Source organism: Rhipicephalus microplus, chromosome 6 (genome assembly GCF_043290135.1).
Source record: "Rhipicephalus microplus isolate Deutch F79 chromosome 6, USDA_Rmic, whole genome shotgun sequence".
Classification (NCBI taxonomy): domain Eukaryota; kingdom Metazoa; phylum Arthropoda; class Arachnida; order Ixodida; family Ixodidae; genus Rhipicephalus; species Rhipicephalus microplus.
Window position 1 is genome coordinate 195,504,912 of NC_134705.1, and position 121,557 is coordinate 195,626,468.

General features: G+C 45.5%; 3 protein-coding genes across 4 annotated transcripts in view; 2 read left to right on the plus strand and 1 right to left on the minus strand.

Moving 5' to 3' along the window:
* Vps16B (Vacuolar protein sorting 16B) overlaps nt 1-2,773 on the plus strand; it is a 9,762-nt gene extending 6,989 nt beyond the window's left edge. For both annotated transcript variants that reach the window (XM_075867445.1, XM_075867446.1), the window contains exons 14-18: nt 398-487; nt 634-720; nt 1,019-1,108; nt 1,441-1,545; nt 2,659-2,773. In XM_075867445.1, coding sequence (XP_075723560.1) covers nt 398-487; nt 634-720; nt 1,019-1,108; nt 1,441-1,545; nt 2,659-2,679 — 393 coding nt within the window. In that variant the 3' untranslated portion in view covers nt 2,680-2,773. The remainder of the gene's footprint in view (nt 1-397; nt 488-633; nt 721-1,018; nt 1,109-1,440; nt 1,546-2,658) is intronic.
* Nucleotides 2,774-5,989: 3,216 nt separating this feature from the next.
* LOC119166822 (uncharacterized) lies at nt 5,990-26,527 on the minus strand. The gene is made up of 13 exons (XM_075867444.1): nt 26,341-26,527; nt 25,838-25,918; nt 24,460-24,562; nt 23,196-23,336; nt 22,401-22,492; nt 21,844-21,959; nt 19,240-19,312; nt 17,361-18,719; nt 16,321-16,637; nt 11,465-11,549; nt 8,143-8,191; nt 7,909-8,063; nt 5,990-6,267 (listed from the first exon to the last, which is right to left on the minus strand). The coding sequence occupies exons 1-13, from the start codon at nt 26,365-26,367 to the stop codon at nt 6,127-6,129; spliced, it is 2,739 nt and encodes a 912-aa protein (XP_075723559.1). The 5' UTR covers nt 26,368-26,527; the 3' UTR covers nt 5,990-6,126.
* Nucleotides 26,528-27,211: 684 nt separating this feature from the next.
* Nucleotides 27,212-116,404, plus strand: LOC119166823 (apoptosis-resistant E3 ubiquitin protein ligase 1). Its single transcript, XM_075867447.1, has 20 exons — nt 27,212-27,365; nt 28,585-28,812; nt 47,641-47,989; nt 93,433-93,644; nt 95,205-95,428; nt 96,842-97,085; nt 102,577-102,746; nt 103,265-103,433; nt 104,323-104,456; nt 105,116-105,193; nt 105,949-106,090; nt 106,646-106,767; nt 108,238-108,313; nt 109,164-109,273; nt 110,322-110,501; nt 111,772-111,897; nt 113,329-113,517; nt 114,352-114,438; nt 114,573-114,748; nt 115,839-116,404. The coding sequence occupies exons 1-20, from the start codon at nt 27,350-27,352 to the stop codon at nt 115,939-115,941; spliced, it is 3,135 nt and encodes a 1,044-aa protein (XP_075723562.1). The 5' UTR covers nt 27,212-27,349; the 3' UTR covers nt 115,942-116,404.
* The last annotated feature ends 5,153 nt before the right edge of the window (nt 116,405-121,557 follow it).

Sequence of the window (121,557 nt, forward strand, 5' to 3'; positions counted from 1 at the left end):
ATGAAGAATTTGCTTAAACGATCATACTCATTTTTGTGGTGTCAAGCACTCCTGGAGAGCCTCAGATAGGTGACTTTCCTAAACAAATACATGTGTTGCAGATTTTAGATAGAAAATTTGAACGTGCTGGTAAACTTCATGAGGGATTCAAGCATTGTCGCTCAGCCGAACTTGTTTTTAGGTAGTAGCGATAAACATTCAACTCTTAATATGCACAGTATTTGCCAAAAAGAACTACTTGTAGTTCAAGAAAAAACAAGTCTTTCACATCTGAAGGCATGTAGGGGTTGTGTGCGCGGAGCTTACATTTTTTTTGCGTTTTAATCGACTGCAGCGCCTCGCCTCTTTCCTTTCGCTACTCTATTGAAGCTTCCTCCTGTTCTCGTATTCCACACAGTTGACCGAGAAACAGTTTGTCTGGACTGCTTTGACTGCCCTAGCCCAGATAAAACATTGGAAAGAAATCGACAACTTGTTTCAAGGCAAGGTGAGAACATTCGGACAGCTCCGCTTATTGTCTGGCAAGGAAATTGCACCTGCGAACTACGCATGCTTGAAGACGTCCTTTTTTGCGCGTGATGAAAGGCAAAGGAAAATGAAAGGACCTGAAATCATGTCCTTGTTATTTTGCAGTCTTGGCTTGGCAAATCGAAAATGCGGTGCTGCATTGGCTTCGACAAGGCTGTCGAAATTCTGGCTAAGGCACATGCCCCACCCGAGGTATGCCAATTCCAAACTTCTACTGTCTGTGTGATTATTTTATGAAGCATTGTAATGACCTGCCCTTTTAGTCCTTAAGTTTTTTTTTTCTCTTGCGAAATAAATTCATCATTTGTAGTGAGAGCAAAGATTTTGCGACATGTTTGTATGAAACGCATTCATAGTGTGAAGAACAAAAAGTAATTTAGTACCTCCAGTTCTGTTATTGTGTTGCAGAATTACTAGCAACAGGAGCTAAAGCATTTGGGATAATCATTGCCCAACCAAAATTTCACTTTTCCCGGCGACTTTCATCTAGGTGTTCGAGAGGTACCTCCAAATGGTTGACGACTCGGAGAAGCGACTGACACTGGCGAAGGCGCACAAGTGTCACAGTGTTGTCATTGAGGTGAGCCCAAGCTGCCGATTTTAATGTCAACTTTCATGTTTCAGGACGACTTTGATTTGTAATGTCCATCGAATACTGATGTTGCTATGGCGCGTTACTTTCAGCAACAAGAGACCAGTGAAGGCTAGCAAGGCGAAGTAAGCAGAATGCTGTGATAGTGTGCTTTTTCAGCACGTCTATGGTTTTTGTTGTATATAAATGATGCGTTCATTAATTGACTGAGTGACCAGTGAACAAGCCATATTCGGTGACGGCCTAAGGATGTGGCGATTGTTCTGCTATCAAAACCATAGCTAAACTACAATATTTATGCCATCTGTTTTCACTTGCAGACGCTAGTTTACCTGAGAGATCGGCAGCGGCTGCTCAGGTACAAGAGTGAAGTTCAGCCACAGTCCACGGCGTTCTTTGAGATTGAAAGGCTTCTTAACGGCACGGTAAGCTAGCTTCAGTGATCGTGTATTCTTGCCAATTAGACTTTATCATGGCTATAAGCGGCACTGACTGAATGAAGTGCTGTAGCTCGATTGGCAGCGCATTGGACGCAATGCGTGAAGACGGTGAAAGTGTTCATGCCACGTTTCATTTCTCGTGTTTGTGTCGTCTGCACTGCAGGCAACGTACAGCTTCTCACACAGGCAGCAACTGTCATGTGCAGACAATGACCAGTTTCTGGACTTTGGAAAACACTGCACGTGTGCTTGCAAAACCCAAGTCAAATTCACTAGGACACCTTTGTAAATGTAGGGGTTGCTACTGGGCCAAAACCCATTCTTCCCAAGCCATAATTCACGAGAGAACTCTCGCATGCTGTTAACTGCTGTTACACACTAGCACGAGCAGCAGTATTACCAGTCGACTGAAACAGATGTAAACAGCTGTGTGGTATTACTGCATGTAAACAAATGCATTAGTAGCATGCGATTCTCTTGCATGACAGTTATCGGAAACAGAGTGTTCAGTTCTGGTAAGATGTCATGCAGCGTCAACGAGATCCTAGAATGAGCTCAAAGTCAAAGGCTCAACGAAAAATTTCGATGAGATGGCAGGTATAGTGTGCGTACAGACTTTGTCAAATAATGCAATTACGCAGATACACTCAAACCTCGTTATAGCAAAGTTGCATCTTAACGAACATAAGTTTGTTATAAAGGTGTACTCTTAACAATATATCTATTGCAAGACCATTTTTCATTTACTTTGTTATGGCCAATATTTCGTTACACGTGAGTTTGTTATATAGAGGTTTGAGTGTAGTTACGATTAGGGGTACCACGTGCACACTTTCACATAGCTGTGCTAGAAAAAAGTTGTCCGGCAGTGCAGTGCCCTAGTGATAGCAATTTAGTGTGAAAGCTTGGGCGTGTTGGTAACCCATTTACAAAACAAATACTGCATGAAATAAAGGGAGACAAAAAAGACCAATGCACATGTCCATTTTTCTTGTCCCCGTTCATTTCGTGGTGTATCTAGTATTTGTAAATTACAGATTGCACCCTAAAGTGAAGTTTGAATATCGCGCTTGATGCCTTTTTTTTTTTTCTCTCCAGGCTGTAAAGTGGAAGAACTGAAGGAACCATTTTTCCTATTTGTAAATAAAAAAAAACCCGTAGGCAACCGTGTCACACCAGCTAAAAAAGAAAGTGGCAGCAGCGAGCAACCAAATTTGTGCATGAGAAGTCTTGTCTTTTTGTCTATCCCAGTTTTATTGCATAAGAAATTTTATAATGTCTTATATAACTAAGTAAAAAATGAAATCACCAAATTATGTACACTTAACACTTATGCAATTCTTAAACTATGTAAAAAAGAAACAAACCTTCTTTGGTTTTAAAGTGCCATTCAACTCAAACAGGGCATAACCTGTGCTGTGTTTCGCAGCATATCACAGATGTAAGTCACAAGCAAAAAACATACAACCTTGACAGATATTGTTCTAAAAGTGTGCTTCATTAAAGGCCCCGTAAAACTACTGCAACATTTTTTCAAGCATTTCAGGTAAACGCGCACATCGTGTACAAAATGCTGTCGTGATCAACAATTCTACACGTGGCAGCACACTAGGAGCCGCCAGCGCGCTAATCTCTCCTTCTTTCCGGGCCTTTCATGCCTCTGCGTCACGTGCTGTGCCACGTCTTTGACGTGCTGAGCCAAATATGCCAAATATGCTGGACTGGTCGAGCAAAGAGCCTACAACTTCCGGTCAGTCTGCAAGTAGCTGTCCACACTGTTCGTCGTGTTGCCCACATGCGTGCAACACGTGTGATGCACGGCGTGTCCCCATACAGGTCCATCGCATTGGCGATTTTTTGAAGGTGTGCCCGCTACGCAGGGTCCATACCGGCATGATTACAGCAGCGATGGTTTGACAACAAGCACGTTACTGGCGGAGTCGACGGCCGGAGTTGTGGCATCCGGAAGTAGACAATGCTTCAAGCAGCGAGTCAGCGATGACGCATGCCACGCGAGATTGGGAGGGGTGCTCGGAGAGAGGGCAAAGTGGCGTGGCGGAGGATACCAGCGGAGGAAAAGCACAGGAGAGAGCGAAAATCGAAACGCGTCTTACTCCGCTATTACTGCACCATTTCAAAATATTCTCATGGCTTCGTGTTCGTCGTACACTCGTGCACAATTTCCCCACCACAACTGAATTTCGACGTTTGGGTAATTTACGGGCCTTTTAAGACACTTGCAATAGTTGCATACATTAAAGTAAAAACGTGACTAAGCATGTATGCCGCAGCACAAATTGTGACGCATACCATTCCTAAGATTGTGCGGTTCTCTCATAACTACTACTTTCTGGCTTATCTGCCTCGTTACTGGCAGTCTTGATCACCAAGACTGGTTAAATTAGGTGTAGAAAAGTAATTTTGAGAAGCTTTCAGTGTATTTACAGGAGTTGAAGATGCAGTATCTTATTCACGATGGCAGTGTCTTACTGAAAGCAAAGTTTGTTTTGCCTCACAAATAAGGATTCGGTATACTCGACTTTCACAACAAATGATGCGAAGTTGCACCTCTCAATGTCACTACTGTGCAAGGCACTGATCGCTGCATGCATGAGCATAAATGTGCTGAAACACACAGCTCTGAGACTTCGTTAATGTTGGCTTTCGAGAATATGTGTTGGCACACAACATTATGCCAAATGTAGGCTCTGAAGCAACCCGACTGGGCCTACAGGGACCAAGACAAGGACGTTTGCAACAAGGTGGTTTGTTGCCGACTACAAAAGCATGTACCGTAAAAGCCCACATATAGCTTGGACCCGCATATAGTCCGGGATGTAATTTGGGGATAGCAAACGTGAAAAAAAAAAAAAGTTTTCACCTTAATATAGCCCAAGTAAAATGGAAAAATGCATTTATTGACACACTTCATCCATCGTCGTAGTCGGACCCAGTCTTTCCCGAAGCTCCCTTGTCGGAAATATTATACGACAGCGCATCATCCTCAGTGTCATCAAGGGCATTTGAGATGGAGCACTTTTTGAACGCGCAGGCAACGAGTGTCTCGGGGGAATGCAGGCCCAAGCCTAGACTATCCACGAGCACAGCGTCGCTGATGAGGCCCGTTTCAGTTGTCCGGCAGGGGGTCACTTTCGGTTCTTTGGACCTCATCTAATTCGCGTACAGGCACTTGACACGGTCCTTAAATGGCTTATTAAGGCACACATCAAGCAGCTGCAGCTGTGATGTAATCCCTTCCAGATGACGACGAGCTGGGTGCAGGAGTCGCACAGCCGCCGCTTTACGGAGTCGGTCAGGTGACACCGAAACCCGTTGAGCACAAGCATCGAAGGGAGCCCCAGCAGTGCTCCGGGCCATCGACACCACGCGGACTTGATCCAGTCAAGCACTAGCGATTCGTCCATCCACCCCTTCTGAAAGAGGACGACGACATTTTTTTGGAAACTTCTCCCCCTTTAGCGTCTTTTGTTTGAACAGCACGTAGGATGGTAGCTTGCAACCGTCTGGAGTGCAGGACAAGACGACAGTCAACCGCGTTTTTTCGTTCCCAGTCAATCGCAGGATAACTTGCCTGGAGCCTTTCTGATGCATCGTCAGCACCAAGGCCATATCCAGGTAGACTGCCGTTTGTTTCCCATTGCCGATCTGGCCAAATTGAAAGGGGACAGCCTTTTGCAACGCAATTACTACATGCTGTACTTTTGAAACTTCACAAGATCCTCTTCGTAGCTCTAATAGCTTCTGCGAGATCGATGTACGCCGGCGTAGGGAGAACCCAGCGCGGCGCATGAAGAGAGACGCCCAATGCTTGCTCGCTTTAAAATCCTCCGGCTGAATGCCTTTGTCTCTTGCCTTTGCTTGTAGCCCCTTGATGTTACGTCAAGATGTGCAGCTTGCTGCTCCCGCACAAAGTCTGTGAGTTCCACGTTTGGAAACGCTAAATTTCTTGGTCCGCGGAAACTTTTTCGCTGGCTGTTGCAAACAAAGAGGAAGTCCTTCTGCTTCCGCCAACCGTGAATACTCTGTTCGTTGACTCAGATCTGCTGCTTCATGGCACAGTTGCCAATGGTTCGGCAGCAGCGATAACTTTCCCTTTAAAGCAGCCGAGTGCTGCTTGTGCAGTGCTGACATGGCGTTATATCACAGGAGCTAAATCGTGGTCGTCATTACGATTGCCAAGTTGAAGCAAAGGCCACTGACTGCTGTTGCATGCGTGGGTCTGTAAGACGCCTGCTGTCGCCGCTAACACTAGCAAGCACAGAAGCGTGCAAACACCTGATGATGATAATAGCACCGCGCTATGCCGAAACCAAAACTAAACTACATCCGAATTTCTTGGGACCTGCATATAGTACGGGGCCGAAATTTCATACCCTAAAGTCTAGAAGAAAAAAAAAAAAGAGCTATATGCGGGCTTTTACAGTACGTGGTTTTTAATATTTAAATATTGCTCACACATAGTCATTTGACACTGTCCCATCCGAGCACTTCTAGCGAGAAGAGTCCAGAGAATTTTGTACACGAAGCTCCCGTCGTCATGCGGGCTCAACGGCGGCGTGGAATGTTGTGCACCAAGGGCGTCTCGGCCATCAGGCGCTCACTCTCTTCGGCGGTGGTTCCCTTATTTGCCATGTAAATCCGTATCAGGAATTCGGGCAACAGGACTTGGTTTAAGTAGTCGCCGCTCTGCAACGAAGGGAAGCAAGGTCAAATGCTTTTCAGAGAACCGCGGATGCTACAGCCCCACTTCACTATGACTGCTTTACTGCACAAGAATAGCCATTTGAATAACGGCATGCAAGTAAAATGCAATTTGACGTGTTACTGACTGGTAACAGAGTTCGTGACCAAGTACGTACCAGCCAGTTCAGGACAATTTACTATTTATCGCCACTCACAGATTTTAATACGATGCCCATGTGGATGATTACTTTGAATCCTTCATTACAGCAACACCTGCAAAGTGTAGTCCTTCCTGCCTGAATCATTTAGTAACACAGTACCACTTAGTTGTCACTTACTGGTACTTATGAAAGTGTGATGCCCATTCATGCTTAGGGACAGCATACACATCATACTGGTACTATGGATACCGACATGTATTGCTCCACAGATAAAGTTAGTGCTGATGCAGTGACAGTGCATAACAATTTAATCCAATTATATATTTGAACATCATCTTGAAAAAGCCACTGCAAGCAACTGTTAACCTCTTAGCTATGCTACTAATCAAAAGGACCTTCCAGGTAGAGTAGTACTAGGCCTTGCTGCCGCAACCTTGCATAGTTGTTAGAGTGGAATAACTGTTTGAGAATGAAGCAGTTAACAGACTGATTATTTTACAGACAATAAGGTTATCAGTGTCCTACGACAGTAGAGCTTGTGTTATGCTAGTAAATGCAACAAAAGTGGGCCTATATTTTAGAATATTTTCTTTGAATCTCGACTTTCTACTTGTAGCACACCACACCAGATCGACGGTTCCGGTCATCGCAGAAGCTCACTGGCATCCAGGCCAAAAGGTTAGGTAATTGCAAGAAAATGGACTGGATTGTTGTAATTGTAGCAATCCATTTAAATTGCAAAGGCATGACATCAAGGCGTGCATCTGTGGTTACTTGGTGGCAGTTCCAAGTCTTGCAAACGTCAAACCGTTTAGGAATACACGCACCGGCTTAATGCACGAGGCTTCACTACGCCGCCCATTGGTGGTTACAGAAAGCTTGCATGATGACTATAGTTACACGAGAGAGAAATGGGGCACTGCGATCGTTCAGCTTTCGTGGGAACGATGTGTAGCCCATGAATTTGCCCAGTCTCCGTGCTTCTGCCTTCGAATGTGCTCGCGGCTCTGCTTAATTTTGTGTTTTGGCTATTGTTTCGGATAAAATGGCTCGTGAACACCGGAAAAGTTCCGGTGGTCCCGGAGGTGCGCGAGTCGATTCGAATTGGTCAGCCTAAAAGGCCACGGCGGCAAAGTGGGACTCCGGAAGTTTTGCTCAACCATGTCTCGCAACAGTAGGGCTGTAGGCCACACAGAGCCGGAACCTTGGGCAAATCCATGTATGCACTCAAACCTCCAAATAACAAAGTTGAATCTTGCATGAAAAAAAGTTCGTTAAACCAAAAAATCGTTATAAATGTTTACTCTTAACACTGCATCTATTGCAAGGCTATTCATTTACATTTTTATAACCAATATTTCGTTATATCCAGGTTTGCATGTAGTTCTCACCATTACCATGCTAGCTGAAGTGTCGCACATTGCTGCTCCCATAGACACAAGCGTTATTGTGTACCATCATAAAACTCTACAACGTCGCTAACCATGAGGTAAGTTTTTCCAGCAACAGCTGCCCCAGTTGTGTCTGTCAGATGACCTGCCACTTTCTTGTGAGCAAACTCTTCCATGAGGAGGTCGAGGATGACGTCCGTCTGTTTGTCGGAGAATGGGGCAAAGAACACCTTGTAGGTGAGCGACCCTGCAAAAGAAGAGAAGCCGCCCGTTGGCACAGGTCATGTCGCCAGAGCAACGCGAAAGTATAAACGAAGGAGACTCACTTTTGGCCTTCCCACCCTTGAAGTAAACCGTGCGCCTCCAACTTTCAACCTGTGACACGAAAGAAATAGAGAACGTGTGATATTTACCTTTTCAGAATTCAGTGGGCTGTTGGTCAACAAATATCTTAAAGGGGCCCTGAAACACTTTTTCAAGTAACCGTGGAATGGATTTACTAAAAGAGCTTATTGCTTCACGGATTCAATGCCACAAAAACTTCAAAAATCTGTCCAGTACGAGCAGAGATTTGTCACACGCTGCAATAGCGTTCTCTCTTCTCTCGTCCTGACGAAAGTGTTGGAAGCTAAGCAGGGACAGATGGCAGGGGCAAAGAAAACACACCGTGCAATCCTCGTGACGTTGAGCACTTTTTTTTTCTTCAAATACGCGGCTGTTTCAGTGTGGTCGCGCGCGCCATGGTCAAATCAGCCAATGTCTCATAGAAGGCCTTCTACGAGCGATTTTTGAGCGCCTTTCATTGTTTTCGAGAGAAGAGAAAGCAATTTCTAGCTGAATTTGATAATTTATTGTGAATTCCAAGCAGCGTGCTGCGCTATAATACTTGGTCGCGTGTTCTCTGGAGCCTCTACTACCGATCGGCAGCATTCTCTGGCCGCGCCCAAAAAGTGTTGCAGGGTCCCTGTAAATTGCTGCGAAAGTTAATATACCTCTAGCATGATTGTCTTTATACTTTAATTCTGCAACCATGCTCATCCCTTGGTAAATGGAACTGCTGCTCTACAGAGCGCACTTTCCTGGTTCTTTCAAGTTCCGTTTATTGAGTACTCCTGTAGTTAAATCTGTGAATGTTGGCTAGCACAATTTGCGGGCAATATGAAGGAAGGGAGAATTTTGGCAGGAGTTCTCGGGGAGGCAATTATCAATGCTATGTTCCGTCGTCTTGGGCCTGCTGAGACCTACGACATTCGTCTATAAGCTCTGTTGGTGGATGTTATGAAGTTTGCGGGTTCTGCGAAGTTGCAATTTCTCCAGGGTCTGCCCATGCTACACATAAAATTAGCAACCTTTTGAGAACAATGATAACACATTGTCAAAATTGGCCAATCGCTTATGCCTGTGCGATTGCATTGTCTGGAACTGGCTAAAAAAAGCTTCCGTCTATAAAGTGTAGCTGTTTTACAAACACTGGCCATTTTGGATGCGTTTTTGAAAGTTTCTGAATTGCCATGCCAGTCTAGGGTGTTTTGACTCGGGCAGTAAGAAGGGAGGCAAAGAGCCACATCACCGATCGCCCTCTACAGCTGACTTCGCAGTCTTTGTTGATACGGTCCTTAGCAGCCACACACGACAGTGGGGCCAAGCAAAAAAAAAGTTCTCGGCTACAAAAGGATGAGGTGATTGGCAGTAGAGAAGCTTTGAGGAGTGGAGGTGACATCTTCTTCTTCCTTCCTCCATGGTGCACTTTAATTGCAAGCATGCCGGTTAACAACTTCATTTTAGCTCTGTGAACTAGCAAAGCAATCGTGAAACAAACTTAACAGAGTTGAGATAACTAGCTACACAGTGCACCAAAGTCCAGGTTAATGTTTTCCAGTCTTCATATTTAACCTGACGAAGATGTGCTGGCAGGAACCTGCCATACGCCTGCTACGCACTTTCAACAGCTGCACTATCAAGTTGAAGATTTTATTTTAACCTACGACCATCTTCAGAACACTGCAAAGCTTAATGACACAGACATGCTGCTGAAGATTTTAGTTTAACCTACAACCATCTTCAAAACACTGCAAAGCCTAATGACACAGACATGCTAGTTGCAACGCCAAAGGGTACAGATGAGCATACCCGACAGTCATATGCAGCATGGCACAAAAGCTGGCACATTAACGGATGAAAGAGAGTGGATGACGGGCCTTTTTTTAAAATTTTTATGACGCCATCTAGTGAAGCGAAGAAAAATATCGGCAACATCATTTGTAGTCTTGGACCGCAGTGTAGTAATTACGACAAATTTAAAGACATTAAAGTGGACAAAAAGGCTATTTGCCTCCGGTAGGAACCAAATCTACAACCTTTGGATAACGAGTACGATGCGTTACCAATTGAGCTACTTTTGTCCACTTTCATTTCTTTACATTTATATCACAGTGACTGTATGACGGTTAGAGACTACACATAATGTCTCCTATGCTCTCTTGGCTTCATTGTCTTTTTGCTTCATTAGGTAATGGCTGAACTTGTGCCTCACACTTAGAGGTTTGTAACTCCTAAAGTCCTTTTTTGTTTAGCTCCAAATACACTGTGTTATTCAATGACAAAGCAAGTTCATCTAGCCTCGTGAGTACTCGCCACGCAAGCGGCCTGCCGAGACTTATTTCTGGGTACTTTATGTTGAATAATTCCAAAAAAGAGTGGTCAACAATTTCTTGCGAGTTTCAGTTTAGGTCCTTGTGGTCCAACTATGGTATTACCCTTGTAATCTTGGCCGCACTATGCACCCAGATCGAGCATTTGCATAGAATGAAGATTTCCTATATCGCAGCAGTACCATCTCATCAGTGTTACGTGCATTGTTGTATGTCTTATTGCAGTACGTTCTTTACGCAAATATGTATGCTGTGCACATTAGGCATCTAGAAGTAAAGTTTGATTTCCAGGCACCACCATGTGCCAAATTATCGGGAATAGTGGCCAAAAATGCCCTACTGTGCTTGTACATAATGTAATGGGCCTACACATGGGCACAACAGAAACAAAGTAAAGCGATTCCCAGAGAATGGGGTGTCTCTCTCATACCAAAAAATAGTAAGCTTGTCTGCTCATCTACGAGGGCTAGAGCGATTTAAAGTTTAAATGTTCAGCTCAACAGTTCGTAGACATCAATTTTAACAAAACAAAGATGGTGCGTGGAACTTCAGATAGCAATACTGCACCACGTCAATTTGTGCCACATCACTGCGCATGAGTAAAGAAAGCTACACGCCAGAGCCGAATGGTCATTTGCAGAATCGGTCGCTGCTATGTGTGAAACCGAAACTCAAACTTCAGTATAACAAACGAACGAAGTAAATAAAATATAGCCTTGCGATATACTGTTAGGGATATACCTTTGTAACGAATTTTTAGATATAAGAAGCTTATTTTTGTATAAGATGCCACATTGCTATACCATTGAAATACGAGTGTAGCTTCTCTTTGCCAGCTGTTTAGCACACATGCTGCATGCTACAACAACTTTGCGATAGATTGAATAAACAAAGAGCACGTGCCTGACACGACACAGGCAAAACAAAGCAGCCTCGTCTTCAAGCGATTCGTTTGTGTGAAATAAGGGGGCAGAGCTCTACGACGTAATGACCGTACCTTCCCTGCGAGAATCCCATCCAATTCTGGCAAAAACTTCTTGAAGAGGTAACGGATGTGGCGCTCCTCCAGGTCTTTCACGTTTCTGTCCATGGCGAAGAATGACAAAGACTGTTACAAGATGCAAACCCACACCCTTCCAAGATAAACATAGGAGTCTTGTGCATCAAACACATATTTATTTTACACATAAAAGGAAAATGAAAACAGCAAAAGATCACACCATAATCACTCCATAAAGACCACGTAAAGAAAAAAATGCAACCAGTGAATACATCATCAAAGACCAGCTACCACAGAATTTGAGGCTTTACATGCCGAAACGTATCACTCGATAATAAAGCATGCTTTAGCGTGGGATAAATTTATAAACTATAACCACTTGCATTCTTAATGTATGTTTAAATTTAAGTACACAGGCCTCCCTGTATATACACTCATACCCCCATATAACAAACCCAGATATAACGAAGTATCGGTGATAGCAAAGTAAATGGGGTACAGTCCTGCAACGAATATAGTCCTAGACATATACCTTTATAACAAAATTTTGGGTGTAACAAGCTTATTTTCGTCAAGATGTAACTTTGCTTTAATGAGGTTTGAGTGTACTACCATGAAAATGTGGCTGCTGTTGCCTCAGATAGAATTGAAGGAACATCTTTGTGCTTAATAATAATCACTTTTGCAGTTTTACTTGCCACAACCACTACTATATCATCAAGAGGCATGCTGCAGAGGAGAGCTTCCGATAATTTCAACTACCTCGGGTCCTTCAACATGCACTGATGGCCCTTTGGAATTTAGCCTACATCGAAATGTGACCACAACAGCTAAAGTTGAACCATCGTCTTTCAAGACACTAGCTAAGAACCACAATGTCTCAGTGCGTAGCATGACAATTCCGTAGCCATTTAAGCTGGCACAGCTGGTTGGACTGCCTAAAAAGTCTAGTTTCAGATAGTATAGATATGTAGAAGCTTCCAGGCAAAATTTGACAACTGAAGTAAGCGTGTAGACGCTGAGGATAGCTTGAAAAAGTAGCCATTCACGATTACTGAGACCCGAATAAATGCCACCATTACTTCTTGTAAATGACGTCTGAAAGGGGCTTACTCTAAGACTTCCTATCTCTACGGTGTGACCTCCGAGATAAGGGGGCTCTTTAATATTAACCTTAGAGGTGGTATACAGAGTCATATGTCATTGAAACAACACGCAGGTGCATGCAGCACCTACTCTGGTTCTTCTTAAAGGCTGCTATTAAAAAAAAACAAAAAAAAACTACGCAAGTTCCTACCACGTGGCTTTGCCAAGGTTGAGTCAGCAGCATATACTACTCCCTCTGAACAAATTTAGCCGAAGCGAAATTTAGTTGCAATTGGTCTTTGTTTTTGGGTCCTTTCATTTCCCAGCCCAGCAACCAAAACCAGGGCACCACTAAGTACATGGAGCACTTCCACACACCTCTTGCAAAATATTGTTACATTCTAATATTGTTACTCAATCTAACCATAACAATATCAAGGCATGGCTTTCGTGCAACATCATTGTTGCAACGTGCACTCAAGATCAGCAATGCCTTGGCAGAGTCCTAGATACCACTGATAATACCTGTTGATGCATGGCTGCAGCTCAGGCTCACATGAGGCTATCTTATAGACCTTTTCACTGAAAACTCCCTGGGCATCACCATAGTTCTCTCTGGGCTGTTGCTAACATGCGTGAACCTCCAAAAATACATTGCCGAGGCTGTGACGTCAGCATTTTTGCTCCCGTGCAACGGCCCAGAAAGGAGGAGATCTTCCTCCTTGTTAAAAAGGTCTTTAACAGCTGTGTCGCAATGACTGCTCAGTTTAGCTGAACAATAAGGACAAGAACGCATAATTGTGATAAGCAACGCCATGATACTACGAGGCACCTGTGGCAACCACATGTCTGTCACTTGGTGTTCATTCAAGATTGATTCATGAAATAAAGCCAAGGCAGTGAGTCTTGGTTTTATTTTGGAAATCACATTTCACTAATAACAAAGGAATTTCCATGTTAGATTCGACTGTCATGAATAAAAAGATTCGAGTACAATTTTGCACAGCACGATCAACTTGCTGCTGCACAAAGGTTTAAAGCAGGACGTCACATGTATAGTGAATATATGCCAGCAGAAACAAACAGATAAGACATACAATAAGACAGTCTACAGGTTTTGTTACAGCTGTATTAGATGCAAAAATCTTCAAATTAAGCAGTACGGGCTATTCAACACGCTAGAAAGTCAATGTGTCTGTCATACATAAATGTGTTTGTAAACATTTCATCCATAACAGCATGAAACTTCTGGTCCATAAATTAGGCACTTTGAGCTATGAGTGCTGTCTATATGATCAAATACATAAAATCTCAGAGTACCTCGTGAATACGTGCACAAAATTCCTCAAGTTTTAGAATAAAATTCATAAAAAGCTAGAGCTTTTTAGCTGCATAGGTAAAGAAGCAGCCAAAGTGTCCGAACACTTTAGTGCTAACACTACCAGCTGTAGCAACATGCTAATACCGTATTTACACGATTGTAAGACGACCCTTTTTTTTCAAATTTGACAATCCAATGTTGGGGGGTCGTCTTAGAATCGAAATCGAACCATGTACCTTAGCATCGAAATCGAATCATGTATTGTCATCTCAAATAGTTTCCCCCTCAACCCAAAGCGCATAGTTTTCCGCGTGCTTATACAAAAGCTTTTCTTTTTTTAGCATCTACTGCGCGCATTACGAGTGCCTTTATGACGAGCGCACAACTCTTGAGGGAGCACCGGTAATCGATGGAAGAGCCGCCGTAGGGGGGTATTGGTAGTTGACGGAAGAGCTCCTCTTTGTCGGGGCAGCTTCAGCCTCTCGACGTGGGGGTCAACAAGCCTTTTAAAGACCTCCTGCGCCGCGAATACGAGTGGATTTCGTCAGGAAGCCGCGAACTTACGCCAAGCGGGCGTGTGAGGAGAGCCTCCCTGGCTACTGTGTGCGGGTGGGTCCTCTCCGCATGGGCGGCCGTTTCACGCGATGCCGTGGTGCGGTCGTTCGCGAAGTGTGGACTCACACTTGACGATGACGTGCTGTGGGACTGCAGCAGCAATGACGGCAGCAGCACCAGCGAGGACGACTCCAGCGACGATGAATAATCCTCCGCAACCACGTGAATAAATTTCCCTTGTGTATAATGCGCGCATTCTTTTTTTTTTTTTTTTTTTTAGAGATGCGATTTTGGGGGGGTCGTCTTACAATCGAGTCGTCTTACAATCGTGTAAATACGGTATGTTGGCAATAGTGCCAACCAAATATAGAAGTTCAACCTTCCAGCAAAAAAAGTGGAAATTCCTAGGTAATGATTCTTGTATGAACCGTTTTCTGTGTAAACACTAAATATTACAATGTGAACATTAAAATATCCCTTAAAAATGTATCTCTTCACTAAAACCTCATTGTGGCAAATATTTCAGTATAAACGTCCAACACGTTTGACAACTGCTTAGGAGATTCACTGTGCAATGCTATCCACAGCAGTCATGCGAAATGTCTTGAAAGGATACAGGAAGAAATTCCTATCCCAGTTCCAGACCCTGCAGAGTTAATTTTTCAGGGATCTGCACCCTGATTTGCTAGAAAGGACAATTCACATAAGCACATAATAAGAGGGAAAAAATTGCAACTGCATCAAAAAACTTATCGGATTTTCTGCAACCTCCTGTCCGAAGTACTTGCCCTTTACCAAACGCAGTATGGCGGCAATATAAAATAACCACCACAATAAAAATGATGGATACAACACTGATAGGTGCACTCCTTGTACAGTGAGGGCGCAATCAGAAGTGTAGGTAGACAGGGCTACTTAAATTTAATGTGACCCACTGCTTGCAAAGAACCTAGTCTATTCAAGAATCGTATTTTGCCATTGTAATACTATAAAAGCAAGTTAGGCAAGCAAAATCGTGCTCTACCACAGATATCAATGTAGGTCTGCTGCACAGAAGACCAAACAGATTGGCCAATCTTGGAATCCAAGACCATGGTCCACTGACTGTTTAAACTGTGCAAAACACCACTGCTATTGGTAGCTACCGTAAAGGTGCTTCGTTCTCACAAATGATGCAGCTAGTCTATTCCTATAGCTTTAACTAATTGCATTGCACTTTCAGAGATTGTTTGAAACATGACGGAAATCAGAATGACGTCTCTTAACGTGTAACTGACGCTCTTGTTCCATGAACGATTCTATACAACACTGCTCAAAAATTGAAGGCAACGTTTCCACATTTGAAAGAGGTCTCCTTTAGCAATACTTTGAACATCAGAAAAGGACTATAACTTACTGTCAATTGAGAATGTTTTTAATTTATATTACTGCCTGCAGAGATGAAAAATTTTTGAACAATGTGGATTCATGAACACAGTAAGAGTTCAAGAAGACCAGACCACTTGTCAAAACATTGGCTGTAGTTACACCCCATGTTCAAGCATTTTTCGTCGTACTGCTCATGTTGCTGCACTTGCTGTTGGGCAAGGCGGTTCATACTTTGTATTGACCATCAAGCTATGATCACTAAGCACAAAACGTCAACAGAAATAAGGGAAGAGGAGCAATACGATCACATCGCTCCTCTTTCTTCCCTTTTTATGCCTCGTTTGGATTAGTGTGCATCGCAAGTGACCACTCATTAGCTTAATGGGAATACCCAATGACTTCCTCGGTCAGCTTGTAGAATACTTACACTGCAAGTAGTTAATGTTTCAGTATGAATGTCACCGCACCAAAGGTTTCTCAAAACACAATAGCATTTAAGAACTACGTTGGGCGGCTCGGGTACCTTGCGTTTCGTATTTCCCGCTCTACCCTGGCAGATGGCACGAACGAGTTCCCAGACTGGCTCCTTGCTTCCGGCACCTCTGACAGCGGCAGGGGAGAGTAGGTCGTCGTGGAAACGTCGGAGCTTATCTCCCTCTTCGGTGTCGGAATGTATGTAGGGATGTACTCCATGGTCGACTGCTGATGCCGGGCGGAGCGATTGACCGCCTCCGGAACGTACTCCTCGTAACGACCGCGCGAGGGCTTTGCCGCACCCGTAGACCCGACGCTCGAAGGTATGTACTCGACCGGCGGGTCTCGCCTCTTGCGTTTCTCCTCCTGTGCAACGTAGCAAGGACCGAAAATGAAGCATTCACTCTTAACTGCCCCATGAGCCTTACTAAACAGCAAGAGGGCAGACACACAGAGTTGTGCAAGTGAAGGCCAATGACAACAATGGTCTCGCTTTACGTGTGCTTGAACTGATACAGAGCATCGTGTTTAGAAGACAGAGGTTAGCCGGCCAGACAAAAGGGCAGAGAGCTATGTCCTCTGTTTTTTTTAGCCTGGTTGCCTTTTCTTTTTTGCAGTCATGCACAGCACCAGTATAACAAATCAACTTGTCGAATTGTCAACACTTGTCTCACTTAAGGTGACCTTTGAGAGAAAGGTCTACGACTTGACTTCTTTTCCTTTTATACAATAGCGAATTCTTGCTATTCCCTGTCCCATATATTAATTTGCAAGTTACACGACTAAAGAGACATTACCACCTGGAATTTTTAGCTCCCCAACAGGTAAGACCAAACGCTTTGAAGCATTTCTTTCCTTGGAACACCACAACCGAAATAACCGCCGTACCACTGCCAACAGCGAGCAGCACTAACTAACTAGAACTGACAATATCTCGGTGTATCACTTCATGATTGGAATACAATAGCTTATTTCAGCACACAATAATGCTACCTAATATCTGCTGACGAGGTCCTACCACAATTTACATATTGCTCAACAACAGCCACATGCAGTGTATTCATCGTACAAATAAAAGGCCCCACAAACCTGTATCTTCGGCGAAGATGGATTGTACGACAATGCCTCGGGCCTTGTTGGGGTCCTCCTGTACGAAGGCACGTAAGACTCGCGACGCGGTGGTGTCCTCGTCAACTTGGAAACTTCCTCATCCGACGTCACGACCGTGCCAGCTTGTTTCGAAGGCCCGCCCTCATCGTCTTCAGCATCCGTAGGTGGCCTCGCCACGGGAGTTGGCTCGTACGTGTCCATCTCGGGGGAACTTGGAGCCGCCTGCTTCACCGCGTCGACGGTTGACACGTCGTCTTCTGTTGCAGGTGATTTGCCAGCGGTTTCTTGCCCGGACTTGTTGTCGTCACCCTCGTCACTGTTCTCCTCATCCTCCACGAACAGGCTTTTTGAGAGCACGTTCTCCGCTTGCTTCACCTTTTTCGCAGCAGAAGGCACAGCTTGAGATGGCTCTTTCTTGCTCTGGAAGTCGTCCAGGCTCTCCCTCTTGGTGCTCTTGCTCCTGGAGGTGTGCGAGACGACTCTTACGTCGACCTGCTGCGTGGAATCGGGAGACCGCCGCGAGGTCTCGTCGCAAGCCTTCCTTGGTGCAGGCACCTCCACGTCGGAGTCCGAGTCATCGATGCCACAGTCTGTAAGCAGTTGCTTGATGTTTGCCTGCTTCGTCTTGGTCTGCTTGGACTTCTCCACGTGGTCTTTCCGCGTGTGAGACGACCCCTTTGACGATGAAGACTTGTCCTCCCTGCTCGACGTCGAAGTCTTTTTCGAAGAAGAATGCTTGTCTCGCCTGTCCCGGTGGTGCCTGCTTTTCTCCTGCGTGGACTCTTTTTCTTTCCCACTTCTGCCTGACTTAGAGGACGACGACTCTTTCTCGACCTTTTGAGAGTGAGACGCCGCCGCCGCACTCCGCTCGTGCGGCTCCTTGTGCTCAGTTCGGGTCCTGTGCTCTTTCTCGCGAGAGGAGCTTCCATCGCCTCCACTGCGCGAGGAAGACGTGGCCGCAGCCGGCGGTGGGTCGTGGCTTCTTCTGGCTTTCTCCTTTTCTCCGCGATGCGAGGAAGTCTTTGGCTTGTCGACTTCCCTGGGTGCTGCATCTGTTCGGTGCTGGTCGTGGTGGCGACTCCAACCCGAACGCACTGATGAACTGTCACCTCGAGATGTGGCCGCTGCCGCCGGCTTTGAAACCTGAGTGACGGAGATTCTGTTCTCGTCCTGCTGTGCTGTGTCTTGGAGTGTGATGCGTTTTTCCGGAGCCGGCTGTGACAGTGAGACAAACTTTTTGGCATCGCCTTCTGCCCTGCTGGTGGTGTTCTTTGGTGTCTCACTGCGAGGGGGTGGAGCAAGATTCCTGTCGAGGCGTTTGGACTTGTGTGCTTCAAACTACAAGCAGAAAAGAAATAAAGCAGGTCTGAATTAAACAGACAAGCCTGTTTCAACATACAAGGCTAAAATTATTATTAGCTTCAAAAATGCGTACTTTCGAAATTTTTACACACACGCACATGAAAGATGTATAAAAGAACAACAAGCTCAGAAACTCTACATTGCATGTTTCAGGCGGCACCACTACCAAAATGCTTAGTCAACCTCAAAGAATGCATCATTGCTGCAGTGCAGACACCTGAAAAGACTATGCTACAAAAATGTGCAAAATGAGCTCAATTATTGTCTGAATGCGTAGTCTCACAAAAGTGGCACATATTGAGCGTTCGTAGAGGGTGCGTAAACTTGAGGAACAAATGAATCATTTATGCTAGCTTTGTACATAGCTGGACTATGTACAGGGAGCTGGACCACTTGCGCTAGCCGCAAGCGTGATACTGAGGGCTTTACACACTGCTTTTGAAATGTTCAGGGAATCGACACATGCGGTGCACATTGCACAAGGCCGAAGGCTTACATTTTCACTTGCACTGTTGCTTTCCGAGTCGGAGCTGCTGATGTGCCGCTTTTTCGCTTCCCTCCGATCCAACCTAAAAAAAAAAAGTTGAAGAAATGGACGCATGACAACCTTGCATCTTAAAATCAAACATCAAGAGTGCCAATGCTGTTCAAGGTTTATCATTCAACTTTGAACAACTTTGCTTGCAAAGAGAGGCAATGAAGAATAAGGGGTGATGCAACTCTTGATAGGATCTATAGAAACAATGCAGTGAAGAGAAGAATAATGAGCAAGACACACATTTGTTTTGTGTTTATGACTCACCTTGCACAATATTAATATCAGAACGTATCTCCCAATACAGACTAGCTGGTGAACAAGCTTGATTAATGAACCGCAAAGAGCAGGCGTAACGAAAAGAACCTCATGCGCTCCGATAAAAGTTGCGAAGTGAGAAAAGGTTGCTGTTTAGTGTGAGGTATAAGAAACAAGGCTTGAACACGGTTTCTGGACAAATGCGTACTTCTCGTAATGCAATCGTGTTTATTGGCTCTTTGCAAGGTTTTGCAGATAGCAATCTGCTGATGGGTACGTCAATGTTCAGCAGTAGCAGATGAGCAAAACGCTAGACACATTGCACGACATAATTATGTTCTGTAAACTACTGCTGTTCTTTTCCTTTGACATCCATGTACTGGACTTACAGCTGCAGGCCGTAAGCAGTGCACTAATCGAATAGAAATCAAATACAGCACCAAAATGTGATCGAATAGAGTGGTTATCAAACAGGTACTTCGCCGCTTTGACTACTAGTGCAAAACAACACTTGCATTCTAGCACTAAATAACAACCTTAGTGTGATTCCTTTACTGCATTTCTCATTGAGAAACATGGCTTATTTGAAGCACAATCAGAGTGCCCAGAACAAACAGGTTTTTAATCTGCAAACTTGGTCTGTAAGGAGAGCGCTACTGATCACAGTTAAACATTGAAGTCTCACTCCTCGAGCAACATAGCCCATAATGCAGAGGAACTTGCATGTTTGCACGTCCTGTCTTTTAGAATGATTACGTTCACAAGGCTTGTACCCTGCTGAAGGTGCAATGATTCAACTCACTCTCTGATAGATTCGAGCGCAAATGGGCAACACACAAGAAGAAAGAACGACTGTTCTTGTGCGTTGTCAATTTGTGCTCAAATATACTCTAGAAGGAACCAACAAATTAAACAAAGCATTTTACTCACTGTACATTTGCTGCAATTCATCAGGCTGTTTAGCATGGTTGACGATTTTGAAAATTATTAGACAATCATTTGGATTTGATTGATTTGTAGGGTTTAATGTCCCAAAACCACGATATGATTATGAGAGACACCGTATTGGAGGGCTCCGGAAATTTCGACCACCTGGGGTTCTTTAACGTGCACCCAAATCTGAGCACACGGGCCTACAACTTTTCCACCTCCATCTGAAATGCAGCCGCCGCAGCCAGGATTCGATCCCGCAACCTGCGGGTCAGCAGCCGAGTACATTAGCCACTAGACCTCCGCAATGGGGCAATCATTTGGATTTAGACATAGCAACTTGTTATATATATATATATATATATATATATATATATATATATATATATATATATATATTTATATACACGCTTTCACATAACAACTGTTTATTCTGCCGATGTTTCGACGGGAGCCCCGCCTTTTTCAAGGCATAATAATATTTACACATGCTCGGTGTCTTCTTATAGCCTGTCGAGACAGGAGGGAAGGGGTCAAAAGAAAACCAAAAAAGAAACAACGAAATGGGGGGGGGGGGGAGAAACGTTAAAGAAATACCTATAGAAAATCTAGGAGAAGAAGCAAGACCGACACGGCAGAATCCTCCCGACGCCACCAAGAGGAAGAGGAATCCTCCCGACGCCACCAGCACGCACTTGAAGCACTTAAGCTCTCCCCATCAATTTGTCCTAAACTTCAAAGAGGAAGGAGCCGCCAGCAGGTTACACGGGAAGGTGAAATACAAGAATGGCGGCACACTGCCCACTTGGGGAAAAGTGGGTGTGGGGGAGGTATTGTTGACAATGATGGCATTGCTCGTCTACCTCCGCCCTTCTCTGTTGAGATGCTGCCCCTTTCTAATTCCGGCGTGTCGGTCTTGCTTCTTATCGTAGACTTTCTATACTTCTTTAACGTTTCTCCCCCCGTTTCGTTGTTTGTTTCTTTTTTTTTTTTAGTCTTACTTTTTTTTTTACTTCTTCCCTCCTGTCTCGACAGGCTATAAGAAGACACCGAACATGCGTAAATATCATTATGCCTTGAAAAAGACGGGGCTCTCTTCGAAACGTCAGCAGAATAAACAGTTGTTATGTGAAAACGCAGCTACTTTCATATATATATATATATATATATATATATATATATATATATATATATATATATATATGTATGTATGTATGTATGTATGTATATATATAATGATCAAGTGGAACAGGGCAGTATCAGGTTTGCAATCAAAGTCTCAAATGCTCACACGCCTGGCCCCTTACCAGTTATAACGATTCGCAATGTACAAGACCCATGCAGCCTCCATATTCTAAAGAAAGCGTAGAGACTCACAGCCTTTTCAATGCAGTCTTTTCCTCAGGCGTCTTTGGTCGCGGAGCCGCGGCAGGCTTGAAATAGCCACTGATTCCACGCGGAACGGCGTGTTGCGTTGTCTGGCTGTTTTGAACCTGATGACATGGACAGCGTGAAAATCACACACTGATACAACACAAGAAGCATAGATAACGTGGTTATTATTCAGGAACAGGCATACACAATTAAAAATGCAAGCACTGGTTAAGGAATGGACGACAGAAAGGGAACGAATTAAGGGCTCGCTTTCTTTTTTTTGGACAGTCTAATGAAGTCAATAGAAAATGATGCCAAGAAGGTGTAGGTGACATTATTTTGCAGCCTTGTAACTACAGTGTAGTATCTTTGACATAAATGAAGAAATTAAAGCAGAGGAAAAGACAGCTTGCCACCGGTAGCAACTGAACCCCCAACTTTCGATTGAACCACAGATACTGGACTCCATGCCTTCCTTGGCTTTATCATCAGCTGTGTTCACTAGGCTAAGGAAGGGGCCGAGGGTAGGCAAGCCAGAGCCAAGGAATACGCTCGCCTACCTTTGCTTGTTGTGCCAGCTCGCTAGTCGTCAGGCGTCGTATGCTGACCACGAGTTCGGACTTGAGCACAGATTTTTTTTCGAACATCCCACCTGAAGAAACAAAAAGCGCTTTTTCAAAACACGAACGCTGCAAATCGAGGAGAAGCAGGATGCAAAGCGGCCGGAAAGGTAGGGCTGTACTATCAGGCAATCGCTTATGGTGACAGAATTTTTTTTGCATCACATGTAATTTTACGCGTCCAATGATTTGTCTTGTCTCGTCCCATCTCTTTCACTTCTTGACTATTATTGTTCGATGTGTTTAACAAAAGGTAAGTGCCTATGTGAGCCTTCAACTGCTCTTCTTACATATTAGCTTTTATTGTGAAGTTGACTTTAATCACAAAACAGCACAAAATTGACACAAGAATGGACATTCACATTCCTAATCCCAGTACAATTTAACTGTCCACATATCTGCAATGTTCGTGCGTCATAAATGTCCATGCACACAAAGCTTACAGTAATGTTAATCAAGATTATCGCATTTGTCTTACTCGCACCCCCGCAGTTAGAGCTGTTTCCCCAACTGGCTCTGCAAGACAAGGTAATCTCGCATACCCAATGACTGAAGAGACTATATGCCCACCTTTTTTGAATCAACCATTCAGTGCACAATGAAAGCGATATGCCCAGAGGAGATCGTCTCGGAATACAGCCCCTTCGCATAGTTACCACCAGGCCCAACATAGTCAACTGTTAAGCCTCTTTGCATAGCTCACGAAACGAGCAAAGCTCGCACGGCCTATCTCACCATAGTCTTTAAACTTGCAGATGGACTCATCGACGTGCTGGTCCTTTTTCGCTTCCCACTTGGCATCATTCTTGCGTGGCATCATCATAAACGATGGGAGACCCGATCGTTTTTTCAAGTTGTATGTCACCTTGACGTCCTCTGTTGATGGAGGGCAAGTGAAAAATTGAAAAACATAAATACAAATGTGTCACGTGCTCGATGGCTACGATTTAATTACTGTATTGTGAAACTACTAACGAGGCCCCCTGAAGTTTGTAATTCTGGGACCTCCCTCTGCACTACTGATGAACAAAGACGATGATATGGTAATGAAGCATGCTGTAGTTTAGGACTCGAGTGCAGAGCTACAGATTGTAAACATTGGGAGTATATTTGAAAAACTTGTTTGGTTTAGAAACTTTTGTAAAACATGAAGTCATTGTATTAAATAAAACTACACTTTGAAATTCTACTCGCTAGAGCTGATACAATTTCACTTTCTCAGCTTCAATAAATTTAGTTGAAATCAGTCCCGCAGTTGCCTCATGAAATTGCATACGCATTTTGCGTGTGCCGTGTAAATAAATAAAAAAAAAACTGAACTTTGGGCACAGGACAAAGGCCTCTCCCATGCCTGTCAACTCTGTGCTGTGCTAGCTGCTGCCATTTTATACCCGAAAACTTCCTAATATCATCTGCCCACCTAACGTCCCGTCGCCCTTTCCCACGCTTGCCTTCTCTTGGAATACATTTCGTGATCCTTAATGACCAGCGGTTATTTCACCTTTGCACTACGTGCCCCGCTCATGTCCATTTCTTCTTGATTTCAACTATGATATCCTTAAACGCAGTTTGTTCCCTGATATGCTCTGCTTTCTTCTTGCTCTTTAGGCTTAATACTGTCCTTTTCCTTTACATTACTCGCTGCGTCATCCTCAACTAGAGTCGAACTCTCTTTGGAATACTCCAGGTTTCTGCTCCATAGGTAAGTACGAGTAGGATTCAGTGGTTATATACCTTCCTGAGGGTTAGTGGCAATGTATCAGTCTTCATTTGAGAATGCACTAGTTTGTACTATGAGGCAAAATCTGTACAAATAGGCGTTCTACACACTGGTTTCACACACACATTTGTGTGCAAGGATTCCAAGATTACGGCTCTATATTTCAGTAGTTAGTATGCGTGCCAGGAAACCACTAAATGTAAATAATGCCGAGACTAGGGTTTAAAGAAAAAGTGAGATGACAAACTAGAAAAGCTGCCACACTGTAATGCCACTCACCAAATGTCAAGTCACCATTCACGCTTTCCAGCGCTCCCGGTTTCGCAGAGACAACATCAGGCAGTTTCTTCTCCAGCACATCGCACAGTTTCACTTCTATGGCCTGGGAACAGAAATGAAGGTAACAAGATGAATATGTGAGCTAGTTGGTATTGCATTTCTTTTGTTTATAAACCTTGGTCACGACTGATGTCCGGAAGTCGCCGTAGATCGCAGTGGGAGTTACCCACAGAGAGTAAATATCACTATTCCCACTACTAAATCTCACATAATTCAGCTGCACTGCATGCCACCAGTTTTGATGTTTCATCAGTGCCCACCAAGCAGAGCTGAAAGAATTTTTAAAAAGAAAACTTCAAGTGCAAGTGCAAAGACACCGGGCGACCAAAGGTACACAGACCACACGTCCTCACAAAATAGCGTGTCAAAACACCCAAGTATAAAACAAGCATTTCCACATGCGCAGTGAAGATCAGCTGCAATTACAATGTATCTTTTTCATTAGGGTACAGCACCGCTAGCAGCGAGAACCAAAAGCCAACTTGGTGGCTTTCCATTTGGCATGATAGCAATGGAAACGGTGCATTCCTTTGCATCCATGACCTCTGAGATGGTGTGCCAGCAGGTTTCGGTGGTTACGAGCGGGCAAAAATGTTTCGGGGTGAAGCCATGGGAGTGTTTCCAGTGCACATGTGCAGAAGGCACCCGTGAAATAGGTGCATGGCACGGTTTCGTAGTGTGCTGCAAACGCTAGATCGGGATTCTAAAGCTTCTGCTGAGAGTGCGTGTGGTGAGCATTTAGCCAATACACCGTGATGACCATAAGTGCACGTAGTTAAGTGGAGGGGTGGTAATATTTTGCTTCCTTATTTCACCCCCCCCCCCCCCTTAATCTCGACCGTATAGGTCGAGGCCGAAGACAAGCAGCTTCACAATGGATGCCACAATGGACAACAAGCAACGATATGCTCCTTACAGGGGGGGGGGGGGGGGGGGCTGTTTTTAGACCCCAGTTTGCAGAGGATAAAGGCGAGAAGTAAACAGTCCTTTGAATGCACCGCTAAGGGTCCTCGGTCATTATGGTTGTCAAAAACTGTCATGGTCATAACACTGCATGCACATCTCATACACTTTCCTTGGTTTTTCTTGCCTGTTATTTCTAATTATTGCTGTGTTCAGAGAACTGCACATTAAAGAGTGACAGGACTGAATCAACTGAATAAAGGTGTGCGGAAGACTTGGCAATCATTCACCCTGTGCCCCCTCGTGCGCACGCTAATGGTGATAACACGAGTTAATGAAGTAATGACAGGCGGCAAGCAAATGAAAGACACCGGGCGCGTGTTTTTTCAGACACTCGTTAGAACGTGCAACCTACCTTGAAGCGTCGTATGGAGAGCCAGTCGTCGTTAGGCTGTATGAACCGAATCTGTGAAAACAGTGCATTGGAGGGCCCGACCTGCGCAAGAGAAACAAAAAAAAAAAAACCGTGCTGTCAAACAAAGCAAAGTACGCAAACACAATTTCAGGTCATATTTTGGGCCCGCGGATCCCGACTTGAAGCAGCTGATCGACCGATCGATCAACTCGCAGATGTCATTAATATGTTAAATTGTGCTTGTATAACTCCTTAAATCAACAGCGAGCGAGGCGATACACAGGGTAGGTCGCACGTCCAATGTCAAACAAATACCCGCTTCATTCCCGAGGCCTGTCAAATGTGATCTAGCCTTACGTAACGGGGCACGCATCCTTAATAAAGCCTGGCAATTTCACAAAAAACTCGACAACTGACAGAGCCATGTACGGGCGTCTCGAAGCAAAACCTGCCGAAACGTGCCAAGAGATGACGCCAAAAAAAGTTTGACGGTCGACTTTTACCTGGATGAACTTCGCCAGGTGTTCCATGATCCACGGCGCCAGTCTCTTCGATGAAGCAAGCTCAGATTAGCTAATGGCCCTGTTAGTACTCGCTAACCTAAAAACGGGTACCATCGTAGGCCACAAGTCCGCGTACAGCTGTAACATGAGGCCTGATACAAACTCCTAAGTAGTACAGATGGTACAACCAGGTCCGCAGGTAAATACAGCGCGTACGGGAAAACTTAGGAAAACGGCGGCAAATGTAAAACGTAGAACAGCAGCGCTCGCTCAGAAACATGCGCAGAAAGCAGTCGCAAGACCCCTAGCAGACAAAAAGTGAAATGACAATTTAAAAAATTAAATGCGCTAAATAAATAAATACTGTAAGTCGTAAATACATTTATTGTAAATTTACTACTACTGTTTTTTTTGTAAAGTTTAATCAGACAATGATGTGATTGCGAGCCTGCGTCTATTGAGTGCAACGCTAAATCCACCGCGTGCCCCGCCGTAAGTTGCACAAATTTTTTTCTGTGTTTTGAGTGTCTCGTCGTACGCACGTAGGGAACTTTTTTATTCAGAAAGACCGTGCCGGTAGAGCTAATCGCTTCGAAATCAGCCGAATCAATGCCGCAAGCGCCATCGTTTCCACGAGCAAAGTGCCGCATTCAGTTGTCGTGCTGCAGTGTACTCGGCGTGCGCGGTTTAGTGAATGCGCCGTGCTTCGCTGCATCGACAGCAGCAGACGCCTGTGTGTGCGTGTCACAAGACCTTCCCCGCAACAACAGTTGGCTTCGACGAAGCGGAGTGGCTTCTTGGTTTACACGTCGTATCGAGTGTAGCGTCCACGAAAAATGACTCGTCTGGATGCTCTTCGCGACGTTGTAGGGGTTGCGTAGTTTCGCGAGAACGCGCCCTCGGAAGGGAACTGGGCCCCGTGTCGCACCGTCGATCTCCTATGGTTACGCTTCACTGCCTTCGGGCAAATGCGTGCGTGGGAGCTTCCGTCGCCACCGTTTCCTGAGATATGGACGCACAGTCGGGTAAGAGACGCTGCCGCGATGCACCTACAGATCACGCAGCGAGTCACTCGACCAGCGGCTGACGGCGCGTTGCCGTTAAGTCTTGCGATCGACAACGTTTTGAAAATAGCTAAGGGTTTGTTTTCGCGCGATCGGCTCCTGATGAAACAGCTGGCCGGTGTGATCTCCAGGTGTGCTTGAAGAGTTCGTTCAACGCGTTGTCACACAGCAAGGCACGTTGTCTGGCCAGTCGCTTCACAATGCTTTTAAACGGCGCGAAGAAGACGTGACGAAAGCAGGAAGGCATACGTACACACGATGCGTTTCGTTTGTACGTATGAGGCCCTGTTCTCGTCCCGTCCGCTTCGCGCAGTTTTGAAACTTTGTCGAACATTGTCATGGCCGAGAAGACTCGCAGAAGTGTTCAGAAGACCTGCTCATACGCGATCACTCGTTTCTAATAAGCTTTGCAAGCGTTCCCGCTTAGTGAACGCTTGCAAACAGTGAACGCTTATAAACAGGCCTCACTGAGGTGCATACACTTCCGCTGTGGTCAGGACTCGTCAGCGGCGCGGTCGCACGTTACATACGAAGCGAGCAGACCACACACGAGGCAAAGTTTCAATGGTAGAGGCTTTGGCTTGTTGGGAATCCGTTACAGTCGACCTAAAGCATGAGGGTGCAATCACAGGAAAGAAAACTGCGCTCTGCGTTGTCCTACACCATTTTGTAATTGCTGCAGCCAATTCGTGTGCTTATAACCATGCTTGTGTATTCACAGTAAATTGAAAGTTTGAATGATAAACAAAGGCGTCCATACAGCGTGCATGTCCAATCAACCAGTTGCTGTCATAAATCTTGAGCGCCGTTTGGATTATATGCGCTTTTTACCACGGCATACCTCTATGTGGTGGGGCAGCACTTCATAGTCTGCGAACATTACATAACGAGCCAAACTCGTGCACAAAAATGTCTTGCTTGCCATTCTTCCCCGATTAGCTTCCATTGTGCTTCTTGGAAGGAGAGAAGAAAGTGCGCAATAAATCTCTTCAACTCCGCACGTTCTCGATTGATACAAAAGCTTTTCTTGTGGACGTGGATTTGGGAGACGAGAAACTCTGATAGTGAGGTCATTTCGTGATTACTTGCGAAAAGGGTTCAGGGCTTTTTAAACTTTACAAAGCTGTTGCAGGTGTCACGGGAGGCATAAACGCTTAGATCCCACCCATTTGTGTTCCAGGATCGTTGTGGGGCAACGGCGTAACGGTCACGTTCATGTCACATCCGTCCATATGGCTCGCCGCGCGCCTCCCGTCGGCCGTCTTGTGCGCCCTGGCCACGTTCGTGCTGACGTTCCTCGCCATTCGACAGAGCGACGAGTTCATCAAGCAGCAGGACCAGGAGGACGTTTTCAAATGGCTCCACGACGTTGGCTTCGGAGAGCACAAGCAGTTTATGTATGGCCGAGGTGAGGACATACGAAGTGAGGGGAATCATTCGGGTGCTCGTTTCTGTGTTCGACGCGAAAAAAGTGACGTGAACAGACAAACACCAGCCATCGTAGCTTAATGGTAGGGCGTCGAACGTGTAATTCCAAAGTTGGGGATTTGGATCCTGCCAATAGAATGGGTCCCTATTTATCCCCATCACTTACTTTCAGTTCAGGTCATAATTATTGCAGTACCGTTCAAAACAAACCATGTACCCTACGTTTGCTGTGGTGTAGTTGTGTGTTAATTTCATTTTGGTCAAAGACAAGTGCATCAAACTGGTGGAAAACATTTGATAATGATGTAAAAGACGCTGGGGTGAATATGGTTCACTAACGTGCCTCTTTGAGCATGTTGGTAAAACATAATATGAACTAAAAGGGCTCAACAAAAGGGCAGAGGTGGGGCTTGAGACTATAGGTGAGCAAACAACAGTCAGACTCACTCAAATAATCTATTTCGCACTTAACGCTTTAATAGACACAGATCCACCAACATTTTTCTTAGCCGGACCATGTAAATGAATGTTCTTCTGTATAGTACTTTCATTTTCGTTACGTCATTCACATTTGCATGTTGGTAATGGCTATTATTGATAGCCACCGGTTTCTCGAGAGGAAACTTGAATGTTCCGACGAATTTTGTCAGAGATCAGTACTTAGTCAAGAATTATATTTTAGTCAGAAGGTAGTAACTTTTTATTTTTCACTGTGCATAGTGTTTACCTACATAGCTGGTTACTGCCTGTCTTTCTAATGAGAACCACCTGGTACGACTGTCTCGCAGGGGTTATTTACAAACTCTCTGTGGTTTTAGAGTTGCAGCGTATACTTATTTATTGTTCGATTTTAGTGGACTGTAGTTTTTCATAGCACAAACACAAGGATGCGAATATTGTTAGTACCAGTCACGTGAGGTGGCATTGTGTTGTCAGGGTGGATAAGCTGACTCATCGAATGATTGACAACAGAGAGAGATAAAGCTTAAATAGCGGGTACGATTACACACAGCACTAGCCCTGCGTTATCTCGTGTTCTTTTTACGGTCGGGTCATTTCCTCACGACGACAGATTATGATGGCTTGCCAGCAAGCTTACATAGCCACTGTCATCTACTGTGAAAGAGAGCACACGATAATAGATGTCAGCTTGATTACCGACCCATGGTACTCGTGTTGATTGGAAGCTGTTAGAATATAGCAATAAGTTGGGAATGAAACTATGCCCGAGCAAGCCACATTCTTTTCAGTCTTACCTTCTCGCTGACCATTTATACTCTTTAATTTTTTATTATTCTATGTTGCCCGTGGGCTTGGATATAGGTGCACATTAAAAAACCCCGGGCAACCGAAACTCCCAGAACCCCCCTTTACAGTTTCTCTTGTTATCATATATTAGTTTTGGGATGAACGCCGCGATAATTGTAACTTCTATTTTTTGGTGTTTTAACACGCTTCATTAGTGATGGCCTTGACAATGTCAGAGTTACATTTTATGCCCTTTAAGGGATGGTTTTTGTAGGCCTGTTCTCACCAATTTACCTTTTGTAATCTATTATTTTATTACCGAATGATTCCACTGGGCTGCCACTCATTAGCCATGTTTGACGCTTGTGCCTCAGACAGTATCATCTCCATTGTCAGCTTCTTGTATGATTGTGGACAGCTTCTCCCCTATGTGCATGTAGTATTGTAGCGCTTGAATGCCCTCTTCAGTCTCAAAAAAAAAAATTCCTGGTCAATTTGTTTCATACCTCTTTATTTTGCTCTTGAGGGTACAAGAAAATAGAAAAAAATTATTTCAGATGTTCAATAAAAATGAAAACTATTCAATCATTTAATTAAGTTTAAGTAATTAATATTGTTGAATTATGGTAAACAGTGACTAATTGTAGTTTACAATGCAGATCATGTCTGAAAATTTATTACAACCTTATTTATGACTCTTCAGTAGTGTTGTCACTTATGCTGCGTAAGAATAAACTGCTGAAAAATCTTGGAGGACAAGAAAGTTTAGGTTTGCTGGGAAGTGCTATTTTAAGACCTGCCCTGTGTTACAGATGCCCTACATGGAGCACCATCTCTTTTATCTTAAGTAAAGTAAGGCTGTCCACGTAAGAAATTCAAGTTGATGATATAAAAAAAAATATTTGCTTCAATATAAACTGCACTTGCTCGAAACAATGGCCCCAAATGGGGCCACTGTGATTGAAGAGGATACACTGTATATAAGACAATATTTTCAATCAAGGTTGGTCTGTACTATGCTAAATGCTGTGACAGCTAGATAGCATTGTTCGTGCATATACCTCCCCTCCATTCTTACGTGATATATCGCAGGGAGGATGAGGCAGATGAGTGTGGCATCTCTTGTTGATTGCTTTCAGAAGGAAAAAGAAAGCTTTTAATGACACCAAGGGGAAACATCAGGTAGCTCACTCTCGTAATATGTGCAAAACAAAAGTTCACTCTTGTTTGGCCACTGTGAGACCGATTTCAGAGCGATTTGTAGCTTATAGAATTTCCAAGTCAATAAAAATAAACACTTAATTTCAACAAGTGCTAAAGGCAATGTTTTCAGTTTACTTATTTATAAGTTGTTGTCATTTGCAAAAATCAGGACATCTAACAAAGAGCTTTTTTCACGGGGTTCTTTACATGAATTACCAAGACATACTAATTCACTACAAAATAATGTAATACTATGCCAGTTGGAAAACTTGCAGGATTGATGTAGTGCTAAAGACGAAGACTTAAGAAATACAAGACCACTCAGGAGAAGCCTTGTCTCATAATTGAAAGATTTATTTCGAAAAAACAGTACCGAGCAGAGCAGACATGCACATAAAAAAGAAAAACAAATCGTTTAACAACACGTGCGCATCGGTAAGAAATTCAAACATATCTCTTGACATTGCATGTGCCAAGCAGATATGCAAACTTCTTGTCTGTAAAGAAAATGGTCACATGGCTCACGCATCCATCTCCCATTCTTTTAAAATGAAAAGCTTCAATCACTTCACAGGTTAATTACCTACTCTGCCTAGAAAGTACTTTGCATCTGCAGAACACCGGAGAGCAGCCACAGGCATTGTAATGTGATGCTAGATGAGATGTGTTAAAATTTTTCAAGGACTGATTATATGCTCAATTAAGCTAATGTTAATGCATCTGCTGCTTTATCCCAGGTATGATTTGCTGCAAGTGAGAACTCTGTACACGATTCCGCTCTTAAAAGGCACATAAGTGGACACATGTTTAATTTCACAGCCATCAGTTTTCTTTTTGCTACCCTGCATTTTTTAGATGCAAAGCAGTTTTCGCTCGGACCTGTGTCCGTCCTTCCATCACGTGTCCGCTCCCCCACTGTGCATGCACTTTCCCCGCTCTTTTTCCTTCTATGCTCCTCTTCCCTCTCTCTCCCGAGTTGGTGGCAAAGGCAACGAAACGTTTCCTCAGTACACACAATCATTTCGTAGCCATTGATTGTGGGTGTTGTGGCATTTCATGTTTCCGTGAGACAGAGAGCGTCTGCTGTGGTTAGCAGGCTATCACGTTTCACATCTCCGGCGTGTGCGTTGAGGGACTTGCTGTTTAGCAGTGCTATAGTCATGGTCAAAGGCAGCATTAGTCAGGTTGAAATTCTGAATAGTGGTGCACCGGCTTAAAGCAACGTAGACGAGCTTCTGTAAGGGCTGTTCACCATCTTCTCGCCGATTTGCATCCACACATGGTGCCCTTTAGCGGAAGATGATGTAATTTTTTCTGTACAACAGGGCAGATTTCAGATGGCTTTTCTGGAGCAGAAAACACCGTGCTAGTACCATATCTCTTGCCAACATTGCTCGAGCCTTGGAAAGGTGTACGACATATGGTGAAACTGCTGCCCCATCATATTTTTTATTTCGACCACTGGTGTCAGCATGATTTTGATTTTTGACACATTTGAACAGCCTCTCACTGGGAAAAAAACGCCCCCACCTACCGGAAGATAATCGTGGGGAAATGTGAATACACTGCGTAGCGTCCATAACGGCGTTTCGCATGTGAGAACTCAGCGTTAGAAGAATAGTGCACGTGGCGTTTTTCTGTCGCGAGAAACGCGGTATGCGTTTCCAGCTCTAGTAGCTAATTTGCACGGTTACTATGAAGAATACTATGAAGTGAACAAAACAAACAGCGTTCTCGGCATTGGCGTTTCACAGCGGCGTCTCGAGCACACGCTTCGGGATGTCCTTGAGAGGCGCCCAGCCAGCGAACGGTCGAGAGTGAGACGCGAGTGGACGGGAAAGTGGAGCGCAGGGAGGAGAGAGCGCGAACGGCGAGAGAAAGAGTGGCAAGGCACTGCATCTACCCTATCCTGCACTCTCTCGCACCACATGCTCCTAAGGTCCCTAGATGAAACAAGGTAGCGTCACTCATTGTTCTCGAGCCGTCCGCCTCCCTCTCTCGATTACTCCTCTTTTTTCTCTGCCATCCGCGTCTGTAATTGGTGCATTACTTGCACATGATCTTGCAAATGGCTGGTGGTGTTATTTATTATTATGCAAAAGGTTCAAAACGAGTACGCATGCGCATATGGCTCCAGCCGGATTCTCGCCGTGACCAAAGACAAAATCGTAGCTAGAACATAAACTGAAGAGGAGGAGCGTTTCGGTGTGCGCTAAGTCGACCAAGATTGTTTCGCCATGCTCGTTCAATGCAACATCTGCGTTTTTCAGCAATGCTGCGTTGCCGTAAACAACAGAAAATGGTTTCGCTCTCTTCAACTTACCTCGTGCTTTCCGAGATGAAGCGCACCATGAAGTGCAACTATGAACCATTTCACGCGAATGCTTTCGTGTAACTCCGTCAACGAATGTCGACGCGGATCTGCGAAGCGAGTTCACTTGTCGGTTTTTATTGAAACGCCAGGCGCGCGTCTAATGCGTGTCTAGTGCATGCCAGTTCGTACAAATACATGTGGGTATGCACGTATACAGAACAGCTGTAGGTTGTAATCAACGCATCTTCAGAAACATTTCACTCTTGAACAGTTCCCGCTTGAGCCGAAACGCGCTGCTTCGAGACACCTCACCAGTAGAACTCTCACTTTTCAGGAAGTTCCCAGCACTGGATCAGAATCACTTGGCATCACGATTGTCCAAATGGGCACATTTAAAAAAAAAAAAAAAAATGTCATTGCAGTGCTGCTGGACGAGTGTTCGTACCAGTCTGGTCGTAGTTTTTTTTCTTGCGTGTGCACAAGCCGGTTGTAATCAATCGTCACAACGTCACGCCCTGTGGCCACTTACAGGATCCAGCAAGAAGCACGTTCACTGTGTCACAGCACGAACAAAACACAATCGGAGAAGTGGACTAGTTAGAACTGGACGAAATACCGCGGCTGTGGAACTAAAATGTATTATGCGAGACGCCATGGCTAGTGGTGTAAAGTATAGAACTGCCCAACGTTGCCGGTTGAGTAACGCACATCCCGCTTGCTCTTGTGTTGTGCCGTTTATGTTCATAAAGGTAACTGTTTATTCTACGTCTTATTTCGTTCCATTTTGTTTCATTTACATCTATTCACCGTAGCAACAGAACCCAAACATTCGCTTTTGGATGAAAGTTTTGAACCTTTTAGGGGGCGCTTCAGGCAAATAAGCGAGGAGGAAAAGGGAGGGTGTCGCTACCTTGGAAACTTGTTTCATCTAGGGACCTTACATGCTCCAGCTGCTAGGGGCGAGGATAAGCGTCCGTGTTGTTGGTCCGCATCTGTTGCAATGGCAGAGGGTGGTGGACGGATCCCGACGGACGCCTGACATAGCCCGACTAAAAATGCATTCGCATTAAAAAAGAAAGACAGCCCAGGGAAACCTGCAGTATTAGGCGTAACTCGCTTATAGTTAAACACGTCAGTAACTATAGCGTAGTGCACGGATTTTGTCCACTTCAGACAAAGGTCGCCTGACTAACGCGGCGGTTACGTGCGAGTTGAAATCAATGAAAAGTGCGTTGACGTTCAATATTCATCGCATTGAATTCTGTCCTCTTCAAGCTTACTTTCTGTTGCAAAGCCGATGCGAATAAGTCATCGCCCGCTCGCGCCATCTCCAATCGTTTATGCGGAGCTGGCTTCACGCCGTAGCGTTCGTGTCGTGCGAGGAAGCCGATTGTCTGAAAAGAAAAAAAGGTTCTGAAGATTTTCTTGCCGGCAAAATAAGGACGAGTGAAGCTAGTTGCGTGCCTGCATGCCGTGTTATACTATCTTTATTTATTTATTCGTCAATTTTATTTATCTATTTGTTTCGTTTGTTCATTTCTTTCTATCCTTTTATTCCATTAATTTATTACTTCATTGTTATTCTTTTCTTTATTGATTTGTATCTTCTTTTCCTCTTTGTATTTTTCGTTTCTTTGTTTTTATCTCACTTGCACAGTGTCCTAACTTCTCCCTCCATGCCGGGAGCTTAACCTGCATTTACGTGCTTAGCAGGGCAGCATCCGGGCAACAACGAAATATAGCGACGTGAAAGACTAGATTGCCGTATCGGGAACCGCCGATCGCCGACAAGCTGACGATTGAGAGAAAGAGAGCCCCAGCTATCGGAAAACGGCGCATACAAACACGAATGTGACCGGCGCACCATACGGCATAGGCGTAGCCAATAGGGTTCAGGAGAATCCAACCCCCCCCCCCCCCCCTTCCTCGGACATGTTTAGTTTTGCTTGCCTCTATATACTCGCACTCATACAAACGCACGCACTAATATGTTTAAAATAACAGTATCATTCCATATCCATGTTGTATTATGAGAGAACAGATGCCCTGATACAGATTTCCAAAGCTTCTAAACTTCTTTGAGAAAACCCGAAATTATTATCGAATGTATCAGTAAAAACATGGAGACATTTTTTTGTGTGTCTCTGGAACAGTTTCCACCAACGAAAAATTGTACGTTTATTGATCATCAATTAATGCGCGTTTAGAATTCTACTGTAATCATCCTATTGCAAAATGTTAGTAATATATTCGCCGTTTTTCTGTTATTTCAGAAGTATAGCATGCGATTTTGTATTTTTATGTGCGTACCAAGTATGTTTATTTTTTTGTTAACACAACAACAAAAAAACACACAAAATGCACAACTTAGCGGTATTTGTTGGCACAAATGCGCGTATTGGACGTTTTTATTTGTACACCCCATCCACTGTCGTGCTGTATGCCTTTTAAAAAAGGGGGGGGGGGCGAATATCTTACAAGTTAACAGTGCTTCACATTTCGTTCGGTGCTCCTTCATTTTTTGTGGTGTACGTCATGAAAAATGGAGCAAAACTGAATTGAAGCATGGCTTCCGAGATGATGGGAACACACGGCGTGCCTGCGATCTCGGAGGCCACGAATAAAGTGTGGCTGACCCCTCCCTCCCCCTCCGCCGAAAAAATTCTGGCTACGCCCCTGCCGGAGAAGGCTGAAATTAGGCTCGCAGGTGCGTTTTTCTTTTTCTTTTTTTTTTGCTGGGTTCATGTGCGGCGTCAACGACACTTATGAGGCAATACAAGCTTTGCTTTAGTGGCGTAACTAGTTATAGCTCTGAAGGACGATTGCAAGGGCGCCGCGTTTGCGGCAAGTTATCGATTCGACCACTCTAATTTGTTCAGATTTACATCGTGATTATTGGAATTACAGTGTAATTGGAATGTAACGTCGCATTCACTTTCCCGGGCTTTCTTGTCTGTCAGTTCTAATTCTATAGCTATACTTCTAAGCTTTCGGGGGCATATCGAAGATCGAGAGATCGATCGCAGTTAAAAGGGCGGAAAGAGAATAAAGACTTCGATTACTTTCTTCGCAGAGTTAATGGATCTTGCAAAAAAGAAAAAAAAAGGAAGATTGGCGATTACGTATACACATCGCCGGGGTCGGGCCGCAGTTTCGCATTCACGGCCGCGTACACATGGAACGAATGGGTCGCTCATTTCCGGTCGTTAAGTAAAAGGACGTGACCATTCGCTAAATTTCTTCTCTCTCATTTTTTTTTGAAAGGTCATTTATCTATTTTTCAGCAGTTAGCCCGTTCTGTATGCACTGCGAGTCGTCTTCAAATGTCGGCGGCCTGTGCGCTTCCATTGTACCGTCAAAAGAGAGGTCAGTGCCCTCAAGAGACCCTTCCATTCATCTTGTCTTTTTTCCCTGTGTTCTACATTGAGCCGAAGTATATTATTATTAAACCCCCCCACCTCCACCCCCAGCCGCTATTCTCAACTCATTGTATCCTTCCCCTCTCTTCTTTTCGGCGGAGATTATTCAGCCGCATTTGCAGTCGATTTTATTTCGTCGTTTTTTTTTCTGTCATATTTTTGGCGCCAGAGTGCCCCAGTTCAGATTTGCGGGCCGCCTCATTGACTTTCAGTATGCGTTCCCGCGGCCAGGTGGTGGTAGATCAACAGAAACCTCGCCACAAAGTCAACAAGCTCGTGTTTCTCTTCTTTTTTTTCTTCTTTGACGCAAAGAAGTTTGCAAAAGGCAGTACATAATGTTAACGGGACCTCGGCGATAACTTTTTTCGTACGATAAACGCTGCGCACATGACAAAATAGCAAGTTTGATGCGCAGATAGACAGTATAGTGATCAGTCAAATGGTACACGTTCGCGTAGTTGTTTCACAGCGGTGTGGAGGCTCTGTGAAATTCGCATAAAAGAGCGACTCAGCCTTACCACTAAAGTAAGCGTGCGCCTAAGCACAAGGAAGGACGAACATGACTTGCATACCTGTGTGCGGGGGTCTCCTCAATGAGCCACGCTCTAGAAACGTGCGGTGACAGTATACAGACGCAGTCGAACCAGACCGAACAAAGACATTCAGTGAACTACTTTACATCGAGGATATTTTCAGCCGAACGAAAAACGTCACTAGTGGTCAACACGCCCAACACAACCTTATTCCCGGTACGGCACTCAAAAGAAAACATGACAAAAACAAACGAAAAACGCGAAGGCGGCGTTGCAGGTGTTCGACTCGCCGCTAGGGACCCACGAGACACGACCCGCATTTTCCGCATCCCGCGGGACCCGAGTCAGGACGCCATCCGCCACACGCCAAATCCTATCGGTGCAGCCACCTATATCCTCGCCGCAGGGTGGCGCTGCCAGCGATACCGCGCCAACCATAATGATGATTTTATATATATATATATATATATATATATATATATATATATATATATATATATATATATATATATATATATATATATATATATATATATAGATTCTTGTTAATTTACGGATAGTATACTGTAACATGTTTGAGACATTGCAGGAATGGTTACAAGAAACGAACGAAAGAACAGCATTAAAAAATGAAAAATATCAAATTACACTATTGGACACTTGTTTTATAAGTTGCGCGTGTGGTAGTCGTCTCGAAGAACTTTCCAGATTATTCCAAATGTCAGCTGTGCACGGGGTGTGATAAACGCGCCTAATGATGTGATATGATAAACGCGTGCCAGCACAGCGCCACCTCTCGCTCGGTGGTTAAACTTAAATGCGGCCCGTCCGCCAGACACGCGCGTGTCTCGAGGCGCGAACGACTTTGAAGGGGGAGCAATACCTCCCCACTAATGGAGTCTCGCTAATAATTATGCACGATGCTTCACGAATCGCATACTAAAATTTTTAGAACCTGTAAGGTACGAGTGGAGTTAAGCCCCGCCGCGGTGGTCTAGTGACTAAGGCACTCGGCTGCTGACCCGTAGGACGGGGGTTCGAATCCCGGCTGTGGCGGCTGCATTTCCGATGGAGGCGGAAATGTTGTAGGCCCGTGTGCTCAGATTTGGGTGCACGTGAAAGAACCCCAGGTGGTCGAAATTTCCGGAGCCCTCCACTACGGCGTCTCTCATAATCATAAGGTGGTTTTGGGACGTTAAACCCCACATATCAATCAATCAATCAATCAATCAACGAGTGGAGTTAAAGATATTTGTCGCAACAATTCAAACGCCCTCTTTCTCCTCCCGTGCAGGCGAGCGCGCCGAAAGCTATATACAAAAGGGGGGAGGTCCGCCCCTTCTTTGACCCCCTTTTCATCCTCCCCCCCCCTTTCGCGTCATTTGTAGGGAAAAGAGGGAGCGATTCGTAGCCGACATTGAGAGTTAATTTCAAGCCAGGCATGCAACGCTATGATGTTTGGCTCGCGTTTTCTCGGTAGACACGATTACCCCACGGGAGCGCTTTCTGACCCCGCTCAAGAAGTGTTGCAGAGGGCCCCTCTGAAGCTGTTGAATTCGCCGCTTTCGAATACGGTCACAGCACTCTCAAACGATCACCCGATAGTGTACACCGTAAGACACGCATGCGTGGCTGTGCGGACTTTGCATGGTTGCTTGATTGACGCCAACGTGGCTGCTTGGACGAGTTGGTACGACATAATTCACATAAAAAACAGCGCCAATAACGAGGGACAAGAAGAGGATTGATTGACGCGTTGTACCAGCCCTCCATGGTACACTCTTAAATTAAAAGTTCTGTGGAGGAACTGCGCAGTTACACCCGAAGAGGGCTTTTTGCTCCTCCTAAAGACGGGGATGCGCGCAAAAAATTGCACGCGCCACGGCAAGGAGGGCCATTTTCCTCCTCGTGGAGTACAGCGCCCGTTTTTTTTTTTTTTTTTTTTTTGGAGTCACTGCAGGAATGTTCGCGCCGTGTGCAAATGACCCATCGGTGCTTACACAAGCATGTTTCCTTTTAGCCGGTGTCGTATGCGGTGTAGTGGTTAGTCTACGCGCATGCTGACTGAGTGGTCGGGAGTTCGAATCCCGTGTGCTGCCTGCTAATTTTCCGAAATTTATTACTGAATGCGATTCTTCCACGTCGATCGTACATCAAATCAAATGTCAGCACGCACTTCGAAAGACTGGTTAAGCCAACCAAAAACCAGATTTTTCTTTTGCTAACTGTTCCTCCTTTAGGGAGCAACCGCGAGAGCGTGGTTACTCCTTCACAGTTACTCCGAAAATGGTGTAATGTGTGGGGGAAGTTAGTTATTCTTCTAAATGAGCAACCTAGATACCCTTTTTCCTCCTTTACTTCTTATAGAGTGTATGGATTGTCACCTATAAGGTGTAGCGGTGCTATAAGCTCGAGGAGGACGCGTGTTCGATTCCCGAAGCCACTGTTCCGCATTTCGTTTGGGGCGGGAGGGTCGGGGGGCAAATGTAATAATAATAATAATAATAATAATAATAATAATAATAATAATAATAATAATAATAATAATAATAATAATAATAATGTCATCTTGGTTTTAACGCCTGAGAACTACGATATGGTTATGAGAGGTTTTAGTGGAGAGCTCTGGAAATTTCGACCGCCTGGGGTTCGTTAACGTGCACCTAAATCTAAGTACACGGTTGTTCTAAAACATTTTCGACTCCATCAAAAATGCAGCAGCCGGTGCCGGGATTCGATCCTGTGACTTGCGGGTCAGCGGCCGAGTACCTTAGCCACTATAGACCACAGCGGCGGGGCAAAAAATATACTTACCTAAAAAGGGGGCACTCCCGTAGGGCCCTGTGGCCGAGCTACTGCGCTGCTTTCAGCGCCACGATTGAGCGGCTGGTGAGAACCGATAAACTTTGCTTTAATCGGCAAATATGAAGTACATCTTTTATAGAGGGGGGGGGGGGCGTGGACTTAGCATACCATGTTTCAGCCAATTTCGCGGATCCAGCGTGGCCTGAATACGAATAAAACAATTTGAAATCCGTGGCCTCACCGTGAGGAGATTCTGGCGCGAAATTAAGTACGAAACTGTCACCAGTCCTGTTAATTAGGGAGGCGATCGCCGGGCTAATTCCAAGGGCCGAGGTATCGGCCCCCCGAACCGCACCACGAAAGCGTGGACAATTTAGAAATGGTCCTTTTTGGCGCGCCAGCGGACGCCGGCTGTGGCCCAAAGAACAAGTCAGAGCCGAGAGTTGATAAACCAACAAAATTATATTCTCAATAATGGCAGATCAGAAAAAAAATACACAAATATGCTCACTCCACAATAGCTGAGTACAATATGTCACCGATCAAACAAGGTACTACACAGTACAATTAGCCACACTCGAACAACGGACACAGACAACAGTACACACTACAATGCAGTCGCATGCATTGAACAACCAAGACACTTAAAGACTAAAGAGATAGAAAACCTATTCAGTCCAAAGTCCTTGGAACAAAAGTCTGAATGATACTCTTCCGAGAATCACTCACTCAAAGTCCAGCGTTGTTGCCGTTCCGCTGCCCCGAAGTTTCTCTTCCAGGAAACCTCGTGTCTTCAATTGGCCACTCTCCAAGCTTCAAACTTCTTCGCCGGAAACACGTCGGCTTCACACACGCAGCTGTTGCCACGCGTCTTCGCTCGATAGCGGTAGACACACGCTCTTGCCTGTAGCTCGAGCCTTCACCCCTCAGGTGGAAATCCTCTTCTTCTCCTGCTTTGTCGCTACGGACAAAACCTTCGCCGACTACACGGCGGAATCCCTACGCGCTCTGGCGCTAACTTCCGTCTTCTCCTGCTCTCTCGTCTCGGCTGCTCGATTAAATACCTTCCGCGCGACATTCCAGAAAGTTCTCATCATTTCGTTGGCGCGATGCGCAGCGGAGGCTGGGGGAAGGCGCGAGACTGTACGGGGGCCGTCCCCGACAGATGACTCAACCCGGCATGATCACGCCTATTTCCTTCTAGAAATTTCCAGTGCTTGCTCGGCCGCCGTTGTGGGGTGAGGAGGTTCATCGGCGAAGCCACGCTTCCGAGGGGAGAGCGTCGCGCGCCCGGGGAGCCTTGGATGCTTGTTATCTCTTTTCTTTTTTTTTCGTTGACCTCGCCGCGTCCCTCCCGCGCGTTATCGCAAACAGTTGGCGGCGCGCCCATTTTGAGCGCTCGTTCTGTGACAGAAACTTTGACCTCAATATTATTTTCAATGAATGGGCCTATGGTGGTGATATTAATGACGTTAGTGCTTTCAGAGTGTAATAATTTCTCAGTCTAAACTCGTTCGTTGTTTCACTTTAACGTCCATTTAATTAACATTGCTGTGGTCTCAGCGGAGGACCACTAATGCGCGTCGTCACAGCATTCGCGGGCACTGACATTCGGCACGAGATAATGTCCACTTCAAGGCGTTATAATTGACGGTAGCGCAGGTTACGCACACGGATAAAGAAAAGGCACATTCGAAACTCCACAGCTATGCACACGTGACGTATACGACGTTCTGAGAGTACGGTATACGTGCGGGATCAGCGGGAAATGAAACTGTTGCTGAAAGGTAGCGTTGTGTTGTGTTGATTGCGTTTTAAAGACGATAGTCTTCAAGCGCAAAAATTTCGGTCTGTCTGTACATTTGTCTGTTTGTCCGCCGCAATAATGCTCCGAATGATGCACCATATGGAGCGCCCACCAATATTGCTCAAGTTTTAGCGTTCATACTTGTGCGATTGTCAATTAAAAAAAGCATATATTGCGCATATCTGAGGCACCATAACAACACGTCAATGTTCTGTATGAGTGGCTTTATACTAGAGAAGGCATGCATGAGTAATTCTAAGGGCCGCACCGTTTATGAAGCTGCGCTGACATTGCAACGCGATGCTCGAAAAGGCAAGTGTTTCTAACGCTTTGCTAAGACGACACGGTGGTTGCACCTGCCCGTCGCTTTGCGTTCTACACTTTATCGCCTCTAAGACATGCGCGCACGCCTTCCTTCGTTTTCGAAGATAACTGCCAGATAGCGCTCGTGTCTAACGTGCATCGGTACGCTCGTTCGCCTTCGCTGCACGGATCGAGGCACGTTAACGCGGCGGCGCCTCCAGAATACGATTCACCGATTTTTTTTTTTTTTTTTGCGCAGAACATCAAATAAACGTTTTGTTCACTATTTCCAGACGCAAGGGTGTCGTCTTTCAACGACATTTGCAGTGAAACATGCAGATACGGGGCCAATTCTTTCTTTTGCGCTTCTCCTTAGCCTGCGGTGCCATGAGTTATCACGCTGCCATATCATCGCCACCCTCAACCATGCCAATCCCTCAACCGCTAAAATCGCCGCCCTCAACCACGCCAATGCGGTTAGAAATGACAGTCGTGGTGCGGCCAGCAGTTGCATCGAAATATCGTTTGTCCCTACTTCACCTGCGAGCGTGTTCTCCCAAACAAAGATATCGACCGTGTTTTGGAAGTATCGCGTTTGTTTCTTTATTTTTTCTCGCTCACATGTAACGTCTTTCTCCGAAGAACGACTAAAGTACCGACAGAACAAGCAGCGGCAAAGGCACGCTAATCATTTAAGAAGTAGTGTGTAGAAGTCGGAACTTTCTGTGTGGCGAGCGCGACTGTCTGGAGTTTCGTTCGAATCCGACTGCGTCTGTACGTGGGCGCCAGAACGCTTCGATCGTTCGTTTTGTGCGTTCGGTGTCGTTCTGGGTGGGAGTTTGGCGGTGCTTATGCAAAAAAAAAAAATAAAATAAAAGAAGGAACGGGAGGAAAGAATAAAAGCCATTTTCAGACTTTTGTCCCTCGCACTTTTTTTTTTTTGTAATGGTCAGTCCCTCTGTTCCTCGCTCACACATGTAGAATTTGCTCGTTTCTTCGATTTTTCGTTTATTCCGGCATTTTTTTGTGTGTGTCTTGCTGCCCATGCAGCAGTGAAGTTTGTTTGTTTGTTTCTTTCTTTCTTTCGCCTTTTTTTCTCCTATTTTAATTTCATTCTTTGCCTCTCTATGTATATATCTCTCTGTTTCATTCATTCCTTTTCGATTTCTTTCTTTCTTTACTTTTCTATTCGTCAATTGCATATCTACCGTACAAACACCCTCCCCTCCGTTCGACAGTTCTCGCAGGCTCTCACGGCGTTCAGCTTTTAGCCAAACCGGGACGTATGCCTCCCCGTATGCCACGTCCAGACCCCGCCCACTTCAAAAGGAACCCCGACCGACGTTGTTATGTTTCTTTTTTTTGCTTTCTCTGCTTTTATTTCCTTATTTCGATCTTGTTTCCTCCTTTCCCCTCCGCGTCTGGATACCCCACCCTATTTTCGAACAGTATTTTGGAGCCTGCGGCGTATTTAATTCAATTGAATTAGTTTATGTACTTGCGAAGCACCTCTTTCACCTACACACGTGTACACACTACACAATGACCAAAAAGTGTTTGTTAAGCAGGTATTTCGTGATTCATGTATTCACGTATTTCGTGATTCGGTTTTGTTTTTCTTTGTCTTTCCTTCCTTCTCTCCCTCGTTCAGTATGCCTAGGTCTTGGTAATGGTGTGTGTGTGAAAAAAAAATAAAAGCTTGGCTGAACAAAAGTAAAAAAAAAATGGGGGGGGGGTATAGACCCGTGTGTCATTTACCATGCGTCATTAAATGTGAGAGAACACAAGCAAGTCTGAATAAAGAAAGAAAGAAAGAAAAAGAGAGAAAGAAAGAAAGAGAGAAAAAAGAAAGAAAGAAGCGGCATGGTATATCGTTCGAAGTGTTCGTTGGGGCCCCAGACGACCGCACACTGCCTTTTTTCTTCGTTTTTCCGTAAAGCTGGCTTTTTCTGTAACTGCCCTTGTGTAGGAGAAGCACGCTTTAAAGGCGGCCCTTCCGCTCGTTCAGACCGCTGGTCGCGTATTGTTGATCCTTGTTTAGGTGTCCCGTTTCTGGTAAAGCTTCAATTTAAGTTAATTCACTTATTTCATGAAGTATTATCTTTTTCATTTTGCAGTGTTTTTTATTTTTTCTTTCTTTTTTATCACGTGGAAAAAAAGGGGGAGGGGGGCTTTTTGAGAAAAAGAATTTTTTCCACTAGCCAAGATAAAGGAAAAAAGAATTGGTTTGCCAAATGACCTCTTCTTTCAATCTTTAGTTGTTTCCATGACGAGTTCCTCTGGCCTCTATAAAAAAAAAGGGGGGAGGAGGAGGGGTGCGTCGGTAATTTTACATATATTTTCCATGACTTGACACGACGTACGTCTTGTTCGTCTGGTTCACGTTTGTCGAGCGGCAATAAATCGAATCTTGGCGCTATTTCTTATTTTGTCGTCCTTCCTACTTTAACTAGATTGCCGATCGTCTCACACGACGGCCGCCGTGATGCCTTAAACGTTATTTTTTTTTCTTTGGCCATTTCAGGCTTGAATTTACGCGCAAGGGGAGAACATTTTCGCGAGGTTGTTGAAGTTTTTTTTTTTTATTTCGCTGTTCTGTTACATTCGAAGCTTCTTCACTCTACTTGTCGGTATCCCGTGGGCATCCAGTTTCTCGTCTCTCTTTCTTTGTTTTATCGTGTTAGATTTCGTGATCGTTGTTAAGCCAAGTGTAAAGCGAATTACACGAAACAATTGAGCAGACAACAAAAAAAGGAAACGTGAGACTAATGTTGCTCTGCTGGTTTTGCAGTTGTGTTTGATCCTGCGACTTCCATTACTGACCCCCCCCCCCCCCCCCCTTTGATTGCTGCGAAAACGACACCCCTGAGAATCGATATGGGCATCGCTTTGCCTCCTCCTACAGTTTCGTAGTCCCTTCTTTGAGTGGTACGAAACAGAAAGTACCTTAAATAAATAATGGAAAACCAGCACTGGTAGCTGCTTCGCTGTAGTCGTTGGAAGTGCGGTTGTGTCAGCGAGCGAGTCCCTGACGCTTTTCGTTCCCGCTGCGACCCGCGCCATTTTAGAATCGCACTGAGCATCGTTAAGGACGTTCAGACGAACTCTGCTGCAGATCGACGAAGGGAATGCTAATGACGGGGAGAAGCAGGGCGCATCGGATCGTGATTCGCGGCCTTCTGTATTGTTCTGGTTAGCGGCTTTTTGTTTTATTCTTGGTAACCTTTTGTTCTCTCATACGCTTTGATTGATCGGTGGTTAAACGTCCGGAGTTTCTTACGGTGTTGAGCCCTTTTATTTTGTTTGTCTTTCAAAACCACATGCGTGCAATGTACGCTCTGTAGGCTTTATTGCGCACAGATGTTTAGCACCTGCGCTTCGACTGGGGGACTACGACGAGCCCTGGACAACTGCGGTTTTCGTGCGAACCCCTAATTTGCCGCGAAAACCGAGAGGCGGCGAAGCCGTAAGCGCGCGGGTGTACGTGATTGGATTGCTAGGTCACGTGACGTCATAAATGCGCCTTTGGATATGAAGTTCACGCGCTTGCGCGTTTAGAGCACCATCATCATAATCCAGAGCATCATAGTCATCATCATCATGATTTCGTTTTGTTAATTTTCTGAAACACTTTCCTATAGACTGTAATTCTTCTTCTTCTTCTTCTACTACTACTACTACTACTACTACTACTACTACTACTACTACTACTACTACTACTACAACAACAACAACAACAACAACAACAACAACAACAACAACAACAACAACTACTACTACTACTACTACTACTACTACTACTACTACTACTACTACTACTACTACTACTACTACTACTACTACTACTACTACTACAACTACTACTACTACTACTGCCACCACTGCCATGTATGTATATATATATATCTACCTTTCTCTCTCTCTGAGAGAGAAAGAGAGAGATAATAGCTCTGTTTGTCTTGTATTCTGAAGAATATGCAAGAAAGTAGGAATGATGCTACCGTCGTGTGGAATATGTCTGTAGTTTGGAAATGATGAGAAACCCTCGCAACACACGGTATGAACGAGCTGAGCTTTCTTAAGTCGTTGTTTGACCTCTTCAGGGCGGCAAGCTTCAGGTTTCCTTTCATGCTTCCATCCTTCCCGGAACTTCTGCCCTGTAAGTTGGAAAAAAGTTGTATGAGAGAGAAACGATAGCGAACGGTACAAAAAAAAAAAAAAAAACTTGTGGGACGGCGTCTGGTCGCTATGCGAACCGTGCTCTGGAGTCGGCACTGCCTATATAGTCAGCGCACTGTCTCTTTGCCGCAGTTTAACTACGAAGCGACACGGCAGGTTACCCACGAATCCTCGATGAGAAGGTTCAACTGCCGCCTGAAGCGCTCGCAATTGAACAGTGCGCGCTTCGCTGGCACCGATGTTTGTCCTTCTCTGTGAAATTGGCACCCTTGACGGAAGGCAAGTCTGGTAAATTAGAAGAAAACACGTGTAGGGGGGGGGGGGGGCTACGTTGGCTTCATTGCGCAAAAACCGTCTCCTAGTAATCCACAGTTATCCGGAGTGTTGCTTCTCTAGTTACGCGCGCTAGTTATTATTTTTTTTTGGTATTATTAGTAAGTGCTAGATTTACTGAAGACAGTATTTCGCCACCGAAAACGCTGGCTTCAATGACACTCTTGGATGGACCATTGATTGATCTATTGATCACTCTATCAATCAATGAATCACACTTACTGCAAGATTAATGACAAATTTTGCGTTTGGGAACGGTGGATCCCGTGACATTCATTGTTATAAACTCGTGGACCTATCTATCTATCTATCTATCTATCTATCTATCTATCTATCTATCTATCTATCTATCTATCTATCTATCTATCTATCTATCTATCTATCTATCTATCTATCTATCTATCTATCTATCTATCTATCTATCTATCTATCAATCAATCAATCAAGTTGCGAGCTCAGCGTTCGCGTCATTTTCTTCTGGCCGTTTTGTAACTGCGTTGCGATCTAAACTATCCTACGACAATGAATCAACTCAATCAATCGGTCACACTCATCTGCGATCGGGCGCGTACGAAGACTCCGCGCCCCTTTCGCGTGAAGTGTTTGCGGAGTTCCCGACTATCCGAACTCACACTCTCTCCCCCTTTTCTTTTACTCTTCGCAGGTTGTGACTCGCTCGCCTCCTGCTGCGACTTACTGCTCTCTCCTCTTCCCAACCTCTCCACCTCCCCCGGAGTCTCCCCTCTCCCGTCCTCCTCCTCTTCCTCAACCGGCGTCGGCGAACTGTACGAAGCGCTGCGGCCCCACGCCCGGCGCCTGCGGTCGAGGCTAGTGCTGGAGCGCTGGCTGCGCGACCACCGCCTGCCGCCGCTGTCCGTCGCGGCCCGCTCTGCGAGCGGCGACCGGTCTCGTCCGGGCGTCGCCGATCCCGAGGTCTGCGACGCGACCGGCGGCCAGCGGTCCGCCGATTCGCAGCCGTCCTTCTTCTTCGGCTGGCCCAACCTGGGATACGGGTGAGTGGCCGGAGGGGCACTTGCCGATTTTTGCGTGCCAGCACGTGCGTTGTTTATTTATTTATTTATTTATTTAAACATACTGCCAATCCCTCGCGGGATTCTCGCAGGGAGGGCATAGACGCATTACATGTCAGAGATTTTCAAAAGATGTGGAGTTACACAGTCGGTGGAGTGTAGTACGCATTATGCATTCTTCATTGAATAAGTATGAACAAGGAACGCATACATTTTACAAAAGTGACATACTGTACAGGTACAGGACATGCATAGAAGCCGGTTCTGGCGTTTGAAGGAAGGAAAACAAGAGAGAGAGAGAGAGAAATGAAATGCATGGATCTTAACCTGTTTAGCACAACCGATGTGCTACCCTTGCACAGGGCAAACGGGTGGGAGAGATATAAAGGAGAGTATCGAAAGGGATGGGGGAGCACACACACTGACACAACGGTACAGAGCAGAGCTGCGGTGTTGTGCGGTGTGCGGCTTCGCTGTGAGTCATGGAGCGAACCGGTGTTAAGGATATCACAATTGAAATCAAGAAGAAGAAATGGACATGAGCCGGGCCCGTAGCGCGTCGGCAGGATAACCGGTGGTCATTAAGGGTAACTGACTGGATTCCCAGGAAAGACAAACGCACGAAGGGGAGACAGAAAGTTAGGTGGCCTCATGAGAATAAAAAGTTCGCAAGTATAACGCGGCAACGGGACGCACAAGACCGGGTTGACTAACGGATCATGGGAGAGCTCTTTGCCCTGCAGCGGGCGTAGTCAGGCTGATGATGATAATGTATCCGCCTCTGGTGGCTGGCTGCTTGTTTGATGGGGCCTATGTGCGGCGAGCGGGATAAACGTTTTTAGGTCGAGCACAATAAGCCCCCCCCCCCCCCCCCCCCTCGAGATACTTTTAGCTGTCTGGAGCATGTAGGTTATTCTTTTGTTTTGGGCCACAGAGGGACGATGTAGCACACGCGGGAGACACGTGCAGGACGTAGACGGCAGAGTTGCGCACAATTGACGTCATCATCAACCTGACTACGCACACTGTACTGCCAGGGCCTCATCCCATGTTTTACCGACCGACTCCGCCTTGTACTTGTTAAGGCCACGTTATATATACCCGCACACTTATCATTTTTTTTTCTGCCCACCAAGCTTTTTGCCTCCCCCTCGTGCAATCGCCCTCTCTTCGAACCCTGCTTGTTATTCTTAACCCTGTAGTGCCTGAATTATGAAACCGCCGAAGAAAAAAACAATAAATGGTTTTCACTTTCAGCTCTTAATAGCAACTTTTAATTGATTCCGTATTTGAGTAGTCTAAAATTCAAATTTAATGCATACGTATTGGTGTGTCTAAGAGATCGCGACATGTCGCGAAACGAGGATCTTGCAATAAAAAGAAAGAAAAAAAGAATTCGACAGATCCCACGTACCTGGGAATCGACGTTATGCGAAGCATGCGCTGCGAAGGTGATGCTGTTGCAATTTTTTTTAATTGAGCGACACGTCATGAAATGACGCTATATATAAGTACTTATGTTGCGCGCACAGACATGTGTTGCAGATGTTTATATAACCAGTTGTTCACTCTTGCGCAACGATGCCAGCCGTAACATGCGTATTTAGCAACACCAGAAGCTGATATGACGCGCTGATGCTCGCGAGGATGCTGGCGAGGATGCTGGTACTGGACGCTGCTCCACAAATCAACCTCAGCGCATGGCAAGTAACCACAAGTGACGTTAACGCGACCTGACGGCTGTATCAAAGCAGTACATGTGGAATGTTTTAAAAAATTGGGTAGGCTGCACTGCAACGAATATTGACGTTTCACGAAGATTAGCGCCAATTTGAGAAGTAGTACCGAGACCTCGCCCTAGCTCTGTCGTAGAATGCTTCATTGACACGCAGAATGCTTGGGTTCGATTCCAGCTGGGACCTTGACCTTTATTCTTTGCATTCGTTGGGTGGACGCTACCGATGTCGGGTATTTGCTAACGCTCGCGCGTTAAAATTGCCCATGTGTGTCCTCGTCGTTCCTGGGTAGGTACTAAGTGTCAATCACCTGTGGCACATACCCACTTACCAGCGGCATATACCCGCCCGTGAGTATGTGCCACTGTCTGGCGGGAGGAGGAGGAGGTAAAACTTTATTAGACCAAGGGATTTGGGCACTTACGTCCCAGGGTCCCCGCACGACCCCACTGCGCTATGCGTTCATGAGTTCATGCAGTTCCATGACGTGGGCGGCCCGGTCAGTGGCGATTTTCTGCTTGGCCGGGTCCGTCGAGCGCAGCAAGGTCTCCCATTCCTCCCATGTGGTCAGTGGCTCCGGGCCCCGCGGGGGAGGGTCCGCCGGGCATTCCATGAGAATGTGGGTAAGGGTAGCGTGGGGGTGAGTGCATTGAGCACAGGACGGGGCGTACGCTCCCGGGTAAATGCGGGAAAGAAAATAGGGGGAGGGAAGGGTGCGGGTCTGAAGGCGACGCCATAATATTTGGTGAAAATTTTTGAGGGATCGGTGGGGTGGTGGGTATAGCTGGCGTTCGGCGCGATATGACTGGGTCATCTCGTTGAACGAATGCATGCGCTCCCTGGAAGAGCCCGACTCCGATTCCGCCGCCGCCCGGTTGATGAGACCTCGGGCGTGGTCATTGGCGGCTTCGTTGCCGGGATTTCCAGAGTGCGCAGGCACCCAGATCAGCTCCACATGGCGGGCCGGGTTTTTGGTGGGCGAGCTGAGAATTCTGAAAGCGCTCTCGTGGACTCGTCCTCGCGCGAAATTTAGGATCGCGGTTTTCGAGTCGGAAAGGACGTACCGGGCATCAGTGTGTGCGAGGGCAAGCGCGATCGCCGCTTCTTCCGAGGATTCCGGGGTGGATGCAGGAGGAAGGTGGAGAGTTGAAATGGGTTGGAGTGTGCGATCAACGACTGCAACTGCCGCGTCGTCGCCCGTGCAAGCTGCATCCACCCATACGGCGTCCTCTTCAGAACCGTAGTATTTGTGGAGAGCCTTTGCACGGGCCTTGCGGCGGGCCGAATGGTAGGTAACGTGGGTGTTTCTTAGGAGAGGTTTAACTATTATCTGTGTGTGTATGGGTCGGGGGATTGGTAGAAGTGTGTGGGGGGAAGTGTTTGACGACGTACGCGACGGTATTGTGGTAATACCTATGTCTTGACCAGCGCGTCATATTCGTCAAATTATCTTACCCTCCCATGCTTATTTTGGTTCACGCCAAGTTAAGGGGGTGACCACTGGAGCACCCAAACGTAAACGACTAGATAGATGGATGTATAGATAGATAGATAAATACGCTCAAGGTCGCCGAAGCTCGCTAAGAAATGCTTCGCATTTAAAACGTGCGTCAGAACTACGTAACTCGTCGTGTGCCATCCCTTGGGTGCGTACGCACCAAATAAGAAAAAAAAAACGTGGCTGATTCTTCGTTCTAGGAACCTGTATGACACGAAAGCGAAACGTGTTTTCAGAGAGGGTATAGTTGAGCGTTTATTGTGCATCGCTTCACCACAAGGGTGGAGGAATGAATGTTACAGAAACAAATGGAGAAATGACGCGAAGTACGGCAAGTAGCTCGAAAAAAAAACTTGCAGCTCGCATCCCGAGCAGAAAGCACGCACAAAATGAGCACACGCAAGACGAGCGCGTACCAACAACTGTCGCAGCTCGACACTTTGATTGATTGATTGATTGATTGATTGATTGATTGATTGATATGTGGGGTTTAACGTCCCAAAACCACTATATGATTATGAGAGACGCCGTAGTGGAGGGCTCCGGTAATTTCGACCACCTGGGGTTCTTTAACGTGCACCCAAATCTGAGCACACGGGCCTACAACATTTCCGCCTCCATCGGAAAAGCAGCCGCCGCAGCCGGGATTCGAACCCGCGCCTTGCGGGTCAGCAGCCGAGGACCTTTGCCACTAGACCACCGCGGCGGGGCGGTCGACACTTTGAAGCGCGTTTTTCAAACAGAAAGAGAGACGACGCACGTAACGAACGCGCAAGTATACACAGGACAAGCGCGAACAACTGCCAGAATTCTTTCTTCGTGTGTGAGGAGCATGCTCCTCTCGTAAACGCACCAGCAAGCCGAGTGACCTTTGTGCACTTCCGGATCGCGCGTCCGATAAGCGCGCGCGCAGGGGATACCACGCTCAACGAGAGGCGACGATCGTATACAGCGCCCAACACGAGCACGTCGCGCCATCTCGCTACCGATGACGAAAACGCGGCGAAGTTACAGAGCTCTGAGGACCGCCAAACGGTGTATGGTGTGTACATAAATAGCTTGCCGTTAGCAGGCTTGACAACGTGCGCTTCGTGGCCAAGTGGTTGCGGAGAGTCGAACCAGCAACCGTGAGGTCGCTGGTTCGACGTCCCGCAACAATATCATCCTTCTCGTTTTTTTTTTAAATACGATAGTCTTTCTTGGGGACCTTCGACGAAAAAATTTTGGTCTGTCTGTCTGTACATTTGTCTTTGTCCACTCTTACCGGCATCGGGCACTTGAAACGGCCGACCCCATGGTTGAGCGTTCATGCTTGTGCAATAGCCAATTAAAAAGCAATTATTGCGCATGTCTGGGGCCCCATAACAACACGCATATATTCTGCATATGCATCTCTTACTAGAAAACGCATACATAAGTAATATTAAGGAGCGTAGCGCTTACCACGCTGCGCTTACCATGCAACGCTTGCACGGAACGGGGAGTGTTTCCAACGCTTTGCTAAGACGAGAGATGGTGGTGGCACCTACCCGTCGCCTTGCGTTCTACACTTTGTAACCTCCGAGACGGGCGCGCACGCCGTGCGCGCGCTTCGTTTTCCAAGATAACTGCCAGATTCATGGCGCTCACCTCTCACGTGTGACGTGACTTGATGCGCTCGTTCGCCTCCGCTGCACGCTCGAGGCACACTAACGCAGCGCATCCAGAATTCCATTCACCGATTTTCTTGCGCAGAACATCAAATCAACATTGTGTTCACTCTAGACGCAAGACTATCGCCAATACACATTTGCAGTGTAACAGGCAGATACCGGGCTTTTTTTTTTCTTCTTTGCAATCTGCTTGCTTATATTTTATGACGTCATATCCGCGACAGAAATACGTCAGCGAAGCCGTGGTGGACCCCGGCATGAAACCATTACGTGTCAAAAAATCATAGAAGATTACATTCATTCGTGTGAGAAAGGGTGAAAAGAGCAGGTGCTGTGCGCATTCCGCCGCAACACTTGGTTCTAACGTATATAGGATACCTTACACGAGGCAGTGCTAGATTTTTTCATGCTGAAAGCTACGTTTTCTGTGAGTATACCTCGCAGCCGGCGTTAAAGGCGGCACGCATTTCGTGAATTGCTTGCTCGGAGTTTTTTCGCTATGTCGCGACACTCGGCGGTAACGGTGGATTCACACGAGGGAGCGGAGGAGGAATTTTCGCAGCGGACGGCGCATCACGTGACGTGCGCGTCGCGTCATCGAAGCGTGCCGTCCTCGCTTCATCCGCTCTCCTCCGCTCGCGGCACGCACGGATGTAAATGTGTCGCCGCCATTTCGATGCCTATGTTCGACGGTCGTCTGCTCTCGATCGAGAGGATTCAGCGTCAAATCTGCCAACATTGGTCGGATTGGCGTGGCTGGGAAGCAGGCTGCCGGCTTAGAATCAACGTGTTTTTAGTTTTGCGGCAACGACCGAATGTGTTTCGTGTGACAGTGGAAGAGGCGAGTGGTTTTTGGGGATTTTGGTGGTGGATGGGGGTGGTTTTCAATCACAGCGCGTGGCCTGCATGACTACATAAGCGAGCTGGATAATCATAGGAGTCGAGAGTATGCACGAGGATTCCGCGGGCGTAGCTCCGGCTGTGTGCGTGCGACGTCTCCGCTGCTGCTGAGCCGGATTAAACTAATCACGTGACCACTCGGTCCGCGGAGCAGCGGGACTTCGCCCTCGCTTGCGTATCTATAGCTTTAAGGGTTAATAGGCAGCCGTTATCTTTCTTTTCCGCCGTCTACATAAGCACGTGTGAGCTCGGCCACACATTCTTAATCAAGTACGCGAAAAAGATCGCAGAGGTGTGAACATCGCAAACAGCGAAGCATTTCGCAGTTTCGAGTTGATGTCGAGTAAGCCAGCCAGCTCCCGTGGGACTTGCGAAATGTGCGATTTATTCTTGTTATATATTCATCATAGTCATCGACATAAGCAGTAGCAGCCTGATGAACAATCACATAACGAAAGACTACCCTGCAGTGACCTCGAATTTATTTATATCTTATGCGAGCTGATCCCTTCTTACGAACATCTTGAGTTCGTCATCCCGCCCTCTTTGCTACCCCCGGCTGCAGTTTCTTTATTATTTATTATTCCTTGGTATCATTTCCCGTTCTTTGCTATCATTTCCCATTCTTTGGTATCTTTTGCCACTTCTTGGTATCATTTCTCATCTCTTGGCGTCCATCCCTAGGGGTCATTTTCTGCTACATGGCACTCATTCCTTGGTATTCTGCCCCATGAATTGGAATCTGTCTTATGGTATTCTTTGATCTTCCTTGGTGTCTATTCCCATTCGTTGGTACCCATCCAATGGTATCCTGCCCCATTCCCCTGAAACCATCCCATGGTATGCTTTCTCATCCCTTGGTATGCTTTTTCACTGCTTGTTATTCATACCACGCTACTCTTTTTCGTTCCTTGGTATCCATCCCGCGGTATCTTTTCCATCACTGTATCTGACGCGCGGGTGACACATATGTGAGTGTATTGTGAAACTGGCTTTTTCTTTTTTTCGTTCGCTATTGCGACAAGACTGCGAGCGTTAATGGTGAGCCCAGCGTCCTAAAGGTCATACCGCCGCTCGCCTGGATCCAGTCGTTCTTGCGTCAACATTTTTACTTACGCATTTGTTCTCAGGACCCAATAAAGTTCTTGGTCTGTCTGCCTGTCTGTCTGTCTGTCGGTGGGAGGCGACGTTGTGCACCTTTTTTTTTTAGCGGGCGCGTTTACTATGAATTGCACGTCAATTGCGCCTAGGATTAAGCCAGGAAAAACTGAAAAAAAAAAACAACACCCCGAAAGCTGCTGCTGCTGCTTTTCGACGGTGTCTTTTATGCGCGTGTGTTGATTGGCTGGTTTGGTTCGCCCACTCGCGACTTCGTGTGATCGCGGTTTAGCGGGTGCTCTTTGATTTCCCCTGCGTGCCCGCCCGTCGTTCGCGGATCGACCGAGGGGATTAGGAACGCGCTATATAGCTGCCCCGAATTTCTAGCCTTTTTGTTATTTTTCTGTTTCGTTTTTGTTCCAAGCGTGGAGCGTCGAGTCCGCCCCGTTGTGAGAAGAGGCAACGCTCCGTCGGTCGGTGGCACGGTCCTTATTCGCGGGTGAACTCTCCAACGACGAATCGCTGCAGCTGCCGCGATTAGTATATCGGAACATCTGGAGATATACTAATGCACACGCCGATTATTCTGCCGAACACTGTGTGTGTGTGTGTGTGTGTGTGTGTGTGTGTGTGTGTGTGTGTGTGTGTGTGTGTGTGTGTGTGTGTGTGTGTGTGAGAGAGTGCGTGGGCTTTTTTCTTTCCCCACTACGTGCAAAAATAACATAAAGGAAAATGGCTTATCGTTATCATTCTCGCCATCCCGTTTTGTTTATTGCTTTACCAGCGCACTCCCTTTTGGTCACGAGGCCCAGTGATGATCACTACTACTACTACTACTACTACTACTACTACTACTACTACTACTACTACTACTACTACCAATACTAATACTACTACTACTAATACGGTCGTGGCGGCGGCATAAGTTACACTAGCGCAGTTTCGCTGTGAATGAAAACCATGAACATTGCAGGGCTTATAAAAGGCGAAGCTTAACCGTCCTCCGAGTTTTCTTTTTTTGTTGTTTTTTCTGCGTCTCTCTCATTTACGCCCACCCTAAGCAGACACCTTTGGAGGCGGAAATGTTGCAGGCCCGTGTGCTCAGATTTGGGTGCACGTTAAAGAACCCCAGGTGGTCTAAATTTCCGGAGCCCTCCACTACGGCGTCTCTCATAATCATATGGTGGTTTTGGGACGTTAAACCCCACATATCAATCAATCAATCAATCAATCAATCAATCAAGCAGACACCTTTTTCAGGCCTCAGAGTGCCCGCCCACCCAGTTCTTACTGTCACCACTCTATTTCATCTTTCTTATCGCCTCCGGGACCTGCGTCTCGCACGATTTGCGCCCTGTATACGTTTAATGTGATGCATGGGATCCAGCCGGTCGACGACCTCGCGTGGGTGTTGCGTAGCACGCGCGTCGGAGCTGGAAAAGTCCGAAGGCGTTGATCTTGCATGGTTCGTTGGGCAATAAGCGTCTGTCGCAAGCACGGTCGAAGTGCGTAGAGTGGCGTGCTTAAGCAAGCCCGATCTCGTGGCGCGCCCGAAGTATTGTGAGGTAATACTTTGACGTCATATCATCAGCCTTAATTGGTACTGTGTAGATCTACAGTATGGTCCACTGTTAAAGGGAACACACGAATGCACACCATCAATATTCCTGGCCCTGTAAGAGCAAGTGAATTAAGAAACCATCTTCATGCAAGTCGATAGTCTGTCAAGAGGAGTCCGAACTTTTAACCGCCGGTAGCCTTACGCATATCTAAGCCGCTATGATTCCGTAAGATAGAGAAATCGAAACATGCTGCTCGCGAAGGTGTTCCCCTTTAACAGTGGACCCGTCTGTACACCTCGTCAGCCCGCCGGGTAGCGGCCGCGGCGTCCTACCGAAAGGTTCCCCGTATGTTGGTGCCGTGATTCATGTAGCACTCAGACATCTATTGTTGTATTAATCTGAAAAATTGGCCACTTATCTCTGTGTTTCGCTGCAAAGAACGTCGGAAAACGATGAGCTGAAGGCGCTGCGTGAGTTATGGCGCCATCTGGTAGTAATGTGGAGAAACGAAAGCATTTTTTTTGTTTAGAAAGCAGTTCCACCGATAGGTGGCAGCAGTGGGTCGTTTTTAGTTAAAGCCACGGTGCAAGAATACTACAGGTGAGCGAATGCCGGGACAATCCACTGCCCGATAATGTTCTGCTTCGCTGGGAGATGGCGCTACAAACTTTGGCCCGGCTTCCCTTTCCCCCTTCTCGGTGTAGAAATGACCCGTAATGTATAAGCAAAAGTAGCTGTGCTCATTTACCGTCGCCACGACACCCTCGCCTCATCGTGAACATCCTCCCTTATCACCTCCTCTTTTTTCGCGGCGCCGCTCTATGCCTGTCGCGGGGTTGATGTAGCACGATTACCCGGTCTACTCGGATTTGGAAACCATCGCTCAGGTGCCGGATGTGCTTTGCGGAATTTGCCAGCAGCCCGCCACGGCCCTCAGTCCGGCGAGCCATCTATCGGCATAGCCGCAAACGAGAACATAATCGGTCCCCCCCCCCCCCCCCCCCCCCCCGCCAAGCGCTCGCTTCGCGTCGTTCACTCACCTAAAGTATTCCTGCGCCGTGGTTAATAAAGCCCCTGGATTTCTTAGCGAAGCGTGGGAAACGCCCGCCTTTTCGTTCATATAGCGTCGCATTGTCAGCGCAGCGTAAGAAACACATCGGTCTTTAGAGTTACGTATCTACGCGTTTTCAAAATAAAGAGACACTCTGCCCAGCACTTACGCATTCATGTGGCGCCTCAAATCTGCGTAATATTTGCTTTTTTGATTGACAATGTTCGCAAGTATGAACGCAGCCTCCAGATCAAGATGGGCGGGCTTTGATCACGTGCTTAAACTTTCGCCGTGTGGCTCGAATCGTTGGACAAACACAGGCAGACTGGCCAAAGTGTTTGCGTTGAAGTATCCCAAGAAAGACTTTCGTTTTTAAACGGCGATGTGTCGACTTAGTTATATAGCGAACATCTTAGATGTCTCACCGAACGCGAAAAGTGATTGTCTGAGCCGTCAACGCGAGTGATTAAAGAAATGATGTGACGACGTCATCGTGCGACGTGACTAAGACGTCGTAGGTCGTCAAAACTCTTCTTATTCGTAGTATTTACGTTAGTTGAGAAAATAGACTTGCGGTTCGAGGGAAAACCAGTTAGCGCAATTGTGTCACAACAGGAGGACGGGCCCTGGCAGGCGTGCCGCAGTTATGTGGGCGAAGCTTCCGTTTGTTTTGTTTTTTGAACGATAGTCTTTCTTGGGCACCTTCGACGCCAAAATTTTGGTATGTCTGTCTGTCGGTACATTTGTCTGTTTATCTGCGGTAACACTACCCCAAGCGGCCAAACGCATCCGCAGCGCCCAGCAATGTTGCTCAAGTTTCAGCGTTCATACTTGTGCGATCGTCAGTTAAAAAGCAATTATTGCGCATGTCTGAGGCACCATAATAACGCGTCGATATTTTGTATGTGTGTCTTTACACTAGAGAAGGCACACTTAAGTAATATTCTAAGGACCGTAGCGTTTATCACGCTGCGCTGACATTGCAACGCGATGCTCGAAAAGGCAAGTGTTTCTAACGCTTTGCTAGGACGACACGGTGGTGGTGGCACCTGCCCGTCGCTTTGCGTTCCACACCTTATCGCCGCCGAGACAGGCGCGCATCCTTCTCCGTGGGCGCGCCGCACGCCTTCCTTCGTTTTCTAAGATGACGGCCAGATGGCGCTCCTGTCTAACGTGCCTCGATGCACTCGTTCGCCTTCGCTGCATGGATCGAGACACTCTAAAGCAGCGCTTCCAGAATACAATTAACCGATTTTCTCGCTCAGAACTTCAAATAAACGTTTTGTTCACTCTCTCCACACGCTAGACTATCGTCTTTCGACGACATTTGCAGTGGAACATGCTGATACGCCCCCACCCCCTTTTTTTATGTTGTAACCGAGAGTAGTGGTCTGTAAATATTTGAGTCCGACAGTACCTTGAATACGAGAAAAAGAGTGGACAGTGAGTAGCGTGTTGAAAAGAAAGAAAAAAAAAAGGAAAGATAGAAAGGAAGTGCCCATCTTCGCGAATGGCTCTCTGTCAAAACGGCCCGGGTGGCACGCAGAGTGCATGCACCATTTTAACGTACAAACGCACGCCATTATGCAGTCCGGTGGTTCTTCTTTGGGCGTTGTTGGTTGGGTGCTCCTATATATAGCTATAGTAGTTGCAACTGGCGAGGCGTGTTCTTCTGCAAGAGTGGTGCAACGGGCTTGCGGTGGCTGTGCATGGTTTACCCGCCCTACTGAGACGGGGAAATGCGACCAGTACGACGTCCACAGCCGCAATATTCGCGCGGCAGAGAATGGATGCGCGTAAGAGCGCGTTTTTATGGTCCCTCCGTGTTGGGAGGGGGAGCCAGATTGGATCCCCCGCGCGTATACGCAACCCCTCGTTCCTCCCGTTGCTCGGCGCTCAATTGTCGTTGGGCACTGCGCGGCGTATACAGCGTATGCATCTTTTGTATGTATACTGTACCGCGTATTGTATATTGTACGTACAGTGGAATACGTGTAATAAAATACGTCTGATAGACGTATGGCTCGAGACACTTCCAAGCAGTGTTAAGATGCTGGCCGCCTTATGCAAGTGAACGTATTTTACGTATGCTTCTTTAATATACTACTAAACAGACAGATGCAGACACACAGACGTACACCCAACCACGTTCGCTTGGATTTTTTTTTCTTCAAATAAAGTTGTATCCATCCGTCCTACGCATTTACGGACACGCATACAGGCGAACAGACTGGCGCAGATAGACGTATGCACGGAAACACATGTACACACTGACAGACACAGAGACACTGCGACGTACATATACCACGGACACATACATATAGGCGTATGTAGACGAATACGTATAGACAGACGAATACTAACAGACATGCACAGAGAGACAGAGAAAGATGCACCCAAACACAGACATGCGGAAATATAGGTATACGTGTACAGACATGGACAGACCCGCATATAGACGCATGCATGTAGACAAGACACAGACGGATGCAGACAGACGTAGACACATTAATGGACATCATAAAGTGACACATACAGGCATACACATGCTTATATAGTGATGCGGAAATGCACAAATATGAAGGAACAAGTATATATACATGCTAACAGGCAGACGTGTGCTTGCACATGCACGCATGCAAGCAGTCGGGTGACACAAAGACAAGTCTCATTTCGACGGAGGCGTAATGGTTTGAGGCCTGTGTACCGTGCCATGTCAGTGCATGCTAAAGAGCACCAGGTGGTCGAAATTTCCGAAGCCCTCCGCTAAAGCGTCTGTCAGTATCGCATCGCAGTTTTAGGACGTTAGACCTCGGATGTTATTACACATCAGAGAACCACAGGCAAACCTACATACATCGACAGACAGGCGCAGACGCATACATGCACATACGGACACGTACGTGCAGACGCACGTACGTGTGTGCGGATTCCGTGATATCGAGATTAGAGAGTTATAGTATACCGGGCTTACCGGGTTACCGGGCGTACCGTGATACCGGAATCGAAGTGCGCATGCGCAGATACGTACGTCAGCCGTGCCGCTTTGCGTTATACGCGCGGTATTTTTCAGATTTCACGTGACCGTTGCAGCGTATAGGTGTACGTATAGTGTACGTAAACATGGCGGCGCTCTCGGACGCCCGCTTCGAAGTGATTTTGGCGTAGCTGTTGAAAGATTCACCTTGTTCGCAGCAAACGACTGTTCAAAGTGGCTTCGCTTGCCTTCGGTTAGCTTCGATGACCGAGTATTATGGGGTAAGTTCGCGTAGTTTTTGAGATAGCTTCCCATTTCGAACGCGTCTAGGCCTAACTACAAGATCGATGTAAACAAGTCGGCAGCATAGATGTCTTCGCGTTTGGTGCGTCGTTCATACTTATTTACTTTTATTATCACAAAAATAAACTTCCAACAATGCTTCGCGCGGTCGAATAGGCAAACATTCTCGTTTTCTTTTCATTTTCGCTGTTTAATTTATTAACCATCTAATAGTTGGCGCCACCGTCCTAGCTAGGGCACGTAAACCACGTAGACGCTATCCCGCTATAAGCTATAAGACGCTGCCCACAACGAACGTTTGATGCGCGGTAACTCCATTCCCTTAACATATACGCTATCAGGCTAACGCTAAACTATAACTGTCTATTACTACAGAATCGAAAGTTGGGCTAGTTGGATATGCATGGTATAACTATCAGTTAAAGCGCGCGAAAAACAGACATGAAGAGAGGACAAGCGCTTTCTCGCAACTAAACTGTTTATTAGAAAGGGCAGTATATATATACAGGCAACTGTATAGATATATTGTTATACTGATTGTTATACCATGTCTATTACCACTTACACGTGTGCACGTTGCCCACGTCTCCTTGTGTCGTCTTTCCATCGCCGCGTGCGGTGTTGGTTTTGTAAAGCTCGGCGGTCCATTCGTCCCGTTCTTTGTTTCTTCGTCGTACCACGGTGCCCCTTTGCGCCGATGCGCCACGTTTCGCGGTGCACGCAGGTGCTGATGATGGTATGGCGCGGTCCGGTCCCTTCCTGGCACAAGAGCTCGTCGTGTCACGCTATATAGTTGGCGTGCGCGCGCTTTTCGCGGCCCGGTAGCGTTTATTTCGGCGAAAAGCTCTCTCTGACTGATGTACGAGTGCGAAAGGCGGCAACTATTGCGCGCACTTTGAAAGAGGCTCTTTTGCAGAGCTTTACGTATGTGCGTGTCAGAGCTGTTAGCGTGAGCTGGCGGGAACTGTCGCCTGATGGCGCTTTCGTGCCTTCGTGAAAAGGAAAAAAAAAAAAAAGAGGAGGGGTGGGGTAGTCGCCCGGTTTTACTTCGTTTTCTTTGTTTTGTTATGTCACAGGAAAGGTTGACAGAGAGAAAGAGAGAGTCCACGCAACAACAGGCGTGCTTCGGAGCATCATTGAGCACTGCCCGTGAATTCGTTTCCCTAACCAATGCGGAGCCCTGGATGCTTACGCCGCGAATTGAAATAGAAGGAAAAAAAAAACATGGTTTCTACCTGCGTCATAGGAATCGGTGCAGCACGAAAGTTTAACGTGTCCGTACAGAACTAGTTCGGTGTTCGCTGCACACCGATATAGGCGAGCTTGCACAGTGTATATTGTCGTTTATCAGCTTTAGTGCCATTTAACGTAAATTTTCCTTTCTTTTTCTTTCTCTTCCCTCCTCACCTTCTGATATCTTTCTCCGGTGCAAAGTATAGCGAACCGGAAATTTTCCTTCTGGTTAACCGCCTTTCCTTTCACTCTACCTTATTCTCTCTCTAACGTGAATAGAAAGAAAGCGTTGATGCTTGTCGGCGCATCTATATATTCCAACAAGCAACCACAGTAATCAATGATTAAACACATGTGCACCCTTGTGGTGGCTGTAGTAGTTAACAGTGATATCGTAACCAGAAAAAAAAAGCGATGGGACAGAGCGTCTCTGAGTGGACGCAAAACTTGCACTAATCTTGCCATCTCATGGTTGAGGGCCACGGCCGGGCTAGGAAGATGTGCAACGAGCGTCGTGTCTCTCCCGTATCCGGGCCGTGATTTTCCTATAGCGGTGAGCGTAAGGCGAGGCAGGAGCGCGTCGCGGAGCTGTTTTAAGTGTGAATACAATTTATAAGCGACCCCAAACCATCCACCGCCGTCGGCGGCGTCCGCAGTCTTCTCTCTATCTTTAAAAGAAAGAGGACTTGGCGGGCCGCAGCGCGACGCTCTACCGAATAAGCCACGGACGCGACGCTGATATCGGTGTCAGTAAAGCGCCTTATACCCCCTCCCCCTTCGCTCGCTCCTCCGCTCTCCTCGCCCGCTGCAGCTGCGCGCGCACCCCTCTCTCTCGCGCGCCCGCCTTCTCTCTCAGTCTCCCGTCGAGAGCGGGTCGTGAGAGGGAGTAAAGTTAAAATCCGTTGGCATTCGCCAGTGAGTTAACGTAAACTCCCCCGTGTGATCAAATTGCGATTCCCAGGAACCATTACACCATAAAGGCACCATAGTGTGATTAATAAATATAATAGTGCGAATTAATAAATACCCCTCATAGCATCACCCCGTGCATTCGCACTTAACCATGTTCACCCTCGGGGAAATGCTTGGGAGTTTTTTTTGGTCTGGATGGATGCTATGAGTGGGCTCGACGCTTGGGCTCGGGTCGCTGCCTCACGGTGTGTTAACGGGTTTGCGGTGCTGTATATGGTCTGCATAAACACAGCACTTTTTTTAGCATGACCAGTCAATACCTCTCTCAAGGACGGACGCTGCTAGGGGGCTCCGCATTCTCGCTCGCCAACGCTCCATGGCTCTTTGGAATGAGCCTCTCTTTACGCATGCAAGATTACGATCCCTCGATCCAACGTTGAGCATGCAGCTTCCAACGAAAATTCGACGAGGCGACGCTACTGCTCTGTGCAGACTATGGTTGGTAGTCGCGTTTTCCCGTGCGTACGCGTTCCGCATAGGTATGGCCGACACCGCCGACTGTGCACACTGCGGAGATGAAGAAACAATTCGACACATCCTGTGTGACTGCCCGAAATACAACCTGGAAAGACAACACCTTTCTAATAAACTAAACAGGTTAGATGACCAGCCGCTGTCAGAAAAAAAGTATACTGCGCCATCGTCATGACTCATCGTCACAGAAGAAAGCCGTGCAAGCGCTACTGGGCTTCTTACGAACTACTGTCCTGTCGGAACGCCTCTGAGTGGACTGATTTTGTGTGTGCGTGTGTGTCGGTGTTTTTCTCTTATTTATTTTTTAACTCTCCCTTTCTCTTTCAACCCCCTATTCCCCAACCCCAGTGTAGGGTAGCATACCGGATACTAGCATCTGGTTAACCTCCCTGCCTTCCCTTTTTCTCGTTTCTCTCTCTCTCTCTCTCTTAGCGTGGTCCGAAAACGCTGCCTATTGGCAGTCGATGCTCCCGAGAACACGCGTACCAAATATTATAGCGCAGCATGTGGCGTAGAATTTACAATAACTTGTCAAAATCAACTAAGAATTGCTTTCTCTTCTCACGACTGCTGACGATACAGGCCCAAAATAATGCGTTCCGGGCTTAGTATCAGCCATTGGCTGATTTGACCATGGCGTGCTCGGTCGTTACTGAGGCCACCGCGGGAGGCCGCGACTTGCTTACACGCACGCGCGCGATCGCTTTGAAAAGCCACGGTTCGAAGAAAGAAGAAAAGGAGAGAGAAAGTGCTCAGAGTCACGTGGCGCGCGTGACGTATTTTCTTTCCCCGTGCCATTGCTCCCTGTTTAGCTTTCAGTGCTTTCGTCGGGATGAGAGGAGAGAGAATGCAGTAGCCGCGTACTGGACGGATTCTGCAAATTTTTGCAGTGATGAATTAGTGAGACATTAAGCTCCTTCAAAGCACCCGTACCACGTCTACAACTGCGGGGTCCCTTTAAGACGTTGACAAAATAGCATTGCTCCCAGTGGAAACGTGCTGAGTGGGATGGATGCATAGCGACGACGCCTCGCAAGGAACTAAATCGCGGAGAGCACGGTCATGATACATTACTTTAGTTTACCGCTCTCAGAAGGAGACACCGCACCGTTAACCAAGATCATTGCGAGATGAAGGTGAGATATAAAAGTCGGATTTTCAAAGCCTCGAGAATGTGTGGCTGTTGTGCAGAGGATAGTGTTGCCCAGCATCCCTTGTCGCGGACCGAGAGGTCGTGGGTTCGACTCCCGTTGATGGTACTTTTTTGTCATTTTATCGTGTGCATTATTTGGACGTCAATTCCGTGACGGAAGTACGTCACTGACGTCTTGTTGGATCCCGGCATAAAACACTCTCGTATAATACTATAAAGAGGGCCCCGCCGCGGTGGTCTAGTGGCTAAGGTACTCGGCTGCTGACCCGCAGGGCGCGGGCTCGAATCCCGGCTGCGGCGGCTGCATTTCCGATGGAGGCGGAAATGTTGTAGGCCCGTGTGCTCAGATTTGGGTGCACGTTAAAGAACCCCAGGTGGTCTAAATTTCCGGAGCCCTCCACTACGGCGTCTCTCATAATCATATAGTGGTTTTGGGACGTTAAACCCCACATATCAATCAATCAATACTATAAAGAGGAGGAAACGGGGGTGGGGGTGGAGGGTGAAGTGAACGTGCCGCGCCTGCGCACGGTAGCTGAGGTGCAAGTGAGAGATCGTCTGTTTTTAGCAGTGAAGCCCGCTTCTTGGAGGCACAATGAGAAGCGCAGATTTAGTGTCTTGTAACGTTTCCTTTGTGAGTAGAGTTATCAAAATGTATTTACTGATACTCAAGACAAAACGTTCCAATCATTATCATCGTCAGCCTGACTACGTCCACTGCAAGACAAAGGCCTCTTCCATGTTCCGACAGTTAACTCGGTCCTGTGCTTGCTGCTGCCAATTTATACCCGCAAACTTCTTAATCTCATCTGCCCACCTAACCTTCTGTCTCCCCTTCGTGCGTTTGCCTTTCCTGGGAATCCAGTCTGGTACCCTTAATGACAAGCGGTTATCCTGTCTGCGGGCTACATGCCCGGCCCATGTCCATTTTCGCCTCTTGATTTCAGCCATGATATCCTGAACCACCGTTTGTTCCCTAATCCACTCTGCTCTCTTCAAACGTTCCGATACCCATTGTTTAACCAAATTTTGCAACAATGCATGCAATCTTACTGCGCGTCTGACTGCACAAGAGGTGAGAATTTTCGCTATATTTATCTGGGACATTTATTTGGAGGCTTTGTTCCCAGGTAAAGAGAGCAAGAATGCAGTCTTCTCGAACATTTGGCGTCCCGCCAACTTTTGCTGTTGTGTGTACGTAACCAAGGCTGTACTGCCCGGCGCTGCGTTGGGGCCTGAGTACGACGTACGCGGGTCGTGCGGCTTCTTTGCGGCCCGGACAGAGAAAGAAAAACACCACCAGGAAACGCGGTGTTTTCGTGCACGGTGTAGCGATCGGGCTATGCCGTGACCCAGCGAGTCATTTGCCACGCCGGATTAGTGCAAAAAAGGACAGTCTCGCCACGTCTGGACGGAGGAAGCCACAAGGGCCGGCCCCACGAGACGTCGCCTACTGATTGACAGCGGCGCCAACGGGATGGAATGTCGCCAAAGAGGGTTTTGGAGCCGCCACTCTATCTCCCGCCTGGGCCAGTCACGCATCGTTAGCGCGTTAACCAGCAGACGACGACAGCGCTGGTCAAAGGGCTCTCCCCAGAGGAATCCACGAACCGGGCACCCCTCGAAAGAGCGGCGCTTCTTTAATCCATTGTCAAGTAGCCGATCGGCTGACTGTCTATGCCCGCCAGGCATTGTCCCGGAGTACGAGACGTAGTGTCGCCAAGACGCCATCAAGAGGACAACAGGGACGGCGTCTTCCTGGGGGAGACCGCGGCGGCTGCCGCGGATCGCCCCGCTAATTGAGCGAACAAAATCGGCGGACCCTTTGAAGTATGCGGCCAGGATTTCGGGCGCTCTCGACTAAAGGCTCACACACGACGAGGAAGAGCCCAGCTGGCGCCACCAAAGTGCAGTGTTCACGTGGACCTTGCATGCTCGGCCCCCTCACCTGTGTGTGCGTGATTGGTGGTCGACTCGTAGAGGAGGAGCCCGACAGGGCATAAAACGACGCGGCAGAGTGCTGGACGTCGCTCTAAACCTTGCTCTGAACTAAGTAAAGTTCAACCACCACGCTCGTGGTTTGTGAAACCACTAGTTCTTCTCTTCTGTCATCTCAACAGCTCACTGTAAATATGTAAATAAATCCGTTAAGTTTGCTCAAAGCTCTCCCCTGGTCCTTGGCTCGACGGAGCGACGGCGATCGGCCCCGCTACCCGCTTACTGCGGTCGCCGCGACTCGCAACAACTGGTGGCAGCGGTGGAATGCCATCAGCAGCAACTTCCTTCCTTCCCATCCGCAACAACGGCCATAGAAAATTACGTCTCTCGATCGCGAGGCGGTCCTGCATGTCGTCAACAGATCCCGGAAGTCCCGTGTTCTGAACACACCAGTGGTAGTTCAGGAAAATGGGCTATCCCTTTGTGTGTACATCTATCTATCTATCTATCTATCTATCTATCTATCTATCTATCTATCTATCTATCTATCTATCTATCTATCTATCTATCTCTATCTATCTATCTATCTATCTATCTATCTATCTATGCATCTATCTATGCATCTGTATGTATGTATGTATGTATGTATGTATGTATGTATGTATGTATGTATGTATGTATGTATGTATGTATGTATGTATGTGCCTATTTATTTCTGTCTGGCACTTTCTCCCTATCTGACGAGTAAATGGTATTTTCAGCGCTCGCGGTGTCCCGTCTACTCGACGCCTCTTGTCTACCCGGTATACCGTCCCTTTCGGGATCCGCCCGTCCGGCTCCCAGTGTCTTTAACGGTCGCGATCTACTCGGGCGCGGTAAAGCGGTGCCCGCGGCGCGACGCCCGCCCTTCGTCGCTGCCACGGGGCAATCAATCACCCACGCCCATCGGCGCACTTTTCTCGCGCGCCGATCTTCACTCCGTTCTCTTCCCCCACCCCCCCCTTTTTTTTGTGCACTCGCATTCGACTCCCGACTGTTGTGATTGTTGTGCCTCGCGAGTGAGCGCGCGTCGTCGGAAACAAGTAAAAGATAACTTGTCAGACCACTCAATCACCGGATAGAGATTCAGCAATAGCAATAGATAGATAGATAGATAGATAGATAGATAGATAGATAGATAGATAGATAGATAGATAGATAGATAGATAGATAGATAGATAGATAGATAGATAGATAGGTAGGTAGGTAGGTAGGTAGGTGGGTGGGTGGGTGGGTAGGTAGGTAGGTAGGTAGGTAGGTAGGTAGGTAGGTAGGTGGGTGGGTGGGTGGGTAGGTAGGTAGGTAGGTAGGTAGGTAGGTAGGTAGGTAGGTGTGGGGTTTAACTTCCCAAAACCACCATATGATTATGAGACGCCCCGCCGCGGTGGTGTAGTGGCTAAGGTACTCGGCTGCTGACCCGCATGTCGCGGGTTCAAATCCCGGCTGCGGCGGCTGCTTTTCCGATGGAGGCGGAAATGTTGTAGGCCCGTGTGCTCAGATTTGGGTGCATGTTAAAGAACCCCAGGTGGCCGAAATTTCCGGAGTCCTCCACTACGGCGTCTCTCATAATCATATGGTGGTTTTGGGACGTTAAACCCCACATATCAATCAATCAATTATGAGAGACGACGTAATGGAGGGCTCCGGAAATTTCGACCACCTGGGGTTCTTCCAAATCTGAGCACACGGGCCTACAACATTTCCGCCTTCATTCAGCAATAGCAATAGATGCTGTACTTGCGTTTTTTTTTTCTGTTAGAGTAACTGCGTCGTAATTTGAAGTAATAATTGAAAGTGAAACGCGAAAGTGAGTTTGCACTGGCCAGAAGTGGAAGCAGGACGGAAATTGAGGGACGGGTAGTGGAAAATCGCAAGCGAAATAAGTTTAGAGCGGGAATTAGAAGTGAATTAAAGGATCAGAAGTAGAAACTGGAATTGAATGAAGGAACTCGAAGTCGAAACTGAACGCGAATTAGGAAGTTGGCGGTGAAAGCAGGAAGTGAATAAATCGGTTAGAAGTGGAAGCGGAAGTTACCATTTCGTTAGAACGAAATTGTAAAATTCTGAAACTGAAAGTGGATCAAGAAGCCGAGATAGGAAATCAGAAGAGAATTGAGGTGTCAGAAGGTGAAACTGGGAAGGAATGAAGAGATGGGAAGCCAATACGATACCGAAATGTAATTAAGGAGTCGGTATTGGAAGTCAGGTGCTCACTCAGAGGTTGAAATTAGCTGTGAAAGTAGTGAAGCGTGTGGAATGCGACGCCCCCGCAAGTCGTCGAAAGAATTGTGACCTTCTGTCCTTGCGCCTCGCTCTCTCCTTCCTCTATCTCTATCTCTTTACCTTTTAATCCTATCATTTTATTCCCTTCTTACCCCCATCCTTTGTGAGCTACTGTTGATGTGTCCTCCCCCTGAGAGACAGTTACGGGGCTCACTTTTGTCTTCTTTTCATTAAAAAAAAAATCACTTATTCCCTCTGATGAGCTCTTCGCGAGGAATGTCTATCCTGTTTTTACCTCGCCGCGGTGGTCTAGTGGCTAAGGTACTCGGCTACTGACCCGCAGGTCGGGGAATCGAATCCCGGCAGCGGCGACGGCATTCCCGACGGAGGCGAAAATGCTGTAGGCCCGTGTGCTCAGATTTGGGCGCACGTTAAAGAAGCACAGGTGGTCGAAATTTCCGGAGCCCTCAACTACGGCGTCTCTCATAGTCATATGGTGGTTTTGGGACGTTACACCCCACATATCAATCAATATCTATCCTGTTGGCCACGTGAGCGTTGGAATGAAACTTACGATGGCCGCTGCCAGCTAAGCTGTCCATTTTACAGTTTGCGGCAAGTATTGGAACACTCCCATTGAAATCGGACGTTGCCCGTTACGTAATGTTGATAGGGGGCTTCTGAGAAGATATAATCTTCAAATATATGATCCACTTATGGCTTCTTACGTTGTGGTTTATGACTCCTTCTGCCTGGCTTCCTGCCTGCCCTGTACGTGCGAAAACCGTATGATGCGGTTACGGGTACCATATACCGGGTTCGTAAAGGCGTCACGCAGAGGGTCGTAAAAAGGAAGGCCGTGGCGACGTTTAGTTGGCGGTAGAAGTAGCGAAAAAAAAAACAAAAAAAAAACACGAGCGCTATAGCGAGAAGCAAGTTTCTTCTCGCAGTCGCGGGTTATAAACGTGGAAGAGGGTCACACTGGAAGGGTCAGAGGTAGACCTAACCCGCATCAAAGTGTTTTTATTGCGATAGCAATTATATGGACACTCTCGGCTGGATTCTGCCGCCGACGTCATGCTCCGTATATGTATACGTATCTATACATTTAAAAACGCAAGAAAGAAAGAGAAATATCCAGAAATAGACTCCGGTGCGCGGAATCGAACGTGGCACCTCCGCGTCGTGAATGCGAGGCGTTACCACTGAGCCACCGTGGCGTACCACCGTGGACGTTTCAAACGGCAAGCTATTTATATCTACCACTTACCGCTGTTAGCGGACGTCTCGGGGGAGAGGGGAGGGGACTATCGTGTTTTCAGCGTTATCCGCAAGACGGCGCGGTGAGCGTGCGGCGGCTCTTATCTCTCTCACGCGTAGAGAATAAGGGAGTGTACGCTCTCGATCACGCGCCCTTATCTCGCAGTGGGGAGAATCGCGCGTACCAAGCGCTTAAAGGTTGCACATCCTCCGTTTACGAAAAAGGGCGCGCTTTTCAGACGGGGCGAAGTAACAACCGAGACGCTTATTGGCGTTCATCTGTACCTGTGAGTAGTAGGGTTGACAGGCGGGCAAGTTGGTACAAATTCATAATGGAATAATTGGAAGCGCAAACCAACGGGACACAAGAGGAGAGACAAACAAGCACGTACAAGGAAGTACGTCTGCGCTTGCTTGTCTCTCCTCTTGTGTCCCGTTGGTTTGCGCTTCCAATTATTCCATTATGAACCCGTGAGTACGTTTCGTGCCTCATTTCTGCGTGAGAAACGCGGGGCACGTTTCGATCTACTTGCCAGTCTGCGCGCGACCTTCCAATTTGTTGCTATCGCGTTCATTGCTATCGCCTTTGCGGCAAAGCTGTGACTTTTTTGTTTGGTTGGTTGTTTACTTTGTCACCCGCGCGCTCTTCGTAGACGACCCGCCCTAGAGAGCAGTTCGAACACTTAATTGCGGGTTTCTCGACTATTGTAATTTTTGTCTCTCGTTATGTCAGTCAAAAAGTGTACGCGCGCTTTGAATATAATGCTTTCCAGCCCAGAACTGACTCGCTGGCACTACTGTAGTGTCTACTGACTCGACATGCTCAGTGAATTGATCGATCAGTCAATCGGCTCGTTCAGTCAAGAGTGCCTTTGTACTGCGAAGAAACCCTGTTCGGTCGTAGTGAATCCACGGCTTCGTTATACCAATGTTCGGGCATTATAATTGTTCTGGCTTATACTGCGGTATCTGTTTTGTGGGTCTTTTATATAGCGGGAACAGAAAGACAGATAGACGTACAGGCGGATGCACGGACTTCGCCCGATTAATCAATCAATTAATCAATCGGTTCGTGACCGAGCTATAGACGGCTCCGTGGACGCGAAACTTGTGAGAAATCGACATTTATTTATCTGCAGCAAGCTGCAGACCTACTTGTTTCCAAGACGACGGTTTCCGCTCCATTGCCCCCCCCCCTCCATTTTTTTTCTTTCTTTGCCCCCTCTTTTTTTTGTTTATTTCCGCTTTAACACGTGCTCGCGCAACACCGCCGCCATCTTCTAAGCGAATCGCCGTTGTACCTCTCCTGTTACCCTCCTCCTCTCCTTCTTCCGCCGTATCGGGTCTCGTAACTTTATCTGCCTTCCCTTGTCTTTGCGCTCTGGCACGTGCACGCACAATACAACCCACAGCTCGTAAGCGGATCGCCCCGGTCTCTCTCCTACTCTCGTGTTCCTCCTCTCCCGTCGTCCTCACTCCCTTAAAAGATTTCCCCTCTCTCTCTCTGCCCTTTCCTGTGATGACTCGGACGCCTGCTCTTTTCCCCCAGGATGTGATCAACTAGCCTATTCGGCGACTAGCCGCCACCGACTCTCTCTCTCTCTCTCTCTCTCTCTCTCTATCATACTCTCTCTCTCCCCGTTGCTTCAGCCGGCGGCGTCACGTCGTAGTCGATTGCCGCATCGACCGGAGAAGACGACACCCGCTAAGCTACCCCGTGCTGCGAGTTCGATTTTTTTCCCCCTTTAATTTCCCCATCGCGCTTTTGTTGCAACGCCGCGACTGTCGCCAGCTGGTCGCCGTGTTTCCTAGCCAGAATTTCTTTTGTGTCCCATTCGAGTCCCTTGCTGTCTCTTTATCTCTACAGCTGTCTTACAAATCCCTTCTTTAATGTCAAATACTTTTCTCTCTGTCTCTTGGATTCCTTATCCCCGTCCTTCCTTTTTTTTACTTTATTTCACTTCGACAATAGTATTTGTTTTATATTTGTGTGATCAATTCTTTCTTTCTTTTGATATGTTTCACTGTTCATTCCGTGCAAGTTCATGAATTGCCGTTGTTTTCTTTTTAAGCTTGATTGATATGTGAGGTTTAACGTCTCAAAACCACCATGTGATTATGAGAGACGCCGTAGTGGAGGCCTCCGGAAATTTCGACCACCTGGGGTTCTCTAACGTGCAACCTCCTTTCACGGAGGAAGGAGACAGTTATGGGAGAGCATTGCTCAACACAATAGAACAAAAAAAAGGTAAGTAATTAAGTAACTAAACAAGTAAAGTAACTAAAGTAGGGTAAGTAAGCAAATAAAAAAGGCAGATGGTACGTCGTTCACGCCAAGCTCGCGCCATTTCCCTGGTGGGCAAAAGCACCCGACTTTATCTTTTTCCTTCGTCCCTCTTATTGTTGTTTCCTCGTGCTTTGTCGGGACAAGCTTAAGTTCAGACCTCAACATTTAGATCGTTAATTTTTCATTAGTCACGGTGTCGTCTCTTCTTGCGTTTTCTTGGACGTGTGCGAAAGTAAGAAAGATTACGATGGAGGAAAAAAAAGCAAAGAAATAGTTAATGTATGTGAGCTTTCTGGTGGTACAAATCGATGGAGTAATTTTCAGAGTAAGTGTTTCCTACTAGATAGGGCTTGACTCATCCTTCGTGCACCTGTGTATGCGTTTTTTTTTTTTAGCGCTTGGACTGTTTCTTCGTTTCCCCGTCGCTCCCCAACGCCACGTGCCCGCTACTAGAGTTTTGGTAGTTCGGCTTTGCCGTCGAACAAGGGTGTCTAACAGGCAAAACACGCTTTACGTGGGTTTTTGAAATGTATTTTTGTATTTGTATGTGCGCGAACATATCTAAACGACCGCTGCTCCTCTCTCCCCTTCGTAATTTGCGAGTAGTGGTGCAGTGGTATACCGTGTTTACTCGCATTCTAGCAACTATAGTTTGACTTGGTTTGATATTGGCTAGTTCTGACTGAATTAAGCAGTGTCGGTTAGTGTTGGAATGCCGCTAAGTGTGAGTAGCTGGTTGTTTGTGTTTTATAGTTTTGGCTTACTGTTAGCTAATATTCATCAAGTATTTTGGTTGAATGGTGGCAAGTTTTTTTTAATAGTACTGTAATAGCGGCTTCATTGTGTTTCTTAGTTTTAGGGGCCATGGAACACTTTTTCGTCACGATCAAAAAACGCTTTACCAGTAGTCGAGGCTCTGGCAAACACGCAAGCCCAACATTATAGTGCAGCACGCAGCTTAGAATTTACAATCAATGATCAAAGTTGAATATAAATAGTTCCCTGGTCTTTCTATACAGACGATGCCGTATGCCCAAATGACGCACCATGTACACAATTTCATGGCTATTACCTGATTTGAGCACCGTGAACTGTATAGTTCTCCGGCCCGCCGCGGGAGGCCGCCACGTGCCCCAGCGCTCGTTAAAAAAAAGTACTCAAGGCCATGACACGCGCGTGACGTAGCTTCTTTCCTTTGTCCTTCCCTCCTTTAGCTGCTTAGTTTCCAGCGCGTTCGTCGGAACGAGAGAAGAGACAAAGCAATTACAGCGTGTGACAAAGCTTTGTAACTAGTAGTAGCTACTCTTTCGGACTTGATGTCTCTGTTGGGGGGGGGGGGGGGGTATTTCGTAAGCGTACTGTTACAGAACGGAAGAGGGAAGGACCAGTAGGATGAGTGGGAGCATCTCATCCTCTCGCACGGTCATCCTCTCTCGTCCTCTTTTTAGAGGCTCGTTCGACGCCCAAGACGTGAGAATATCCACGTAATGGGCACAGAACGGGCGGAGGGCGTCCGGTTTGGTCGATATATAAACGGGTTTCACAACGGTCTCGATGACTCGGATCGAATACCAACGTAAGTGCTTGGGCCCGGATAATTGGATTAGTACTTGGCTTACCTCGATCCCTCGCCGATAGTTTGGGGAAATTACCGCCCAACGACTTTCCGAATGTCGGCACCACTTAGCGTCCCCGGAAGGCATTAACGCAAACAAATCGTTAAAGTCATCGCGCCCTTCGAATTCAATCTTTGAAAAACAATGCCTGCCAGTATTGGTGTGCAGCTATAATAATTCTGTAGTTCTTTGTGCCTCGAAAGCGTTTCTGAATTCCATCAGCTCGCATATTGGCTGTTTGCTCCCTCTGATGTAACCGGGGTTCTGCCCAGAGGACCGGAGCCAGCCAGAGTCTCGGGGAGATGTCGAAAAGAGGAGCCCGGAGCTGTTGACGGTAACTTTTAATTACAATATTTACACGTAGCGTGTTACATGATGGTGGTAGCACCATGCAAGCTTTCGACGGAAGCATGATGGGAGCTTCTGCGAGCTTGTGAGAACTTGTCCGGAGCTCTTCGGCGCTCGCGTTGTATGTCCTGGCCTTCCCAGGATTCCCTGCATGAAAAACAATGGAGGCCAGGACAGCCCAATGAAAATTGCCATATTCACCTCCGCCCCCGAAAGGGGAAAGTGAAACGCCGCCTCCTTTCCGACCAAGGAAAGAGGGGAAGAAGTACGCCCAGTTCAGCCCATGGCGAGGGAGCGAACACTGCACACCGCGCATGACTCTTGCATCCATCATCTAAACTTGCATCCATCATCTTTTTTTTTTAGTCGATCGGTTTTTCTTAGTCGAACTGCCCCGCCCCGCAAAAATTTGCGCATTTTGCGTGGTTTTGAAGTGCTGGCCAGTAGTAGTGCCGGCCTTCCTTTGACAAAGCGACGAAGTCATCATGGGATGCCATGATGACATCATGAACATTGGTAGCCTGTGACATCATTATGACGTCATATGGTGGCGTCTGTCGTCACACGAGGATGATATTTCGCATCACCCGTGTTGACCTTGACGCCCGTTTTTCCCGTTTGGTGAGGCATGCGATGTCTTCGCCGTATTAATGCATCTTGTGGTTGTAGCCACGCCCAGGAGTTTTTGGCTTTGTCGCATGACGCGCTCGTCTTACAGGCAAAGCACGCTTTACAGGAGTATGTCAATGATTTGATACTGTATATCTGAATGGCAACCGTGTCGTCGCGCGCAAATATATATATATATATATATATATATATATATATATATATATATATATATATATATGTGTGTGTGTGTGTGTGTGTGTGTGTGTGTGTGTGTGTGTGTGTGTGTGTGTGTGTGTGCGTGTTTCGCAAGCCCGACATCAAGTGCGCTGCGGAGAAGCACTTTTAACGGGGCTCAGCGCAAAATTAAAATGTTCGCATGTTTTGACGCGGAAGCAAGCGTGACAGTGTCGGTTGTGCTCTGCGAGGGCCAGCAGCGGCCTGCACGACGGAAACGTGTTGCGTGCTGTTGGTTGTGCAGCGCGCTGCCTCTGCGATCGTCAACTTCGTCCAGAAAGGGCGCGCGTCCGCCCTTCACGAAAATAACGGATGGCCTGTTTGCGGAGAGCGGTCGCTTGCGTGATGCGCAAACACCCGCACGTGTGCGTTGAGCTTTCCGTATCTTTCTTTTTTTTTCTCTCTTTTTGTAAGTTGTTCCAACCGCTAGAAGTTATTCGCAACCTCGAAATGTTGCGGTAAATGTGAAGCCGTTGCCAGGCGAGATGACAGCCGTAAGAGGGCAAGTTGGGCCGGTTGGTTAGGATTCATCGTGAACTAAGCGCCGTCTTTTCTTTCTCTTTTTGCTCCTTCCCTGTCCTGTATTTTTTCTGGTGTTGCGCACTGAGATGACAGCCAACTTTGTTTACGCTCCTAAGAAAGAACTAACGAAGTTTCGGCTTAAATTCGTCATTTTAATTGGCAGATCGCACGTAACAAGGGGATCAACGTAACATGTATACAAGGTTCGCCCGAGGGGGAAGGCAGAAGGAGGATCCAAACCGCCTGACTGGGCCCTATACCGCACTGGGGCAGGAAAAGCAGCGAATTTGAAAACAAGTCAGCTTGGGAAATTCTGAATCAACAAGGACATGATCATTATTATAGTAAGCGATAATCACCAATAATAGTAATAACGTAGCGACAGTAATGAACATAAAGTAATAATGTAATCACAATAACAACAGTAAGTAAAAAAAAAAGAGAAAGGAATAGAGAAACTCGGAGGGGGGGGGGGTTGGAGAGTGTGTTATTCGGGCCCCCCTATATGCGCTTTGTTACGAGCGGGATCGATCAACCCCACGTAATCGAAGACGAGAGATCTTTGCTAATGCCCTTTTCCGAAGCGCTTCGGAAGATCACGCGTATCAGAATTCGAAAGCGGCATCGGTCGAAAAATTGGCTGTGTCTGTCGATAGGGACGCCGCCCGATTCGCAGTGTGCCCAACTAATAAATGACCCCCTGGTGGTGCGTTGCACGGTAGCAACGGGTGTGGCTGAAAGGACTCGGATCGAAGTCGACAATTTCGTATCGTCGTACATTTGAATACATAGAACTATACGTATGTGCATCGACCCGAAGCTGTTCTCTGCCGTGAAAGTATTGATGTCGTGACTGAGTCACTGTGATACAGTTTTGATTGGTTACGTATGTGGGAGTTCTGGTTTCGATTTTATGCCACTCTCCCGATGTGAGCTGTTTTCTCTCAATTAGGGACCGGCTACGTTGCATTGAAGCGAGGCGTTCTTGCAGGAATTAAAAGGTCGCGGGCTCGATGCCCGACACCGGTGGCCTCGCTTCGACGCAGCTGGAAGCACCCGTATACTTATTGGTTAAGATGCTTTTTGAGGAATCCCAACTGGTCGACTTGTCACTGGTGCCCTACTACAGCGTATCTCATTATCATATCGTGGTTACGGCGCGTGAAATCTTTAACGCAATTTTTCGGGATAGCATCACTTACCGACGTAACAACCGCGTAGCGCGTTCACTTGCAGAGTTGCATGCCAGGTAGACGTCTGCTAAGTTGCTCTCGCCAATGAATAAAATACGTATGGCTTTCTTTTTTCATATAGCGAGCGAGCCTGGGAAATCTTCCGACCGCATTGTTCGTTCAGCATTAGAAACATCATTTTCCGAACTAAAATTCAGGGTGGAAATACAGTGATTAGAAATAGGCCGAAAAAAAAAACTCACTTAAAAGCTATTAGCGAGGAGGAGGAGGAGGAATAAATGAGGAAGGGCAGGGAGGTTAGCCAGTTCTCAGACCGGCTGGCTACCCTGCACTGGGGAAGGGGGTATGGGGATAAAGAATGAGAGAAAAGAGACGTTGTAAAAAAAAGCTATTAGCGAGATGTATTATATCCTATACTAGAAGATTAATAGTGTACGAGAACTTTGTGTCAACTGTGTCACATGAAGCCGTTTATTCGTTCGCTTAATCTGGCTGTAACGCTAGCTAAAGTGTCGGTTTGTATTGGCTGCGCACGCTCCGCTTGTTAGCCCAGGCGTCTACCATGCCCTGCATGATTGATAAAATGCTTCGCACACACGACAGCTCTCCTCGGGGAATTCGCCGCGCATTTCTTTTGTTATTTATTTAGCGCTTTCTTCAAGTCTTAATTCGCTTTTTTTGTATCGGTGTTTCCTCTTTGCCGACCGAACCATCGCCTATCGTCTGCCGTGATTGTGCCTTGTGTGGCCCGATGTTGTTTTGTATACGTTCGTAATAACGTCCCGCGTAACGTGCCTGAGATAGCCAGGACACCAGGCCTCCTTCGTTTTGTTTCTCGGCTAGAGATAGCCAGGACACCAGGCCTCCTTCGTTTTGTTTCTCGGCTAGAGATAGCCAGGACACCAGGCCTCCTTCGTTTTGTTTCTCGGCTAGAGATAGCCAGGACACCAGGCCTCCTTCGTTTTGTTTCTCGGCTAGAGATAGCCAGGACACCAGGCCTCCTTCGTTTTGTTTCTCGGCTAGAAATAGCCAGGACACCAGGCCTCCTTCGTTTTGTTTCTCAGCTATAGCAAGCGCTTTAGGCGGTACATGATTATTAAATGTGTAGGAGAACGCTGCGTCTATTTAATAATTGAAAAATTTTGTTGAAGCGCACCAAAAAAATAAATAAAAAACAGACGGACGGACAGAAGAGGCTGACAAGGGCAGCGCTTGCTCTCACAACTGAAGGTTTTATTAGTCAGAAAAGTTATTTAAAGTGGATACATGGTATTTCGCGCATGTGCATCAGAACAGGGTGCAACGGAAACCACTCGTGTCTGGAGTATACACGTGTTAAATAGGGCGAAAAACAAGGACAGTAAAGGCACACACATAACCACACGTGGCGATGTTCAACCAAACTATAGCCGACATGTTTGCCTTCGTGTTACGTATTGGTGTGCGCGCGTATGCGTGTTTGAACGTGTTATTATATAGTGTGTGCCTGTGCGCTTATGAAGCTCGTGCGATTGCGTGCTTTGCGATTTTCACGGTACCGGCATCATTTCTTTTTTTTTTGTTTGGGTATTTTATTAATCGCGACCTGCGTTGTATCCACAGAAACAACAGAAACCACACAGCGACGATCAGAATCGACTTTCGTCTGCCTGACGGTAAAGTCCATCAGGAGGACACGATTACGTATGTGCCTGGTTTAGTCCGTTGTTCAATTAATTAGGTTTACTCCTAGCGTGTTTTATTTTTTGCGCGAATCCTGTACCACAGCTGTGTAGAAGTAGTTTTAACCGTGCCAAAACAATAACTCAAGTATACGTCGGCGGTAAGTGTACCGTATACACGTAGGACGATTAGGACCGCTGAGTGCTTCAATAAGAGAAGCTGTTGTTCACGTATAGGCCACTCCTCTCTCGCCGTTGGCGTTCTATTCTACCAATCAGAACCCTAGCATGGCGTTCGTTTGCTGTTACTTCGCGAGCGTTAGTTGTCCGAATCTTTCTCTACATTGCTTCCACCAGCTTTTTTTTAGGGGCGAAGCTCCTTAAGGCGTGGGCTGTGCGTCCCCTGTATGTAGACACCTCTCGTTTAGTTCCTGCAGTGTTCACTAGATGACGGTACCGTCTCCTGTATGTAGCTACCTGTCGTTTAGTTCTTGTAGTGTTCACTAAATGGCGGTACTTGTAGCTGATGATGAAAAGATGCAATATGTTATTAACTAGATGGCGGTACTTGTAGTTGATGAAAGATGCGATATGTTATAAAATAGGAAAGATGTCACATATGGCGCGTGTCATTGGTTGAAGGCAATCGTTCGATTTAGTGCGGTGACGTACACTAGGGGGTGCGATGTAATTAAATCGAGTGGACAAAATGTACAGAGTATTCATGGTTTACCAGGTTTACCTCCGGAGCTTCGCCTACTCATCATCATTGACTTCGTGGATATGGCGGCACTTTTTCTGTAGTTTGTATTTATCGATTTCTACCAAAGCGGTAACACTTGTTTCGCGCTTCGTGTACCTTCGATTAACGTCGTGGTTTGGAAACTTCTGAGTACAACGGATGGTAAAGATCGTGCGTGACTTTTTTTTTTCTTCCAATCGGATGCATGCGTTGTCGCTTACAGAATCGTTCGGAGATAACGTCCTGCTTACGTTGACCTGTTTTTTTTTTTTTTCAACGTAACATGTTTTCGGGTGTCATTGAATGCTGTGCATAATTTATTAGAGGCTTAGTGGTTGGTTCAGTAGCGTGCCTGCTTATCTCTCTGAACGCGTATTCGGTCTGCGTGACACTGTCTGTTTATTAACCTCCTTAAAAAAGCACTGTTTCTTTCAAGTGGTGCCATACTCATCGCGGTAAAGTATGGAGCATACAAAGTCGGTTTCCCGTTCATGTATGGCGCAGGCTAACGTGGTACGAGAAACTGCTGGGATAGCACATGATGACGCTTAGAAGAGATTAAACCGAGATAGTGAGAACGAGCTCTAATCCACGTCGTCTATACCCTCCTCCTCTTCATTCGCTCGATAATAATAATAATCATCACCCGATTTATGCGTTGTGTGCATCTCTAATAACTCCCCGCCGTGGTGGTCTAGTGGCTAAGGTACTCGGCTGCTGACCCGCAGGTCGCGGGATCGAATCCCGTCTGCGGCGGCTGCATTTCCGATGGGGGCGAAATGTTGTAGGCCCGTGTGCTCAGATTTGGGTGCACGTTAAAAAAACTCCAGGTGGTCGAAATTTCCGAAGCCCTCCACCACGGCGTCTCTCATAATCGTATGGTGGATTTGGGACGTTAAACCCCACATGTCAATCAAATCATATCTAATAACTGAACAGTGAAGACCCGTCTACAAAATATGTACAGTCGCGTGCCATTATCGCACGGGCATCGACCTGCCTAATGTACCAGGGGCCGAGCGGCACGTTTCGGAACTGTGAAAGTCAAGATTGCGAATTCTCCTCTTCCGCGTTGGCTGGCTGTTCCGTGCTACGACACTCGCCCCTACAATGAACTCTACACCCTTGTCTTCTATTTTGAGCCTTCCATTCATTGCGTATCATTTGTTGGCTGTTATCTCCACACGCGATTATACAATTGGTGGGAAATATGTGTTAAAGCTGGTGCTGGCCACTGCTTCATTTGACCAGCTTCCGCAGACGGGGGTTGATCGCAGCTTGAAGAACAGAGAAAAGAGTGAGAGAAGCACGTGCGATACCACCCTCTCCTCGAAAGAGTGTTCTTGGACGTGACGCTGTTGTGGTTATTGGTCGACGCTTGCGCGATAACCTTCATATCGCGTGCGACTGTACACCACGATATGCAGGCTAGATAAAGCAAGATAAAGGGGATATAGCTGATTTTGTCATTTGTCTTTCGTTCGTCTTTTCTATCTGTCTATGTTTGTCTTTGTTTTGCCCTTTGCTTATTTGTAATGAGCTAACAATGAAGTCTTGTAAGTGCGTCGATAGGAAAGTTTGTTCTTGTAGACGCTAGCCTAATGGCGATTAGAAGAATGACGTCTTGTGCCCACAGGACCCCATTCTCTCACTCGCTCTCACACACACATACACACGCACGCACGCAGAGAGAGAGAGAGAGAGGCCATTCTACCGCTCCAGCCTCCTCGGCCTGTGCATCCCGTATCGCCGCTCGCAAGTTCCGAGAGCCGTCTTGTTTCGTGCGACATCCGCACCATGGCGTGGCCTGTCTTTTTTTTTGCTCGTTAGCTCCGCTTTTCTCGGTGCGGCCTTGACCCTCTTCTTTGAAAATTTAACGAAGTACTGATGAGATCACCGGGAAAAGCAGCTGCCACTTCTGATGCGCGGAGGCCCCGCTTGTTTGTTTGTTTTTTCTTTCGCTGACCGGTTCTGACCGGTACGGACCGGCTGACCGACAGAGCTACGCGCGTAAACGCATTAGTCGCGTCGTCCAACGACGGCCCACCAAGGCGCAGACCAACGCAAAGTAACGAGCCCCCGGCCGCTCCACAAAGAGTTGTCGATTAGTTTGGGCCCGCTGCTCGCATGGCCTTCGCGGAGTGATATGAAACTTGCATCTGTATGGGCTGCGTTTGGAATAATAGATGGATATTCGCGGCCCGTGCTCGCTTAGTGATATATCTAAAAAGAGCGAATCGGTACTATTCTAACAGGCCCTGGACGCTCGTTGTTTTCTGCGTCCATCATATCCGCAATTAGTGCCGAGGGACGAGCGGGGCGATTTCGAAGGAGATTGTGTTCGGATGCATTCATCGGTAATGTTATTATTAAGCTAATTTACGGAAAACACGGGGTGGCTGGAAGCTAAAACTATCATTCGGGAAAGCGAGAGAAAGAGGAAATTATCCGCTTTTCTTTTTTATTGGTAGGCTGGATCTATCTGAACACGTGGAAAATGAAGAATCTACGATAAAAAGAAAAGGCCAAAATTCAACGCCATTGTAACACTGATTCCGGCATTTGGAGTCACGTGGTCTAAAAATTTTCCTCGAGACTACGAAGACTTATCTAAGATACGAGCGCTATGTGTAGCGGGTGGTGTGGGAGAAAATTTTTGTCTGCAGACGCATTAGAAGGGGGGGGGGGGAGGGACGTATGTGTTCCACTGTCGCATAAAAGGGTTAAGCGTGGATGACCGGGCAAATTCTGGTGCGCGCGCTCTTGCGTTGTCTCTATACTCGTCGACGATACGATGACTAATGGATGGATGATTCGCGTGACCCCGCTTGCTCTCTAAGTGATTGGGATGCGACGCCTGGTAAACACTGCGAAAAGTGCCCGTTTGGAGGAATATTGTGTATAGCGAGATTAAACGTTCCCCTTTTTTGTTTTTTGCTTTTGTCCGGGAGTTGCGGCAAGATGCATGCCCAAAAGCCGGCGCGAACATCAATTACATTGTTCGCCTCCTCGCTCCGAGGGACGCTCGCCGGATTAAACCTTATTACGAAGGCGCCGCCTCGATGCTCAGATTCGAATGTCGCGAGCGCGAAATTTGGGGGCGACGCGCTAATTTCTCTTCAATTGTTCATCGTTCGTGTGAATGCGACGTCGAAGCGATCGATTTCGTGCCCCGATGATTATCTCGAGTCACTCTGCCGCTGTTGTTCCTTCGAGGACTGTGTCTGTTTATTTGGAAGTCCTTGTATCGCCGCGTGGGAACAAACCACCAGTGAAATCGACGGCCCAATCGGATGCAGAAGTTTGCCTACACGTCATGTTGTGCGGGGTCGCGATACTTGACATCTCAGGTCCTGCGCCTCGTCCTTCGGGAAGGCGACGTGGGTTGCATTTATTGGCTTGATACTTATTATTAGATGTGTTGTTATCGTAAGAATGTCGACGAAGTTCCCGTCGCGACGCGAGCATATGTTAAAAATATTTTGACCCCCCCCCCCCCCCATCTACGTGGATCGGCAGCATGTCGAAAAAGAATTCTGACGTTTCCGTCCATCTGTCCGTCCGTCTGTTCTGTTTGTCCGTCCGTCTGTTCTGTCTGTCCGTCCGCACGTTTGTCGGTCTGTCTGTCTGTGCGTGCGCGTATTTCTGTCTGTCTGCCTGTCCATCTAATTTTCAGGTATCTTGCTCTCTTTATCACCGATATTTCGTGCTCTCGCTTATAAAACATAACGTATAAGTTATAGCGATCCTTCTCTAGCGCCACGCTTACGATCACCCGTTTAATAGAGGAGAGCGTGATACGACGAAGTAAAAGAGCCTCCCCCCCCCCCTCCCCCTTTTTTTTCTTTTTTGATAGAAGGAGCGACGGTCTCGTGCGTCGCGGCTATGAATAAAGCAGTGCTGTCGTCCGCATATATTATTATTAGGGAAGCGTGTGCGTCGTCGGCGTAAACACGTTGATTATCGTTGGCGCGGACTGCAGCCAAAGATGGAACGCTGCCCCCCTCCGTCTCCCACTGCCGCCGCCTTGCCTGACGTTGCGTTAGAGGCGAGCAGAAGAAAGTATGACGGGGACGGCTGCCGCTGCATGCACCGGCTGTCGAAGTTCATTACGCAGCGGGGTGTCCTTAAATTATGCATCGATGCCTGGCAGCACGAACAGCGACGGAGCGCTTGCTTGAAACGTTGATTCTTTTTTTTTTCCGCGAGGCACGCAGTATTTTTTTTACTCGGGATATGAGGGATTATCCTTGAATAGGGAATACGGGATTATCTCAACGAAGAATAGTTTTGCTATTTATTCCCTTTTGGAGCTGTTCTCGTTTCTGTGTTCGTAAGCATCCGTAATGGTATAAAACTGGGGTTTCGGGAGCAGCTTTTTTTTTTTGTAGAAATAAAGCAATCTATATACTTTCGATCTATATTCATATTAAGTGCTCTACTTCCATATCTCTTATGACTTCAACGGAAGCTTTGCGATCAGAACACAGCACATACAATGGTATGAGCCGTCTGCTAAACCCCGCAATGTTATGGCGCGCGCCACCGCTGGTGGCCGTGCCTGGCCGCTGAAGATGCGATGTTCTTGCCGAAGATTCGAAGCAAGCAATCCTCCTTCCGCAGCTCCTCTGGGACCCCTCCAAGCGTCTTTAGCATGACGGGGAGACGGCAGGCGCTTTTAATCTGTGCATGAGCGGCGATATCAGAGGCAGCCCTCGCACGTGAAACGTACGACGCGTGGAGAAATATTATCGATTTAGACATTTAGGGAACCTCACGGCGACACCGACGGCAAAAATGTGCCGGGAGTGTCCATATAGTTGCTATCACATAGAAATGCTTGCTCGAATTTATTGCAGTGAAAACTGTAATGAGGCTAGGGCAAGACAGTTCCATGGCACAATGTGTAAAAGAAAGCATATTCTTGTTGGTTGGGGGGGGGGGGGGGGGGGTGCACATACCCCCTGTAAGGTTGTTTGCCACGCATGGCACACGTGTCTCGCCCAAAAGCCGCATTTCGGCCTACAACTACCGGGCGGTAGGCGGCGTGAGCGGTGATTAACAAGGTGATATGGGATGGACGATCATTTGAGGGCAGGGAAGCTAGCAGCAAGATAAAACTTGAGAAGCGATCGAGAGAAATGGGGGAGGAGCGTTGGGCTAGGAAGGTTTTCAGCTACTTGTACATGAAGAAAGTCGATACAAAATGGAGGAAGCGAACCAGGAAATTGACTTGCAAATACTCAGAAAACAGCAGGTGGCCAAACAAACAAAAAAAAACTATCGGTTAAGAAGAAAGTGAAGGAAACGGAGACTGACATGTGGAGAATTGGCATGATAAACAACTTCGCACTAGAGATCTGTCGAACTTTTAAGCAGGAAATTGCCAAGGAAGGGATCTATGATGATACCCGAGGTAGTTTTCTACTGTTTGAGGCCAGGACGGGAGTATTGCGAACCAAGACATATCGGGCCAAATACGAAGGGGTAGACACGGTATGTAGTGCATGTGGAGAGGAGGAGGAAACTGCCGAACACTTGATAATGTTCTGTGAAGGGCTTCACCCTATAGTTCAGGATGATGGCACAGAGTTTTTCAAAGCACTGGGGTTTGGGGGCAGGGAGGGCAAAATAGTCTTTAACTGGGTAGAATTAACTAGAAGAAGGTTGTCTGATTGGTGGCTAAAGTCAAGGCACGAGTGAAAATTGAACCCTTCACTGCAAAGTACCAGTCCTCAACTTTACTATTTAAAGGAAAAAAAAGATAAATCTAGTGGTTAGTTCACTAAATATTGACGCGTGTGTACTGGTGGACCAAATTCGCGCTGTACCGCGACAATACTGGGTAAACTGGTGTGCGCACAAAAAAACAGACAAACGACAGCAGAGAAGAGACAGGGACAAGCGCAGACTTTCAACTAAATTTAATTCTTCGTCAACCTTCAATTTACAGTCGCACAGAACATAGTCAAGTGGTCACGAGGACAGAACCTAATAGTTTACAACAGGCCACGCAAAAAATGACGCTCACTATCAAAAAGCGAAATGGATGTATCACTAACACAGGTATTGCCTCTAGCAGAAATATAAAACGCTTCCATCAGTTCCCGGGCTGTGGTATCAGCACTCCGACCCAAAATCCTAATCTCCGAGAAAATCGGTGAGCACGTGCAAGCTTTGCAATGCGCGGGCAAATGCGTAATCCCGTTATTCTTAAGTGACAGCTCATGTTCCCTTGCACGGTCGTTCACGCAACGCCCCGTATGACCCACGTAAAATTTCCCACAAGACAGCGGTATTTCGTAGACAACGCCCGTCGCACATTTCACATACACAAACGCGTGCTTCTTTCCGCAACCACCGGATCTCTTCACGCCAGGGAAGATACTGGGACAAAGTCCAGCCAACTTACGTGGGGCGGAGAACACGATCGGCACACCGTGTCTACTCGCTATCTTTTTGAGGTTGTGGGAAATGCGATGCATATAAGGCATCACCTCCGGACGCCACCTGCGACGCAGGCCAGGGTTCCCGCTGGAACGGACTGCTTTGGCATCACGCAGAAGCACTTCAGCGACTGCCGAGACTACCGTGCAAGGATACCCAGCGGCAATTAAACGCCGCACCTGATCATTAAAGCTTTCTTGCATTGCATGTGAGCATGACTTCTCAAGAGCGGACCGTAGACACAGTTTGGCAATCCCCCTTTTTACAAGTTTAGAATGCGCAGAATCATAGGACAAAAGGGCCTTCTGCGCACGGGGACAATAACGCCAACATAGGTGGTCATATAAAACGAGACGTAAATCTAAAAACTGCAACGAATTATCAGTAGGAAATTCATAGGTGAAGGTCAAGCCCTTACCGCACAGTTTAAATGCATTAAGAATAGCGTCAACAGAGTTGTCCAAAGAAGTAAAATGGGGTCTCTTTAAAAGAATTAAAAAATCGTCCACATACCTAAAAACTTTAACAACGCATCGCTTATCAAGAATGCTAACTAAACCCCGATCAACATCCGCCAAGAAAAAGTTGCATAAAACTGGCGCCACGCACGATCCAATACAAATACCTTCTCGCTGCAGATAAAAACCATCTTTAAATGAAACAAAGGTAGAACGAAGATAAAATTCTAGTAACGACATGAAATTCTCGACCGATAAGCCGGAAGCATTTTGAAAAGCTATGACTCCATTCGAATCAATGCAGGCACGAACAGACGCGAACAACTGCGCATGAGGAACGGAATAAAATAGATCCTCTACATCCACAGAAAACATAAAGTCCGTACAATTCTCGACCTGCAGAAACCGCACAACATCCTCTGAACTCTTTGTAGCGAAAGGATCCACAACTTTCAGCCCATTCAGTTCTTTGAGCAAGAACTGGCTAACTGAATGCTGCCATGAACCCTGCTCATTAACTATCGTTCGCAAAGGAACTCCAGGCTTGTGCGTCTTTGCAGTGAAGAAAACTTTGAGTGCATTACCTTTGCTTGTGCTAATATCTCTTGCCAACCGAACGAGTTCAAAGTCCTTGCACATGTTAACTGCTTTAGTTTTAACACGAACAGTACTGCTTTTAACAGAAACAAAGTTCTTAGAAATTGCCTTCATAGCCTTCTCAGCATACGAACCAGATCCTAGAACAACAAAACCGCCATCTTTATCCGCTTGAAGAAGGCATAGATCATTTTCTCTGAAATACTTCACCACCTGTTCTGTGGGATCCCGCCGCTGATGGCAGTTTGCCCTATGCACAGTCCTTGACAATGCGTCGACGCCCTCAAGCAAACAACGCACATACTGATCTTGAGGTGCTCTGGTTGCAACACGTCTGTTAAAAGCAAGCAATTCTTGAGGCGGCACAACTGGTTCATAGCTAAACTTGGGACCCTTCTTGAGGATGCGTTCCACGTGTTCCGGGATTTCCACATCATCTCCTAAGATGAGAACAGGTGACTCACCTCTTCGTTTGTCGGCTTTCTTTCGGATAACGTGAAGCACACTACTCAGGTAGGAGGCCCACCAAAACTCAACCATGCGAGCAGTGTACGCCCTCAGGGAACGCAACTCCACTTCTGCCTTCCAGGGCGGGTCATTAGCATAGCATAAGACACGCAGATAATCCTGGAGAAGCCGAGTTTGCCTCCAAAGTTCAGAGCGGATAAGACGACACACGCGATTGGCATGACCTGGCGTCGGTAACGCAAAACCGAACAGCCCCAAAACTTCTGCCGGTACCAGGCCTTTCCTTAAACAGAACGAAAGATATCTTGAACGGCAGGTAGTTGTGACAATGTGGCTCACCAAGAGATTGAAGGTTGACGACGAAGGAACGGACGAAACATTGAAGAAAGGGCCCGTTGTAGTAGAAATGTGGTTCAATAAAACTTGTAGCTGGGCGAGTTGGTTCATAATACTGGGTAAACTGGTGTGCGCACAAAAAAACAGACAAACGACAGCAGAGAAGAGACAGGGACAAGCGCAGACTTTCAACTAAATTTAATTCTTCGTCAACCTTCAATTTACAGTCGCACAGAACATAGTCAAGTGGTCACGAGGACAGAACCTAATAGTTTACAACAGGCCACGCAAAAAATGACGCTCACTATCAAAAAGCGAAATGGATGTATCACTAACACAGGTATTGCCTCTAGCAGAAATATAAAACGCTTCCATCAGTTCCCGGGCTGTGGTATCAGCACTCCGACCCAAAATCCTAATCTCCGAGAAAATCGGTGAGCACGTGCAAGCTTTGCAATGCGCGGGCAAATGCGTAATCCCGTTATTCTTAAGTGACAGCTCATGTTCCCTTGCAAAGCTTGCAAAGCTTGCACGTGCTCACCGATTTTCTCGGAGATTAGGATTTTGGGTCGGAGTGCTGATACCACAGCCCGGGAACTGATGGAAGCGTTTTATATTTCTGCTAGAGGCAATACCTGTGTTAGTGATACATCCATTTCGCTTTTTGATAGTGAGCGTCATTTTTTGCGTGGCCTGTTGTAAACTATTAGGTTCTGTCCTCGTGACCACTTGACTATGTTCTGTGCGACTGTAAATTGAAGGTTGACGAAGAATTAAATTTAGTTGAAAGTCTGCGCTTGTCCCTGTCTCTTCTCTGCTGTCGTTTGTCTGTTTTTTTGTGCGCACACCAGTTTACCCAGTATTATGAACCAACTCGCCCAGCTACAAGTTTTATTGAACCACATTTCTACTACAACGGGCCCTTTCTTCAATGTTTCGTCCGTTCCTTCGTCGTCAACCTTCAATCTCTTGGTGAGCCACATTGTCACAACTACCTGCCGTTCAAGATATCTTTCGTTCTGTTTAAGGAAAGGCCTGGTACCGGCAGAAGTTTTGGGGCTGTTCGGTTTTGCGTTACCGACGCCAGGTCATGCCAATCGCGTGTGTCGTCTTATCCGCTCTGAACTTTGGAGGCAAACTCGGCTTCTCCAGGATTATCTGCGTGTCTTATGCTATGCTAATGACCCGCCCTGGAAGGCAGAAGTGGAGTTGCGTTCCCTGAGGGCGTACACTGCTCGCATGGTTGAGTTTTGGTGGGCCTCCTACCTGAGTAGTGTGCTTCACGTTATCCGAAAGAAAGCCGACAAACGAAGAGGTGAGTCACCTGTTCTCATCTTAGGAGATGATGTGGAAATCCCGGAACACGTGGAACGCATCCTCAAGAAGGGTCCCAAGTTTAGCTATGAACCAGTTGTGCCGCCTCAAGAATTGCTTGCTTTTAACAGACGTGTTGCAACCAGAGCACCTCAAGATCAGTATGTGCGTTGTTTGCTTGAGGGCGTCGACGCATTGTCAAGGACTGTGCATAGGGCAAACTGCCATCAGCGGCGGGATCCCACAGAACAGGTGGTGAAGTATTTCAGAGAAAATGATCTATGCCTTCTTCAAGCGGATAAAGATGGCGGTTTTGTTGTTCTAGGATCTGGTTCGTATGCTGAGAAGGCTATGAAGGCAATTTCTAAGAACTTTGTTTCTGTTAAAAGCAGTACTGTTCGTGTTAAAACTAAAGCAGTTAACATGTGCAAGGACTTTGAACTCGTTCGGTTGGCAAGAGATATTAGCACAAGCAAAGGTAATGCACTCAAAGTTTTCTTCACTGCAAAGACGCACAAGCCTGGAGTTCCTTTGCGAACGATAGTTAATGAGCAGGGTTCATGGCAGCATTCAGTTAGCCAGTTCTTGCTCAAAGAACTGAATGGGCTGAAAGTTGTGGATCCTTTCGCTACAAAGAGTTCAGAGGATGTTGTGCGGTTTCTGCAGGTCGAGAATTGTACGGACTTTATGTTTTCTGTGGATGTAGAGGATCTATTTTATTCCGTTCCTCATGCGCAGTTGTTCGCGTCTGTTCGTGCCTGCATTGATTCGAATGGAGTCATAGCTTTTCAAAATGCTTCCGGCTTATCGGTCGAGAATTTCATGTCGTTACTAGAATTTTATCTTCGTTCTACCTTTGTTTCATTTAAAGATGGTTTTTATCTGCAGCGAGAAGGTATTTGTATTGGATCGTGCGTGGCGCCAGTTTTATGCAACTTTTTCTTGGCGGATGTTGATCGGGGTTTAGTTAGCATTCTTGATAAGCGATGCGTTGTTAAAGTTTTTAGGTATGTGGACGATTTTTTAATTCTTTTAAAGAGACCCCATTTTACTTCTTTGGACAACTCTGTTGACGCTATTCTTAATGCATTTAAACTGTGCGGTAAGGGCTTGACCTTCACCTATGAATTTCCTACTGATAATTCGTTGCAGTTTTTAGATTTACGTCTCGTTTTATATGACCACCTATGTTGGCGTTATTGTCCCCGTGCGCAGAAGGCCCTTTTGTCCTATGATTCTGCGCATTCTAAACTTGTAAAAAGGGGGATTGCCAAACTGTGTCTACGGTCCGCTCTTGAGAAGTCATGCTCACTTGCAATGCAAGAAAGCTTTAATGATCAGGTGCGGCGTTTAATTGCCGCTGGGTATCCTTGCACGGTAGTCTCGGCAGTCGCTGAAGTGCTTCTGCGTGATGCCAAAGCAGTCCGTTCCAGCGGGAACCCTGGCCTGCGTCGCAGGTGGCGTCCGGAGGTGATGCCTTATATGCATCGCATTTCCCACAACCTCAAAAAGATAGCGAGTAGACACGGTGTGCCGATCGTGTTCTCCGCCCCACGTAAGTTGGCTGGACTTTGTCCCAGAATCTTCCCTGGCGTGAAGAGATCCGGTGGTTGCGGAAAGAAGCACGCGTTTGTGTATGTGAAATGTGCGACGGGCGTTGTCTACGAAATACCGCTGTCTTGTGGGAAATTTTACGTGGGTCATACGGGGCGTTGCGTGAACGACCGTGCAAGGGAACATGAGCTGTCACTTAAGAATAACGGGATTACGCATTTGCCCGCGCATTGCAAAGCTTGCACGTGCTCACCGATTTTCTCGGAGATTAGGATTTTGGGTCGGAGTGCTGATACCACAGCCCGGGAACTGATGGAAGCGTTTTATATTTCTGCTAGAGGCAATACCTGTGTTAGTGATACATCCATTTCGCTTTTTGATAGTGAGCGTCATTTTTTGCGTGGCCTGTTGTAAACTATTAGGTTCTGTCCTCGTGACCACTTGACTATGTTCTGTGCGACTGTAAATTGAAGGTTGACGAAGAATTAAATTTAGTTGAAAGTCTGCGCTTGTCCCTGTCTCTTCTCTGCTGTCGTTTGTCTGTTTTTTTGTGCGCACACCAGTTTACCCAGTATTATGAACCAACTCGCCCAGCTACAAGTTTTATTGACCGCGACAATATTATGGCTAGGTGCCGTTAGCCGCCGCCCGATCAAAAGGGTACAGCCACATACATTCATCACCACTTACGATGAGGGCCCCCGCCATATTCCGAAAAAAAAAAACACCTCAATGTGCCAACAGGTTCAAACACGTCACAAAAATATCTCCTCGCTTCTCAACAAAGCACACCGCGGACGCTAGCGAAGAACTCGCCCTTGGCCTTCTCTACCCCTGCTCTAACAAAAGCTTGTACCGAACTGCGAAAACTGTCGTCCGATTTTCTAAGAGCCCCATGTTAGGCGCCAGTGTGGGGTCTAGAAATGGCGAGCGCCACCACCACGCTCTTGGAGTGAAAGGACACAGTAGACACGGTCGGAACAAACCAAACAACACACATTTATTAACTAATTTTAGAACGACGATATCGTCAGCCGAATTACTATAACATCGATCTTGATCAACACGCTAAGACATCCTTACACAATGTTTCAAAACATCACAAACACCATAACACCCCCAAGGCGGTGTCGCCAACGCTTGGCATACCACGAGGGCCTCCGATGCGCCGATGCGCAACCCGCGGTGCCATGCACCGGGGACCCACTCTAGAGACAACCGTTCGCAGCAACCGTCACGAGCAGAAGAGACTCGCTCAACTCTCTCGCCCGCCACCAAGGCTTGCCTTCCACCAGGGGTCACCGCCGGCGCTACCTCTCTACCAACCATGATTATGATAGTGGTGATCACCGCTCGCGAACACAACGCCACCTACCGCCCGGTAGTTGTAACCCGAAATGCGACGTTTGCGCGAGACACGTGCGCCACGCAGCCCAAACAACTTTACAGGGGGTGTCAGCACCCCCACATGGTGTAGTTGAGTTTCTTCTGGCTTTCTCTTATTTGGCAGTGATTGAGACACTGCACTCAGAGTTTTCTAAGTGTTTGCCAGCAGTGTTGAATTTGAAGATTACATATAACTTTCAAGAACATTAATGTGACACAGCTCAGTGATTGCATTTATTGTCTCCTAATATTTGCCACACCCTCTCCCACTTAGTATTTTCCCCTTAATTTTATCTGATAGTTAATAAACTGCAGTGGACACACCCATGTTATTACCAAAGTGTCAGAAAAACACCGACGTGCCAAAGACAGCGTCATCTACTCTAGAAGGGGGCCGCATCTGCCGCAAACATTGATTAATGAGCGACGAGATTCGAAGTTAGGGATAATCTATCGAGACTTGCACGTGTTGTAAACAAGTACAAGGAGAATGGATAAAAGAGAAGAGGATATCCCCATGGGATTTCTTTATATACGAGAGGGAAACTAATAAGAGAAATAGGGATACGCTAACACGGCGATAGGGTAGAGGCCATGGCAGGAAACTCAATCTAGCCTTCGCAGCTTTTCTTCTTTGCCACTAAGGCAGGGTCGTTTCTGCACTTCCTGGAGTTAATTGGGTCTTCCTTCTTCGACAGCAGAGGACAACAAAGGGGATAGCGAAAGGGGTCGGCGACCCCTGCATGCTTCGTTGATGTGTTGTGGCCTACTGGGCTGTGTCTTTTTTCTTGTCTTTCTGAAGCCAAAGATTATGCCTCGGTAATTTTGTGACCGTGTTGTGTGTGTGGTTTGAGACGATTGTCTCCTGATGGCTTATATTGTTACCGGACTAACATTACAAAAAACAATGTTACGTATATGAGGAGAGCATTTGGGAGTCTGTATGTTGTGCAGGTAGGGTCGTAGGAAGGATGGAGAATGCTCTATTAGAATGCTTTGCCTGGGTTTGTTCGTGCTTTGCCAATGACCGATTTTTTGTCTGTGCTGACATGTGATGTTTTTGTCACACCCCATGATGGGCTGCGGTATGAATGTATAAACAAAATAAAATAAATAAGTTTTTCATCTTTGTGTTTTGATTACTTTTTTTCTTCAAAGTATTTTTGTTGCTTTTGAAATGTTTTTAAAAATTTTTATGCGCCATTTTCTTAGATTGTATTTTCCCCTGTTATGCGGAGTCTCAATTTGTTTTTAGGATATCTTCACATTTAGAAAATGAGGACATTATCAGAAACATTTAGAAATCTCGTGAACCTTAAGGAATCTCTAATTTTAGATTTAACATGGTGCTTTTATTTTTACTGCTGCTGTATAGTACATACTATAGAGCGTGCATTTATGTATCTGTATCTACATGCATGTTTCTGCCCCCAAAAGAAGCTGCATCAAGATATGATATCTCACTTCTGGGAGTATCCTTTGTTACTAGTCCTGCTTATAACCATCATTATGCTGGCACATTATATTTTTTGTGTTTTTTTGCATTAACATTGAGGTTTCTCTTTTCCTTTGCAATTTCAGGAAAATCAGCAATATTCCGTCTGCAATCGAGAGCCTCGAGCAGCTGGCGCAACTGGTTCTGAGCGAAACCAAGACCAAGAGGCACGGCTGGAGTCCCGAAGTGGTGCACGCCGTGAGACAGCTGCCGAGCAGTCCTGCACAGCTTGGGGCGGTGACGGACCTCATCTGGGAGCTCGTCCTCATTGAGCAACAACAAAAGACATGGGCCTTTGGTGAGTGCGAACGTGTTAGTACTCAGAACACACTTCTATACTCGGTTACAACCTGAATAAAATGTGAGCTCCACCCGCAGATTCAGCCTGCACTTCGCCGGTGAGAAACACCTGTGCTAGCTGGCTTCCTCTCAAACTGCAACTGTTTTTTTTCTCAAGCCGCAAGTACTTTAACACTTAATATGTGGTACTATGCATAACAAACGTTAAAGTTTCATCACTACTATTAAAAAAATTACATCTGGCTTAGCCAACGTCATAGCAATGTCTGAACACCTCACAAAACTTACAAAGATTCCTACCTAAAACCAGTGAAACATGCACGCATGTCTGCATGGAAAAGCCAACTGTCTGAAACTCTTGAGAAGTTCTCGATGCCACAAAAATGAAATATTGTTTGCTATTAGATGCAGCATATATGAAAATTATCTGCGAGAGGGACTGTGGTTGCTGTGCTGGGAGATGTGTCTTCAGAGGTTATAATTGATCATAAGAATTCTGCGCTCCCGATTCGTTTGAATGTTGCTTTGCAGAATTATGTAGCAGTAATTTGCATATCCATACAGCATATGAATGTGATAACTTTATTTATGGTGGACTTTTGTTGAAGACGCCTGATATTATTGATGTTTAAATTGTACAAACCTAACCACACTTTTTCCCTCTCATAGTCATGTATAGGAACTGTGGATAAAAAATCTGCAGCTAGTTTCTTATTACTCAGTGTATGTACAGGAGTCCAAAGCCAATGTCGACGTGTGTGGCAATGTAGGCTTGTTGGTTTTGAGTCATGAACGAGGTACACAGACTAAAGAAAGCATGCAAGTTAGCTCGCATGCTGTGTACAGTCGCACTCAATATGAATGGCAACATGCAATCTGGGCTCAAAATAGCACCAACACTGCAAACCAGCACCTACTTAGAAAAAAATATATGAACTACAATCTCTCAATTAGCTCTACTTTCTTAACTAATTTAACATTTTGTTGTCATTGTTCATGCTTGGCATCTCTTCAACTGTAGCCACCGTTGTTGCAACTTGTATTGAGTGCTACTGTACATTTCTATTCTTGGCTGCTTTCTTATGTGTGCCTTGTCCATACTGAAACCTGATTGTTCGTGACCGGAACAGGAAGTTCACATCAGACGTATCATGTTTCCTGCCTTACGTTATGTGTCACATATTCAGCCACTGGTAGGTGTGGCATTCTGTATGGATGTTCCAGATGCCATAACATTTAAAGTGTGATGCACATATATGTGAAGAGCACAAAATGTAAAATGTCCTCTAGATGCGAGGTGAGGAGCTATCCTGCTCATGACGTCGACTTAAAGTGTGCATTTATTGGTGCAGTCTTGTGTGCATCTGCCTTTGAGCAGTAAATCCCGCACACTTCTAAAGTTCTATCTGACTATAGTTACTTGCATGTTTGGCACATGTAATGCGGCACAGCCGCGATCACTACTGAGTGTGACGCACGACAACTTCGTGACATCATCAATTGCTTGTCCCATAACAACACCTGCCGTGTCACCACAACCTCTGGACTGCGACTGCAGGTGCTGTGCTGGGCGTGTCCCTGGTGGCTTCTGTGCTGGTGGGCGTGGTCTCCCTCATGCTGGCGCCCTCGGGGCTGCTGTGTGACCAATCGGCTGCGGCCGCCGCGAAGCTCGGCTTCCTCAGTTACCTCACCGGGAAGTACCTCTCGCCGGCCAACTGCAAGGTCGAGTTCGACTGGAAGGAGCCACAGGTCGTTGGCAACACTCTCACATTCTTCATCAAGGTCTGTGGCTCTCATATTCACCAATAGAACTGGTTGCCTGTTAAGTCTGAGTTGTAATCAAGTAGGAAGGGGCAGGACATGTTGTGAAAAGTTGAAATAAACCGTGCTCTCCAACTGTGGTAGACTGGATTCTGAGAGAAGGCAAGCATAGGAAGGGGGAGCAAAAAGTTAGGTGGGCAGATGAGATTAAGAACTTTGCAAGGATAACGTAGCCATAGCAAGCACAGCATCGGTATCGGTCAAACATGGGAGAGGCCTTTATCCTGCAGTGGGTTTAGTGAGACTGATGGTGACGACGCTCATCACGCTGCACCGTTGTTACACACACGGCACATGACAGACACAGCCGCAGCTTAATCAACTTTGTTGTTGGGTGATTATTTGAAGGCTTGTGAATTTTAGGTGTGCGTACAATTATTTTTGAGACCAACACAAGTGTGCATCAAACAAAACAGAATATCCAGTCGCTATTTGAATGTTGAACAAACATTTTCGCCACTCAACTCATAGTCACGTCCTAGTACACATAGTTTTACCATTACATTGCTACATTTCTTCCTCCAGTTTTCTTATTGCGCCGTTACACTGTACGCGATTCTCAGTGCAAACCACGCCAACAGTGTTCGAGAAGCTTCAGGACTGCAGTAGATCATTTTGTTGAGATTACGCCAACTTTGTGAGCATTTCAGGTTATTGCTGCTAGCGATAACGCTAGAATGTTCGATGGCGAGCGTATAAATGCCATCATGCTTCGCCGCTTGTCCGTTGATTGGCGGTCGACGCTGCAATCGCCGCTATTAGTGCAAGTGTGCTACTGTAACCCAACTTTCCGTTTACCGGGCACAGGTTCGCCCAAATAAACAGTTTGATCTGACCATCCAGTCTCCTGCCTTCAGCCACGTCACGACCCCGTGACAATATTCTCATGTACATAGCTCCTGAAAGAATGTGAATGATTGTTGTATAGCCAATAACATCTAGATCTCTAAGTAACGCAGCTGGCTTCACTTGTTCACTTGTTTACAGCCTGTTTACGATAAACACATTCTCTTCGACATGCACAACATTATGGTAGCGTTGCTTACCCTGCCGTTCGAATGGCATCCTCCAAGTAGTACCTTCTTGATATCCAAAAGATCTGAGTCAAGCTGCTTTGAGAAACATGTCTATGTGTACCATACAGATTAAAAGATAATGGTGGTTTACTATCAGTAAATGGTACGTCCGTAGTGATAATGCATCAGGTAGCGTTTTTGTATTATTGTTTTTCATTTCTGTCAAGTGCAGATTATTTTATCTGCTAAGCTTTTTCTTAGAGCTGAAGAATTCGATGACTTGACTGCAGTCATAATTTTTCTGTTGCATTTTCTTTATTTTGTAATCCAGATGCACCGTATTTTTCTATTCTTGCAGTTCTTTCAATGCAACGGGCGCAGCTATCCGATTTGCGACGAAGATCCACTTCTAGTCGAAATTGTCGCTGGCAATGGCGCTCACAAGGTGGCGTGCAGCGTCGAGCTGGGTGGCACAGACCCGAACCTGGCCAATCAAGCCAGAGTGCAGTTCACAGTGCGCCGCGCCGGTCTCTGCCATGTGTCGGTCCTCATTGGCATGGTACACGTGCGGGGTTCGCCATTTGTCAAGAACTTCCTTCCAGGTGAGCCTGTGATTCTTTGACCTGTACTGCTTCTTTCAAACAATCTTGCTCTTTTATGAAGAAAAAATGGCTTCCAGTGTGAGAGCATTGTATGCACCCTCAAAGAGCCCCTCACCAGGTTTGACAATTTTGAGCTGACGAGCACAATGTATACTTAAGGCGTTCATGATCAGGTCTGCCAAAATATGCAACGCTACGCACTGTGGAAAAGGGTAAAATTTCAAGATGAACGCTGCTTGCTTTTCCTTTCAAGGGTGTGTGCCTAAAGAATCAGGGCATGCCATATACGTAGGAATTGCCCTAGGTAGACGGTAGTGCTGTAACGTTGGTCGTCTACATAGACGACTGTGCTCTGACGTCCCCAACAGTAGCACGTGACAGGGCAAAAATTATTTCACACATGTGTAGTTTTTGTAATTTGTTGCTTGAATAGATGAATAAAACTTGAGTTAAACTATGAAACTCAAAAAAGAAATGTGTGCATTTTTTTCATTTCTTGCCGTGAATTGCAAGGAAATGCAGGGCTATGTGCCTGCTTTTTGCATGCGTTTGTTTTCCCGCAGCCACGGTGCCTGCGGTTTGCGCATAGAGCAGACGCCAGTTCTTTAAATGAAATTAATAGTCCTGCACGTTCAAGTACTCAATATGCTAATCTATTCCATATCTAAACCAGCATTTTCAAACGAGCAAGCATTGAGGCATCCATCCAGCAGAAACAGGCAGTAGACCACAAAATAACGCTGGTCAGCAAAATAACACTGTTCATATTTATTTATTATTTATTTATTTACAGATACTGCAATCACCTTTGGTGATTTTAGCAGGGTGGTACATGAAGTTAGTCATGAACAAATGGCAAGTACAATGTCATATAATATATACAGGTTATACAATGTCTATAGGGCAAATACAAACTTCAACTGGCAATATCATACAATAAAAAATAGAAGACTACATATCCTCGGAAGTCAGGCTTACTCGCAAACGTCATGTGCATGTGGCTGTTTGCTCGCATGGTGGAAAGGATAGGGAAGAGATTTGGCTTGCGAAGGCTACGCGGCATCAGGAGCAAGGGTTTTGAGCTTGCCTCCTCTCATTGTGGTTTTGCACCGCTTTAAAATACTGGTTTTCTCTGCTCGTAATGAACCAACTGAAAAAATTCTTATGGCGTAATGCTCTTCTTTCAACACACAACTGCCAGTGTCTAACTAGAATTTGTTATGGGGCCCTTTATGGTGACATGGGTCTTCAAATTTTTAAAATTTTTAAAACAATTGAGTGGAAACTTTCCGAGTTTTTGCGTATTTGTGAACAAATTTTAAAAGGACACTAAACGCAACTATTAAGTTGATGTTGATTATTGAAATATCGGTCCAGAAACCTCTTGGTGTTACTTTTGTGCCAGTACTTCTTTTGAAATAAAATCACATTTTGGTGGTCTGCATTGGGTTAGAGCACTTCAAGTTGCCTGCGTCAAAAGCGGAACGTGTCACGTCACTGTTGTTGTGCACAATGTTGCCCGGCTTTACATTGTGGCTGCCGACACTAGTAACAGCAGAACGAAAGTAGCGGGAGCCACAGCATCAACAATGGTCAATGAACAATAACCTGCCATTGGCTCCAAGATGGCAGACATGTTTTGGTTCAACTGGGCCCCGCTATATGGCACCACCAGTCCAGTTTAACCAACTGAAAATTGGACTTTTTAACCACTCACACCATTCCCCATAGTAACATTTGGCGGTTGATTTTTCCATTAATCAAACAGAAACGAACAAGCAGCATTTTATTACGTCTCTCGATACATGGAAGGTTATTTATTTAATGCAGCTAGTTCGATTACTAGTTATTAGTTGCAGGCGGTATGTTTGACGTAATAGGGTTCATTTTGCAAATGTCCTATCGTAGTGCATGTGTTCTCATGCTTTTACCTTAATTTCTCGGTAAGTAGGGCACTGCTGTTGATAATATTGTCATTTTAGATGTTGTCATACATTGGGCTTTCACTTTGACATAAATTGTTATTTGCTTTAGTGTCCCTTTAAATTCATAATTATTTTTCTTGTATATTATGCCTTCCTTAACATGTCAGACACTTATATGCTTTTTAGGAGCAAGAGTTTTCTTAAACTGAGAAAGTCACCAAGTAAATAAGCATATCAGAATTACCTGGAATGTGAACTGAAGGCAACACAACAAGAACGAATTTTCTAAACCCATCATAACTTACAATATGGACATTCGTGAATGAGCGCATTTCATGAATGCGTGCATGAGATTTCTGTGACAAATTATCAACATACCAGAACTTTTGTTTAAATATGCTTAGAATATCCATTCATGTTTTCTTGTTTACAGTTTTCATTCCAGATTATTCCAATATGCTTGTTTATATTGTAACTTTCTCAGTCTAGGCAAACTGTAGTGCCTAAAATGGCACATGGAATAGATGACATATTAAGAACTACATACTGTTCTATAAAAATAAAAGTACATCTAAAATTATCACACAAATGCGTGTGAATTCAGCGGGTTAGATCCAAATCGATGAAAAATTTGAGAAAGCTTTTCTAGCATAGTGTCCTAAAGCAAAAATTTAGGCACATCCATTCAGTAAACAGTGTTGCTACCTGATGGTAAGAAAACTAGAAAATTACCAGCTGAAGGCTTCGGGTATTGATATCATGGCGACTTTGTCATGTAATGTCTTCGAGGTCACATGTGACATGATGATCACATGATCATGGCGTCATCACGTAACAAAGTTCTGACGCCATAACAACGTCTTGCAACTGCATCATCACACGATGCCATCATATCATAGCGCCATCATATGATGCTCCGTGGTAACGTGATGTCACAACATCAATGTTAGCTCCTAAGTGTTCATGCTTTTGAATTCAGTTCAAGTAAAAAGACCTAGGTGGCTGTGCAACTTTCTTTAGGGGTCTTTTATTGCTGAAATTTTATTTTATGTTTACGTGTTCATGTTCATGACAATCAGATGACAAAGATCTGTTGACAAAGCCAGGTTATTTCTTTTAAAAAGCACAAAGTTTGAAAATGAAACATATCCTAAATTGAGGAATAATTTCGCTTCCATGAGCAAGTTACCTGACCGCTATACCAATATACACCAGTCGTGTGGCATGTAAGAACTCATTAAGCTGGAAAGTGCTGAAAAAAAAGTAAAATCATTATAATCAAATAGATTGCATTGAATTTTTTAAATGTAAACATCACCATTAAGTCACAATATGAAGTGTTAGTGTTCATTTTTTTTTACTTTTGCACTTTAAGGACCACAATATATATAAGAAATGAGTAATAATCGTGCATATAGTCAATGATAGTCATTGTACCAGTCATAAATTCAGTAAATATGTCACTGATGAGCAACTTGATAAACAATTAAAAAGTTAATGAATACCTCATTCAGTGGCAGTCTTGTTTATAGTAAATTTAGTAACCTAATTATTGATAAATATATAGTAGGCTAATGAGTACTAATGTCACCTTATAAGTACTATGTAATTCAGATAATCAGTTTTTAAAGACGATAGTCTTTCTTGGGAACCTTCGACGAAACAATTTGGTCTGTCTGTCTGTACATTTGTCTGTTTGTTCGTTCTAACGATACCTCAAACGGCACTAAATGGCCAACCCCATCCGCAGCACCCACCAATATTGCTCAAGGTTTAGCGTTCACAGTTGTGCGATTGTCAATTAAAAAGCAATTATTGCGCATATTTGAGGTGCCATTACAGCACTTCGAAGTATTGTATGTCTGCCTTTATACTACAAAAGGCACACACAAGTAACTCTAAGGAATGTAGCGTTTAATCGCGCTGCGCTGACAGTGCAACGCGATGCTCAAAAAGGTGTTTCGAACGCTTTGCTATGACGTCACAGTGGTGGCAGCTGCCGGTCGCTTTGCGTTCTACACCTTATCACCTCCGAGACTGGCGCGCATCTTTCTCCGCAGTCGCGCACACCTTCGTTTTCGAAGATAACTGCCAGGTGGCGCTCGTGTATAACGTGCCTAGATGTGCTTGTTCGCCTCCGTTACACGCTTGAGGCATTTTAACGCAGCGCCTTCAGAATACGATTCACCGATTTTCTTGCGCAGAACATCAAATAAACGTTTTGTTCACTCTCTCCAGACGCAAGACTATTGTCTTTCGACATTAACAGTGTAACATGTAGATTCGGGCCAATTTTTTTTATTCAGTCTATCACAATAGCATGGCAGAAACTGTTTTTATGTGAAGCCTTTGTAGTTCGCATATTTCAGAGGGTGCAGTAGGCACACACGTGCACGCGCACGTAAACAAAAAAAAAAGTGTCGCATGCAAGAAATCATGCGTCGGCAAGAGTGAAAAAATGCGGCCCTCTAAAATGAGCCAGTCACACACGTATACCCGTGCCACACGGGCAGAAAAAATGGCATTTACCCCCGAATGCCTTCAGATTTATTGCCATTCGCGCGGTGCCACACGGGCGAACAAAATGGCATTCATCCGAATGCCATTCGAATGCCATTCGCCGCCAACTGCCTTCGCCAGAACTCAGTTGACTGAGAAATGCCTACTCTCGACGACACAGCTCGCGAAGTGCGATTTACCTGAAAGTATATAAAACAAATCATATTGAGCTAAAAATGAAATTTCCCGTCTTTTATTTGCACTAAAGTCTTAAAAAGATGCTTTGAAAGTTATACGAAGAAAATAAAGTATTGATAATAAAACGCTTGTCAATTTTAGTGTTTATTTACGCTGTGGATCTGACTAGTGTTGGCTTAGGTTGCTACGGTCGGCTGCAACGTTGTAAAACAAAGCAAGAAACTAAAACTTAGGACCGCGTAATACGCTTATTTCTTTATTTGATGATTATCTGATGTGTATGAAGCTTGTAAATGCTTCTTAATTTTTTTTATTGCTATTCACTCAATGCTCACTTGGAAGGTGGTGTGATCGACATCATCAAGTCAAATGTCATTCGCTTTGGACGTGTAGCAGCGCCGGCGAAACGAATGTCATTCGGGAACTGAAGGCCTTCGCCACCAAATGTCATTTTCCAAGCCCGTGTGGCACGGGTAGTAGTTGTATGTTCCCTTTTCCAATATAATTGATGCTCTCTCTCTCTGTAGTACGCTTGTTGGTGATCAGCTGTTTCTGGTATGGCTGTTCCAGCTTTTATGGAGGTCACCTGTCATTTCACGTGGCCGCGCTTAATTGTTGCCTGGATAGGAATGCAAAACTGTTGTTGTTGCCTGTGGTGACTAGGGTGTTACCTGTTGTCATTGAAGCGTGCAGACGAATGGGCAGTTCCCGGTGTGAAGGAAAGAAGCAGATAAGAGGGAGCATTGCACTATGTGAAAGAAAGAAAGAAAGAGAATAGTAGTTTAATCACGCTCATACCAAGCTTCACTTATTGGGCTGGGCCTCCTGTATCTTTACATTTTTTTTTTTCTCCCTCCACGCGCAACCAGGTCGTCCGGACCCTCAGAAGACGGGCTTCATCCACCACAGCTGCACTGTGGTGTGCACCCAGGACGAACCGCACCACCTGTTCCTGGAGCCCCGGGACAAGTACAACAATGCGTGCCTTGTGGACACTACCGCCGACCCCAGCGACGAGTACAGCGTTGACATCATCGAGGTACTGGCTGCGTCGCGTACCATTCCTTGTTTCGTCGCTGTCTTGAAATACTTCTATTTATTTGCACGTTATAAATCTAGCTGTGTTGTTCTCTGATATCAAGCAACTTCTATGAGAGAATGCCAACTGCACAGATACGTCTAGTGAAATAATGAAAGGTTAGACAGTCTGGTATCCCATTTCAGCATCCTGTGCCCAATGAAAAACAATAGCACTTGTCTTCGTCTGTTTTTCACTCCGTCGTCGTGTTCTGTTGTGTGATAAATGCTGAAATATATTTTGTGCCTTTGTTTGCTTTATTTATCCTTCAAGTAATTCGAGTGCTTAATGTTGCATTTACCCATACTGATGCGGCTATACAGTGGCCTACTTTTTTAGATAATGACCTGTTTCAGATAACTACCTTTGTAGATAATTGCCTGCTGTGAGAAGCAACATTTCTAGTTGAGTTTCCTTGCTGAAACAAAAGTAAAGTGGTCGCACTCCTTTCGAATTTTTGAATTGTTTGGAACCTGCAGGTCAGTTCTAACAGACCGGTCACGTCCTGCTACCACTGGGAGAGCCACCCGGAAAACTCGAGAATCGCTCTAGTGCTCGTGCTCGACAAGGTCGGCTGCTACCAGGTCAACGTCTCCTACCGGGGCACCAGCCTCAGCAATGGAGACTTCCACGTCATTGTGCTTTCAAGTGAGTGTCGCTCGACGTCGCTGCTACCAACGCAGTTTAACCTGTTTGTGTGGCCTTCATAAGGCTCGAAAAGGCACAAGTGTGAACATTGGCGTCTTAAAAATTGAGTATCAGAAATATAACCTTCTGTCTTTAGCAGGTTACCCTAACAGAATACAGAATTTTTTCATTGCACTGTGTTAAAAGAGATACTATTGAAAAAACGAAAAATACAGGTTTAGTTTCGGTAACAGTTCATTATGTGCATTTCTGGAACAATACTACTACGTTCTTAGAGCAAAAAACTGAGAGGTATTTTTTACATTTTTATTCATAATTATTTAAGTTAGCAACAGTTCTGAAATAATCAATAAGCGATTGTCCAATATTTTATAAAAGTTCAATTTGTGCCATAAAAGCTTTAATATGGCATTTCCATGTCTGACCACTGCTGGCAAAAAAATTTCAAAAATGGCAGTAGTTTTTGTTTATGTACATGTGTATACTCCATTAACGTCATATCTACTGAGAAGTGCTTCAGTGACGCTTGAGTAATCTAGTTTATAGAGTTAAATGTTAACCTTTTAGTATTCTTATCACGTCATACAGTTTTCAAAACAAACGAGGTATATTTAATATGAAGCATTGGTCTAGTTGGTGAGGCGTGGTATTGATAAAGCAGTGCTATTAAGCAAAAGTCATATTGATGCACACATGAAGAACGGCGCTGTTGTTTTGTTGTTTTTTTCTGTCATGCAAGCATAAACACTTACTCGTGTTTTAGTGCACTGCTTCATCAGTATCAAATTTACGATGCCCATGTTGCGAAAATTGCTTTGTGTTTGTATTCGTAGATTTGAATTTTCCCAGAACTGCTGTTGTGATTCTTTTTCATGCTGCAATTACGCAGAAAGCGACACCTCTTTGGTCAGGAAAAATGTTGCCAAGAAAAGCCACAACATTTGGTACGAAGCCAAGTTGATAGCCATGAACTGCGAGAAACTAAGCAAGCCCAAAAAAGTATTTGTCTACATCTCGCCAAAGGTGAGCTGCGAGATTTGAGAATCGCACAACCTACAATGTTTATCTTGTCCTTAAGCGTGAAAGTGCGATAAATGTCATTGGTGATGTAAAGTAAGACATATGAAGTATTCTATAGAACTGTGATCAACACTAGAATTACGCTCGACATTCAACAATAATCTCTAAGAACATCACGTAATGTCCAAGAAACCTTAATGCACAAAACCAGCATAGATGTAAAGCAATATTTGTACACCCAAGAGCAAAAGTTTACGTGACACGAAAAGCTTAGGAAAGCTATATTCTCGCTTTGTGTGGGATTATATGCTCCAAATAGATGTTTGCCTTAAATTGCTATTACAATGTATACAGTCATCAGCTTAATTAGAATCGTTACATACTGATAGAGAAGAAATTTGCAATTGTTGTTGCGAATACACCATGTAATCTTTTGGTGTTGGATGTTGTCAGTAAATGTGTAATGCATGCCTCGCACTGCATTAATTGCTTCGCACACTACAACGGTCTGCCGAAAGGAAATCTACCACAAATCTCTTGTTTTGTTTTTCTAAATATTTCATTTTGTTAACCATAGTCTAAGCATTTCTCTAGTTGAACAGCTGGTGTTTGTTGACTTAATTGCACTCATATTAACTAGACTCCTTGTTTGCCTCCTGTAGCAACTCACGATTAAGGAATACGTGCTCAGGATCATTCCAAAGCGGCTCATCACATTCCGACTCTGCCCCAGCACAAAGGTAAGTCTATCAACTTAGATTTTTACTTCTTAATGTCTTTTTATCAGTGTGATACCTCAACCTGACCCTGTAATGAATTTATTTGACATGGCAAAGTAAATATTGATTATTTTGCACCTCACCCTGTGTTTTGTATTTCATTGTAGTTGAGTGCTTTCCATCCCTTTTGCTCAGTTTTCCGATCATAACTGTTCATAAGTGCTTGCAAGTTAGTTCACGGCAGAAGCACTTACTTTTTTGTGGGGTTTTTTGAACTGCCTTGATATTACTACGACGAACAAAGAGAGCATCGTTGATTGATGAGATGATGAAACATCAATGCAGCCTAGCCTGACTTTTGATTGTCTCTGTGAAAATTTTAAACACCTTTTTGAGCAGACACATAAGGAGTTTCCTATAGTCGAGAGTTTGGCGGACATCCGCCTGGTTGGAGAGAAACATGGATGAAATTAACACACCTCTAAGAAAAAATCGTGGATTACCAACTACCCTGAACGTGCGTGTTGCAAAGTTAGCAAAACTATTTACAACGTTGATGGAGAGACCTGAAAGGCCAGCGAGGCTGTGTAAACATTTTTTTTGTCTTATTACTACTGGATGCTGTCTTCTTTTCTTCATCGAACCACTTTAATCTGTAAATTTACATGTTTTCACTTTACCCTGCATATAATGTGCCCTGTGTAATGCACGCTATAATGCACGAAACTTCAAACATTCTGATGAGCGCTTTCATGTCTGTGCTTTCTCGGTCGTAGTTTCAATTCAAGGGGAGCAACAACCACGAAGGAGAGCCCGTGCTAGTTGTGGACGATGGCTGCCAGCCGCAAGTCGAAATGGTTTGCGAGGAAAGGGACGTCATCGCGGCCACCTTCACTCAGTTCCTGCTGAAGAATATTGGTCAGTAGGACTACATTCTCTTCCCGAACAGGACTGTTTTAATGACAGAACTTGATTTGAAAAGAAAGACAGAGAGAAAGAGGAGTCGCTAAGAAACAGCTACCTTAATGTTTTCTGATGATGAGGCAGCCTGATTCAGTGTTAATGCAAAGCATCTGATAGGATGGAAACGAGGTTATCAAGAATAAAAATGTTGTAAAAGAGAGATATTGCCAGGTTGATCACAATACACCCACTAGATTTGACTTTGAATTTGAACTTTCTCAGTGACTTTGTTGGCAAAGTAGTTATGCTCGTCAGCCTTTGTTTGCACATTTTGCCAGTCAATTAAAGGCAATGCACTTAGGGACTGTATACAACCCAAAACACGACGTTGTTACCATTTCATCTCAATGTGCGGTCTCTTAAAAGTGGCAACTGTCATAATTGCTTGTCTTACATTGCCCACACTATAGCTATAGCAGTACTGATTACTCGGCCCGCAGTAGGTTTGCATATTAGCTGTTACAAAACCTGCCTCAACAATGTATCAACAACGAAACACTGCCTCAACAGGTGGATCGGAAACCTTCAAGGACAAGCTGGAGTTCTTCCACTACGAGGTGCGTAAGCTGCACCAGAAGCACTACCACGACAAGCTTCAGCTGAAGGTGTCGCGAGACAAGATTCTGGACTCCGTAAGTCATCCGTCGCATCAGTGTTTAAAGGCAGACTCCGGCGATTTTTGGACCATGTCAGGGTAGTGGCACTTCTATGTACCTGAGATATTCTCACCACAAGCACGATAGTTCAAATGCTCAGAAAATTCCAAAATAATTTTTAATTAGCAGAAAACCGCGGTACCGAAACCCAACCTAGTGCGCCTCTACGTATGACGTACTATTTGGTAAGAACCGTAAGTCGTATGCTGGACCCACCGGCGTGGAGCATGAAAATTGTGAAAGCCGGGACGAGCTGGCACTCGGAACAGACGAGCGCGCCAGGCCGAGCCGGCCAAACACCTCAGAGAAAGGAAGAAAGCTTTCGCATGCCGAAAACCACCGCCATCACCTCACGGCCAGCACAATAAACGCTGTAGAGGTCAAAGTTAGTGATACCATCGGCTGCGTCACTTCCGTTGACACTTAAAAGATAACATCACCAGACAATGTTGCCAATAATTCTGGCAAGCCAGGTGAGCGTTTAAAGGCAATCTTTAAAATTCATTTGTAAACAATCAGCGCATCTCTCAAGCATGTAATTTGACATAAATGACAGAAATGTGCAAAGAAATGTAACCAGTGAATTTCATTGAGATCCATTGGCCTTTAACAAGCGTTTTTTTCTCCAAGGATGAGACGGAGACATTGGATGTGCACAGCATCAAAACTACATATGATTTACGACTTTACATGAATGCAAATGCATCTTGTATATCTAACTCGCTGATCTGTGTGTGTCTTGCTATGTGACATTGTTATTCATAATTTTGATAGCTTCTTTTTGCAACAACGTTGAGCTAATAAAACTTGTGTGTGATGCAAAAAACCATATGTAGTATGTACCGCACATTTCTTATGGTTCTGTTGTTACATACGTAAAGCGATTTGATATGTTATTTTGAGACCTTCATGTTGTATCCTCTACCTACCCAAGAGCGAAGGAGCTGCTTCTGCCTTATTCAGGCACTGGCTCCTAATGGTAACATTGCCTTACGGCATTGCACATTCGCCATGCCAGCAAGGCCAACCTTGTATGCACAACAGTGGTGCAGAAAAAACAAAAGCCAGCGGGTTTATACTGTACTATGGGATGCAGAATGCCATTAGGAATTAGATATGTGGGGTTTAACGTCCCAAAACCACCGTATGATTATGAGAGACGCCGTAGTGGAGGGCTCCGAAAGTTTCGACCACCAAGGGTTCTTTAACGTGCACCCAAATCTGAGCACACGGGCCTACAACATTTCCGCCTCCATCACCATTAGGAATTACACCGCTTTTTGTTGGCCATTTCGAGATACTTCAGGGCCTCCATGTGCATGGCACAAATTATGACAAGAAGAAGCTATTGGAATGGTATCCCGCGTTAGCTCGTGTAGGACCACAGGAAGAAGTGCTTGAACTTGTACCAAAGATGACTTTTTCTTGTTTTCATTCTTGTCGCAGTCGATGAAGGCAACCAAGAACTTCAACACGAGTGACTGGTGCAAGAGCTTTGAGATAACCTTCGTGGGAGAACAAGGTGAGGTTCCGTTTAGAACAGCCACTGCTGTGGTTACATTGTATGGCTGTTGGCCCGGAATGCGCGTGTTTGATCTCGGCCTTGGTGTTCACATTTCGATGGAGGTGAAATGCTTGAGGCCTGGGCATATGCTGTGTTACGTCGGTATAAATTAACGAACCCCAGGTGCTTGAAATTACCCAGGGTCCTTTTCTATGGCATGTTTCTTAACCTGAATCGTTTTCTTGAGACAGGCCTCATAAACCAACCGACAAACTGTTGCAAACTCCTCGTACCGTGTGTTATCAAACATTTACAGGAGGTAACTGAAATGTCGATAAGTTAACACGGATATAACGAATTGGTTAAAACAAAGTGAATGAAAAATAGTCTTGCAATAGATAGTGTGAAGGACACGCCTTTATAACAAATTTTTGGATATCACAAGCTTATTTCTGTGAAAGATGCAACTTCGTTATAATGAGGTATGAGTGTATATTCGGGCACAAACTTCTGTTTAACTACAATCCAGAGTATCTACAAAGACGTCGAAGTTTTTTGGCTCTCGCTATCAATTTTTTCATCCTTTTCTGTTTGTTTTATCCTTCTTCAGCATGTTAGATCTGAATGTCACTTAAAGCTAGAACCCCACGAGAATTAAAAAGAAATTTGTGTAATTATTTAGTACTTGCTTGCTACCACCACCAGCTAATGTTCGCTGACTGTCACCTAATGTTAGCTATTCATTGCTTAACAATAATGCAGTCTTCATTTAGCGTCAATGTAATGATTATGCTGTCTATCAGTTTTTTGTTTTGTTTGCCACTGCTTATTGAGAGGCTCCAAAACTGTCTCTCTTTAACGTTCCAAGGTTTGGACTGGGGTGGGCTTCGTCGAGAGTGGTTTGAGATTCTCTGCTCTGCCCTCTTCGACCCTGAAAACCAGCTCTTTCACCGGTTCAAGAATGACAAGCAGGGCTTGGTGAGTGGTCAGCAAAAACACCGCATTCACAAGAATCTTCACTCGTTCAATTGAAACATATGCTTATAATTACCCAGTTGAACCTTTGCACACATCTGAAGCCGAGGGCCAAGTCATTACATTTAAACCACTGTCAAAACTGTCCATCATAAAGCAGTATCTGATAGGGAGGGTTTATGCTAGCCCCAGTTTGAGATACCTAGGATTAGTTTGGTTAGGCCAGCCTCCGGTATAGTTGGGTTGGATTGGGTTTACGTTTTATGCTTAGGGAGAAACTTTCTATTGGAGTATTTTGAAGGATGTATTTATCGTAGTACGATGCATTTATAGTATGCCTACACATATCAGCTCAATCAATCTGTCAATTACTCAATAAGTTATCCTTTAATTTTTATTTTTCCAGAGGAAATTAATTTTTGAGAGCGAATCAGTTTGATTGATTGCTTGGAATGCTAGCCTCAGCAACTGTCGAACTTGTCGCCACCATTATATGGTGTACCCTGTAATCACAGTTTGAGTTTACACTTAAACTGTGATTGACAAATGGCTTGCGTGTTGTGGGTGTAACAGAACTCTCATTCCAGCTGTACAAAGTGTGCCACATAAGACTTTGACACGTTGTATCTGCATATAAATGTTTTCATTAAAGATTGGCCATTAAGTACCATGTGTTTCATGGTCTTTACTGTGCACTATGTAAAATATCGTCATACGTAGTGTACAGGTTTTAGCTATTGAACAGTATACTCAAGCCTCTTTTTAACAGTCATACATGCCATGAAAATGCTTTTTTCTATGCGAAAGTTCATGATAAAAATCTATTTGTAGCACTGTACCTATTACAGAGCTATTTTTTCTTTACTTCGTTATAACTGATGTAATTCGTTATGTTGGAGTTCATTATATCGAGGTTTGAGTGTATCATGTTTTTCTCAGAGCTGTTATAAATGCATTTGTGCATGTGATGACCGATGAAATGTACATTCAGTAGGACATCTGTAAGCACCATTGCACCTCGTTAGCACTTGTGATTGCTGGAAACCTGCAGGTTCACCCAAATCCACGGAGACCGGCTCACTTGAAGTTGAAGCACTACGAGTACGCCGGCCGTATTGTCAGCAAGTGCCTTTATGAGTCCTCGCTAGGCAGTGGCTACAGGCAGCTAGTCAGGGCTCGCTTCTCCAGGTCATTCCTTGCTCAGCTCATCGGACTCAGGGTTCATTACAAGGTAACCCACTTGCAATCCAGACTCGTATATGACTGTTTTGCTTGCTTGCCATGTCATTCACAAAACGGTGCAGTCTCCTTAAATAAGGGAGTCTTGTTTAGTGTACTGAATGCTGACCCACGCAATGACATTGCTTCTTTTGTCCTGCCGAGCATGAAGCCGTGAGATCGATCTTCGGTCTTAGTGGCTGCGTATCTATGGAAGTGTAACAGACCCCGCTCACAAGCTTGAGCTAATCCTACGTCGAAGTACCCTGCTGGGTCAGAGCTCACGCCAAGCTTTCCGCTATGGCACCACCATATCCCCATCATTGGCAACCTGCACAGTTGTGCGTGCTTCCTGACTGGACATCTATATATTGAACTTCATTTTGCTGCACATTGCTGTTGAGTATCATTTTACTGAAGACATTGTTACGTCGACAACTTGTTTGACATGATGGGTTCTGAGAGCCGTGCTAAAACAGTGATTTTCAGTTCTGGAAATGGATATAAGCAATAACAAATGCCCATGTATTTCAAGTCTGAGATCTCATTCTACTCTAGAGTCTCATTAGACTACACCTGGAATTACCAGCAAAATATGTTTCATTTAACGGGAGTTCTGTTTACAAGAGATGAACTGGGGTGGAGTGGAACTGGGTGGGGTGGGGTGGGGTGTATAAAGTCAATTATGTTGGAAGCAGTTGTTCTGGTTAAGTAATTTATGTTTTAGAGAGGCTTAATTAGATCTCTAATAGTAATTAATTAGGCAATTAATTACTTAGGTATGTAGAAGTAGTAATGCTGCGACATACCTTGCACCTGTGAACTTTTTGGACATCAAACCTCATCAATTCTTGAATTGAATTGAATTGACTTTATTTCTTCTGTTTATAACAGAAAGGAAGCAGAAGCTAAAGGCCATGTGGCCTGACAAAGGCTTCTACTCCTACGACAGTTCAGCACGCAGGCCGTACATATCACAAGTTAATACAAAGTATACTGTACGGACATATTCCACTGAATAGTCACGCAATTAAAAAAACATGTGAACAAAAAGTGGAAAAGCGAGAATAAACACATTATGTCTGCAATTTTATGAAAACATTTCTTGCTCATAAGTGTTATTATTAGCAATATATGTTGATGGACATGTATTGTAAAAGTGTTATAGTACACATTATATTAATGTGACTTTTGATGCCTTCGCTGCAGTTAGAACAATATTAGGCAAAAGGCAGAGTCACCGAATGTACAGTTCCTTTCTTTTTAATACTTTCCTCCACCAGTACTTTGAACAAGACGATCCAGACCTGTACGTGACCAAGATAAAGTACATTCTGGAGAACGACGTAGATGACATGGAGCTGTATTTTTCTGAAGAAGAGTACACCAGCTCTGGGCAGCTCTTGAAGGTGATTAAAAGCTTCGTTGCTTTTAGCACTTCTAGTTTGAGTTGACGCCGATAACGATCACTGCCACGTACCAGAGATGCTACTACCGTATACACTCGGGTAAGGGCTGCGCTATTTTTTCTATGATTTCGATGTGGTGCAGGCCTTCCATTAAAGTGAGAAATTTTTGTTCAGTTTTCAAGCCACGTATGTAAAAACTCGTTTAATCATGCTGTATATGGCATGATTAAACGAGATTAAATGCGGACATTCTCGCCAGATGTTTTCACTGGTAGCGCTGATCGGGCTTGGCTTGTCGCAGCTGCTTGGGTCATCCGCACGCTCATGTATCCAATCGTCCTCAGTGCCGTCCATGGCACTGGAAACCCCAGTGACCATCAAGCTCTTCACAATAACTTCTGTGGACACCTCACGCCACACTGCTGCCATCGGGTGGCTCCCACGAAATGCACCATAAGCGAGACGTAACGACACGGCCGTTTGCTAGGCGTTTTTTTTTTTCTATCAAAATTTTGACTGCCAAGTTAGGGAGAAAGGTCCTTGCACAAGCACGACCCTTAGTTGAGTGTATATGGTATTATCACTTGTCATCATAGGATGTTTTTGGGAAGGACATATTTTAGCTCCTTCTTTGACAGGTGTCTACATTCTTCCAGGCACTGCTTATCTTTGCTCATCAATACAACTTGTACTGCCTGGAAACAGTTAGCTAAATGTCCTGAAGCATGTGACAAAATGAAGGCTGTCTTTGTATGCGGATTTGCTCTGTCTCATGTGCCTTGAAATACTCACTGTAAATATATCCCACCTCTTCCTCGTCAGTAAATGTAGTGCCATGCATAGTGGGCACTTAGTTTTTCATAATATAAAAAAAAATGATTACTAAATCTGCATATATCAATGTAAATCAGAAGAAAATGTCTGTTACTCCCTCTGTTGTTTGCATAAGAAATATCCAAATGAATATATAGCACGGCATGAAATCTCACTTTCGCACTTCCTAAATTATATTTGAGTAAGCCATTCCATGGGAATTGAGCTGGAACTTGAGAAGATGTTCTTGGTTCGTGTGATAAAGAAGAAACGCTTTTGAGTACTAAAATGAAAGAAAAAAACTGTCTCTAGTAATTCTAATTTAAATTTACCAACTGTCATGCAAAAGTATAACCAATATGAAATATACAGTAGATTATTGACCAATTTTGCAAGAAAAAGCGTATTGTTTTTTGAAGCCGACAATGTTTGTAACAGCAGCACTGGCTAATGATGGCCACTCGCTGGTGTTGGCTATTGGCTCTTATAATGACATAGCAAAATAATGGAACTTGTGTACCACTTTCCACTGACATTGAGTGTTATGATATGGCACTTCTCTTAATGGGACATAGTCGATAATTATCCTATCGTGTACTGTTGTCTCTGCATGTACAGACGACCGAGCTCATTCCTGGTGGCTCGAAGATTCGCGTCACCAACCAGAACAAACTGATGTACCTCGACGCGCTGGCACAGTACCGGCTGGCGACCAGTGTGCGGGAGGAAGTGGAACACTTCCTCAAGGGACTCAACGAGCTGATCCCAGAGAACCTGCTCTGCATTTTCGACGAGAATGAGCTTGAGGTACCCATGTTTTCAGGGATGGGCTTTTTCTTTTTCGGCATAAGTTACACATAGACATCAGTACCCTTGTTATTTGCATTACCTTACGTATAACCATTGCTTCAACCAAATGATTCAGACCTAATGTGAGATCAACATCTACTCGTACGAATCAATTTGCTTTTGGCTTACAGACTTGACTGTTCTTGGTTGCAACATGAACGTCTTGCTCTTGCGTATGGTTACATTGAGTAAAAAAAAATGCCAGAGTTGTTGAATAAGGTAGTGCATAGCGATTCTAAATACTTTTTGAATGAAAGATGAAAAATTTTTTCAGGGAGTTGTTACCTTGTTAGATGCAATCAAATGCAACAATTGGGTCCGGGAAAGCATAGTGATGAAGAATACTTGCTTTTAAGTATGGTGTAGTAATTATAATGTTAATTAAACTAAATAAAAGGGACAAAAATCACCCTTTTTGCAGCAGGTACTCGTAAAAAGTTCTTTAAAACGTCTAAGGTTCTTTCAAATCATTTTGCACTGCAGTTCAGTGAACTGGTCTTTTCCGGTGTACGAGCACCGATTTCAGTGCGTGTGCAAAAGCCGGTCTGGCACCTGATGCGTTAATGCTATATTGCTACTCATGTAACCACTGCTGTGAATTCATATGCATGCCTACTCCATGTGAAATGAATAGTTATAAGCATGCTTTGCCAGTTGTACTGGTCAATTGAATAGCAAGGCAGAGCTGCTCGTGAACTGCGCCAGAGTTCAGGCAAATCAGTGACAATCTAAGAAAAATAAAGAGAACTGAATGAGTATTCGCCATTTGTATTCTGTTTTCTGTCCTTGCAGCTGTTGATGTGCGGCACCGGCCAGTTCAGCATAGCCGACTTCAAAGCCAATCACACAGTCAGCGGCTTTTCTTTCGAGTTCAGAAAGGCAAGCCGTCTTATTTTCTTTACACCTGTGTTTTCTGTATAACTCTTCACGACGAACTGTGATGTCTCATTGAACGCAGAAAAAAAAAAAAAACACTTTGCATTAAAGGCATAGCTTATCCGGCACATGTGCAGGTGCTGGACTGGTTCTGGACGGCAGTGTCAAACTTCACCGAGGAGGAGATGGCACGACTGCTCCAGTTCACCACCGGCTGCTCGCAGCTGCCACCGGGGGGCTTCGCCGAGCTAAATCCGCGGTTCCACCTGAGTGCGGCTCCGACTTTCGGCAGTCTGCCCACAGCACACACATGGTGAGCAGTGCACCCTCTCCGATTCAGCACTACAATGTCCAAAAGTTATACAAACAGCGCAAAAATGAGTGTTGACCAACTCGCCAGTTACTAGCCATCACAATAGCTTCTTGTAACGTTGATTGATTGATTGATTGATATGTGGGGTTTAACGTCCCAAAACCATCATATGATTATGAGAGACGCCGTAGTGGAGGGCTCCGTAAATTTCAACCACCTGGGGTTCTTTAACGTGCACCCAAATCTGAGCACACGGGCCTGCAACATTTCCGCCTCCATCGGAAATGCAGCCGCCACAGTCGGGATTTGGTTCCGCGACCTTCCGGTCAGCAGCCGAGTACCTTAGCCACTATATCACCGCAACGGGGCCTTCTTGTAACATTGCTTCATTCTCCCCCCCCCCCCCCCTCTCTGTTTGTGTTAGAACAGCATTCAGAAAACACACTAATATGCAAGTATATTGAATATTTCCAACTACCTGCTAAAGATAATTTGTGAAAAAAAGTTTCAAAAAATTTGTCCAAAGAATGGTTGCGTGCTGAAAATGCAATCTTTGCAACACTTACGTAGAGAAAGAATCTGTCATGAATGCTTGCTCTCTGGGTTTTTAATGCACGCGCTACACTAAAACCGCCTTATAACAAAGTTGCATCTTACATGAAAAATAAGTTTTATTATATCCAAAAATTCGTTATAAAGGTTTATTCCTAACACTATGCCTATTGAAGACTGTTTGTCATTTACTTCATTATAGCCAGCATTTCATTATGTCGAAGTTTGTTATATCGAGGTTTGAGTGTATTTGTTCTTCATTGTTAGGACTAGCCGGCCATAATTTGTCTGCTATTCCTATGCTGTCTCTTGGTGTGACCGAGTCTAATGAAATTCTTTTAATCCTGGTTTGTGTGAAACTTTATGAAGATATTCTTGAAGAGCCATGTGGTAGTGCGTGCATGCAATCTTTCCTTTCACACTTGAAGCTTATACTGCCTGCACAGAAAACTAACTGCATAGTTTACCCCTCACCCACACTCACAAATGGTTACTGTACTGATTCGTCGAACTTACCCAACTCTTCCGTAACTTGCAGTTTCAACCAGCTCTGCCTTCCCGACTACGACTCGTACGAGCAATTTGAGAGGGCCCTGAGGCTGTCCATTAACGAAGGCACCGAAGGCTTTGGCATGATCTGAAACGGAGTTCTGTGTTTCGATCCCCCTGACTTATCGCAACTCCCCCAAGAGACTTCGACGTGCGTGTGTGCGTTAATGGTTGTGCACGTAGCAACGGCTTCGCCGACGACGACGCACGAATCGTCGTGCTTGTTGCTACGAGAGAAAGAAAGCCTGTGGAATTTTCGAAGCCAAGTGTTGTCTCAACAGTCAAGAACAACATTAATTTCCACGTTTCTCATAAGACGGATGTTTCTCCAGTAGTTGGTGACAAGACCTTATGTGCTGTTATTTTCTGTCTGGCTGGCACATCAACGAAATGGACACCTCCTGCGATGTGCCTTGGTGCTTTCATGTGCCACACTTGTAAGCATCTCTCGCGTACATTTTTTTTTCTTCATTCTTGTAATTTATGTCTAATGCGAGAAATTGTTGACGTGTCAAAATATGCAACACGCATGACAGCAGCTAGCTTTTTTCCCTACGATGTGTTTGTCACCGCTACGAGTCGGTACATCAACTCGCTGCGATCGCGCAGTGTTTTTGTCTTTCTGAAGTGGTTTCGTCGGTGTCGCAAGTTCTGTTGGCACTTGCCAGGAAATAGTGTAACTGCACAGCATTTTTATTTTTATTTAAGCAGCATTTAAAGAGTCCTCTAATCACATTTTATGACTTCATTGTGTACTTAAGAAAGTGATTCATTCCTCAAACACTCGCCTTAGCTAGAAGTTTTATTAAAGCTAACATTAGCAAGGTAACATTAAACAAGCATTGCAAAAGCGTGCCAGAATACCTGGCGGGCCTTAGGCATGCTGAATGCAAAACTTTCAAAGTTACTATTGACTCTATACAAGTAGTCTTACGGCTTTTTATTTTATCAGGCCTCTCAAAAGGCATACCTTCGCAGGACAGGCAATGGCTTAGTGAGTTCCTATGGTGTCACGCTGGACGTGACTGTAGTTATTTTCTCGTAACATGCCTTTTTTGGTCCTCTCATTTTTGCCGTGTTTTACATATTATACGGCTGACTCACGATTATTTGAAACACAGCGGATGAAAAGTTGTGCGAATTTTGAAGTGAGCCAAAGGGAAATCACCGTAAATGTATGCATTTCTGAAGCCAGATTATTCATACTACGCTTTAGAGTGGTTTGATGTTTTTATTGGTTGGTTCAGTGGCATGCAGTGCAGCTACAAGGTGTTGCTTATGTGTCAGCTCTAAAAGCTCTCAACTTTTTTTTGAAGGGCTGTGTGATATCCGTTCGTATTTATCTTTAAATACCAAAAGCTTACCATTTAATTTTGGAATTACATCTTGTCTCTAAGCAACTCAAAGATATTCAGTCAATTGGAGCTTCGGTTATCGTGATTCAACAGTTTTTTTTGTTTTTGTGTGTGTTTTATATGTTGACTTTCTTGTGTTTCTTCTTCTTAGATAATGCAAAATATTTGTTACCCATGACCCTTCCTGGTATAATGGAAGCAATTGCATTTCAGTGAAGGTTTGCCAAATGAAACTTGGATGAGGTGCCAAGGTTAGGTCCATCTTGTCACACTCGCTTAACTTATCTCTGCTTAGTTATAATGCAGCACTTCTGACAAAAAAAAATGCTGTGAAACAGTTTTTCTTTTTCGTCTCGGCATCTGCACGTAAAACTGGGCCAATTTGTGTACAATCGTATAATTTCAAGCAAGCTTCATAGCCAAGTTACAAATATCTGTATTCAGATTCATGTTAAAGCGGCCCTGCAACACTTGTTGAGCATGCTCAGAAAACTCTGCTGATTGATAGTCGAGGCTCCTGGAACCACGTGAGCCAAACATTGTAGCGCAGCGCATGGCCGGGAATTTACCATTAATTTTCGTAGTCATCTGGAAATCCGTGTCCCTTTTTTCTACAAATGGTGGAATATGCCCAAATTTCTACACCATGTACCCATGGCCATGGTGGCTAACCGCTTTGAACATTGTGAGCTGCCTAGTTAGCATGGCCGTCACAGGGTGGCGCTATATGCCCATGCGTGCTCACACTCAAAGTAAGCCGCATGTTCGAAGCCAAACAAGGAAAGGTCACGACGTGCAGTGAAGAAGGGCTTTGTCTTCTTGCCTCTTGTCATCCACCTGCCTGCATAGCTTTTAGCACGCTTGCTGGCACAAAGTGAAGAGTAATTGCTTGAAGCATGCAATTAGTACCTGTAATTCTACTCGTACTTTATGGATTCTGAAAATTTTTTGTGGCATAAGATCTATTAAGCACTAATATTCAGACTATTTCATTTTAACCCAGAAAGTGTTGCAGGGCCCCTTTAAAGGCAGTAAACAAAAAAAATGAAAATGCATTGAGCGATCAAAGTTGTATAAATGGCGGTATTTTGGGTCATACGGGCCGGTTGATATTTCGACATGCGGGCTTGTAACTGTTGGAAGCACCCTGTCGTCCTTGGCAAGTTAGTTTAGAAAGATAATTGGATGGCATCGCGCAGTGTCACTGTGCTCATGTCTGTTCCAGCTGTTGCTGGTCGCCTGTTAAAGAACCCCTGACAGCGAAGGCTTTGCTGGACTTTTTGTTACTGTAATTTGTAGCCTTGCGTCTGGTAATGTCAGAATGTAATCATAAATGCTATATCCAGCATATTGTATAATTAATGCTAGCAATCTTAATTGTGACCAACTTCAATTCAACACAGCACAAGAAACTGGTGCCCCGTAGAGTACTACAGTTAAACCCCTTTATAATAGGCATGCTGTGGGCAGCAGTTTTTGTCTCTTATATGAGATGTCTTTTATAAGCAGGGCACCACATAGGCATTTCCTTATTAACCCATATCTTACTATAGGCACACTGGTATCTATTAAACCCATTTGTCTGTTATATCAGCGTCTCTTATAAAGGGGTTCGACTGCACATGAGACCACATCTGCTTGAACTTCGTTGACACTAACAGTGCAAACGGTACCGTTTTTAAACAGGTGCCATTACAAACACTACCCGTTGGTACTGGAAATGTGAACAGTGACACCACATGACATCAGCTACTAACCCTCTAAACCACAATGCCAAGGACGGCAAGATGCCTTTGGTTGCTGTACTGATCTCCTTTTCATTCAGTGTTAGTTAATTTTCAACAGCCGCCAACAGTGCCTGTTCAGGCTGAAAATGCGGACTCTGACACCACATGACATCAACCACTCACTTTTCAAGACTAACGTACCAAGGACAACACGATGCCTTTCACAAAGCAGCTCCTTCTATCGAAACATTGGCCAAGCTGTCTGCAACTTGCACTGAAGATATCAGTATTGGTGACCCAACTTTTCTGCGTCCAAGTTTTGTTTGGCCAAACCCGACACATGTACATAATATATTACAAAACTCGTGGTATTCCACGTTAGAATGCATTAGGGGGACCACTCAATCTACTGTAGCCACTCCAGTTGCCACAGCGACCTTGCAGCATTCTTTTTGATGCAAACAAGAAAGGGAAGTAGAGCCGCTCTCTAGTCATGTTTTGCATGTCATGTTTTGCTGCGAGTTTAACCTTGCGTAGGAGGATGCGCTGCCCTTGTATGCGCACTCTGCAGTTCCTTTTACGAGAGCCACAGTTCCGTGCCGATCATATTGTAACTCTTGTCCCATGAAATGTCCCGACCAGCTTTAGTTGGTTGTGAACGCAGACAGCCATAAAAGATCAATGAAAGAAACTAAAGTTCAGAACATTGTGAAAATGGCGTAGGCGACAAGGCAAAGAGAAGTAGACAGACGGCATGCGTGCCTGCATCGTGTGCCTTCTGAATGTTGGTCCGTTGTCTTGTACTAATAGAGCTTTCCAGCTCACACTAAGATTAAAAATGTATTCACCATTTCTGTCACTGGCTTGACTCAACAATATGTATTCTCTCAATTGTTGCCATTACTGTACTGAGATGCCACCCACATACCATAAAATGCCGCGCTAGCACCCTCCTTACTTTTCCCGGAGATCTGAAATAAGCGCAGAAGAAACGCCCCGGCGGGCTCATAGCACGGTAGTCGGGTATGTATCACGTAGGCAGGGCAACCGCTGGTCATTAAGGGTCACTCACCGGATTCCCAGAGAAGGTAAACGCACGAAGAGGAGGGAGAAAGTTAGGTGGGCCGATGAGATTAAAAAGTTCGCAGGTATAATGTGGCAACGGAAAGTACAAGACCGGGTTGATTGGCGGATCATGGGAAAGAACTTTGTCCTGCAGTGGGCATAGTCAGGTTGATGGTGATGAAGCACCAATGACCGATCCAAGACTGAGCAAGAGCCCCTTTCCCAAATCAGGTAGGAGTATCCTTCACCATCGAGGGGGGAGGGTGTGTTTGCTCGGCATTTTCTATAGGTATACATTCGATTTCGGCATTGCCCCTTGCTCAATGATATCACCGCTTCCCACAGCACCAGAAGAACCAATGAAAAAGACATGCTCAAATCCTGTTGCCGGGCCCCCTTAAAGTACTCTTTCTGAAGCACTGCCTTCGTGGAACGATTTTACAGCTGTAAGCATTGGCTTTATTCGACTGGAAGCAATTTTATAGATTGTGTTGAACATTCCCGAGCTGCATCACCAGCTCTCCATTTCCAACACTAAAACCATGGCTGATCAAACTGAGAAAATTTTCGTGTCATTTTAATTTTTTAAAGTTTGCCGACCCTCATTCAGCTGATAATATTACTTTAGCTGTCAATAAAGCAGCCTTATGGTTTCTACCGCAGCACTTCTTTCCTTGTTTTTGCCTGAAGAACGCTGTTCATGCGAAGAACATAACTTAGAATAAAATGTACTGCTGGCGGTGTGGGCACTGCCATATGCTACTTGAACAACACTGTTCATGCGAAGAACATGACTTTGAACAAAATGGACTGCTGGCCGAGTGGGCACTGCAACATGCTAGAACTTTGAAACTCTTATTCCCAGACAACTATGCTGCATTATCAAATGTGTCATATGTTTTCTTTCGTGATCTGATTTTGTCTGAGCTCAGGATCGAGTAGCAAGTTCATTTATGTTTGCTGCGTACAAGATAATGGCACAAGATTTTTTTCTAAGAAGTCACTTTTGATCTTGTCAAAAAGGTTTATTTGATTTAGATGCTAACTTGTTTCTCATTTAACTGCACAATGTGTCAGCTTTTTTATATGGACCTGAGTTTAAACTGCGCGATACCGAAGTTGCATCTTAGACAAAATTAACCTTGTTATATGCAAAAATTTGTTATAAAGGTTTATATCTAACACTATATTTCAAGACTATTTTTCATTTAGTTTGTTGTAGCCTATATTTCGTTTTATCTGGGTTCACTATATCGAGGTTTGAGTGCATATAAAAAGTTGTTATAGATACACATTCAATGCATCATTATAACAGAGTTGCACCTTACAATGACTTATTCGCTATATATGAAAAGTAGTTACAAACGTAGATTGGAAACCCTGTCATAACAAAAATAATTTCACTACATCCAAAACTTTTTGTTATATTTAAAACATTGCCACAATGACGTTGCACCTGGCACGAAAATAACTAATAAAAAATTATTCATAAATTTAAGTTCACAACACCATCAATGGCAATGTGTATCTGCAGAACAATCACTGTGCGAGATACTACTAG

Coding starts and splice junctions, on each gene's coding strand:
- LOC119166822 (XM_075867444.1), bottom strand. CDS start 26,367: ATGGAACACCTGGCGAAGTTCATCCAG. Junction 24,563..25,837: donor TCTCCATACGACGCTTCAAG/GTAGGTTGCACG, acceptor TTCTGTTCCCAG/GCCATAGAAGTGAAACTGTG. Junction 11,550..16,320: donor CGGGAAATACGAAACGCAAG/GTACCCGAGCCG, acceptor CGCCATGGACAG/AAACGTGAAAGACCTGGAGG.
- LOC119166823 (XM_075867447.1), top strand. Junction 28,813..47,640: donor GCAGTTTATGTATGGCCGAG/GTGAGGACATAC, acceptor TACTCTTCGCAG/GTTGTGACTCGCTCGCCTCC. Junction 103,434..104,322: donor CCACGTCATTGTGCTTTCAA/GTGAGTGTCGCT, acceptor GCAATTACGCAG/AAAGCGACACCTCTTTGGTC.